This window comes from Lissotriton helveticus, chromosome 9, assembly GCF_964261635.1.
Source record: "Lissotriton helveticus chromosome 9, aLisHel1.1, whole genome shotgun sequence".
In the NCBI taxonomy this organism is placed as follows: Eukaryota; Metazoa; Chordata; class Amphibia; order Caudata; family Salamandridae; genus Lissotriton; species Lissotriton helveticus.
Window position 1 is genome coordinate 612605032 of NC_136070.1, and position 144179 is coordinate 612749210.

At 45.2% G+C, this 144179-nt stretch overlaps 1 protein-coding gene, 1 long non-coding RNA gene and 1 other non-coding gene across 3 annotated transcripts; 2 read left to right on the forward strand and 1 right to left on the reverse strand.

Annotated features, from left to right (window-relative positions):
• Positions 1 to 11636: 11636 nt before the first annotated feature.
• On the reverse strand, positions 11637 to 96090 carry LOC144782874 (uncharacterized). Its single transcript, XR_013601295.1, has 5 exons — positions 95918 to 96090; positions 68086 to 68161; positions 13734 to 13795; positions 13139 to 13222; positions 11637 to 12583 (listed from the first exon to the last, which is right to left on the reverse strand). It is a non-coding gene; the product is annotated as an uncharacterized LOC144782874 (long non-coding RNA).
• LOC144783556 (small nucleolar RNA SNORA54) lies at positions 41639 to 41758 on the forward strand. Its single transcript, XR_013601512.1, has one exon. It is a non-coding gene; the product is annotated as a small nucleolar RNA SNORA54 (small nucleolar RNA).
• Positions 96091 to 96197: 107 nt separating the features above from the next.
• Positions 96198 to 119899, forward strand: LOC144781679 (SERTA domain-containing protein 1-like). Its single transcript, XM_078660652.1, has 2 exons — positions 96198 to 96355; positions 114871 to 119899. The coding sequence occupies exon 2, from the start codon at positions 114875 to 114877 to the stop codon at positions 115685 to 115687; it is 813 nt and encodes a 270-aa protein (XP_078516778.1). The 5' UTR covers positions 96198 to 96355; positions 114871 to 114874; the 3' UTR covers positions 115688 to 119899.
• Positions 119900 to 144179: the final 24280 nt, after the last annotated feature.

The window sequence follows — 144179 nt, forward strand, 5'->3', positions numbered from 1 at the left end:
AAGATGGCACAGACGTGACTGCGTACAGACCGCTGTCCATGTTGACGGTGGATTATAAAATCTTGAGCCGCATCTTGGCTACCAGATTGCTTCCGTACATGACGACGCTGATTCACGTAGACCAGGCCGGTTTTATCCCCACCCGGAACACTTCGACCAATATCCGCCGTTTAATACGGGTCTTGAGGAGCGATTTGGAGCCGGATGAATGGCCAGCAGTATTATCTATTGATATAGAGAAGGCATTCGATAGCCTGGAATGGGCCTATCTGGATGTCGTGCTGGCGCGGTTCGGCATGGGCGACAAGTTTCGGCGCTGGACGAAGGTACTATACACCTCGGCCACTGCTAGGGTGCGGCTAGGGTCAGTGATCAGCCGCGGGCCGTGGAGGGAGTTACGGTGGGGCAGGGAGGCGGGGTGAGGGAGGGGCAGGGTGGAGAGGGCTAAAAACCGGCACATGGATAATTACAGGTAAGTAAACAATTTAATTAATAAAACGAATTTCGTAGCGCGCACTGCATCGCATACAGCGGGGAACACGTCAGGGATGCTCCCTGTCGCCTCTGTTGTTCGCGCTGGCGATCGAGCCTTTGGCGATTCGCGCTCGGACGGGAACGGAGTTTAGGGGGAGCATCATCATATCTCGCTGTATGCGGATGATCTTTTGATGTTCCTGGAGGATATGGCGGGGGCATTGACCAAAGCAGTGGGTTTGCTGGATGCATTTGGAGCTGTGTCGGGCCTCAGAGTGAACTGGCGCAAAACTTGTGTTTTCCCACTGAGGGCAGACACGCCCCAGCCGCCACTGCCTACGGATGTGGTTTGGGAGGGGTCCTGCTTTACCTACCTAGGAGTGAGGATCTACCATAGAGATGAAGACCTATTGGAGGGCAACATCGGACGCTGCGTTAGAGCCCTGAGGGGCTAGGTGGCTTTTTGGGCTACGCTCCCGTTGTCTGTGGTCGGCAGAGTAGCACTGCTCAAGATGGTAGCTTTACCGCGCCTTCTGTATTATTTCAGGACGTTACCAGTGTGGGTTCCGCCCCGGTTCTTTAAGGATCTGCGACCCCTTACTATCGGGTTCATCTGGGGGAGCGGTAGGAGAAGGGTGGCGTTGGACACCCTCCTTCGGCCAAAATCTGATGGGGGAATGGCAGTGCCGGATTTCGAATTATATTATTTGGCGGCGCAGCTGCAGATCCTTACGCAACACGTAGCTAGGGAGTTCAGGGGCCCTGACCTGCACCGGGGTACGGGGATACAGCGGCATGTATTGTCTTATATTATCCTGCAACAACGCCTTGATGTGAGAGGCCTGACTCTAGAGGAAAAAACGCTGAGGTTGTGCTGGAATAGGAGTCACAAACGAGCAGGAGTGGTGCATCCATATGCCCCGGAAATTCCTCTGGGCATGCTGATGGCATTACCGCATGGAGGGGACTGGTCACCCCTCATGGAATGGGAAGAGTTGGGGCTCCACATGGTAGGAGACCTGTACGCTGACGGCGAGATGCTTCCATTCCGAGCGATACAGGACCAGTTTGGAATCCCGGCTGGGAGCTTCCTGTTGCATATGGCAGTGACTACGGCTCTTAAAAAACATTGGAGGGTGGGGCTCCTAGAACCAACGACCACGATGGCGTGCCAATATGTGGCGATGTCGGCAGGGACGGTTAAAGCGGTGACATGCTTGCATTCCCGAATGCTTCATGAAGGCCTGACCCCCCTGACGGCGTTGAAAATGAAGTCGGAGGAGAGCGTGGGGAAACCCATACCGGATGCCACGTGGGGATATATCCTGAGGAGGGCGTGGAAGGGTTGTAGGAATGCCCGCTTCCAACAAGTACACTACTTCGTGCTACATAGGGCCTACTTAACACCTGGCAAGATACAAAGGCATTTCCATGTGCAGGGGGCGGTGTGCCCGAGGTGCTTCCTGGCTGGGGCGGAACTGGATCACATGCTGTGGGATTGCCCGAAGCTGGGCTTGTATTTGATAGAAGTAGGAGAACTACTGACAGAAGTGACGGATAGGCAGCTGACTTTTGACAAGGCGACCTGCCTGCTCCTGTGGTTCCCGCACACGAAGAAAACGAAGATCACCAGTAAATTCATTGATCTAGGCCTTATTTTAGCTCAGAGGGAGATCACCTGGCACTGGAAGTCATCGGGGGGCCCGTCCAGCAAGCGCTGGGCAGCGGAGTTGGAAAAATGGGCTAGAAGTGAGAGTATGGTCAGGCTTCGACAGGCGACCCGCACAGATGATGAAAAGGGTTTGGAAGCAGCGAGGATGTGGGAAGGCCTAGTGGTGACCCTGCAAGAGTACCGATCACGGGAGGTGGAAGGGGAGGGAGAAGGCTAACGGGGAATTCCGGGTGATGACGATTGTATGAATGTTATCCCTTGGGCTCCTGATTGGCATGATGAATCCTGGATTTGGCTCACACCAGCGACACACCAGGGGGGTGGGTGGGTGGGGGAGGGATGGAGAGCCATCACCCGAAAGTTGACATTCACAACCGAGTGAGTCTAGAGTTGGAGGTGGGAGGAAGGGCTCGCTGACGAGGTCCCGATAGATGGGGCGGGGGAGTTGGGACCTGTTCACTACTCCTTCTTGTTACCGGCGGTGGCGAGTTCTTTGTTGGGGTTAGGGGTTGGGTAGGCAGGGGAGAAAAGCGGATCTTTTAAACAAAGCCTGACTATATTGATGTCGAATGATTATTGTTGCTATGGTATTGCCACCTGGTCTTTCTGTGGATTTCTGGATGTTGCCGCCCTGCCTCCGGGATGTGGGCCACGAGGCTGTGTACAATGCTGTTTATGACTGGTAACCAACAATAAGTGGAGATGGGAGGGACGGTTTAAACGATTGTTCATTTCTGATTCTGCAATAAAAATTGTTTTCCCCAAAAAAAAAAAAAATGAAATTTAATCTGTGCCATTCTGTTCTCCAGGACTTTCAGGTGTGATCTTGGCTCGCAGACCCATCACCGGGGTTGGTATTGCTGGGGTATCTATTCTAAGGTAAAGAATCTATCAGTGCTTGTTTCTTTCAAATGCACAAGTTACTTACCTTCGGTAACGATATATCTGTAAGAAACATTAGTAGTGATAGATTCCTTACCGCCCCACCCATCCTACCCGTTCTGCAAACTGATTTCTAGTGTTAAGGTCATCCCTTTCAGGGCCCTAGTTTCATGCCACCAGTGGTCAGTATCTTGCATGGCTCTGCATTCCTGGCGTGGAAAGTTGTGTACAGAACTGACATCAGCGCGCGAAGGCTTCTAAGTAGCTGCCCCGATGTCATCTCTGCGACGCCAACGACGGACGCTGAGCCGCACAACGCCACCTTCCGACGAGCAGGGGTACTGCTGACGAAAACTTTCCGGATCCAGTCAGACGACTGGGGGTAATTCTAAGGTAAGGAATCTATCACTACTAATGTTTCTTACAGATATATCGTTACTGAAGGTAAGTAACTTGTGCTTCAGGGAACGTCAAAACCCATTGCCTGAGCCTAGTGAGGGGACCCTATCAGCTATGAGGCGGTTCCCTGGTGTAATGATCCACAAATACAAAAGCTTATTCTTTTTCACTACACTCTTCCAGTGACTCCTATCAGGGCACCACAGCAAGCTATCTCAGTAGGCTGAGCACCTGCTGCTAAGGTTGCATGAAGTAGTAAGTTACAGCTTCAAATCAGTCTGCATTTCACGCGTTTTGATTCAATAAAACTGGTAACGTTGGGCAGGTATATCGCCTACTAAGGATTAAAGGCAATGCTATTTTGTGGTGAGTTCTATGAAAATGATCAGTGTGAAGTATTGTAGTGAGCCTCTACCACTTGTATGGGGTTCCTATTCACTGGAGTGAAAGGGCCCTGTTATCATTGCATCCTAGTTGTATGTTGGGTTGTTTAAGGCGGTATTGTGTTGGACAGTGTCCAACAAGGTTAGAAAAGATGAATGCCTTGTTGAGCAATGGCTTAACTCAAAATTATGCCCCCTCCATAAAAGATGGTGAGGGGCCCCTTCCACTTTCATTTCTCACAGATATTAAAAGGCCTTGGGCTCAATGGGGGCCCGTTGAAGGATGGTGGTCCCTGCCTGCGTTATGCCCCCATTGAGTACTGGTTTACATTAGCTAGGTGTCAAATAGATCTTGTAATCCATTTGTGTTGAGCAGTATGTGCATGGTTGCATGCAACAGTCTTCATTTTAACAGGTTAGAAAAGTGCTAATTGTGTAGGGCATAAAGTGATAACCTCAACTAACTCCTCCCCCTCCCTAGACAAAATGGCGCATTGCTTCTCATCTCAGTTCTGTTAGCACTGGTCTTTATTTTCGCGGACAGCAGAAAATTGAAGAAGTCACGTGACGCCCCTGATTATTTTTCCCCCCTCCATATAATATATTTCCTGCGATCACAAAGGCTTGCAGATCCGCGCAGTAGCTCGAAAGGCCATTACGTTGCCGGCAGCCAGTGTCTCATTCCGAAGATATGTTTTTCAAAGGCGCAGAACGAGAGAAACCCCTCGGACCAGCCTGCAGCCCAATAAATTATTAATACGCGAAAAACGATCTCTGTTCCTGGGCTGCCGGAGGAGAGGGGGGGGGGGGGGTCAGCAGGCAGCACCCTGGAATATGCTGCAAGCAAACGGACGCGATGCAGAAATCCTCCTATTCCTTTTCACTGGTACATTTTCGACGAGGCTTGTCGAGAAAAATAACGGAGCCACGTTTCAGGGGGTTACCTCTTAATATCTGCGAAATCCACATAGGTTGGGCCTAACTTATTTCTATAGCTGTGCCTCATTCTAGTATATGTTTATGTACTGATCTGAAATTAAAGAAAAAACCATGCAAGCAAGTGTAACTAGTCTTTATTTATGTATGTGTGCTGATCATCCGGGTTCCGATGTATAAAAAATGTTGGCATATTGGCCAGGACCCACGTTGGTGCCTGAACACAGGAGTGGTGGTTGACCCCCCCCCCCCCCCCCCCCTTAGCAGAGCGCTGTGCTATTTTTAGTACAGCATTCACTGAGAACGTGTTGTTCCCAAAATAGCTCCACGGCTCTGTGGCCACTACTGTCTTTTGTAAAGAGTATAGATATATATAGTGTGCTGTGGATAATGTGACGTTACTGCTTGCGTCTTTCATGGCACAAAAAAAATGTAGTATCACACAATGAAGGGGTACGGCAAAGTAGATCCCACCCCGGTATTTCTTATGGACATTGATTGATTCGTCTACACCTAACATGGCCGTGGCCCAGACACAGCCAAACCCAACAATTTAGTCCAAATTTTAAAGTTCATCACAGCAATGCATATGCACGCCCATCGCACACGGCAAGTTGCGTAATTTTTAAGATAAGAATTAATCATATTCACAGAGGAAAACAAGAAACATCTTATCAGATGCAGGATTTAGAAAAATGCAAAGTGGGGCGCACCAGAGAGGATGTAACATTCACAAGATCACTAGTGCCCACTGCTGTCCACTGAGATTTGCTCATTAATCCACTGGACTCAAGCTAGCCTGGCTGATGAGGGGTGTTTGCCCAGAAACCGGTCCCAGGATGCTTGTTTCCGGTCCAGGGAAGACCTGGCTTGGCAGTTCCGGCTGGACTGTTCCCATGAGGAACAGGTTAGAGACTGATTTGCATATGGCTGGCTCTGAACTGGGGTGGCGAAGTGAGCTAAAGAATGATGATGGATTCAACCCAGATCTGTGACTGGGGGAAACATCCTTTACAACGCAACTTTTACCACGCAGTGCCTTTACGATGCAACTTTTACAACGCAAACCATTACAACGCATTGCGCTGGGGGGTGCTCTAGGATAGGGAATAGGTTTAATTTACTATCCAACACCTTCCCTACTATCCACGGGGACTGGAGTTGGAATAGTAAATTAAACAATTCACTATCCAGCGCCCAAAAGCACTATGCGTTGTAAAGGCATGCGTTGTAAAAACCGCGTTGTAAAGGCATGCGATGTAAAAGCATGCGTTGTAATGTCATACATCCGTGACTGGGGGTGTGTGTCTGAAAAGTTTCAGTGCTCCGTCCAACATCTCCTTGTGTTTGCTTTGTCCACTGACTTTTTGGCGTACTATGAGGGCTTCAGCATGAAAGACTTCCAGGAGTCACTAGCAACACTGCTTGAATTTCGAAAATTGAAAGTTTGACTTTGTTGTTTGACTGTAGGAGATCTGTGTATTGAATCCTATATTTTCCTGTGCCTCGGTTTTGGTTTCAGAGAGTAAGGCTCCGTACCTTTCTTGAATATAAAATCAAACAGCCGCACTATGCCAATAGGTACCTCAAAACAATAATCCTTATTTGGGGCTCAGTATTATTAAAAAGTATCAAAAAATGAATCTTCTGCTCTCTGACTATAAATATATGAGTTAAATAGTCGTGTTTATTTAGGAGAAAGAAATAGTAGCTTGCAGGAAGGGTAAAGTCAAAAGAAAACATATCAGTGCCTGGGACTTTGCCTTTTCAGGTCTCATCAAGCAACCTCTTTTGCACCGTGCAGAGTGAGTGTGCTCTGATTGAGTAGTCTTGCTACGGAAAGACCCCTATCACCATTGATTTAAGACATCGCCAATCACATCCTGGATCCGCCCACAGTAGTGTTTGTCTCACATTCATGCTGTTGGCTGTTTGGATATATCCTGCCTCCAAGGAAATGCTTCAACTGTAAAATATAAGGGGCCGGACTTGTTGTAGCGGTCACCGGGCGTTTTCCCAGTGGGCTGGAAGGGGGGAAGGCCGGTTTTGGACCAGTGGAGGCCGGTTTTGTTACTGGGTGGTTTACAGTAGTGCTGCAATATCAGGCCCCTTTAACAACAGCAGGGGCGGTGCTTCTCACTTGTACACCCCTCCCCCCGCACCGGTCCCAGTCAAACATATTGCCAGGGCTGGTTGCTGTCCTCAGTCCAGCCGTGAATACATAAGGGACTTTTTTACATCATCAGAGTTTTTTGTCACATTCAGTTCCTTATCTCAGACATGCATTGTATACAAAGATACGTTTTTTGGGTTTTTTTGCAATTACAATTTTACGGTGTGAGGATTGTGATGTATTATATGCTGTAGGACCTCACTGTGTGATATGCTCACCAAACTGTTTTGGGTCCAGTCTTGTTCGTTTGTAAAAATCTCTAGCTCAACCCTGGGAAGCCTTGGCTTCAAACAGCAAGGTTTAAAACAAGCATTGAAAATGCAATAGGTCTCGCCTTTAATTAAGTTAAAGCCATTTGCTTTGCTATACAATACCATTAGCAAAGCAAATCGCTTTAACTTAATCAAAAGCGAGACCTATTGCATTTTCAATGCATTTTCAACTTTGGACCATAGGGACAAAAAAACTTGTGAAATTATGGTGTGCAAAAATGAAACGTATGCTTGTGTGTCCCTAGATGTCCATTCATGACTTGTAGATAGCAAGCAGTTTACACTTTTGAATCCTGGTAAGGCCAATTTAGCCTTTCATCCTTCTGAGGTCAGTGAGTTTAGTACCATTAAACTGGTTTTGGTAGTAACTTTCTTACAAGGCATAGAAACAGCAGAAGTGTGTTGAAAAAGCTACCTAAAATCTAATTAGTATTGTCCATAATTTATCATTTTTATACAGACATTTGTTTCAGGCATATTCTGTGCATATGAGCGATACGGAAGGCCAAGTTCCTTTATAAGAGCATGAAACTCAGAGGTGACTTTTAATACCCTTTTAATGTATGGCAGAAGGTATTTTATAGCTTATCATACAAAGTCATACCATCACACTTCCCATAAACCGTATACATCCTTGTTGTCTTGTGTTGTCAGATGAAATGATAGTATGGATGCATGCATGAAGATTACAATTTTGATCTGTAGTACACAATTAAATACACCAAAAAGCAGTTAGTAATCTGCTCCAAATATATCACAATCATCCTAATGAAAATCGGAAACCAAAAGAAAAAAATAAGTTGTGAACGGGTAGAAAAATGCAAAAAGATTCTATACTTCCTGTAATCCCCCATAGAATGCAACAAAAAATAAATTGCTATGATAGTTCCCTTCACGCTGATCAATGTTTACTTTACAAAAATGAAAAGGCATTGTTATTTACAATACCAAAAGCCCCACCAGCCTACTGACGGTTCGCAGCAGTCAGTCTGGACATCTGATGAGGACTGGCTCTGTAGCACCTTGCAGAATTACACACTGGAACCCCTATCTGCCTGTCACGTGACCCACCCCTCCCGCAGTCTGCTACATGCATTAGGCTCATCACTGAGCCGCAGACCCCCCGCACTTCACCCTTCTACAATGTGTGTAGGTGTGGAGAGCCACTAATATAGCTCAAGCTATCTAGGCGCTATACAGCCAGGCATTACAGATCCTGCGAGGAGTGGATGGACAGAGAGCGACACGACAGACAGCTCGTGAACATGAGGGACGAGAGACAGAGGGCGCTATGGACAGAGGAAGAGTATGAGAAGATAGAGCATGTGATGAAAGGAGGAGACAGGGAGAGAGGAGACAGATCCCATGACGGAGAGAGGAAGAGTACGAGGAGACAGAGCATGTGATGAAAGGAGGGATTGGAAGCTGAGAGACAGAGTGCGCTTTGGAGAGAGGAAGAGTACGAGAAGATAGCGCATGTGATGAAGGGAGGAAACAGGGAGAGGAGAGATCGAGCCCGCCACGGACAGAGGAAGACTATGAGGGGACAGAGTATAGGATGAAAGGAGAGACAGGGAGACGAGAGACTAAGCCCATGTCGGAGAGAGAAGAGTATAAAAAGACGGAGTCTCCCGTTGATGGTTGAGCATGTGATGAAAGGAAGGATAGGAAGCTGAGAGACAGAGGGCGCTATGGAGAGAGGAAGAGTATGAGAAGATAACGGATGTGATGAAGGGAGGAAACAGGGAGAGGAGAGATCGAGCCCGCCACGGACAGAGGAAGACTATGAGGGGACAGAGCATAGGATGAAAGGAGGGACAGAGAGACGAGAGACCAAGCCCACGGCGGAGAGAGAAGAGTATAAAAAGACGGAGTCTCCCGTTGATGGTTGTTAGGGAACCAGGATGCATGCTTGATAAGGCAGAAAGGAAGAAAGACTGTGAGACGAACAGAGAAGAAGGGATAAACTGGAATGGACAGTGGGAATCGCAAAAAAGATGAGTACAAACGGGGGAAAATGGGGAGAAAATAAATAAAGTTGAACCAGTAACTGGCACCATGTTGAATTCCAGCATGTCATGGGGACGGGGGTAAAGCCTGGGCCCGGAAGTTGCTTAAAGAAGAGACACGTGGCTACACTACTATAACAAGGGAGGATACCCGGAGAAAAAAAACGGCAAGCTCGAGGGACAGACAACACGGCATTTTAGGACAAGTAAAGCACTCCAATTACGTTGGTCGAGTTTGCGCTTAATAGGAAAGGACGAGCCCTAAAAATATAATTTGTGGCATCACTCCCAAATAAATAAGGAGAGGAGGCAGTGGTGAAAGGTTTTGGTGGTCTGGTCAACATGGCATGTTGAGGGGAAGAAGCGCTGCATAGAGGAAACCAGGATTGACGCTTGTGCTGTTTAATGGGGGGCTGACGAGACGCATGGGGAGCAGCAGCCTTTGATGTGCCGGCCGGCCGGCCATGCAGTGAATAATTAGGGGAGGAGAAATGCCGGCCTGAGGCCGAGCGCAAAGCAACAGATGGCTTTGATGTGGAGGCAGGCAGCTCGGGCGAATTGAAGCGCGTTCACGAGACCTCATGCACTCGTTGAAAAAGGAGTGCATGAAGGAGGGAGGGAAGGAGAGACCAGATGGCTGGAGTGCAGACGGCCCATTCACGAAATGCAGTTTGCTAAACAAATTGTGCAAATGACTTCAGAGATGATGCGCCCATCTTTAATCAAATTAGACATGCGAAGAGTATTAAAATAACAACATGAGTGAAAACAGTACAGTAGCATCTTAATGACATAGTGAAAATGATGGGAGCGTTGGACAGAGATAATGGCCAATATTGTTCGTTGTATATAGTGCTGTTGTGGTGCCTGATGGCCACTTCAAAGCACTCTGAGACAGTGTAGGTTTTATTGCTAAGGGTTGCTTGGGTGGCTTTGCGCACTTTTGCATCATGCCCACGGGAGTTTGAAAAGGAAGTAACTTGAAGCAATGCTGTGCGTTACTTCGCTCCAGTCCGGTGCAGCTGAGTTGTGTGTGCCGAGCTTGCTTACGAACAGGTGAAGCTGGTGGGGGAAGCAGAGAAGGGGATAAAGAGAGAAGAAAACTGAGCAGGGAGGGTTTAGGAAAAAAGAGTGGAGGAGTGGGGCTGAAAAGGACGAGAGGTTGCGGTACGGAAGGAGAGGAGGGAGGTATGGTCCGACAGGAGAGGAGGAGAGCGAAAAAAAAAAAGTGAAAGCAGGGGGAGAAATGTGAGACACGGCCTGGCTGCCAACATGCCCACGGGAGTTTGAGAAGGAAGTAACTTGAAGCAATGCTGTGCGTTACTTCGCGCCAGTCCGGGGCAGCTGAGTTGTGTGTGCCGAGCTTGTTTACAAACAGGAGAAGCTGGTGGGGGAAGCGGAGACGGGGAGAAAGAGAGAAGAAAGCTGAGCAGGGAGGGTTTAGGAAAACAGAGTCGAGGAGTGGGGCTGAAAAGGATGAGAGGTTGCGGTACGGAAGGAGAGGAGGGAGGCATGGTCCGACAAGAGAGGAGGAGAGCGAAAAGAAAAAGTGAAAGCAGGGGGATAAATGCGAGACACGGCCTGGCAGCCGCATCATGCCCATGGGAGTTTGAGAATGAAGTAACTTGAAGCAATGCTGTGCGTTACTTCGCGCCAGTCCGGGGCAGTTGAGTTGTGTGTGCCGAGCTTGTTTACGAACAGGAGAAGCTGGTGGGGGAAGCGGAGACAGGAAGAAAGAGAGAAGAAAGCTGAGCAGGGAAGGTTTAGGAAAACAGAGTGGAGGAGTGGGGCTGAAAAGGACGAGAGGTTGCGGTACGGAAGGAGAGGAGGGAGGCATGGTCCGACAGGAGAGGAGGAGAGCGTAAAAAACAAGGCAAGAAGGCAAGAAGAGGGAGAGGGGACATACAGCGAGAGAGAGGAGACAAAAAAGACTGCGGGAGCCCTGGCAATGGGATAGGGTGGAAGAGGGAGGGAAGCAAGAGAGAAGACGCTGAAGACGACTGAGAGGCGTTATTTGGAGGTAGAGCAGGAGGGGTGATTTTGCGAGGCTTCTGGCGGGGGGAGAAAGGAGGGGCAGCGGAATGCGTGCGAGGGGAGGAGAAGTGTGGCAGGCAGATGTGCGGCCTGGTGAGGGGGCGGGAATGCGAGCCTGGTGGGGGCAGGCGGATTAGGGAGATGCTCGTGCTTGTGTGGTCACGTGACCCGCTTTGTGGCCACGTGACCTCACATGCACTGTGAAGAAACGCCAGTGGTTTCACTAGCCGATCAAGCACTATAATTCTCCCCCATTTCCCATTGCTTCGCAATGGTAAAGGACGAGACCTAAAAAGACACACCAAACAACAGAACAAGAAAGTCACACAAAATGAAAGAAACCAGACATCAATTTATAAAAAGAAATTATATTTTTATAAATTTTTAGACATCATGAGGAAATGCCCCTAAGGGTTTCCTGAGATAGTGATTTTTAAGTAAAACATACATCTCAGCTTTTTAGTCAAACAAGCATTGGTAACCGTAAAGTTTGAAAACTTTTGAAAAGTTTGAAAGAGTTGTGTTTGACTACTCCGGCCCAGACTGGGTGACCAGTTCTGAGAGGGAAAAGGTCAGGGGGCCCAATAAGGAGTATCTGGACAGTTACTTGGTCGCCATAGCAGTATCAAGTCCAGTTGTACACATTATGCAAGAACTGCTATAGATTTCAATGCAGTGGTCCTGATGCTGATGCTGAGGATACAAGTCGCTGAAAGATGCTCTATGTGCTGTGTGATTAATAGGGGTCTTCCAGGGATTATTCATCGATCCAGGGTTGAGTTAGGGCAACTTTGGTCACAGAGGTTGATGCCCCTCAAAGTCCTCTTTGAGCCAGCAGAATTCCAGTTACGGTTGGGTTACAACGCTCTGGCCACATCAGGTCCAACAGTTTCCTTTGGTGAGGGCTAGTGTTTGTCTTTGGTGACCAATCCACACTCTGATGACTCTCCCGGGTCCCTCAGATATGGGTGCAACTTTTGAGCACCAAGTGGTCTTCTTGGCTGCACGTCTGCGGTCAGCAGCGATTCGATGGAAGGGGCTACTGACTGCCAGAACGGGCTACTTCCGTTTTTATGGCCCTGGTACTGGAACAAGGAGTCAGCCAACTAACTCTTCAAGTTCATTTTTTCAGTCTGGGGCTCTGGAACAACGTTTCCATGAGCCAGGCACCACAGGCACAGTCCTCTCTTCGCTAGCCCAAGGAGCAGCAGGTGCAGTCCAGCGGTTGGTGCAGCCTCTCTTGCTATGCTCAGGTGTCAGCAAGGCAGTCCTTCTTCGGTCTTCCCTCCAGTCCAGATCTGATCTGAGGCTCTGGTTGCAGGGGTGCATATGTAAACCCAGAAAGTGACCTGGGGGAATGAAGCAGTCACAGCTATGCTTTTGCCATCTGAATAACAGTTAAAGAGCATCAGATATGTGTGGAACCCTACTTCTGCTCACTCCAGAATAACACTGAAATAGCATTACATGCATGTTCAACCCACTTCAGTACAACACAGAATAAATGTTAAACTGTTAAATAGCATCACGTGTAGAACCTTGCTTCTGTACACTCCTGAGCGACACTTACATTGGATGAAATGCAGGTAGTAGCCAACTTCTGTACACTAGAGAGGAACAGCTAAATAGTATCATTTGCATGTAGAACCCCGCTGCTGTACATCAGTCAAGTAATATCACTAGTGTGTAGAACTCAGCTTCTGAACACTTCCAAATAACCGTAAAGCAACATGACTTGTGCGTAGAGCAGTGCTTCTGTACACTCCCGAATAACAGTTAAATAGCATTACATGCATGTGGAATTCAGCTTCTATGGTAAGCCCTATAGTAGTAAATCATTGTGATATGCGTGTAGAACCCCGCTTCTGTACAATGCAGAACAACAGTTACATACCATTACATACCTGTAGTACACTCCTCTTGTACGCTCCTGGGCAACAGCTAAATAGCATCTATAGATGTAGAACCCCCTGCTTCTGTGCTATCCCCTACAACAGTAAAATAACATGACTTATGTGTAGAACATCGCTTCGGTACAACCGTGAGTAATATTTGTATACTACTATATGCAGGGCAAACTCTGGTGTTATATACTTATAAATTGTAGTTGTATAGCACTGCATACAGTCCACTCCAACATTAGTTGTATGACACCCCATGCAAGATAACAGTCAATCCTCATTACGCTTCCAAATTAGTTCATGCATGGATATCGTGCTTATACACTCTTCTAAATTATTGATATCATTCCACATGCACGGAGAACATGGCTTCTACACATTTGTAAATTAGTCAGCTAGCAACACATGCAAGTAGAAGTCTCCTTCGATATCAATCAATCAATTAGGGTTTGTTAAAGGCACCACTCACCCGTAAGGGTCTCAAGGCGCTGAAGGGGGACGGGGAGTATGCAGCTCCGTTGGGGGTCATTCAAAGAGCTAGGTCATACACTTCCTACTTAATCATATAGTGTCACATGCATGGAGAATTTGGAATTACCCGAGACTTTACTGCATATAGTTCCAGAATTCTGGGGCCTTTACCACTCACATTTTCGGCAGCTAGAAAATATGAGCAGAAAAGAAGGTAAAATATATCGGATTCAATTCTGCACTCTGTAAAACTTGCATTTGTGTGGACTGTTAATCTCACCAAAACATGTGGAATTACTACTCCGCATTATATGAAATGGAGGCCATATGGTTGCTTTTTGCTTCCACAGTGCTTGAGCCACTCTGTGTGAGCAAGACTTTTGGTACTATAGGCAAAGACCACCCTATTTTGAACATGGTTGCCTATCCATATGCTAGATTCTTATCTAATTCTGTTCTAATGCAGGGCCTGTGCAGGTGTCCTGTGATGCACTTGAAGCAACCATTGGCAAACATTGCTTTTAACCAATCCAAAGCTTCCCAAGCTCTCCAACAGATGGCATTCTGCTTAAGGGTCTAGCTTGGGCACTGACATTCAGGGGATGTGAGTCTGAGAATACCCAACAATCCTTTGCTGTATTCAACTAAAAAAGATAGTCCAGCAGTGAAGCACTGTAGGGAGTTTGGGGTGGGTGTTTTGTAGCAGTATATCAAATAGAGACAGAGACTGTCATCATAGGGGCTCTTGAGGACAGCGGGCGGCATTAACAAGTAAACATTCTTGAAGCCCTTCCATTTTACCCAATCATTGATCTCTGTGTGTTGACCAAAGGGAGTTTGGGAAGAGCTGGCAATACATAGATTGACGAGTTGAGACTATGCAACAGAGACCGTGTCATCTGCAGGCTACAGGCTGCGATCGAATGATAAGCTCAGGAGATTGATGGTCTACTGCAATGATGTTTGTGCATCCTCCAGGTCACAAGTTCCAATGCCAGCAAGCTTCCAGCTGAAAAGAGAGGAGAGGGAGGCTGGTGCTGCATCCTTTGTGCGGTTGGAGGCACTGAAAGATGGAGGAGGCAGATGGCTTTCAGAGCCATTTATGAGTACAGAGAAAGTTAGAAGAAAAGGGTTGAGGATGATAGAGGCTAACCCTGTCATGAGTGATCCAAAAGAAGAAAGAAGGAAGGGGAAATGCAAGGGCTGTTTACGGACCCAAATCGACCATCTACAAAGAAGACAATATGGGTTGTGTTGCCTCAACTAATGTCCACGGTGCATCAATGGAAATTACGTAGGTGCGGTCCCACTGCTTTGATAAAGTTTTGCAATACCCCCAACCCCCAGTGCCCCAGCCTTTCCAGCACTGTCTGCCAACTGAATGTATTAGCAGCACAACAGGTCTTCTATCTTGCTATTAAGATAAACTTTACAGGAACACCAAAAGGAGAGCAGGTATTGCCAATACTGCATCCTCTGGCTTCCCATGAATGCTGTTCTCCTCCTGCAGGTATTATAAGGGGGTTTTGGAGCCTGTTCATTCCACTGGAACCCAGTGCTTGCCCTGCCTGTCCAGCTCCTAATGAACCTGTTCTGACCCTCAACCTGGAAAGATCAGATTGAGGCTTGTAAGTCTGTGACAAGATGGGTAAGGAGAGTTTTTGCACAATGGTTCACAGACGGTCAAGGTCTCTCCAGCAAATTTCCTGGTTTTATAGTTTAGAAAAAAATCTAACAAAGACGTTTTTTCATAGGGGTGGGCGAGGGTCCCTGGTTTACAGCAAGCCAGAGCTTATTGTTAAGATTCACTTAACTCCTCAAGTCTAATGCCGGTTATAGCTGAGCAGCTGGGAGGTATATCTTGATGTTTTGGAATGCCAGGCCTAAATGGACAAAAAGCAACATTTTCAATCAACACCTGGAGTCTTTTTAGGACCAAGGGAAATCCAAGACCTCGCTTGGAATAGCTGTAAAGGTACTGATGGGATCCTCATCGATAACATTTGAACAACATGCAGGACCTTGGGTAAGAAAATCTGTTTTACGTAATTCATACTGCCAAACTTAGACACCTCGAGGCTTCCTCATGTAAACTGATCATCTAGGAGGTTACTTGTATAGATCTTTTTAAGTTTAAGTATTTCCATAGATAACTTTTTTTACCAGACCACCCAATTCTAAGGGGCATCAATAGCCACTGGATATTTTTTGCCTCATTGAGATGCTCATGCAGTCTGATTTTCGGTTGTTGATGTTGAAGTCTGAAACATAGCAGTTATTTAACTGAAGCCGCAAGATTGAGTTTGCTCTGTTTTAATAATGTCGTCGGCAGCAGAGTACATTTTTGTATTGACTACTTGATGCATACTGATACCTACTGATGATGTGGGTTCTTTCTTAATGTCCTCCTGGCCAGCAGTCACCTGCAAGACCGAGATAGCGGCTGAAATGTGACGTGAGACATGCCTCTCTACTCCGGGCACGCCCAGGGTGCAGAACCCACTAAGCTTCTTCCACTCTTTGCTTGCAGCTACAGCAATCTCCCATGGCCATCTACCACATACCATGCGAGGCATTAAGGTAGTTTCTGAACATATGAATCTCCTTCTTAAGTTCCTCTGGTTGCTCGAACTGTTTCAAATGTCTGGAATTTTTGTTTTCCGACCCAGGTGGACTTTAGTGTTTTTTTAGGTCACAACCTACCCAGCTGTAACAGCCACAAGCAGAATTACATAAATGAGATAAAAAGCCAGCCTTTTGTTTTTTTGGTAGTTTTTATTTTTTACTGCGCTGCGAGGCCTCAGGGTAGTCTATGCGCTATACAAATTTAATTTTCATTTCATTTCATTACTGCATGACATCAATAGCTATTTACAAATAAGGATTTCCAATCACTTGCCAGCTTTATCAACAGAAAAAACAAATATTATACAGAAATGTAAAAACAAATATTATACAGAAATGTAAACAAGCATTTACAATGCAACGGTTTCGCCTTTGCCAAAGTTAGAGCTATTGGCATTGTAAATGACAATATTTTTATTTATGTGTTGGTTTTGAAAACAGATAAATAAATGGCATTGTCATTTACATTGCCAACAGCTTAATCTCTTGCAAATGTAAGACCTATTGTACCCTACTGGATTTCACTGAAGAAATTCAGAGTCTGGTCTGCAGGTGTCACGTGACAGATGCCCAATTGACAGCTGAGGGGGTTAAATCGTGCTGGGGTGGCACATTAAGGCAACGCTTGCTGAAAGCACTACACTACCCTACTGGAGTGTCAGTCTTTTTGGACATGGTCCACTCACTCATCTTGAAACAGGAAGCTCGCCACCAGTTCCACAAAAAATACCGTCATTAAATCTTTCCTTTTTAAGGGTTGGACATTTCAGTTGGCGTCTGCTCTCAGTCACGCTCGTCTTGTCGCCCATTGTCAATCAAGCGCCTCTCTGTGCCTGGCTGTCAAGTGCCGGCGCCATCCTAGTGCGCATCTTCAGTCAGCCACGGTGTGCTAGCCAACCGAACTGCATTATGGGATGGCATGGTGGGTTAAAGAACCTGTTTTACAAACATGTGTCCGTGCTTGTGAGGAGGTAGTGCACCTGTTGAGGGAGAGAGAGTGTGTTTGCATATGTGCGTGCATGCATGTGTGTGTGTGTGAATAAGCACTTCCAAGATTTAGTGGGACGAGTTTTTATCTACAAATCATTGTTTTCAGCTGTGTTCTAATGGAATCAAAGCAACACTACACCCCCCATAATGCATAGTGTGATCACATAAAAGTACAGAACTGGAAAGAGTGTCCATAATGACCAGCAAGACGGTTTTCACCCTAAGAAGGATGTGCTTCAGTCTCCAGTGCCACGGGCGAGTGGAAACACACACTGTGCTGGTGGAGAAGTAGAAGTACAAGTGTCCATAGAAGAGAAGTAGAGGGGATGCACTCTCCATTCCCTATGCACTCTCCACTCCCTTTGCACTCTCCACTCCCTATGCACTCTCCACTCTCCACTCCCTATGCACTCTCCACTCTCCACTCCCTATGCACTATCCACTCCCTATGCACTCTCCACTCCCTGTGCACTCTCCACTCTCCACTCCCTATCCACTCTGCACTCCCTATGCACTCTCCACTCTGCACTCCCTATGCACTCTCCACTCCCTATGCACTCTCCACTCCCTATGCACTCTCCACTCCCTATGCACTCTCCACTCCCTATCCACTCTCCACTCCCTATCCACTCTCCACTCTGCACTCCCTATGCACTCTCCACTCTGCACTCCCTATGCACTCTCCACTCCCTATGCACTCCCACTCTGCACTCCCTATGCACTCTCCACTCTGCACTCCCTATGCACTCTGCACTCCCTATGCACTCTCCACTCTCCACTCCCTATGCACTCTCCACTCCCTATGTACTCTCCACTCCCTATGCGCTCTCCACTCCCTATGCACTCTCCACTCCCTATGCACTCTCCACTCCCTATGCACTCTCCACTCCCTATGCACTATGCACTCTCCACTCCCTATGCACTCTCCACTCCCTATGCACTCTCCACTCCCTATGCACTCTCCACTCCCTATGCACTCTCCACCCCCTATGCACTCTCCACCCCCTATGCACTCTCCACTCCCTATGCACTCTCCACTCCCTATGCACTCTCCACTCTCCACTCCCTATCCACTCTGCACTCCCTATGCACTCTCTACTCTGCACTCCCTATGCACTCTCCACTCCCTATGCACTCTCCACTCTGCACTCCCTATGCACTCTCCACTCCCTATGCACTCTCCACTCCCTATGCACTCTCCACTCCCTATGCACTCTCCACTCCCTATGCACTCCCCATGCACTCTGCACTCTCCACTCCCTATGCACTCTCCACTCCCTATGCACTCTCCACTCTGCACTCCCTATGCACTCTGCACTCCCTATGCACTCTCCACTCCCCACTCTGCACTCCCTATGCACTCTGCAGTCCCTATGCACTCTCCACTCCCTATGCACTCTCCACTCCCTATGCACTCTCCACTCACTATGCACTCTCCACTCCCTATGCACTCTCCACTCCCTATGCACTCTGCACTCCCTATGCACTCTGCACTCTCCACTCTCCACTCCCTATGCACTCTCCACTCTCCACTCCCTATGCACTCTCCACTCTGCACTCTCCATGCACTCTGCACTCCCTATGCACTCTCCACTCTGCACTCTCTATGCACTCTGCACTCCCTATGCACTCTCCACTCTGCACTCTCTATGCACTCTGCACTCCCTATGCACTCTCCACTCTCCACTCCCTATGCACTCTCCACTCTCCACTCCCTATGCACTCTCCACTCTATGCACTCTGCACTCCCTATGCGCTCTGCACTCCCTATGCACTCTCCACTCCCTATGCACTCTGCACTCTCCACTCCCTATGCACTCTCCATGCACTCTGCACTCCCTATGCACTCTCCACTCTGCACTCTCTATGCACTCTGCACTCCCTATGCACTCTCCACTCTGCACTCTCTATGCACTCTGCACTCCCTATGCACTCTCCACTCACTATGCACTCTCCACTCTCTAAGCACTCTGCACTCCCTATGCACTCTCCACTCCCTATGCACTCTCCACTCCCTATGCACTCTCCACTCCCTATGCACTCTCCACTCCCCACTCTGCACTCCCTATGCACTCTGCAGTCCCTATGCACTCTCCACTCTCCACTCCCTATGCACTCTCCACTCCCTATGCTCTCTCCACTCTCCACTCCCTATGCACTCTCCACTCCCTATGCACTCTGCACTCTCCACTCCCTATGCACTCTGCACTCCCTATGCACTCTGCACTCGCTATGCACTCTCCACTCCCTATGCACTCTCCACTCCCTATGCACTCTCCACTCTGCACTCTCTATGCACTCTGCACTCCCTATGCACTCTCCACTCTGCACTCTCTATGCACTCTGCACTCCCTTTGCACTCTCCACTCTCCACTCCCTATGCACTCTCCACTCCCTATGCACTCTCCACTCTCTACACTCCCTATGCACTCTCCACTCTGCACTCTCCATGCACTCTGCACTCCCTATGCACTCCACTCTGCACTCTCCATGCACTCTGCACTTCCTATGCACTCTCCACTCTGCACTCCCTATGCACTCTCCACTCTGCACTCTCTATGCACTCTGCACTCCCTATGCACTCTCCACTCCCTATGCACTCTCCACTCCCTATGCACTCTCCACTCCCTATGCACTCTCCATTCTGCACTCTCTATGCACTCTGCACTCCCTATGCACTCTCCACTCCCTATGCACTCTCCACTCCCTATGCACTCTCCACTCCCTATGCACTCTCCACTCCCTATGCACTCTCCACTCCCTATGCACTCTCCACTCCCTATGCACTCTCCACTCCCTATGCACTCTCCATTCTGCACTCTCTATGCACTCTGCACTCCCTATGCACTCTCCACTCTCCACTCCCTATGCACTCTCCACTCCCTATGCACTCTCCACTCCCTATGCACTCTCCACTCCCTATGCACTCTGCACTCCCTATGCACTCTGCACTCTCCACTCCACTCCCAATGCACTCTTCACTCTCCACTCCCTATGCACTCTTCACTCCCTGTGCACTCTTCACTCACTCTGCACTCTCCATGCACTCTGCACTCCCTATGCACTCCACTCTGCACTCTCCATGCACTCTGCACTCCCTATGCACTCTCCACTCTGCACTCCCTATGCACTCTCCACTCCCTATGCACTCTCCACTCTGCACTCTCTATGCACTCTGCACTCCCTATGCACTCTCCACTCTCCACTCCCTATGCACTCTCCACTCCCTATGCACTCTCCACTCCCTATGCACTCTCCACTCCCTATGCACTCTCAACTCTCCACTCCCTATGCACTCACTCCCTATGCACTCTCCACTCCCTATGCACTCTCCACTCCCTATGCACTCTCCACTCCCTATGCACTCTCCACTCCCTATGCACTCTACACTCCCTATGCACTCTCCACTCTCCACTCCCTATGCACTCTCCACTCCCTATGCACTCTCCACTCCCTATGCACTCTCCACTCCCTATGCACTCTCTATGCACTCTGCACTCCCTATGCACTCTCCACTCTATGCACTCTCCACTCCCTATGCACTCTCCTATCCCTATGCACTCTCCACTCCCTATGCACTTTCCACTCCCTATGCACTCTGCACTCCCTTTGCACTCTCCACTCCCTATGCACTCTCCACTCCCTATGCACTCTCCACTCCCTATGCACTCTCCACTCCACTCCCTATGCACTCTGCACTCCCTATGCACTCTTCACTCTCCACTCCCTATGCACTCTTCACTCTCTATGCACTCTTCACTCCCTATGCACTCTTCACTCCCTATGCACTCTTCACTCCCTATGCACTCCCTATGCACTCTGCACTCTCCACTCCCTATGCACTCTGCACTCTCCATGCACTCTGCACTCCCTATGCACTCTCCACTCTGCACTCCCTATGCACTCTCCACTCTGCACTCTCTATGCACTCTGCACTCCCTATGCACTCTCCACTCCCTATGCACTCTCCCCTATGCACTCTCTATGCACTCTGCACTCCCTATGCACTCTCCACTCTCCACTCCCTATGCACTCTCCACTCCCTATGCACTCTCCACTCCCTATGCACTCTGCACTCCCTATGCACTCTGCACTCTCCACTCCACTCCCAATGCACTCTTCACTCTCCACTCCCTATGCACTCTTCACTCCCTGTGCACTCTTCACTCACTCTGCACTCTCCATGCACTCTGCACTCCCTATGCACTCTCCATGCACTCTGCACTCCCTATGCACTCTCCACTCTGCACTCCCTATGCACTCTCCACTCCCTATGCACTCTCCACTCTGCACTCTCTATGCACTCTGCACTCCCTATGCACTCTCCACTCTCCACTCCCTATGCACTCTCCACTCCCTATGCACTCTCCACTCCCTATGCACTCTCCACTCCCTATGCACTCTCAACTCTCCACTCCCTATGCACTCACTCCCTATGCACTCTCCACTCCCTATGCACTCTCCACTCCCTATGCACTCTCCACTCCCTATGCACTCTCCACTCCCTATGCACTCTACACTCCCTATGCACTCTCCACTCTCCACTCCCTATGCACTCTCCACTCCCTATGCACTCTCCACTCCCTATGCACTCTCCACTCCCTATGCACTCTCTATGCACTCTGCACTCCCTATGCACTCTCCACTCTATGCACTCTCCACTCCCTATGCACTCTCCTATCCCTATGCACTCTCCACTCCCTATGCACTTTCCACTCCCTATGCACTCTGCACTCCCTTTGCACTCTCCACTCCCTATGCACTCTCCACTCCCTATGCACTCTCCACTCCCTATGCACTCTCCACTCTCCACTCCACTCCCTATGCACTCTGCACTCCCTATGCACTCTTCACTCTCCACTCCCTATGCACTCTTCACTCTCTATGCACTCTTCACTCCCTATGCACTCTTCACTCCCTATGCACTCCCTATGCACTCTGCACTCTCCACTCCCTATGCACTCTGCACTCTCCATGCACTCTGCACTCCCTATGCACTCTCCACTCTGCACTCCCTATGCACTCTCCACTCTGCACTCTCTATGCACTCTGCACTCCCTATGCACTCTCCACTCCCTATGCACTCTCCCCTATGCACTCTCTATGCACTCTGCACTCCCTATGCACTCTCCACTCTCCACTCCCTATGCACTCTCCACTCCCTATGCACTCTCCACTCCCTATGCACTCTCCACTCCCTATGCACTCTCCACTCCCTATGCACTCTCAACTCTCCACTCCCTATGCACTCACTCCCTATGCACTCTCCACTCCCTATGCACTCTCCACTCCCTATGCACTCTCCACTCCCTATGCACTCTGCACTCCCTATGCACTCTCCACTCTCCACTCCCTATGCACTCTCCACTCCCTATGCACTCTCCACTCCCTATGCACTCTGCACTCTAATTAGAAGTTGCTGCAGGCAATATTTGTTTTAATATCAGGGACACCAGCAGTCAAACCCTACACACGATGAATGCACTGTCCAGCCAGACAACCGGGCACTGCCCGATTTGCTCTATAAGCCAGTCCGACCCTGCTTAAAGTTGATGGTTTTTTCTATTCAGTTGTTTAAACAATACGATAAACCATCACAGTACTTTACTGCCCGTTTGCTTAGGGCTCTGTGTGCGTCAACGGTTGCTATGTACTCTTCCTCGGTTTGGACTGCAGGGTACCTCTAGCTTTTGTTTCCTGAATTTGCAATCAAGCACACGAAGGCACATGAAAGCAAAAATCCGCCAGGTTGCATCATGTTAAACATTTTTATCCGTTCAAGATCTTATTTTGTTTTTTTAAATTTAATTGTTTTGCCAAATCTTGGACTGCATTGGACGTTTTACCCATTTGCTGTTAATCACCTTTGCAGCACGTACTTTATGGCCTCTGATGCTCTTCAGCGCTTTGCAGTGCGGTTAGGATATGAAGCGCTATATAAATTCAACTGTAATGCATTACGAAAAATGCCAAACCATGAAAAAACTCCCTGTTGCAAATCTTATGAGCAGTTTTACAAGTGTCTCACGAGGGGCACGAGATGCTTAGCCCATACGAGTCTATTTAGGCAGTTTGGGTACTGAACACCCGCAGTTTTAAGGACATTATTAAAACGGACTGTAAAGTCGAACTGAAAGAATGAAAAGTTATGCATGCTGCAACAAAGGGGATCAGCCGAGCAATTTCACATCAGACAAACCACTGCGGAGTCCTCACTACAAATAAAGGGGCAAAAACTACTTTTAGCGCCCTTGCACTTGATGAACAGCCAGATCGTGGCCTGTGTCTTCATCATGTATTTTTAACCAACGTACACTGAATTCACGTGCTCCACCACTAAAAAACAAGCACTCACCTGGGCTTCCTCGCATGGAATGACCAAAACAAACACAGAAGGAAAAAAAACGAAACTCCGCCCACCGCCGCGATGACGACATCGCAGAGGCGGAGAGGGAAAAAATCGCGGAACGCCCCCGAATCTGGTCCGGCCTTGACGGACAGATCCGGCTCCCAATGGCTAGCCTCCATTTATGGAGCTAGCTAATGGGAGGTGGGGGACGTTCCGATAGCCAATATGGTAAACAAAAGATTTCACCTGCGCGAACTGCTTGCGCAGATCGCCAGGTCAAAACCTAAAAAGGAGGTAAATCAAGAAAATTCAATTCAGCAAAAAGTGTCAGAATTATTTTCTAAATAGTTGAAACATAATCCTCCTTTTTGTTAATGCGATGCGTTTCGTTGGATCACATGATTAGACCACCTTCATCAGGGTTAAATGAAATGTCTTCCCAAAAATTCTGAAATTAAAAAAATCACCTTTAAAAACAAGCAATCATGTACTTCGAGCCTTTCAAAATAACAATACTGATTATCAATAAAAATATATTAAAAATACAGTACAAACCATCTCATAATGACCCTGTTACAATGCCTCAATTCGTATTTAACAGTATTACAAAGAAATAATTAGAAAACAATACACATCAAAGGACACAGCATAAACAATAGTTACATTCAACATATAATCAATGAACAATGACACATTTTGATACAGTTTCTACTCAACCTATCTAACTACAGTTTTCAATAAGAAGCATAGGGAACGTTATTCTAAACCCCTAATAGTACTTACATAATAATAAGAATTGCTAAGCAGGAAAAGAGGGAAAAATCACCTATACAGATAATATCCTTGCTTATATGTTGGAAAGGTATAAGTGCTCACCCGCCGCCCCAGAGAGCATATCAGTTGATCATGTACATCCTGGTGCGGGAGAAAATAATGGGAGCAGCAAGAACCACCATGAGATAACCTCTATGTTGTGGAAGGATACATATTTACATACCTCAGACGTTTCTAGTGAAGCGTAAACACATGGGGTAGATACCCCCTATGCTAAAAAACACTCTCTCGTCCAGCAAGTTAGGAAACTTCTCAGGAACTGCAATCTATATAAAAACATTAAAATCAGAGTGTACATCTGCCAGATTCAAAAAGACAGCACCACTGCACAAAGCTACACTTATGCACACGGAAACACAAGTAGCAAACCCACCTTGCTATATGCTAAGTGACACCGAATGCTGAGGTGAACCAGAGCAGTCTCAACGATACAGTTGCTGAGCATCAAGATAGATATCCGATTGAGCTAAAATCGAAAATAATAAGCCATATAATGAGTAATAAATTTTGGGAACACCTCATTACGAATAAGCCGATGGAATCGAAGTAATAAAGCCATCCACTTACATACGTGTGCTTTTGAAGAATCTTCAGGACGGCACAGGGTAGACGTGAAACAATATGTGTAAGTGCAGGAAACTGCTACTAAATCACGGTGGTTCCGTAAATAATGTACTTCGGATACCATCTAAAAATGAACAAAGAGAGGCAGGGTCTCATATGAAAACTGTGCTTCTCAAACCAAGCATCGAAAAGTTCCCCGACCCTCTATTGTACCTGTAGGAAACCTCAACACTCACCAAATTAATGGCATAGTCGGCGTCCCGTGTGTAGACATCCAGCCCACTGGCTTGAAAACGCAAAGAATGCCACATCGGTCATTTAAATATTAGTAAAACGCGGGCGCCAGCTAATGAGAACCTGCTTTGTATGAGCTGGTTTCCTGTCACCGATCTGAGTGTAATGGAAATTAGGGACGGACTAACTACGTCCCGGAGACGTCTTTTCTTACTAAACCATCCCAAAATGGCCGACATTTATTCTTAATAAATTGTATTATCGAACGGCCAAGAAATGATAGACACAGTCTATAATTATAATAAATATTATTAAAAACAAAAACTGTCAATATCGATGCGACAAATATTGATTTTGGTAAAAGAAATCTTTACCAATTATAATCGGAAAAATATTAAGAATTTAAAGAATTGAAATGGGTCCACTTGAGTAGGCCAAACGCGGAGTACTCTACATTATAGATGTCAAAGTACTCACTAAGATATCTGTTTGCCGGTAACATTCAACAAGTCAGGTCCCGGCCGCGCTGTGATTGGCTGACGTCACGGGGGTGTCCCGGGCCGGCAGCCAATCACAGCGCGGCCCGGGAATGACGTCACGGGGGTGTCCCGGGCCGGCAGCCAATCGCAGCGCGGCCCGGGACAAAGGGGCGGGGCTTAAAAAAAGCACCAGAAACGCCCCCGAATCGCGTTTTCGAGAGAAAGCGCGATTGACAGCCTCTGTCTCCCAATGGCTAGTCTCCATTTATGGAGCTAGCCAATTGGAAACAGAGGCGGTCCAAACATCACTACTGAAAACAAAAGATTTCGATCTGGGAGGGGCTTTGCCCCTCGCCAGGTCGAAACCTAAAAAGGGCTCAAAGCCAAGCAATGGTGATGGGGGCAATGCCAAAGAGAACCATAAGAAAATGGCAGGTTGCGCCACATCAGTAGCGAATACCTCCTCGAGTCTTTAACTTATTGATTTCACTCTGTTACTCCTAGGGTTGCACATGCAATTCAAAATACAGAAGTATAAGTTTCAATATGCAAAAGAAAGTGTGGCTGAATGGCTAACCACGGCAGTGAGGCAGCTTGAGATGATGAGTGGGCAAAACTGGGTACATTTTTCTTGCGTAATACGCCTAACACCCTTCAGAATTTCCTGGGTTTATGCACTTATTGTGGGAAATACGCCTAATACCCTTCAGAATTTCCTGGGTTTATGCACTTCTTGTGGGAGGGCTTCTGCATGGAAATGTGAACTTTCTCTATGCTACTTTATCATGCGATACCCATTTACATCATCTGCTTGCGAATAAAAATGACTTCAAATAGCTTTCTCTTATGACTGCCCATTGCCCAGACTATTGTGGGGCAACTGTGTGTGAGTCATTATTTATGTGCAAAGGGCTTGTGGGATACCTACATCCATGTAGTTTCTTTAAGTCACAGGGGATGTCTCCAGCACAGCCTGTCGGCAGACAGTTTCTGCTATATGTTTTCTGCTCGAAATAGAGTTGCACAAGACAAGATTACGAAGTAAAAAAATTGTGCACAGTATGGGTAAACAAAAAATTGTGTTTAAACGAGTATAACTGTCTAAAAAAAATAACGCACAGCCCTGCTTGAGATGTACACTGTTGCATCGTTTGGTCAAGCAAATTTGATGGTACTGTATTTTGAGCCACATCAACTCTGGTGTGCTATAAAGTCACAGAGTACCAATGATATGTGTAAAAATTCCTACCAGGCACATTATTTTAAACTCCTATGATTTCTCCGGGTTATGTTAAATAATTGCTTACCAATTTTGCCTCGTGAAAGGTATGGAGCTATTAGCCATCTGGTACAAATATTTGTCTCCTGAGCATGCATCTCCAATTAGTGTTTGTATCAGATTCCTAACCTTCTGATCGCTGCCACATACATGATTTGTGGCTGTAGTTGTGTTTTGTGCTCAGTAAATTTTCAACATTTTATTCAGATACAAATTAAGTAGGTCTGAAAACAATGCAGTCTTTCAAACGCTGTGCTTAGACTACTTGGGCGATAAGGCAATGAGCTACTTTAAGGCTGGTGGTCGACCCTGTGAGGTTCTTTCTGTGCAACCCTGGTTCGCATGCCCGCATTTGTCTGGTATGGGAAGAGGGGCATGCATCACCCAGTGGTGTGCTGCAGTTTAGGGGTTTCTATGGCAGGGAAATGAGGGGATTACATGGCACGGCCTTCCAATTCTTTGATCAAAATACACTGTGACGTGAGGAAGGCATTGCTACCTGTAGTATTTTTGCCATTGCCTAGTGGGAAGGGAGTACCTAGACCAGTCTGTAGATCCCTTTCCTCTTGCATTTTATCATAATAATGTTTATATTCTGTTTTCCAAACCCGCTGGAAAGCCCAAAATGTTTTCTGACTTCTCAGTAAGTAGCTACTCCATGTGTAACATTTATGTAGCGCTTTGTCACCAGCCGCGGCCCATGCAGGTAAGAGCGGTGGGGCCGGGTTGGGGGGGTGATTTTGATGGACGATGATAAGGGGAAATTAAATAAATAATTCATTTTCCCTCGTCATCGTTCGTCGAAATCACCCCCAACTGGCCCCACCGCTCTTACCTGCACGTGCTGAAGCTGTTTGTAACCCAAACAACGTAAATTCAGATTTTAATAAGGTTATTGGATGTGTCTTGAGAGTATCGTTGAAAGGGTGCTGGTAGAATTGGTGTAGATGGTAAGCATGGATGTTGCAGAGTGCAAGGATAAAAGAAGCTGCGCTTGTGGATACTTACCATTTTTGTGTACTTCTCCATTTCACCTTCTACCTGCCTAGGTTGGGAAATGGGAATTTACAGAGCCTGTAACTATTTTATTATTTGTTATTGGCAAGCGCATAAGGGCTCACTAGTTCAAAAACTACAAGCATTTGCAATGCAATAGGTCTCGCATTAGGAAGGTGTGAGCTAATGGTTTTGTAAATGACCATTTTTTGTAATATGTGTTGGCTTTGAAAATATAAAAATGAATAGCATTGTTATTCACAAAGCCAATAGCTTACACTTTCCTAATGCGAGTCCTATTGGCTATGGCAGTGCTTGTTGGTAGCAAGCAAGGACAGTGCTGTTGTGGTGCTGAGTGATGATGTGGTTGGGCTGAGTGATGTGGTGGTGTATTAGAGTGATGTGGTGGTGTATTAGAGTGATGTGGTGGTGTCCCAGAGTGATGTGGTGGTGTCCCAGAGTGATGTGGTGGTGTCCTTGAGGGATGTGGTGGTGTCTCAGAGTGATGTGGTGGTGTCCCCGAGTGATGTGGTGGTGTCCCCGAGTGATGTGGTGGTGTCCCCGAGTGATGTGGTGGTGTCCCTGAGTGATGTGGTTGTGTCCCAGAGTGATGTGGTGGTGTCCCTGAGTGATGTGGTGGTGTCCCTGAGTGATGTGGTGGTGTATTAGAGTGATGTGGTGGTGTCCCAGAGTGATGTGGTGGTGTCCCAGAGTGATGCGGTGGTGTCCTTGAGGGATGTGGTGGTGTTCCAGAGTGATGTGGTGGTGTCCCAGAGTGATGTGGTGGTGTCCCTGAGTGATGTGGTTGTGTCCCGAGTGATGTGGTGGTGTCCCTGAGTTATGTGGTGGTGTTCCTGAGTGATGTGGTGGTGTTCCTGAGTGATGTGGTGGTGTCCCCGAGTGATGTGGTGGTGTCCCTGAGTGATGTGGTGGTGTCCCCGAGTGATGTGGTGGTGTCCCTGAGTGATGTGGTTGTGTCCCGAGTGATGTGGTGGTGTCCCTGAGTTATGTGGTGGTGTTCCTGAGTGATGTGGTGGTGTTCCTGAGTGATGTGGTGGTGTCCCTGAGTGAAGTGGTGGTGTCCCTAAGTGATGTGGTGGTGCCCCCGAGTGATGTGGTGGGGTTCCTGAGTCATGTGGTGGTGTCCCAGAGTGATATGGTGGTGTCCCCGGGTAATGTGGTGGTGTCCCTGAGTGATGTGGTGGTGTCCCCGAGTGATGTGGTGGTGTCCCCGAGTGATGTGGTGGTGTCCCTGAGTGATGTGGTGGTGTCCCAGAGTGATGTGGTGGTGTCCCTGAGTGATGTGGTGGTGTCCCTGAGTGATGTGGTGGTGCCCCTGAGTGATCTGGTGGTGCTCCTGAGTGATGTGGTGGTGTTTCTGAGTGATGTGGTGGTGTCCCCGAGTGATGTGGTGGTGACCCGAGTGATGTGGTGGTGTCCCCGAGTCATGTGGTGGTGTTCCTGATTGATGTGGGGGTGTCCCAGAATGATGTGGTGGTGTCCCCGAGTGATGTGGTAGTGTCCCCGAGTGATGTGGTGGTGTCCCCGAGTGATGTGGTGGTGTCCCTGAGTCATGTGGTGGTGTCCCTGAGTGATGTGGTGGTGTCCCCGAGTGATGCGGTGGTGTCCCTGAGTCATGTGGTGGTGTTCTTGAGTGATGTGGTTGTGTCCCTGAGTGATGTGGTGGTGCCCCTGAGTGATGTGGTGGTGCCCCTGAGTGATGTGGTGATGTTCCTGAGTGATGTGGTGGTGTCCAAGAGTGATGTGGTGGTGTCCCCGAGTGATGTGGTGGTGTCCCTGAGTGATGTGGTGGTGTCCCCGAGTGATGTGGTGGTGTCCCCGAGTGATGTGGTGGTGTTCCTGAGTGATGTGGTGGTGTCCCTGAGTGATGTGGTGGTGTCCCTGAGTGATGTGGTGGTGCCCCTGAGTGGTACCCCTGAGTGATGTGGTGGTGTTCCAGAGTGATGTGGTGGTGTCCCTGAGTGATGTGGTGGTGCCCCTGAGTGACGTGGTGGTGTTCCTGAGTGATGTGGTGGTGTTCCTGAGTGATGTGGTGTGTGAGGGTGTGTGGGGGTGTGAGGGTGAGTAAGGGTGGGAGGGTTGTGAGGGTGAGGGGTGTGAGGTTGTGAGGGTGAGCGAGAGTGTGTGAGGGTGGGTGAGGGTGTGAGGGTGAGTGAGGGTGTGTGAGGGTGAGGGGGGTGTGAGGGTGAGGGTGACGGGGGTGAGGGTGTTGGGGGTGAGGGTGTGTGAGGGTGAGAGGGTGTGAGGGTGTGTGAGGGTGAGGAGGTGTGAGGGTGAGGGTGAGGGTCCGAAATAAATGGTGGCAGGGCAGACATCATAAGACAGAGAGAAGAGACTGCGTGGTGACTGCGTTGGTCAGTTTCAGAATCAGGAGGGGCAGAGTCAGCACAGTCTGCGAGGGATCAACGTGTCTAGAGGCAAAGCATAGCGGATGTAGCATTGCAGCTAGCAAGTCGAGTGTTTTCAAGCTAAGTGTCCCTAGAGAGATGGCAACACAGCAACAGCATTTGAGGAGCAAGGCTACTGTAAACAAGCACGGTAGGCTTTCACTTTCGTCCAGAAACAAGCTCTCGTCATTGCTGTGGCGGGGATGGGCGGGGGAGCGGCAGCCTTTGAAGTCTGATGCCGAGGTACAGACAAATGGTGGTGCGCGATGTGCACGCAGGGGGGGGGGGGGGCGGGGGAGCGGCAGCCTTTGAAGTCTAATGCCGAGCCACAGACAAATGGTGGTGTGTTATGTGGCTGGCATTATGTGTGCACGCGCATAGATCACATCCGTTTTGGTAGACTGTTCTTCGCCGCTTACTATAATCTCGCCGTAGCAATGCGGAAGCGCATTGGCTCAGGCGAGACCTAAAAATGGGCTGGCCATTATGCCATGGTTAAAGTGACGACTCTGTAATAACAAAAAGATAGACAATCTGCTTTAAACTTTTTTATTTTTGCTTTTCTTGCTAAACACGGGGATTAGCACCCAAGCCAAGGGGAGGCGTGAGGGTCAGAAAGGGTCAAAGGCTTGGAGGCGTCATGCTTCAATCTGACCCTGAGGACAAAATACTTGTATCAGATTGTTAACGTTCAGACTGAGAAAGTCTCAAAGCTTCTGTAAAACTGTGAAGAGGCTATTGTCTGCTGCGCACTTCATATCAACCATGTAGAGTGTATATAAAGTATGCATCTATGGATGTAATTTTTGCATCCATTCTGCCCCGAAAAATGCAAAAGGTACATTAATAAATTAATCATGCTATAAGACAGGAAGAAGCCAAAAAGACGGAGAAATGCTCAAGCAAGGTAGAAGGAAATGCCAGAATAAACAAGTCTTTTACTCAGATTTCAAACAATTTTAGTGATGAATTAACTCGTATCAAAACCGGGAAAAGGCACCATGGGTTCCCATCAAAATGATAAAATAGTGAACCTGGAGTGGGCAGATGAATATGGTGGCACTGGACATATACGGTGGCAAAGAATTTCCAAGCAACAGCCTATATTGTAACCAGCACCTGCTTAAAAACATATGATTTAGTAGTCGAGAGGCGGCAGCAGCAAAATTCGCTGACGGCTCTAAAAATACCCCATGAATGGAACGGCAGGAAGAAAGGAATGAAAGGAGCGTGTGAACGGAGGTAGAGGGATAACAGAGCAGACAGTTAGAACGTGAAACGGAAGTAAAAAGATACAACAAATCAGAAAGCGAAACTGAAAGCAACAAGCGACTTTCAACAGAAGACGTCCGAGTTTAAAGGGAGAGATACCATTGCCCAAGCACAGTGTGCAGCCGGATGTGTAGAGCTGACTGAAAGGGGGACAGGCGAGTAAGTTGGAGGCTGGCGGGGTATGGGAGGGGTCTGGGGGGGGGGGGGGGGGGGTTTAGCAGTAGTTGAGAATCTTTATTTATTTATTTATTTATGCATTTTTATATAGCGCGGACTTTACCCGAAGGTGTCAGAGCGCTTCACAAAAGGAACAGAAATGAAACATAATGAGAAACATTACAAAAGAGCAGATTACAAAAGCATACATTCCGTTACATAAGGTAAAAGTGACATTTGTGAGCAAACAAAATACATGAGGTAGTAAAAATTGTGAGCAACCAAAAATACATGAGGTAGTAAAGGTAATAGTGACAATTGTGAGCAAACAAAATACATGAGGTAGTAAAAATTGTGAGCAGCCAAAAATACATGAGGTAGTAAAAAGTGCACAGGAGGAAAAAGTGACAAGTGTGCAGTTATAAGAGAAAACAAAGTATCATTTGAGGTATAATACTGCAAAAGGTGCTAGACACTTAGGCACAAGAACAAGCGTTATGTAGGCAAAGGAGGCACTTGTGCCAGTATCAAAGGTAAAAACATGTGAGAGGTAGCAAACCGTGTGTTACAAGGGCAAAGTGGTGTGTGCATGTTACACAAGGGCACCAAACACAAGTACATGAAAAATACTCCAAAGAGGCAGACACTCCAACCCCAGGAATACCCTGGGAAGGCACTTCCATGGTCGTGGAAATGATCAGTAGTGGGAAGTCTTCCTCCAAATAACAAGAGGACGTGAATTACTTTTGGAGGTGTCTCTGGAGGAGGAGAACTTTGAGGTCCCTTTTGAAGGCCTGGGAGGAGGCGGTGGTCCGGAGCAGAGGCGGAAGGGAGTTCCAGATTCTCACTGCGTTGCCTGAAAAGGATTGGGCCATTGTTCTCTCCTTCTTGAAAGTGGGAGGTTCAAGTAGAAGATTCTCCGCATTGCGTGAGGGCCTAGAGCCTCCAGAGAGTTTCAGTTTGTTCGCCAGGTAGCGAGGAGAGGAGGAGTGCAAGGCTTTGTGGGTGATACAAGCGGTCTTGTAGATAGCTCTAGCCTCGAAGGGAAGCCAGCGGAGGGTGGATAACATTGGTGTGATGTGATCGCTTCTTTTGGCCCCATAAATGAAGCGAGCTGCTGAATGGAAAACAGACTTAAGTGGGGACAGGTGAGATTTGGGGAGGCCAGTAAGAAGTGAATTGCAGTAGTCTAGTCTGGAGAGGACCAGCGATTGCACCAGGGTTATAAGGTCCTGCTCCGGGAAGAAGCGTCGGATTCCCCAAAGAAGGCGCAGTTGGTAACCAGCAGATTTTGTAATAGCATTGATGTGGGGAGTTAGATTGAGTTTTTTGTCTAGAATGACTCCTAGGGATTTTGCGCTGTCGACAATGATGGGTTTATTGTTTAGTAGATTCATCTGATCCATCCATGATTGAACCGGGGGGGGGAGAGAGTGAGGAGGAGAAGAGGAGGAATTCAGTTTTGGAGGGATTCAGAATCAGTTGATGAGTTGACATCCAGTTTTGGATGGAGTCCAGAGTAGAGCTTAGGAAGGAGAGATCATGAGTGGAGGCAACCTTGAGGTAGAGTTGAGTGTCGTCTGCATAGAGATGATAGTGAATCCCGGATTTGCTTAGGAGGTTTCCCACTGGTTCTAAGTAGAGATTAAACAATGTGGGTGCAAGTATAGAGCCTTGAGGAACACCCTGACCTACCGCCACAGGAGAAGAAAGACTGTTCGCTATTTTGATCATTTGGGATCTGTCAGAGAGGAAGGATGCAAACCATTTAAGCACAGTGCCCTCCATGCCCATTCTCTGTTGAAGGATATTTAGGAGAGTGTTGTGATTGACAGTGTCAAAGGCTGCAGAAAGATCAAGGAGAATTAGAAGACAGGACCCCCCCGAATCGAGTATCCTCAGCGCGTCATCAACCACTTGCAGTAATCTTAACATTAGGCAAAGCTGCAGTCCTAACGTCGAAAATTAGAACGGAGGGCATATAGTTTCGTATTATAAATAACAGCGGTTAAGAACGGGTAAGGGTACAGATTTCTTTGTGGTCGTGTGAGCGATTGGTTGAAACGGGAGCTGAGTTTTGGAAGCCAGCCGCCTGGGCTGCGCGCTGGCCCTCCAGACTGCATACCCCAAACTTTTATTTTACCTGACAGGGAACTAACTGGTCCACAATTTGCGATGGGGGCATTAACATCCAGCCGCTGGTAGGGATCTCAAAACTATGATTTCCTATTCGAAAAGGAAGAAATCTCCAATTCAGCCCGCAAACTCAAGTACCAATATATACCTTATTTTACATTGGTTTTCTTCAAAGCACATCACCTTTATATACTCTTATCTTGATACACAGATTCGTGTCTATCGGTCCAGCAGCTTTTGTGGTGTTGCTGAGCAAATCTTCCCAAATAGGATTTTGTATGAGAAAATATGCTTTTTGGACCCACTTTCCATTCAGCAAAGAAAGTTTAAAAATCAAACTTTAGGTGAGAGAATTTTGGGGGAACGTTTTATGTGACTGTGTCCATCGGGACAAAAATTATGAAGCACTTCTAAAGAAAATATTTTCCTGTTGACTAGTAGATTGAACTATATCTACAGAGACACTGTATTCAGAGGCACTGGAATTGTGCGATTGTGCGGCCGCAGTGGTTTTCACACAATTGTAGATTTGCTGCATTTGCCCCCTATTCCATCATATTCTGCAGATCTTAACCAAAAAACTGTTGTTTGTAGCTCAACTAGTTCAAGAGTTACTAAAAATACAAAAAATGCAGAAACATTTCTTGCCGTCCAGGGGCCTGCCCTTTGTAACGGTTGACTGGTCACCTTTCTGTTACTTATTGCTAAATTTGGATGTTAAACTGGTACTAATGAGGTGCAACCAATACCCAGAGATCGTTAACAAGTGACAACATTTCAAAATAATGAAGTAATACTATCACACAATGTGCTGTATTACGCTGCAAAATGTGCCATTTGTTGCTGCATACTTTTCTTAACCCATCCACATAATTTGACCCTCCCCGCTGCATAATTCCAGTGGCCCTGAATGTATAGTATGCATATACAAGTGTGGAGTGAGAATAAATATATTATGGTTACACACATTTTTTATATTACCGTAAAGGGATTAGTGAACTACAAAGGAGAAAAAGTTACCCACAATACTCGCGCCCATTTGGCCCCCACATAACTCCATTACGTGAGGCTTTACTGGAGGTGCCAAGCTGCTGCAGCAGCTCCATTGCACCAGCTAAGTACAGTCAGTCAGTGACCAGAACCTATAAAGACACAAAGGGCCTGTTTCCAATCTCGTTCGGAAAGCATACCGACCGAATCGGTTCCGGAATGCTTTCTGTACGACTCGTATCGGGGGAGTCTGACCGAATGAGTACAATGCATCCATAGACGTCTGGATACGATTCCGTTAGACTCCCATTGACTCCAATGGGAGCCTGTGTTCCGAACGTGAACACTGGCTCCCATTGAAGAAAGGGGAGGTTGGGGAAAACCTTGCACCCTGTGGCGGACACCCCATGGTGCCTGCCACACGGTGCATGGTTGGAAAGGGGGGACCCATGGGTACTCCCACGGGCTGATTAGGAGGGCCACGGGTGAAAGGGGCCATGCTACGGGTCCCCCAAGGCCGAGTCCGGCAGCTGTTTCATTCCGGAGAAACCAAATCGGAAATGCTGTGGTCATCGTACTCGCTTGCTCAGAAAACGAGCTCATAGAGCTGTACGAATCGGCTCCGAAAAGCCTCGTCCTGTGGGAATGAATGCCTTTCGGAACCGATTCGGTCAGCCCTAACGGTTTCCAGGCATCATACTTGATCGTTTGGACTTGGGAACGAATCAGTCAGAAACAAAGGCTCCGGATCGAATTCGGCAATCCTGAATCTGATTCTGAGCCCTTCCGACCGACTTTGGAATCAACCCCAAAGTCATCATTGCCTTCTGTCGAAATAAAATCAAATTTCTCACAACTGAGAAATTGTATTATTGGCCTCACCTTCTGTGGTTTCATCTATACATTTTCTATATTTTGCAGGGATATTGCCAGGGTTGAAAGCAGGATTCAATACCCGGCAAACTTTTTAAACCTCTTTAAGCGGGTCCATGTTGCGTTTTGAGGGGAAAAAATTAATCTTCAGATACAGCTGATGAATTCAAAGAAGGGTCAGTTACATTTTGAGCATCCACAAAACTGGACATCTTTAAGAATGACTTAGGGCACCAACAATTCCCGGTATTTTCCCACAAAAGGTGTGTGATTGTAGCGGAAGAGTAGCAAAAGCCAAATAATTGAATTTACAGCAAGCTTTTCATAGGCAATGCCGAAAGCACATCAAATTGATCCCAACAACTTGATTATTTAAAAAGATAAATTTTCTGTTTTCAAGCAATGTTCAAATCCTAAATAGTGTTGGTGCCCTGGTTGATAGTGCTCAAAAGTCGCACCTGTGAAGATGACAGATTGTTCACATGTTGCGTATGTACTTAAGTTACGTTAATCATCATGTTCAATTACAGGAATATCACACGAAACAAGAAAAAACTCAGCAGCACCACAGAAGCTCCAGATCACCTCAGCTAAACCAGTCGCGGCTGGTGGTGGGGTGGGGGAGGGGGAACAAAACAAAAAAACTAAATAAAACAAAAAACGTACCTGAATCCCGAAGCATCGCCGCTCTTCTGGCTGTACTGTAGGCACTGACTATGAGACTGTCCTGCGGCCAATCATTATGCTGCTCTCACAGCATGAGAATTTCAAAAAGGGGGTGGTGATGGACAGAGTATCTGAGTTAATCAGAACACTCCTACCCAGTCAACAGATCAGGGCTTGATCCAGCACCGTTTTTTAGCTCACTGCACCATCCCAGTTCAGAACCTGGCTACATGCAAATTAGTCTGTCCCTGGCCCAGTGCATCATGGGAACAGGGCAGACCAAACTACCAAGCCAATTCTTTACTGGAAAGGAAACAAGCTTCCGGGGACCGGTTTCTGGCATTACAGCCGTCTTCGGCCCGGCTTGCTTGAATCCTGATGGTGCAGTGAGCAAGGGACTCATGTCTTAGCATACCCTTCCACACTTGTAGTGGCCAAAATAATTTCAAAAAGGGGGTGGTGATGGACAGAGTATCTGAGTTGTTCCCATGATGCACTGGGCCAGGGACAGACTAATTTGCATATAGCCGGGTTCTGAGCTGGGATGGTGCAGTGAGCTAAAAAACGGTGATGGATCAAGCCCTGATCTTTTGACTGGGTACGAGTGTTCTGTTTAATTCAGATACTCTGTCCATCACCACCCCCACTTTTTGAATCGTTTTAGCCACCACAAGTGTGGCAGGGAATACTCAGATGTGAGTCCCTTGCTCACTGCACCATCAGGATTCAAGCAAGCCGGGCCTAAGACGGCTGTAATGCCAGAAACCGGTCCCCGGAAGCTTGTTTCCTTTCCAGTAGAGAATTGGCTTGGTAGTTTGGTCTGCCCTGTTCCCATGATGCACTGGGCCTGGGACAGACTAATTTGCATATAGCCGGGTTCTGAGCTGGGATGGTGCAGTGAGCTAAAAAACGGTGATGGATCAAGCCCTGATCTTTTGACTGGGTACGAGTGTTCTGTTTAATTCAGATACTCTGTCCATCACCACCCCCACTTTTTGAATCGTTTTAGCCACCACAAGTGTGGCAGGGAATACTCAGATGTGAGTCCCTTGCTCACTGCACCATCAGTATTCAAGCAAGCCGAGCCGAAGACGGCTGTAATGCCAGAAACCGGTCCCCGGAAGCTTGTTTCCTTTCCAGTAGAGAATTGGCTTGGTAGTTTGGTCTGCCCTGTTCCCATGATGCACTGGGCCAGGGACAGACTAATTTGCATATAGCCGGGGACTGAGCTGGGATGGTGCAGTGAGCTAAAAAACGGTGATGGATCAAGCCCTGATCTTTTGACTGGGTACGAGTGTTCTGTTTAATTCAGATACTCTGTCCATCACCACCCCCACTTTTTGAATCTCACAGCATGAGAGCAGCATCAGGATTGCCTGGGCGCTCCAGATTTGCTCTCCTGGGGAGACTGGGAGCCTGTGCCTGCTCTCTCCAACTCACCAATGCTGCTGTGTTGGAGAGAGCTTCAGTGCGCATAATGTTTTGGCTGGCCTGAGACAGCAGGCCAAACCGTCATGCGCACTGAGAACAGTGAACTACCACTCCCCCTGTGCCTGTCATTCCCCTGACCTTGGCCCCAAGACTTCATGGCATTGAGAACAATAAAACGATATTAAACACAGTTTATTATTGTTTTATTTTTCACGTTTTGCAGCTACCGCTGCTGTTGGGGGGGGGGGGCGATGCTCCTCCGACATAGCGAGCTTACCTGTTACACTGAGCAATGCCAACGGTCTCTTCTATAACACTGACAAACATGGAACACAAAGAAGCTCAACATGACATGATGACTGAAACATAGTAGAAGCCACCTCAACCCCGTAGTGCAACCACACCCAGTAGTCTCCAATCATCCCTTCTTCAACGCAGACAACACTGTAATGCCATTTTATAGAGGAAAAAACATATTCTTATCAATTACTTACACATCCAAGACACAAACTTTTGAAACATGCACACTCACCTAGACTGGAACCACTATGGCAAACCTAAAGGAAAAGCAGGAAATCCTCACCTGATAATATATGAACCCCATAGGGCAGGACAAAGGTCTTAAAAGGCAGAATTATTTCAGAGAGGTTAGCATTTTCTCTGACTTCTATGCTACCTCTATCTTTTTACCGAACAACTGCCTTTGGCCATACCATCTTGTTGCACCCAATCTTGCCCGATATACACTGAGCAATACATCTATCTTTATACAACAACAAATCATTTTGCGAGGCACCTGTTTCGGAGAAAGAGAAGATCGGAGATGTGTGCCAACAACATCGTGCCCTGGCATCACTCATCTCCCTTCATAACCACTGAAAAGGGTGCAATATCCATCTTTCTTCATACCGTTGATAAAGCGCGTTGGCCCAGTGCTCCACCATCCTTTATCTCCCTCACAGATCACTGGTATGGATACCATTACCCCAGTGCTATGGCGTCACACCCTCTTCCTCACTCACACACTTCAGGTGTGTCCAGTGGCTGCGAGGACCTCCCAAGCATCACATGCAAACATGGAGCAGCCTGCACCTCCATGCCAACTGTGTACACATGCCTTAAATCCCGCCCGCTGAGTGTGAAACACAAGCAACACGCATTGGAACTGTAGCTCAAGCCATGCTACCAAAATTCAACCAAACGACGACAGTGTGAAATAGGGTTCTTGCCACCTGAACGAACATGCAGTTCCTATCAGTATTGGTGTTGGCCAGGACCAACTAGTCACACACTAAAATTAGGTCAAGTAAAAAGAAACACTGCACATTGTAACTATCTATAACTGACTGCCTGTGGTAGACACTTAAACTCTTTTCAAGTGAGTTCAAAACACTGGACTCCTAGACTTATGATCCTCCTTCAAGATGCGTGAGGTGGCACCACACTCCACCCCAGCTGCTAACATGTAACCACACTTGGACAAACAGCAGCTTCTACACTGCAGTCAGTTGATTGTGTGTAACTTCAGGATATGTTATTGTTTCTTTTCTGCAGCATATAGTTGTGTCCCCTTTTGGACGCCTGGACATAAATATTCAAGTCACTGGCTTCTTGCTAGGCACAGTGCCTTGCAGCAAATTGGATTGTGTCACATTCTGAACCCAGCAACTCGTGTCCTCTCCCGGACAAACAGACGAACAGCACACTCATCTGTATCCTCTTCTGGAGATGCTGACCTGTCTCTCACCTAGAAAGCCCAAAGTGAGCACACTTGCCCCTCACTAAAATCCCCAATGCAGGATACAATATTACACAATTCCAGGGCACGTTGACAACTGTCCACTTGAACCCGAACAACTGATTTTCCTCTTCAGACTTTTTAGGTTTCGTAACCTGGCGAGGGGCGAAGCCCCTCCCAGATCGAAATCTGTTGTTTTTAATAGTGAGGTTAGGACAGCCTCTGTTTCCAATTGGCTAGCTCCATAAATGGAGGCTAGCCATTGGGATGCAGAGGCTGTCAATCGCGTTTTCTCTCGAAAACGCGATTCGGGGGCGTTTCTGGTGCTTTTTTTAAGCCCCGCCCCTTTGTCCCGGGCCGCGCTGCCATTGGCTGCCGGCCCGGGACACCCCCGTGACGTCATTCCAGGGCCGCGCTGTGATTGGCTGCCGGCCGGGACACCCCCGTGACGTCAGCCAATCACAGCGCGGCCCGGGACCTGACTTGTTTTCCAGTGTCTTGGTTTTAACTAAGCTGTTGGGTTCAGCACGAGCGCTTTTTGAGCCGTTAAACCGTCGGAGGCTATGTTGTTGCTGTTGTGCCCGGGTTGTTTTTTCTTCAGCTGAGGGGGGTGTATTTAGAAGCACAGGAGAGGAAGACTTGAGATGGCGGATTCTTTGTCAGATGGAAAACGCCCGCCCTGCGAGGTGTCTCGGGCGGCATGGGAAGACTCTCCCGTCGCACTCAACTCCCCTGCCTTTGGATTTCGAGCGCTCAAAAGATTAGGGCAAATTTACCCTCCTTCGTCCGATAAACAAATGCTGAGTCGACGAATAAAGCGACGCAAAAACGTTTTTTATTTTATTTGTTTTACTAATCTTCATGTTTTTATTTAGTTAGTGTAGAACACTTGTTTGCTTCTCGGACTTTAATTGGCTGCAACGCAGAACATTCAGAGACGCGCACAAGAGGCTATATAAAGCCCCCTCTGACGCATGATAGTCTTTTTCCTCGCTGTGGCTCGCGAGGTAAGATGGGTTTGGAAGGCTGAGCGTAGTCGGTGCCGTCCAGGTTTATTTGGTCATAGTTTCAGATGTATTCTTGGTTCCCTCTGTGAAGTGAATTTTCAGCAGTTACATTCTCTCGCACCTTAATGTCTGTAAGCACGCGTGTTTGCCTGCACCACAGCTCTTAAGCCGCCTCGTTATCTGGCCCGTTAGCTGGTACGTGCAGTAAATCCGGTTACTGCATGTGTCGCAGTTTTAGGTGTTCATGAATATCGGCATAGAAAGAAACCTTACCTATAAAGGCATTTTGGAATTAGAGTACCTTATTTTTACTTGCGTATACGATTTTGGTATTACAAACACCCTCACGTGCGTCCTAAAAGTCGTCCTTGAGTGGTATATATCGCACCCAATAAATTCCGGTTTGGCGAAGTCTGATTTTTCAGATGCGATGGATAGCTCCCCGTTTACGGAGCTCCTAACTGCGTTTAGCAGCCCGTAAGTCTTTAATCGGTGTTTTTTTATGTGGGTTCCTAGTGGCAGAAAGACGCCCTGCAATTGAGCGACTGGCCCAGCAAGGCTGAGGATAGTCCGTTCTTATATATTTTTTAATCCAAATTCGCGCTTTTTAAAGTGTATTATGTGGTATTTAAAATTGTAAAACTTTTTTAATTGTAATGTTCGCGGAAACGTGGGTGCGTACGTATCCTTATATATGTGCGATGATTATTTAACTGTTACACGTGGCATGCCCATTAGTGTTGCCACACCGGATGAGAATACGTAATTGTTAATTTTGCAGTACCTGAACATGAAGTCGATTATCGCCACCCGAAAGGCGGTATCTGTTAAACTGTTACTATATTTTCAATGTAAATTCTGTCGGTTGTATGTCAATACCCATATTATAAAAAGTGAACGTAGGAAAAAAAGTTTATATTTCGGGTGCGGCATTTATTCTTTCTAGTCTTGCTGTGTTGATGCTGTTATACGTTGTCATTCTGCGGTTGTCAAATACATACATTTCTGCACTGTTCGTAACCTGCTATCATTTTACTGGGCAGTTGGGTTCCATTCCAGTGCTAGATTAAACCCAAATATAACGTGACATGCAGTACTTGTTTGTCCATTTAATTTGGAACATTAATATTTTTGCAAGTGTTTCTAGGATTTGTAGATTTCTATAAGAACAATTGTTTCGATCTTTATTACGTTGCTATGGAAAGAGTAGTGTTTAGTAAATACTACCTAGGTTTTTATCAATGTAAATGTGGTAACTGTGCAAATTGCATTTTGAGTAAATACTTTAAATTCAACATGTTTTAAGCTTTGTGTTAATGCATTTTTCGTGCATGTTAGGATTCTAGTTACAGGTTTACAAAACTTTGGCCAAGCGGTCGCAGCTCTAAACGGCCGAGCTATTGTATTCTCCAGTACTTAAGATCCATGTACTGCAGACCCCGCGTTGCTACTGCTGCGAGCAGTGTATAAGGAGCGTTATAATGAGTACATATAGTGTGGTGAACATAGTCTCATCACGTCAGGTGTGGACAGATTCCACTAATCTAATGCAAAATAATCCTTACAAATACACTCAAGATTAGGCCAAAAATTCGTATTAAGGAAAGACTATTAACAAGATAGCCAATGATAAAGCCTTAAGTGAATAAAAAGGTGTAGGTCTGATACAATGCTTCCTGCAGGTAACAGTCGCAGCTATCCGTAGCGAAGCTGTAAAAAGCTGATTTTTTTTATGGCTCCCTCAGCCATTTGTTTCATTTGCCCTAAGTCAGTGCAGTAATTGCAATATGCTTACTATGCTCCTATCACACACTGGTTTTCTAATGTTCACAGATTAAAAATATTAAAGGTAGTAGTGTCATTTGTTGGTTTGGACCCCATTGTATATCTGAAGTTATATGGTGAAGTGAACAATTAACATTGGGCACTGTGCCCAGTATCTTCTCCCCTCCTTCGATCTCTGATGAAACGTAGATGCTGCTTCCCAAATGCTGAATTAATAATTTCCAGGCGTATTAGCTAGCTTTTGCAGAGGGTTGTAACAATGAGATGTGCACGTTTAAGCTTGTTAAGCTAAATGCAGTAAATATGTGGTGGTTCAACCTAATAAAGGCAAAGTGACTGCTAATGAGCAGTCCTTAACGAAGAGATCCTAATCTAGACAAGTATTGTGTGGTGAATAGGTGGCTCATATTTTTATTCTGTTGCTAAATTAACTGCCTTTTTCAAAATAGGCGTTTAAGCCAAGATGCCCGTTGCCAGAAGCTGGGTGTGTCGGAAGACCTATGTGACTCCCCGCCGTCCATTCGAGAAATCTCGCTTGGACCAGGAGTTGAAACTTATTGGTGAGTTGATAGATATTTCATGGGAGGCTTTAATGATGGGCTTCTTTGCCTTTTATGAATCCCAGCGAAACAGCAATTGCCAGATGAGCTGTTGTGCTATACATGCACTGCATTGTGTTACCTGGCAGTTTATTTTGCTTTCATAGGTAGCATTTTAATGTCTTTTTTTTTTAATTATAGGTGAATATGGTCTTCGTAATAAGCGTGAAGTGTGGAGGGTGAAATTCACACTTGCCAAAATCCGCAAAGCAGCCAGAGAGTTGCTGACACTGGACGAAAAGGATGCCAAGCGTCTTTTTGAAGGTATAGTGCTTGGAAAATGCTCATGTTTCATATTTTCTTGTCTCGCTACAATTGTACAAGCCTGTTTGATTATCTTTGCATGCGCCTATCTGTGTAAAATCTGCCTGACAAATATGTATTTCCACGTTGTGAGTGGGTGTGGGGTAGAGCAAGAGTAACTGTACAGATTTGTTGGTCTATACCACATATGCACTTGACTTGACTGTATACGTTCCCTCTCTGCATATCTTATTTTATATTATTGACGTGCCTATCTGACTCTGCACCCTTTACCTACACCACCTCAAATATTACCTACTGTTATACTACTGATTCTCCTGTGTGACTATGCACCCTGTACTCTCCTACCTCAACTATGCCTACCTCTATGCTATTTACAAAAGTAGTTTAAGCACGCTTAAACAAGTATATGCTCCCTCTTTATGTACTTTCATATTATTGGCGTACCTGTTTGACTATGCACCGTGTACCTACACTACCTCAACTATGACCTACCTCTTATTTTGACCTACCTATGTAACTATGCATATCGTACCTAACTACCTCAACTATTACCTACTATTATGCTATCACCCCATGTCCTTGTAAAGCGCTCTGATATCTGCAAAGATCTTGTTCGCGCTATATAAAACTTTGAAATAAATAAATAAAATGCAGTACACAAAGGGGTTCACTTTCCCAAGCGGTGGGGGAGTTAATGGAAAGCATATTAATTTGGAAATATAGAGCTACACTGGATATCTGCTACATCCATGAGGTCCGATAATGAAGCAGTCAATCGGACAAGGAAGCTTGTTTTCCTGTGCCAAGTCTGCATATTGACGCACTCAAAGGCTAAATTGAGTTTTTTTACGTCTGGCTTGAAGACACTGGCCATGCCTAGAATATACACCCATAACTGTTTTTTATCCCCATTCCAGGAATTGCTTGCACTTGTATGCAAGGGACCGTGATAGTTGGAGTATGGCCAGTCGTCATGCAGTTTGATGTTCAATTAGACTTCCTCAATCCATTTTATTCAGAAAGCAGTCCTGTTCCCTGCTTTTTACTAACCTTTGGCCATGCCCATACAGCAGGCTTTGGGTCTGAGAAGATTGCAGTATTAACCATATTGGATTTTCTCTGCACCAGTTTGCCCGTTACTCCTGGGGTAATGGCCAATCCTAGAAGGATAAGGGCTTATGGGTAAAGTGGAAAGCAATTGATATCCCCACACTGTCTCATTTGTTAATTGTAAACAATTGGCCTCTTAAATTTTAGAGGCTTTCATAAGTATCTGCTATGACCATCTTTGTAAACTTTCAGGCTCCAGAGGGTCATGGAAACGTTGGTTCAATGAAGTTAGTCACTAACCGTAGTTTTTGAGAACTTCTGAATGATAGGCCGAGAGATCAGAGGATCATGGTAGCAAGACTAATTATTAAAGGGCCATTAATAAAAGGAAGCTAGAGGAAAGCTAGGAACACCTTTTTTCTGCACGCAGACTAATACAGGAGGGTGTTGGTACAGGGGTTCTGGGAGACCGTTAATGGTAAGCAGGCTTTCCTACATTTATTCAAGGACCTACTGTCTAATATCAATACAGAACAAGCATTTACAATGCAACGGTTTCGCCTTTGGAAAAGTTTGAGCTATTGGCATTGTAAATGACAACATTTGTATTTATGTGTTGGTTTTGAAAACAGATAAATAAATGGCATTGTCCTTTACATTGCCAATAGCTCTAACTTTTCCAAAGGCGAAACCGTTGCATTGTAAATGCTTGTTGTTCTTTGCTATCAACAAAAATAGCTTTTTTTCAACTTTATTTTTCCATTTTATTATAACAGATAAAACCAACATTACAGCATACAGCCGTGTATAATAAACGCCTTGGGCACGATTCTCCAAAGCTGAGCTTGGCATGTGTTATTTTAGAATCCACAGTAAGGTTAGCCAACATGGTCTCTTCATACAGCACAACCTTAATGACATTTGGCCAGGGGCCAGCTTTCTTTGCATCTCTCCACCCTTGCCCTCCCTCCATCACTTAACGCTCCTCTCATGTTGTGTCACTCCTGCTGCTCTGTTTGTTTCCCCCCCGGATGCCAACTCTGAGCTGCACAGTTCTCTTCATTCCCTAAGGTCCGCCTGAAGCCTTTTTTCCTTGCGTGTTCGTTTCATGTGTGTTTCCTCGGCTAATGCCCACTCCCTGATATCTCTGAGCCATGTAGCTATGTTTGGGCTCCTCTGTCCCATCCACGTTACGGTGTCCTGCATCTGGCCAAGACAAGCTTCAGCTGAAGTAATTCATAAGGCAGCTATCAACAACGATAGCTTTACATCATCATACTCACTTTTGTCCTTCCTCTAGGGTGGGGTGTCATTGACCTTAACCACGCCAATTGATGGAAAACAATCAAGTCACTTGTCTTCCTTCTTTGGGGCGTGCTATCATATCAGTATATGCCATTTAGGACCCTCTATATAGCAGTAGTTGCTTTGAGGTGTGCCCACATAAATGTAATTGCCTCTCGACTATGGGTATATCTCAAAGAAACCTCATTTTATTTAGAGGGTACCCACCATGGTATGGTTTAAAATAGAAATGTAGGATGTGTTATGATACTCAATGGTTCAACTTGATAATCAATTCAATTTCAAAGCTTTATTCGACAGCAAGTCATAAAAGCAATTTTACATCCTACACTACACAATAAATACTACAATATTAGAATCATTATTGTTTAAAAAACTCATTAAACCATGCGCTGTCATGTTACAATTATAGTGAACCATTGTACATAATCATTAAAAATATTTCAATAAAACATGAGCATTTCTAAAGCAAGCCTAAAATAAACGGTGTCAGTTGATTCATCGAGCAGTGGCTAGCTGTTGTAAAGTGCGGGTGCGTATAATCCATGACTAACCTAAAAATTTTGCAACGGCAATCGCCAAGCAGGGTGTACAATCCGATTCCAGCATTCTTAGTGCCTCTATGCACCTGCGTGTGCCTAGGTTTAAACACACAGGTTTTATCCACTTCCGTCGTGGGTTCACATAAAGGGGACAAACAAACAAAATATGAGCGATATTCTCAATTGAGTCTTTACAATGGGGACATTTATCGTCCTGGATAGCTGACCATTTGCGGGTAAACGCCTTAGTAGAAAGGGTCCCGATTCTGAATTGAAAATACAATTTTCTATCAAACGGCCTTTCAATAATGTCCCAGTATGACTCACAAGATGGTAGGGGTTTGATGTCCAAAAAACGTCCTGTTAAATTTGTATTGGATCTAATACTATAAGCGGACGACCATACCATTTCCCAATACATTTGTTTCAATGATACCTTTGATGGGAAGCTTTCAGCGATGGGAGAGTTCCATAGGTGGTCTAATTCCAACTTACTAAGCAACCCCCTTAGTTCCTTTAGCCATGGGATCGAATGGAAGCGATCTGCCCTAATGACATCCTTTAGGGCAGTGGCATAATGCACAAGTTCAGGGGTGGTCATGATGCGTCTCCAGTATAGCAAGGGTCGCAGCCGTGCCAAGTCCTCAATGTTTTTCCTGCCAAGGTTATATGCCAGTGCTACTGTTGGAGTACTTTGGGGAACCCCAACCAGACAGCGCAAAAACCTGTTTTCCGCTAGTTTTAGTTGTTTCAAATTGGAGAATCCCCAAAGTTCCGCGCCGTATAAAGAGGCACTGATCACCTTCATATTATAGATTTCTAAAGCAGGGGTGATTGGCTTAGTCAACGAGGCTTTATATTTATGGGCCACTACGCCCGCCAGCTGGTGGAATTTTAAGACAGCCATATCAATGTGATTTTTCCAGCTCATATTACACTGAAGGGATATTCCTAAATATGTGAAAGCCTCAACCTGTTCTAGGGGAATGCCGTTAAAATTAATTGAACCCTTGAAAGTGTTCCGCTGGTTCAAGCACATAAACTTGGTTTTGGAGGTGTTTATCTCAAGTCCACATGCTTGACAGAACTCACCGAAAGCATTAATTGCCTTCTGGAGCCCACTCGGCGTTCGAGAAACTATGAGCGTGTCGTCCGCAAACATGAGGACAGGCACGCGTGCCCCTGCTAAAACAGGAGCATCGGTGGGAGAACGGCTTAGGTGGTCTACAATGCCGTTGATGTAAATAGAGAACAGTGTGGGTGCCAAGACACACCCCTGCCGGACCCCACGTTCGACAGGAAATGTGTCTCTCACCTCACCCTGAGCTCCCCACCTAATTCTAGCATAATTATCCTCATGTAAGCGGACGAGTAGCGTCAACAGTTCCGGGGCCAACCCAACTTCGGCAAGAACCCTCCAAAGTTTAGAACGAGGAATTAAATCAAAAGCTGATTTTAAATCAACGAACACAGCGTAGAGAGTCCCTTTAGTTAGCATCACGTTCCTCCAGTATAGAGCTATGAAAAAGAAAACCTGATCAACTGAACTTGTACAAGGACGGAACCCAGCTTGATAAGGGGATAAAATATCTTTATCTTCTATCCAAGATTGCAGTTTGCTTTGCACTAATCGACCTATTAACTTTTGGGCAGAGTCTATAAGACTGATAGGTCTGTAATTACTAGGTATTGATTTATTTCCCTTTTTAAAAACTGGAATGATTTCTGCACCCTTCCATGAGGTCGGTATTGGTGCACCCCTAGCCACAGAATTAGCTAGCCACTCAAGGTACTGGCACCAAGATGAACGATCACTTAAAAACACGTCAGCGGGTATGGCATCCATTCCCGGGGCTCGGCCCCCTGTCACACAATCTAGCGCAATACTGACATCTTGTTTAGTAAATAGCTGACATTGATAAAAAACTGTAGGTGGTAGTGTACTCTCTCCTTCCGCTAAATCACGAGCGTATTGTGGTTTGAAGAAGTCTACCCATTGTTTTTTGGCTACATTATTTTGTGGGGGTTGAGCCACCCCCCCTCTATCCCACTTGACCAAGGCCCAGAATTGGCTTTGATTCTTTGCATCACAGGCGGATTTAAGATCACGCCAGTGAGCCTCATCCCACTGTTTCCTGGCCTCTTTTTGTACCTTCCTATATATATCCCTCGCTTTTCTTACACCTAAGGTGTTCTTATTTCTAAGTTCGGTGCTGAGGTTCTGGCGGGCTGCTCTACAGGACTTATCGTACCATCCCATTTTGGGTAAATTTTTATGAGCCTTATCGGATTTTATCGGCTTCTTAAAAAACTCCTGGAGCTTGATAAAAAGGTTCATGTGAGCCTCAAGCATGATTTCAGGGAAATTTTGATTTGTAGCATGTGAGTTTATCTTACCCACTTCTTCAACCACCACTTTTTTAAGCTCCTCCAACCTCTCTGTGTTCTCGATTAATCTACCCCATTTTATGTGGCGCAGATTGTTTGAGGCTACGATATCTAAGGTGACTTTACCACCCCCATGATTTGATTCTCTTAACCCCATATTTGCTTTAAAAACCATACAGAGAGGATTGTGGTCACTCTCCATTCTGTTTTTTACAGCTATATCAATCAGCCAGTGCCATTCTCTAATATCCACTAAAAATAGTCTATTCGGCTAGAGGACCTACCATTGTCAAATGTTTGGCTCCCCTGGCGATCTGAGGGAGTGCGTCCATTAGCTGCTCTGAGTCCTCTTGCTAGACATAAGGCCTTCAATTGGATTGCCATTGCTGTCCACCTTCTGATTACGGGAAGTTCTAGTTGGGGGACACCCCACTTGCTATCCTCCTCTTCTGCTAGGATTTGATCTTCTTGACCAAGCGGTTCGAATGTGGTGTTGACATCACCCCCCACGATAAAAGACAGCTGTGTTGGGAGTGCCTCGAGCTCAAGGTCAAGAGCCGCGATTACTTCTGATGTTTGGCCTCCCACTACTCCCCTGGCATAGATGTTAAATATAACCACCCCCTGTCCGTTGGCCCATGTAATATCAACTGACAAAATGTCATCTAGTGGGGAGCTCCTTTGCTGAATTCTACAGCATAATGTTTGGCGGACCCAAATGATCAGGCCCCCTGAAGGGCGACCCTTAGGATTTTTTGTAGCTGGGGTTTGGAAATTAAGATACCCTAGATGATGTACTGGGGTCACTGACCATGTTTCCTGGAACAGTAGAATGTCAAATTGATCTATAAAGTTACACCATTCTGGTGATGACAACTTACTAGTAATTCCAGCAATGTTCCAGGAAAGAAAAGACAACCCTGCCTCATCTACTTCATCTGCTACTGAACCTAGGGTGGCATGGAATGACGGTATGTCTTGGGTTTCATCCTCCAACCCTGGTTCTGGTTCTGAATTAGTACAATGATAACTTGGTAATTCGGGTGAGGATGCTACTAAACCAGGAGCATAACATGGTACTGTCAAGGTGAAGATCGACTGTGGCTCAGAGTATTTATTCTCATTACTATTTGTTAGAATAATTGTATCATCTATCCATTTCCCTAGGGCAGAGGAGTTGGCATTTATAAGACCAATCCCCTCGTCTATAGGAATATCTGTTCTTTTTTGCTCAACTGATGCATTTGTCATTACACTGTTTACCCTCTCGAGTCAATCGCATTCGTTCAAATCTGACAGTGCCGCAAATCTATTTTCATGACTAATACCCCATTCTCTGGATTGGGGGCCCCTACCCCACTTATTTGACACCAGGTTCCACTTTGTCTTTAATATACTTGGATTCCCTGTGCTAACTCTACGATAGAAAAAATCTAGGGTTAGCGGGTTAATGTCAGTGCTCCTGCGTTGTGGGGGAAATACATTTCTCAAGACCTCAGGGAGTACTTCTGGACTTAAGAAATGAAGAACGACGCAATCTCCTTTAAATTTTTTCACACTATTCCCTATCCAGTCCACCCTTCTTGCCATAGTAATTTCCCCGGCTAGCTGCTGTTTACCCCATGGGGATATCATCATGTTATTAGATAACCAATGAAATGCTTTGCTAATCAGGGAGGATGTAGATTCCACTTGGCCCGGCTTTAGGGGAGGCACATTGACCAAGACCAGGACAAGGGGGGAGGCCTCTACAATGAGTTGAACCGGGCCTTTCTCTATACCCGTCCCAGCAGATTTTAGTGGGGGCTCTTCATTAGCTGTTACCTGCACATCGTTAGGTACTGGATACTGGGTGGGGGAAGATTTAATACCATGTTATCCCTACCCACTGGCCCAACCCCTGGGACATTCACTGTTTGTTCAACTCTGTTTGAGGCTAAAATTGATGTATTACCCACCTCCTCCACAGACTTGTTTATAAGTCCCCCTAACCTGTTTACCTCTGCTGTTAGCTGATCGATTTTGGCTACCAACGGTTTAATAATGCATTTGATCTTGGAATCAATCATGCTCACTAATTTTTTTATTTGGTCATCCTCCAATATCTCCTTCCCACCATGCTCTCCAATTGCCTCTTTTGTAGCCATATTTTTGGGTGGGGTGGCAGTTCTTTTCCTGCTAGAGCGTAACCCACCACGTTTACTCTGACCCTTTCTACATGCTCTAACTGCTCTAGTTACAGGCTTGGACACGGGGGAGGGGGAATTATCTATTATCATGTTTGACTGGTCTAAGGAATCATTGTCTAGATTAACGGCAATAGGTAGGTTTTGGTCGGAATTATAATCAGAGGGAAAAACAATATCCGAGGTGTCGCTGCTATGCACCTGAATTGGAACTTCTACCAGGTTTGGTTCTGGCAATGAACTCTGTGTGAGGGTAATAGGTGGAGAACTCAGGCCCAGTGATATCCTTCTCGTGCTGTTGATTTTGCTCACTACCTGCACTAGGTAGTTGTCCATAGTATTAGAAACAGAAGAAGGTTTTTGTTTGGACATATTGCTCACAGTGAGATGGTAGCAAGCTTCACTAGTAACCCTAGGTTATTCAAGGAATAACAATTACCGAAGAAACGAAAGCACAAAAAGGGCCTCAAGAATAATTGGCAACAATAAGTCTTACTGTATAATGTCACAGATGGACCACAAAAATGGCAGATAAGGATCCTGGCCCAGTCCAGTCACGGACTGTCTCAGACTGTCCGCCCTTTGTCCGGGCTTCGTCCGGCGTCCCGCTCGCGTCCCGCGCAGCGGCCGCCTGGGACTAATATGTACATGCTGGGGGCGGGGCAAGCAGGGAGAGCGGTCCAGGTGGTGCCGGTCAGCTGAGCAGGGACTCCTGGGAATTGGAGTCCCTGTAGCGCCACTCGCAGCCCTGCCTTTAGCCCACACACACCCCAGCAGACCTCGATGACAGGAGCAAGTTCGTAGGTTCAAAGGTCCTCCCCGGCGAAGCGGGACCCGCGCAGCGGGTCCGGCAAGCAGTGGCGCTGATCCTGGAAAAGGGATTCTCAAGCGTCCTCGCAGGCAAGATCAGTGATTAGAAGGTTGATAATCTTACTTGCCTACTCCCAGCAGTCCAGCTCGCTCTCTCACTCCTCACTATCTGAGGGGAGCTAATAGACCCTAAGTTCTTTAGCACTTCCAGGAAGCTACTGGATGCATCTCTCAGTTGTAATCCCATGTTGGCCAAGTTACTGCATTGTGTCAGACACAATGCTTTAATCGGAGGAGTTGGAAGCCTCAGAGTGTTTCAATATAAAAAAACTCTGTTAGTGTGGAGATTGGATAACTAACAAAGTTGTTCTGCAAAAAAGGTTTACTCCCTAGCTGCTGTTAACAACAAGCAGTGCAGAAGTGGAAGAGTTCCCCTCAAGGCGAATAGTGTGGAGGCGACAGCATGTCACATTATGTGCAAACAAAAGACAAGACTTTTTTCCCCCTGAAGCCTCTAGGCAGGCGAGGAGGGGTTGTGATTAAAGTGCGCAGGGGAAGGTTTCCTCACAGCCTTTTGCTACCCACCCAAGAAGGCAGCAGATGTTTTGTTTGATTAAGGAGGCAGTGGGTATCTCACGTTTGGGGTTAAGAATATTTGACTTGGCAAGTAAAGAGTAATTAGTGAAGTGTGTTAGGGTGAACTCATTAGGTCTCGCCTGTCGATGCGCATGCGCATCGAGCTTGCGAGCCTATTGCGGCTTAAACAACCTTTAACTAAGAAGCAAGGAATCGTGGCGATTCCTTGCAGTGCCCGTGACTTTTAAGCTCAATGCGCATGTGCATTGAGCTTAAAAGCGCGTGCACATCAGTTCCCTCAGCCGCAATCGCAGTCTGTTCCCTCAGCCGCATTCCTCCGACACCTTTTGAAGTGAAGCTTAGCTTCACTTCAAAGGCCCCGGCTTCTTCACACCCACATGCCGCTCTCCCCGCTCCGCCCCCTCCCCTGCCCGCCGTGTGCATTTCTCCTACACCCCCTGCCCACAGCAATGCCCTCCGTCTGTTTTACAATTTGAAGAGGTAATCGGAGTGCCTCCTCACATTTCACTTCACTGCCTTCCAACCTCATGGTTGAAACTTTAGTCACCATCTCCTGTTTGTCGTACCCCAAGCAGCGGTGCCCGCACTACCAATCCTTCTGTTATGCCACATCTCTCAGCTTACAGATTCCTTCGCTCTTTCTTTTACTCTCCACGTTTCTGCCTCTTTCACTCTCTCTTCCAACTCTCTCCCCCCTCTCCATTTACTTACACAAATCTCGCAGATACCCCAAGCAGCAGTGCCCGCACTACCAATCCTTCTGTTATGCCACATCTCTCAGCTTACATATTCCTTCGCTCTTTCTTTTACTCTCCACGTTTCTGCCTCTTTCACTCTCTCTTCCAACTCTCTCCCCCTCTCCATTTACTTACACAAATCTCGCAGATACCCCAAGCAGCAGTGCCCGCACTACCAATCCTTCTGTTATGCCACATCTCTCAGCTTACATATTCCTTCGCTCTTTCTTTTACTCTCCAAGTTTCTGCCTCTTTCACTCTCTCTTCCAACTCTCTCCCCCCTCTCCATTTACTTACACAAATCTCGCAGATACCCCAAGCAGCAGTGCCCGCACTACCAATCCTTCTGTTATGCCACATCTCTCAGCTTACAGATTCCTTCGCTCTTTCTTTTACTCTCCACGTTTCTGCCTCTTTCACTCTCACTTCCAACTCTCTCCCCCCTCTCCATTTACTTACACAAATCTCGCAGATACCCCAAGCAGCAGTGCCCGCACTACCAATCCTTCTGTTATGCCACATCTCTCAGCTTACAGATTCCTTCGCTCTTTCTTTTACTCTCCACGTTTCTGCCTCTTTCACTCTCTCTTCCAACTCTCTCCCCCCTCTCCATTTACTTACACAAATCTCGCAGATACCCCAAGCAGCAGTGCCCGCACTACCAATCCTTCTGTTATGCCACATCTCTCAGCTTACATATTCCTTCGCTCTTTCTTTTACTCTCCACGTTTCTGCCTCTTTCACTCTCTCTTCCAACTCTCCCCCCCCTCTCCATTTACTTACACAAATCTCGCAGAAACCCTAAGCAGCAGTGCCCGCACTACCAATCCTTCTGTTATGCCACATCTCTCAGCTTACATATTCCTTCGCTCTTTCTTTTACTCTCCACGTTTCTGCCTCGTTCACTCTCTCTTCCAACTCTCACCCCCCTCTCCATTTACTTACACAAATCTCGCAGATACCCCAAGCAGCAGTGCCCGCACTACCAATCCTTCTGTTATGCCACATCTCTCAGCTTACAGATTCCTTCGCTCTTTCTTTTACTCTCCACGTTTCTGCCTCTTTCACTCTCTCTTACAACTCTCTCCCCCCTCTCCATTTACTTACACAAATCTCGCAGATACCCCAAGCAGCAGTGCCCGCAATACCGCACTACCAAGCCTTCTGTTATGCCACATCTCTCAGCTTACAGATTCCTTCGCTCTTTCTTTTACTCTCCACGTTTCTGCCTCTTTCACTCTCTCTTCCAACTCTCTCCCCCCTCTCCATTTACTTACACAAATCTCGCAGAAACCCTAAGCAGCAGTGCCCGCACTACCAATCCTTCTGTTATGCCACATCTCTCAGCTTACATATTCCTTCGCTCTTTCTTTTATTCTCCACGTTTCTGCCTCTTTCACTCTCTCTTCCAACTCTCTCCCCCCTCTCCATTTACTTACACAAATCTCGCAGATACCCCAAGCAGCAGTGCCCGCACTACCAATCCTTCTGTTATGCCACATCTCTCAGCTTACAGATTCCTTCGCTCTTTCTTTTACTCTCCACGTTTCTGCCTCTTTCACTCTCTCTTCCAACTCTCTCCCCCCTCTCCATTTACTTACACAAATCTCGCAGAAACCCTAAGCAGCAGTGCCCGCACTACCAATCCTTCTGTTATGCCACATCTCTCAGCTTACATATTCCTTCGCTCTTTCTTTTACTCTCCACGTTTCTGCCTCTTTCACTCTCTCTTCCAACTCTCTCCCCCCTCTCCATTTACTTACACAAATCTCGCAGATACCCCAAGCAGCAGTGCCCGCACTACCAATCCTTCTGTTATGCCACATCTCTCAGCTTACAGATTCGCACTTTCTTTTCCTCTCAACGTTTCTGCCTCTTTCACTCTCTCTTACAACTCTCTCCCCCCTCTCCATTTACTTACACAAATCTCGCAGATACCCCAAGCAGCAGTGCCCGCAATACCGCACTACCAAGCCTTCTGTTATGCCACATCTCTCAGCTTACATATTCCTTCGCTCTTTCTTTTACTCTCCACGTTTCTGCCTCTTTCACTCTCTCTTCCAACTCTCTCCCCCCTCTCCATTTACTTACACAAATCTCGCAGATACCCCAAGCAGCAGTGCCCGCACTACCAATCCTTCTGTTATGCCACATCTCTCAGCTTACATATTCCTTCGCTCTTTCTTTTACTCTCCAAGTTTCTGCCTCTTTCACTCTCTCTTCCAACTCTCTCCCCCTCTCCATTTACTTACACAAATCTCGCAGATACCCCAAGCAGCAGTGCCCGCACTACCAATCCTTCTGTTATGCCACATCTCTCAGCTTACAGATTCCTTCGCTCTTTCTTTTACTCTCCACGTTTCTGCCTCTTTCACTCTCTCTTCCAACTCTCTCCCCCCTCTCCATTTACTTACACAAATCTCGCAGATACCCCAAGCAGCAGTGCCCGCACTACCAATCCTTCTGTTATGCCACATCTCTCAGCTTACAGATTCCTTCGCTCTTTCTTTTACTCTCCACGTTTCTGCCTCTTTCACTCTCTCTTCCAACTCTCTCCCCCTCTCCATTTACTTACACAAATCTCGCAGATACCCCAAGCAGCAGTGCCCGCACTACCAATCCTTCTGTTATGCCACATCTCTCAGCTTACATATTCCTTCGCTCTTTCTTTTACTCTCCATGTTTCTGCCTCTTTCACTCTCTCTTCCAACTCTCTCCCCCCTCTCCATTTACTTACACAAATCTCGCAGAAACCCTAAGCAGCAGTGCCCGCACTACCAATCCTTCTGTTATGCCACATCTCTCAGCTTACATATTCCTTCGCTCTTTCTTTTACTCTCCACGTTTCTGCCTCTTTCACTCTCTCTTCCAACTCTCTCCCCCCTCTCCATTTACTTACACAAATCTCGCAGATACCCCAAGCAGCAGTGCCCGCACTACCAATCCTTCTGTTATGCCACATCTCTCAGCTTACATATTCCTTCGCTCTTTCTTTTACTCTCCACGTTTCTGCCTCTTTCACTCTCTCTTCCAACTCTCTCCCCCCTCTCCATTTACTTACACAAATCTCGCAGATACCCTAAGCAGCAGTGCCCGCACTACCAATCCTTCTGTTATGCCACATCTCTCAGCTTACATATTCCTTCGCTCTTTCTTTTACTCTCCACGTTTCTGCCTCTTTCACTCTCTCTTCCAACTCTCTCCCCCCTCTCCATTTACTTACACAAATCTCGCAGATACCCCAAGCAGCAGTGCCCGCACTACCAATCCTTCTGTTATGCCACATCTCTCAGCTTACAGATTCGCACTTTCTTTTCCTCTCAACGATTCTGCCTCTTTCACTCTCTCTTACAACTCTCTCCCCCTCTCCATTTACTTACACAAATCTCGCAGATACCCCAAGCAGCAGTGCCCGCACTACCAATCCTTCTGTTATGCCACATCTCTCAGTTTACAGATTCCTTCGCACTTTCATTTACTCTCCACGTTTCTGCCTCTTTCACTCTCTCTTCCAACTCTCTCCCCCCTCTCCATTTACTTACACAAATCTCGCAGATACCCCAAGCAGCAGTGCCCGCACTACCAATCCTTCTGTTATGCCACATCTCTCAGCTTACAGATTCCTTCGCTCTTTCTTTTACTCTCCACGTTTCTGCCTCTTTCACTCTCTCTTCCAACTCTCTCCCCCCTCTCCATTTACTTACACAAATCTCGCAGATACCCCAAGCAGCAGTGCCCGCACTACCAATCCTTCTGTTATGCCACATCTCTCAGCTTACATATTCCTTCGCTCTTTCTTTTACTCTCCACGTTTCTGCCTCTTTCACTCTCTCTTCCAACTCTCTCCCCCCTCTCCATTTACTTACACAAATCTCGCAGATACCCCAAGCAGCAGTGCCCGCACTACCAATCCTTCTGTTATGCCACATCTCTCAGCCTACAGATTCCTTCGCTCTTTCTTTTACTCTCCACGTTTCTGCCTCTTTCACTCTCTCTTCCAACTCTCTCCCCCCTCTCCATTTACTTACACAAATCTCGCAGATACCCCAAGCAGCAGTGCCCGCACTACCAATCCTTCTGTTATGCCACATCTCTCAGCTTACATATTCCTTCGCTCTTTCTTTTACTCTCCACATTTCTGCCTCTTTCACTCTCTCTTCCAACTCTCTCCCCCCTCTCCATTTACTTACACAAATCTCGCAGATACCCCAAGCAGCAGTGCCCGCACTACCGCACTACCAAGCCTTCTGTTATGCCACATCTCTCAGCTTACAGATTCCTTCGCTCTTTCTTTTCCTCTCAACGTTTCTGCCTCTTTCACTCTCTCTTCCAACTCTCTCCCCCCTCTCCATTTACTTACACAAATCTCGCAGATACCCCAAGCAGCAGTGCCCGCACTACCAATCCTCCTTCGCTCTTTCTTTTACTCTCCACGTTTCTGCCTCTCTCACTCTCTCTTCCAACTCTCTCCCCCCTCTCCATTTACTTACACAAATCTCGCAGATACCCCAAGCAGCAGTGCCCGCACTACCAATCCTTCTGTTATGCCACATCTCTCAGCTTACAGATTCGCACTTTCTTTTCCTCTCAACGATTCTGCCTCTTTCACTCTCTCTTACAACTCTCTCCCCCTCTCCATTTACTTACACAAATCTCGCAGATACCCCAAGCAGCAGTGCCCGCACTACCAATCCTTCTGTTATGCCACATCTCTCAGTTTACAGATTCCTTTGCACTTTCATTTACTCTCCACGTTTCTGCCTCTTTCACTCTCTTCCAACTCTCTCCCCCCTCTCCATTTACTTACACAAATCTCGCAGATACCCCAAGCAGCAGTGCCCGCACTACCAATCCTTCTGTTATGCCACATCTCTCAGCTTACATATTCCTTCGCTCTTTCTTTTACTCTCCACGTTTCTGCCTCTTTCACTCTCTCTTCCAACTCTCTCCCTCCTCTCCATTTACTTACACAAATCTCGCAGATACCCCAAGCAGCAGTGCCCGCACTACCAATCCTTCTGTTATGCCACATCTCCCAGCTTACAGATTCGCACTTTCTTTTCCTCTCAACGTTTCTGCCTCTTTCACTCTCTCTTACAACTCTCTCCCCCCTCTCCATTTACTTACACAAATCTCGCAGATACCACAAGCAGCAGTGCCCGCACTACCAAGCCTTCTGTTATGCCACATCTCTCAGCTTACATATTCCTTTGCTCTTTCTTTTACTCTCCACGTTTCTGCCTCTTTCACTCTCTCTTCCAACTCTCTCCCCCCTCTCCATTTACTTACACAAATCTCGCAGATACCCCAAGCAGCAGTGCCCGCACTACCAATCCTTCTGTTATGCCACATCTCTCAGCTTACAGATTCCTTCGCTCTTTCTTTTACTCTCCACGTTTCTGCCTCTTTCACTCTCTCTTCCAACTCTCTCCCCCCTCTCCATTTACTTACACAAATCTCGCAGATACCCCAAGCAGCAGTGCCCGCACTACCAATCCTTCTGTTATGCCACATCTCTCAGCTTACAGATTCCTTCGCTCTTTCTTTTACTCTCCACGTTTCTGCCTCTTTCACTCTCTCTTCCAACTCTCTCCCCCCTCTCCATTTACTTACACAAATCTCGCAGATACCCCAAGCAGCAGTGCCCGCACTACCAATCCTTCTGTTATGCCACATCTCTCAGCTTACAGATTCCTTCGCTCTTTCTTTTACTCTCCACGTTTCTGCCTCTTTCACTCTCTCTTCCAACTCTCTCCCCCCTCTCCATTTACTTACACAAATCTCGCAGATACCCCAAGCAGCAGTGCCCGCACTACCAATCCTTCTGTTATGCCACATCTCCCAGCTTACAGATTCCTTCGCTCTTTCTTTTACTCTCCACGTTTCTGCCTCTTTCACTCTCTCTTCCAACTCTCTCCCCCCTCTCCATTTACTTACACAAATCTCGCAGATACCCCAAGCAGCAGTGCCCGCACTACCAATCCTTCTGTTATGCCACATCTCCCAGCTTACAGATTCGCACTTTCTTTTCCTCTCAACGTTTCTGCCTCTTTCACTCTCTCTTACAACTCTCTCCCCCCTCTCCATTTACTTACACAAATCTCGCAGATACCACAAGCAGCAGTGCCCGCACTACCAAGCCTTCTGTTATGCCACATCTCTCAGCTTACATATTCCTTCGCTCTTTCTTTTACTCTCCACGTTTCTGCCTCTTTCACTCTCTCTTCCAACTCTCTCCCCCCTCTCCATTTACTTACACAAATCTCGCAGATACCCCAAGCAGCAGTGCCCGCACTACCAATCCTTCTGTTATGCCACATCTCTCAGCTTACATATTCCTTCGCTCTTTCTTTTACTCTCCACGTTTCTGCCTCTTTCACTCTCTCTTCCAACTCTCTCCCCCCTCTCCATTTACTTACACAAATCTCGCAGATACCCCAAGCAGCAGTGCCCGCACTACCAATCCTTCTGTTATGCCACATCTCTCAGCTTACATATTCCTTCGCTCTTTCTTTTACTCTCCACATTTCTGCCTCTTTCACTCTCTCTTCCAACTCTCTCCCCCCTCTCCATTTACTTACACAAATCTCGCAGATACCCCAAGCAGCAGTGCCCGCACTACCGCACTACCAAGCCTTCTGTTATGCCACATCTCTCAGCTTACAGATTCCTTCGCTCTTTCTTTTCCTCTCAACGTTTCTGCCTCTTTCACTCTCTCTTCCAACTCTCTCCCCCCTCTCCATTTACTTACACAAATCTCGCAGATACCCCAAGCAGCAGTGCCCGCACTACCAATCCTCCTTCGCTCTTTCTTTTACTCTCCACGTTTCTGCCTCTCTCACTCTCTCTTCCAACTCTCTCCCCCCTCTCCATTTACTTACACAAATCTCGCAGATACCCCAAGCAGCAGTGCCCGCACTACCAATCCTTCTGTTATGCCACATCTCTCAGCTTACAGATTCGCACTTTCTTTTCCTCTCAACGATTCTGCCTCTTTCACTCTCTCTTACAACTCTCTCCCCCTCTCCATTTACTTACACAAATCTCGCAGATACCCCAAGCAGCAGTGCCCGCACTACCAATCCTTCTGTTATGCCACATCTCTCAGTTTACAGATTCCTTTGCACTTTCATTTACTCTCCACGTTTCTGCCTCTTTCACTCTCTTCCAACTCTCTCCCCCCTCTCCATTTACTTACACAAATCTCGCAGATACCCCAAGCAGCAGTGCCCGCACTACCAATCCTTCTGTTATGCCACATCTCTCAGCTTACATATTCCTTCGCTCTTTCTTTTACTCTCCACGTTTCTGCCTCTTTCACTCTCTCTTCCAACTCTCTCCCTCCTCTCCATTTACTTACACAAATCTCGCAGATACCCCAAGCAGCAGTGCCCGCACTACCAATCCTTCTGTTATGCCACATCTCCCAGCTTACAGATTCGCACTTTCTTTTCCTCTCAACGTTTCTGCCTCTTTCACTCTCTCTTACAACTCTCTCCCCCCTCTCCATTTACTTACACAAATCTCGCAGATACCACAAGCAGCAGTGCCCGCACTACCAAGCCTTCTGTTATGCCACATCTCTCAGCTTACATATTCCTTCGCTCTTTCTTTTACTCTCCACGTTTCTGCCTCTTTCACTCTCTCTTCCAACTCTCTCCCCCCTCTCCATTTACTTACACAAATCTCGCAGATACCCCAAGCAGCAGTGCCCGCACTACCAATCCTTCTGTTATGCCACATCTCTCAGCTTACAGATTCCTTCGCTCTTTCTTTTACTCTCCACGTTTCTGCCTCTTTCACTCTCTCTTCCAACTCTCTCCCCCCTCTCCATTTACTTACACAAATCTCGCAGATACCCCAAGCAGCAGTGCCCGCACTACCAATCCTTCTGTTATGCCACATCTCTCAGCTTACAGATTCCTTCGCTCTTTCTTTTACTCTCCACGTTTCTGCCTCTTTCACTCTCTCTTCCAACTCTCTCCCCCCTCTCCATTTACTTACACAAATCTCGCAGATACCCCAAGCAGCAGTGCCCGCACTACCAATCCTTCTGTTATGCCACATCTCTCAGCTTACAGATTCCTTCGCTCTTTCTTTTACTCTCCACGTTTCTGCCTCTTTCACTCTCTCTTCCAACTCTCTCCCCCCTCTCCATTTACTTACACAAATCTCGCAGATACCCCAAGCAGCAGTGCCCGCACTACCAATCCTTCTGTTATGCCACATCTCCCAGCTTACAGATTCCTTCGCTCTTTCTTTTACTCTCCACGTTTCTGCCTCTTTCACTCTCTCTTCCAACTCTCTCCCCCCTCTCCATTTACTTACACAAATCTCGCAGATACCCCAAGCAGCAGTGCCCGCACTACCAATCCTTCTGTTATGCCACATCTCCCAGCTTACAGATTCGCACTTTCTTTTCCTCTCAACGTTTCTGCCTCTTTCACTCTCTCTTACAACTCTCTCCCCCCTCTCCATTTACTTACACAAATCTCGCAGATACCACAAGCAGCAGTGCCCGCACTACCAAGCCTTCTGTTATGCCACATCTCTCAGCTTACATATTCCTTCGCTCTTTCTTTTACTCTCCACGTTTCTGCCTCTTTCACTCTCTCTTCCAACTCTCTCCCCCCTCTCCATTTACTTACACAAATCTCGCAGATACCCCAAGCAGCAGTGCCCGCACTACCAATCCTTCTGTTATGCCACATCTCTCAGCTTACATATTCCTTCGCTCTTTCTTTTACTCTCCACGTTTCTGCCTCTTTCACTCTCTCTTCCAACTCTCTCCCCCCTCTCCATTTACTTACACAAATCTCGCAGATACCCCAAGCAGCAGTGCCCGCACTACCAATCCTTCTGTTATGCCACATCTCTCAGCTTACAGATTCGCACTTTCTTTTCCTCTCAACGATTCTGCCTCTTTCACTCTCTCTTACAACTCTCTCCCCCCTCTCCATTTACTTACACAAATCTCGCAGATACCCCAAGCAGCAGTGCCCGCACTACCAATCCTTCACACACGCAACGCCACTCACACACGCAACGCCACTCACACACGCTACGCCACTCACATACGCAACGCCACTCACACACGCAATGCCACTCACACACGCAACGCCACTCACACACGCCACTCATCCACGCAACGCCACTCATCCACGCAACGCCACTCATCCACGCAACGCCACTCTTCCATTTGCAAAAAGAAAAATGTCTAACTATTCTATTGCGAGACCTATTGCATTTCCAATGCTTGTTTTTAAACTGCATGCAGTGGATCTTACCAGTGTCCTTAGCATAGGCCTTGATGACGGTTGATGTGCTGATCCCTGGAGGGAGGTGCAGCAGCTGATGGCGGAAGCCAACACTGAGATCTGAGGTGGGGTGGTGGCAGTAGTGTTTGCCTCCTTGTTCGTGAAATGACTTTTCAAGCAAGTGCCTAAATAGGATGTTTGTTGGTAAGAGAGTTAGGGGCTCAAGGACACTGGTGGAAGAATCCTTGGTGCACAGTGGCAGCCGCGGGCAGGCGCATGCTCACAGTATAAGATGAGCAGAGGGAGTTGGGCATAGAGCCAGGGAAAGAGAATATTTTGGAATCTTCCACACAGTAGCCAAAGGTATTTCAAGGGGTTTTATGAGACAAGCAGTGAGGAAGAGCTGAGCAGGTTGGCTGCACTTGACACTGCACAAAAGAGTGGGCCGCTTGGGCACTGTGACCCTAGTGGGTTACAGCTGTGGGGGGTGGGAGAGCAAGAGATGACAGTGCTTCAGAAGACATGGTTGGCAGCAAGGTGGTGAAGTCCACTAAGACTTGGGTGGGGGGGGGGAGCAACCATGGCTGTGGGGAGTTGGATGGTTACAACATAATCAGGGCGAGGAATAGGTGAGTAGTTTGAGCAGAGGTCAAGGGAGGTCCAGGAGAAAGATAACAGCAATTGCCTGAATCAGTCTGTGGGCTTCCAAGGGTGCTCGCTTGCCTGGTTTGCATGGCCAGGCAAGCAGGGAGAAAAAATACTGGCAGAGTAGGCCACTGGAGTGGTACTGACACCTGTAGCACCTGGAACAACTCTAGGGGAACGGTGAGTTGTGACCCAGAGGCGTAATGAAACTTGAAGGGTGCCTGCACAGTTCACAGAGGGGGTACCCCATGCTCCAGACTTAGGAGCTTTAAGGCCAGGGGCCCCACCGCCTGTGCACAGTGCCGGAGAGTGCTCCCTAGAGCTAGGGCACGCACCGCAGGGGCTACTGTTACACCATTGGTATGACCCATGTGATGGTGCCCACAAGAAGAGAATACTCTCATTATACTTACAGGGGTGTAAAGGTGGCTGAAAAGTTCTGGGATGAGAGGAATGAGAATGACTCTTGGGGGCCAGGAAGAGCCAGTGGAAAATGGAGTGGGGACTAAGGTAAAATATGGTAACAAAGTGGGCGTATAAGAAATAGAATGCACGCAGAGGAGTTAAAAGGAGATGTACTAGTGACTGCAGAAGTTAAATTTGCTGGGGGAGTAAGGTGAGGGAAAAGTAAATTACCATCTGGAGTAACTGGGTGAGTTGGTGAAGTTTAGGAAATTGGTCAAATCGGGTCAGTGGCTCTCAATATACAGAGCGGAACTACACTGCAATGTTACCAACTTTTAATTTGAGATAAAACGATATTTGTGACTCGTATTATTTCCAAAACCCTAACTATCTACAGTGGTTTGGGATACTGAATACAAAGAAAACTAAGGAAATGTCATGATAACATTAATTAATTAAGGATTTTAAAGAAACAATGCTATTCAAGGTCTAATTTGGTTTACGTCAAGTTAAAAGGTACTAAAACTGGGGAGTGTAGTTCCTTGCTGTGCATTGGTGTAGGAAACTGGGTTTTTTGTTGCAGTAGTCCCCCACTTTTTGCCTGGTATTTGATGCAACTTTGACTCAAGTGCACTTGATTCCTGCTTACCAGGTCCACAGTGTCAATATGCTTTCCCTAAAACAAGACAACTAGTCAATTGATCCCCAAATTGACCAGGCTTTTAGCACCTCTGCAAGTCCCTACTAAGTGGTAACTCTGGTACCTAGGGCATAGGTACTAAAGAGGGTCCCTAAAATCTGTAGCACTTCTTATGCCACTCTAAGGGACACATCACCAAACTGCAGGTTGCTTGACAAGGTGCTCTAAAAAGTGAAAACACATTATGACACACTCTTGTGTGCCACATCCCTAACACTGCATGTAATATTTGTACGTCCCCCTACAGCAGGCCTTACAGCCTAAGGCAGGGTGCATTATATTACATGTAAGGACATATCTGCATGGGCAGATATGCCCCTGTGCTGCCCAGTTCAATTACTGACAGTACTAGTGAACAGGGAAGCCCTCAAGGTATGTACTGGGCACTGGTCAAAATGAGTTTCCCAGCTACATAATGGCTTCACTGAAAATTACAGTGTTTGGTATCAAACACCTCGTATTAATAAATCCACACTAATGGATGTATTAATACATACCCTTGAGTGTGCCTCAGAGATACGCCCTGAACCCTATTAGCCTTCTAGTGTGCTGGCTGACTGGCCCAGTCCAGCCTACCACCACAGACAAGTTTCTGACCCCCTTGGAGGTGAAAGCCCTCCTCTCAGAGGACAGAAACAATGTCTGCTTTGGAGAGAGGGGCGTTATTACCTCCTTCTCCAGGAAGGCTCGCAAATCAGCATATTGAGGCAGGAGGCTTCAAAGACCTCTGCTGCCTTTGATATGTGACCCAAGACTTCCCCAGACAGGGGAGATGCCACCTACTGCACTGGGCTCATTTGGCTCCAGGACAGGTAGGAAAAGTAGCTATGCAGGATGTGTCTTGCATTGCCAGGCTGCACACACCTCTAGGGTGAACAGCCTGAAGTGAACACAAATTTAGGATTTCCACCGTCTTGTGTGTGGCGGAATTAGGAACAATGGGACAGGGTGATGCCCTCTCCCCGAAGTAAGTGGTCATCTTTGGGGTTTAGTGACCCTAGGGGGAAGTGGCCCATTGGCTACTACCATCACTCCCCTTAACACCCCTAAATTGAGTTTTTAGGTGACCACCTGATACCAGGACTTCAGATTTCAAAGGGCACAAAAAAAGGACTGGACAAAGAAGACTGCAGACCCGAGAACCGAGGAACACAACTGACTTCGCGCCAATACTGCCAGCCTGCCTGCTGCACCTGACCCTCGTGAAGCAACTAACTCGTCCTGCCACTGTGCAGACTCCAAGAAACCCGGAGGGCTGCCAGTGCTTTGCCAATCCTCTGAGAAACTCCCTTGGAGTAGAGGAGCTATTCCCCGGTAGCCACAGTCACCAAAGAGGCAACGCCCAATACTCCGACCTGCTGTCCACGGGGACTATCGACACAGCAGCAGTCTAGGAAGAGGTAGCCATGCTGCTACAGGTCAGATCCATCCTCCCTCCAAGTGTGTGGACACCAGGACTGACAGGAGCCGCACAACACCTATACCTGGGTTACTAGACCCCTTGCAGTAACCAAGGCTTGCTGTGTCCAGACCGGACACCAATGCCGAGAAAAACCGACCTGCATGTCAAGGGATTTCATGGACAGTGAGACCCACAACAAGAGTGGACTAGCTGTCACGTTTGCCCCCTTTTGCAGAAACCAAAGAATTTAATTGGACTAGTGTGTCTTGATTGTTATCAAGAGGCTGAAGGACTCTGAACCAAAAGCATGTTGTACTAGCATAAATTTACACAGACATATTTTTAAATAAATTGAAAGTGAAGTCTAAATGTTCTTATCATTACTTAATCTTCTTAACAATTATAAGAAGTTACCAGACATGGGAAAATGAAGGCATTGGGTTGTCATTTGATGAAAGCCATGAAGGAATAGTTATGTAACATGGAGTTCATGGAGATGCGGGCTAAGGAATGTAACAAATCAGAGGAGCAAGAATTGGATAAAAAGCTACTGTTTTCAGTCACAATAGAGAATTTGATTTCAGCGTTCCTGGTACACGGTAGTGTATATTGCTAAAACTAATTGAGACAGTGGCTTACAAGTTTTAATACATGAATATCATTAGGAAAATGCAAGTGAATTCTGAGGCTTTGCTTGGGTTCAGAATGATGAGATGTTCCACGTTTGGAAGGGAGATTAAGTTGAGGAAACTAGACATATATATATATATATATATATATATATATATATATATATATATATATATATATATATATATATATATATATATATATATATATATATATATATATATATATATATATATATATATATATATTTTAATTACATTTTTATTGCAAAAAAAAGGGACAAACAAAAGATGTACACAATACTTTCCCAATGAGTCTGCATGGCATATATGACAAAGTATCAATCATAGTCCAATAAGTCCCAAAACACATTTCTCCATATGCCTGGAATAGAATAACCCCCACCTAACCAAAGCAACAAACGAAAACGATAAAAGAAATTAAAATAAAATCTGAAGAATCACAACTTTGACACGATACAATCCTGGGTTATACAGTTGTGACTGAGCGGTACATCAATTATCGCTCACCATGCGGTTCGCCCCCCTGATCTCTCTCCTAGACGTAACATCAATCATTTTTACTGAGCCAACTAGACATAAATATGTGTTGCACTGGATCGTGCGAGCAGAGTTGGCATAGGTTTCCAGTGCTATATCAACCCTTTCTGAACCACCATATTCAATTTGAGATGGAAGAACTGTAAGAGGGCAATGGCAGGTAAGAGGAACATGCTGGTCATACATTAGAGGTTTCTGCAGGACAGAGTTCTTCAAATTAAGGGAAGAATGTCCAAGGTTTTCGATTAGACAAACAATCATAAAGCCTTTCAGCCAGTTGTGGGATGAGTTAGAATGATAAGAAGGCAGTGGCAACCAACTGGCCTTAGGAAAGGGCATGTACACCAGTTATGGTGCAGTGTCTTAGACCATTGGCTAAGGTTTTATCCAAACAGATGAAGTTATGCTTTTGCAGAGGTTTCAGATAGGGTTTAGGTTGGGGTATCAGTGCCAAAGTGAGAAGCATTGGGCAGCAATTGAAGATCTGCACTGGCCATGCCGGAGGTAGTGAGGAAAAGGTTACAGAAGATCAAGGAAGAGGGAGTGGTAGAGCCATTAAAAAACACAGGGCCTTATTTAGACCCCGACAGGCTACTCTGTTCCTCCAGGGCAGTGGAGGGATGGACTTGACTGCCCGGTGGACTACAGCCTGGCATATTTGGAGAACTCCATCTACCTGGTGGAGATCTCTGTGCCTCTAGAGGAGCCATTGTTGAAGGCGATGTAGCTTTGCTGTGTAGATGTCATGTTCAGTGCACTCACACAGAAAAGTTACTTGGCTTTTTCTGATGGTTCCGAACAGGAAAAGAGCACACCAGAAAAAAGGCAGACAGCCTGAGGTACTTAGACTGACAACCAAATTTATGTAGGGCCTGTCGGTTTACGGTTACAACTGGCAGATCCAGCGGAGGCTCCAACAGTGGAACACATGAAGGTTCCCCCATCTCTAAATAAAGTAGGCACACTGAGTTTGGTGAACAAGCTACTCCACCATGTGGCAGAGTACCCAGTCCACCAAGCTCTAAATAGGACGCTTAAGTGTGTCACCTCTGAGAGCACTTCCCATGAACGTAGAACAAGAATTTAGAATTATACATCACTTATCATGGTGGGAAGTGTAGTCAGTAAATGATTTTATTGTGGAAGAGGAAAACACTGTTTATTACTCAAGTGTGACAGATGCAATGATGGTAGTTGGGAAGCGTGGGGTAGGTGTGGAGAAGACAAATTGTGATTTAGAAAACAAAATCCTAATTTCATCTGCTCCTGTTCATCCACAAGATTTGACAACAATTTGCATGCAGTTTGCATACAATTTGATGTGGATGAGGCTTTAATGACAGGGTTTTCAATGTCTTGCTTTTTGGACATTTTAGTTAATTTTTGCAGTGTATTTTTCAGTGGCCACTGGATCTGTGAAAGTGACCTACTATTTGGAGGATTTCTTTGCTGTGGGAGCAAGAGGGCGAATGGTGTGTAGGGAAGTGCTGGTGAAGTTTCAGAGGTTGGTTGATGAGCTACAACACTGCAGACATCTTCTCCCCTGCAAATCCAGTGATGCAGTGAACTCCATCCCGCACGACTCACCTGTGAATCTCTGACATGAACATCTTCTCCCTTGCAAATACAGCGACGCAGCGAACACCATCCCTACAAGCCGCACCTAAAGGGGAAAAACATTAAGTACCATCCTTAAGTTTAGTGTACTAATGGAAAGCATATAAACCAAATACTTGTTTTTATGATGCTGAAAATCAGAAAACAGGACAACTCTTAGACATTGAGACATTATGGGTATTATTTAATGTGCATACCAAGGCCTTGGTATTAGCCCCCAGTGACATTCTTATGTGTCGTCCTTTATTGAGCTGAAATATGTGAATCCAACAGTACACTCTTACGCACCTTGTGCCAAATGTTGAACAAGTAAGGTGTACCTAGTGTGTAATGTGAAAACACGATATAGCTTCTGCTGGGAGTGCCACAACTCCAAGGGTTACAGTTGATTATTGGAAGTCTATGCAGCAATAGATTCATCATTGTGTAAGTGACTGTTAGTGCACGTGTCAAAGGTAGGAGGGAATATTTCACGAGTACTCATTTGTTGAATAACCTCTCTACTTGTATTTGCAGTAGAGCTCACTGCGTACTACATTACGCACATATCACAATGACGCACTCCAGGACTGAGAAGAGACGTATGTACTACTCGATGGTGGCTGAGGTGAAAGCCACCAAAAACTCTCTGTTAGTTATTTTGGCCCAACCTCCCTTCCCTTCTGGGGTGGCAATTGATTCACAGCTACAATTCTCTGATCAGACGCCACCCTAGGAGAGATAGGAGGTCCAGCATTGTCTCTCCAGACAAGAGCCAGGTGAGTGGCATGACAAAATACCACTGATGTTTTTGATCCTATTTTTAACCAGATTAAAAGCAGGCCCTCTGTAATATTAATAAATACAACAACTGTCTCTATTTCGACTATAAAGGGTAAGAAGAAAAACGTCAACACGAAACGTTGTAGTATTTGTGAAAAGCGATCAAGGAAAGTAAGATTGGATCTCGTGACACCCTTATAGGTTGACCACTTAGATGGTCCTGCAGATCCTACAATGCCTATTGACCACTCTCAGTCTCTTCCACCAAAGGCGACCACTCTTCATACCTTACCACCGGTCAGTGGTGTTTGAGTGCCTGAGCAAAAACAGGTTACTAAGGCCCTGGATCCATCTCAATCTCTTTTACTCTTGGTGACTGCTTTCTACACTTCACCATTGGAAAGTGGAGTTCATCCGCCTGTGCGAAAGCAGGTTACTAAGGCCTTGGATCTGATGGTCATGGCTTTTAGTCCGAACATGCCCTTTTGCCAATTTAGCGTTCAGATTTACACAAATCCACTTTATGCTTTTTTTTAGAAATAGATGATCCAACTATGACTTAGATTTATATATATATTTTTTGTAATATTCTTTTTATTGATGATAGGGCAAAGTTAAAAACCGTGGTTACAAATTGAATCTTAATATACATCTCACGTCTCACAGCACATTGACATAGTCATGACACCAGTACATTCAGTACATTAATTTTGTCAGAAAGTTACAATCAATTATCTCTCACTCATCTCCCTCAGTCAGAGTGCGTATCTGACGCACTCAGACGCGGAGTACAAAAGTTCCCTCTATACTTGTTCCAGGCTCCCCATACTCGCTCCCACTTTTTAGGACACCCTCGGTGCACGTACGTCGCCTTTTCTGCCACCATGGCACCAGCCATGACCCTGCGCCAGTCATGGTAAATCGGAGAGGATTGTGACCCCCAGTATTTAGCTATATTACGTTTGGCGAACATCATTCCTAGTGTTGCCAAGTCCTGTGTTGCGTGATTGAGATCAGTGGGCTCCCAAATATTTAGGAGACATCTGTTGGGTTCTGGCAGAACTGAAACTCCACCCACTTGAGTAATGGTTTGCATAACTGTTGCCCAGTCGGACCCTATCTGTGGGCACTCCCATAGTGTGTGATAAAAAGTGCCCTCTGCCCCACATTTCCTCAAAGCGCATTTTCACCCCCTCTATTCTGTGTAGGGTCACTCTGGTGTAATAAGTATGATGAAGTATTTTCAGTTGCACCAGTCTTAGTCATGGAGATATCGCTACTTTGCGCGGGAACGAGGGCGCTTTCTGCCAGTCTGTGTCGTCTAAATCCCCAAGTTCGTTGTACCATTTTTCGCGTGGAGGTTTCGTGGGATCTGGTATTGTTAATAAGTTTGCGGTAGGTGAGGGAAATGGCCTTCTTGTCCATGTATTCTGTCAATAGCCTATCCATAGTGGGGAGGCCTCCGGAAGTGTGGTACCAGCAGGTATGGCTGCCATGAGTGCATGCCTGATCTGTGTGTATCTGAATATTTCGGAGGGCGCAATTTTATACTGTTCCTGGAGATGAGAAAAGGTAGCCACCTCTTCCTTGATCCATAAATCACCCACCATTGATATTGCGATAGAGTCACATCGTTTGAAACCTTTACTATTACTAAGTCTTCCTAGTCGTTGTGTTTCCCAGAATAGGGTGAGTTGGGTTATGACACCATCCAAGCCTAGTTTTTTAAGTGCGATTTGCCAAATTTGGACTGTGTGTGCCGTGGGTCCAATCAGTGGTGTAGTCCGCTTTCTAGTGTATAATGCCCTCATTATTCCTCCGTCCCCCAACCCATGTCTGATTGATCTAAAGCGGGGTCTGTTAGTGGGGCGTGAATCCATTGATTAAGTACCATCAACTGGGATGCCCAATAATATAGTTGTATGTTTGGAAGTGCTATGCCACCATCGTACCAGCTCTTTACCAATTTATTCATCTGGGAGATGCCATATACAACAGTACATCATCAGCATATATTGATATGCGGTCCTCCCAGCCTTCACCCAATGGAGCCCTATTATAGTCGGGTCCTACCTAATCCATGGTGCCAGTGGCTCCAGAATGAGGGCAAACAGAAGTGGTGAGAGGGGGCACCCTTGACGGGTTCCCCGTCCCAGCACGAAGTCCTCTGATATATGACCGTTTGCTGTTACGTGGCCTAGGGGTTTTATGTATAGCACTTGTACCCAGGCACAGAATTTGGGGCCAAAGCCTAGATGCTTAAGGACTGCGAAGAGGAAGGGCCATTCAACCATATCAAAGGCCATACAAGCGTCTAATGAGAGGATGACAGCTGCCTCCTGAATTGTGAGTATACGTGCCATTACACCATGTAGAAGTCTCAGATTAAGGGCCGTATTTCTACCCGGCATGAAGCCGGATTGGTCCTGATGTATTAATGTGGTGAGATGGGGAGTTAATCTAGATGCCAGGAGTTTAGTGAGTATTTTGGCCTCTTCATTAATTAGCGATATGGGCCGGTAGGATGCACATTACCAGGCAGGCTTCCCGGGTTTATGAATCGTCACTATTGTGGCTATAAGCTGATCTCGTGGGAGTTCCACTGCCTCTAGGCTGGCCACATACATATTTAAAAGGTGCGGAGTGATAGTGGTTGCTGTTCTTTTGTAGAGTTCAATGTGTATGCCGTTTGGCCCCACCGCTTTCCCTGATTGCATGGCTCCTATAGCTAGTTGCAGTTCGTCTGTTGTGAGGTCAGCCTCAAGCGTCATGGCTGCCTCCGGCGTTAGTGTGGGCATTCTTATATTTATGAGGAAAGCTTGTGCTACCTCGACTGTCGTCGAGGATGTCGGTGTGTACACCTGTTGGTAGTGTTTTGTTAATTTGTTCATTATTTCCTGTGGGTCTGTTATGGTTTCATTATCTTCTGTTTGTAGTTGTATGATCCACCGACTGGCGCGCTCTCTCTTGTCGAGCCAGGTCAGAAGCTTCCCCGCCTTATCTCCAACCTCGTATATTTTATGCTGCGTAGCCTGAAGCTTGGTCCTTATATCTTCCCCTAAGTATCCCTTATACTCCTGTTGTTTTAAATTCTCGTCGGGTTTTGGGCATAGAGTCCTCTAGCATGGGCCAACTCTAGTTCTAAGGTCTCTATTTCTTTCTTTTTTGTGACCAGTGATAGATGAGATGGACTGCCCCCGGAGGACTGTCTTATAGGCCTCCCAGAGGGTTACTGGGGAAGTGACTGACTGTACATTTACGTGGAAATATTGTTGTGTTGTGGTAGTAATGCCTTTAAGGATTTTGGGGTTATGCAGATATCCTGGATACATGGGGAAGGTACGGCGTCGAGTCGCAGTCTGGTATGCATATTTTATCACCGCTGGGAAATGATTGAAGATGCCTCTAGGTAGGGTAGTGATTTCCAATATTTTCCCCAGTCTATCTGCAGATGTTAGAATGTAGGCTATCCGGGAGAGGCTATTGTGTACCCCAGAATGAAAGGTGAACTGTCGATTCAAATGATAGCGGAAACGCCAAGTATCTATGAGGCCGGGCGCCTCAATGAACTCCGCGAACTGGGAAGTTTTATTGCTATGGTCTCTGGGGGGTTGGCGATCGAGAGCACCATCGACGGTGGCATTGAAATCTCCACCAATCAGGAGTTCTCCCTCTGGAAGGGCGAGCAAAAATTCACTAAGTGCCGGGAAGGCCACCGAGTGAAGTGCTGGAGGGATATATACTGACACTATGTTGTAGGCTCGTCCTTCCCATTGGCATGTGATGGCTGCGAAGCCGCCCCGCTCATCTGTCCATGTCTGTTTAATTACAAGCGGAAATTGTTTTCCGAACTAAAATACCAACCCCTTGTGAACCTGAAGTAAACTCAGAGTGCACCACCATCTGAAAATCCCATCTGTCCATAGCTTTACAGGAGGAGCCCACTAGGTGTGTTTCCTGATTCAGGGCTATTGCAGGTGCATGATGTTTTAAATATTGTAGAACCAGCCCTCTCTTAATTTTATCGCCAAGCCTGTTAACATTCCATTTGAGCAGTGATAGGGGGTACTCGATGTGAGGGGAGTCAGTGGTGGGTCGGTCTCTTGTTCAATCTGCACTATCGTTTTTACCATGTCCTGTGCGCATGCAGGTAGAGATGTAATGGCAATGTGTCAGAGGCGCAATGCATAAGTGGTGGTGCGCAACCGTTGCCCGCTTTGAACATGTGAATAACAAAAAACATAAACCAATTAACTTTCCCCCCGCCCACCCTCCTCCCTGCATGACAGATTTAGAACTACTCGCTTCCCCAACTGCGCAGAGTGCTTAGTTCCCATCCCCGATACCTTGATGGTGGGGAGAGTTTTCCACAGCCCCTTCCAACCTCCCCCTTCTCCACTGTGTACCTTGTTGGCATATTCATGTTCACTGATTCATTACATTGAAGATGCAGCATTAGTAAATGCAACCGACTTAACATCGTCTTGTGTCTAATAGGTGTCTTGTCTTCTCACGAGCGTCTCCAAGAGAGGCGTCAGTCTCAGTGTTCCCCACTCGGTGATGTGAGTTCTGGTTCCAGCCTTGCGGAACTGTATGCTTTTTATCTCAGCCCTCCTACAAGTTTCAGAGTTCACTATCAGTTCAGGCGCTCTTACTCTCCTCCGCTCGCTTGCGATGATCTTCCCGGTACTCCTGTCTCTTCTAACCCCTCCGAGGATTCGTCCTGTACGCGTTGCCCGAATCTTCTACCAGTTCGTTCGGGTCTCGAGATCCGGCGTCATCCCTCCAGCCACTCTTGAGCCTCCTCAGGCATTATAAAAACCCATGCTTTGCCCTCGACCTCTACTTTCAGTTTTGCTGGAAACAGCATTGAGTATGAGTCCACGGTTCTGCAGCTCCTTTTTCACCTCAAGAAATCCGCGGTGCTGCTTTGTTACTGCTGTTATATAGTCTGGAAAGATTGTGAGAGTACTGTGTGCAAGACGTAGTGGAGGGGCGATACGTGCTGTCTGTAGTATCACGTCTCGATCCCGGAAATTGAAAATGCGAGCAAGAATGGGTCTTGGAGGTGCCCCCGGTCTGGGGTTCCCCTCTGGGACACGGTGCGCTCTTTCCACTGAAAAGTAGTTGGAGAGACCTCGCGGCTGAAGATGATTTTTGATAAGGTCTACGACAGATAGGTCAAGTGCTGAGCCTCCTGTTTGTTCTGGCACGCCTATGATTCTAATGTTGTTCCGCCTCAAGCGACCTTCTTGGTCTTCAAGTTTAGCAGCCATCAGTTTGTTGTCTGCCTCAAGTTGGCAAACTGGCTTCTTAAGAGTGGCTGTGTCGCTCGTGAGGGTTGTCGTAGTGGTTTCCATCTCCGATACTCTGGTGGACATTTTATGAAAATCGGCCCGGATCAATGAGAGTGCCATTGAAATGGATCCAATATGTGAATCTAGGGAGGTATGCACGTTATTTAAGGTGGTCATAATGTCCTGCAAAGTGACTTCTGGTGTCTCTGTTGTTGTAGGGCTCATCGCTGGGGTGGTGTCCTGATCTGTGAGCTCTGGCTGTGTCTTGGTGGAGGCATAATTATCAAGTTTTGTTTGGTGCGTGCTCCGCTGGCCTCTGCCCCCATCGCAGCAAGTCATGGTCAGGTTCCCTCACAACGTTCTGGGGCTGGGGTGGTACTCACTGCTGCCTGCCAGTGCGCAATCACGGCACATGCGGCCTTTCGGGTTTTCCACCTCAGACCTGTCTCGCTACTTGTTTGCCACAGTGGATCGAGCAATCAGTGGGGGTTCGGCATCTTGCCGCTTCCTGCAGTTTCTCTGTGGTGCTGTGTGGCCTATGGCGAGCCCACTGCATGCGTATCTCGTTGGATTTTGGAGTTTATGGATCCCTTTCCCGCTTGTCTTTATCAGTTCGTTGCTACTGCTGTGCACTGAGTGCAGCTGTGCCCGTGTGTTTTTAAACGCTCTCTCAAAGTCAGTTCATTAGCGCGTTTCTTCACCCTCTTGTGCGCCTTGGTGCCCCAAAATTTAGTATCCACCCGAGGGGGAGGGGAGGATTATTCACGGCACCCGCAGCACTACTTAAGTGGGGACAGGGCACTTCAGTGTTCGCTCTCCACGTTCTACCGGGACTTCACCCTTTTTTCCTTAGGCGGGTCGCGCCATGCCCGGCCGCTCCTGTTCTCTCTTTGCAGCATCTCACTGACCTTACCGCAATGTTATCTTGTGCTGCAGGATGTCCGCTGGTGCGGCTTTCCATCATATTTTCGAGCCGTGGGTCCGCTATTTGGCGGTTCCGGTCGTATTCAAACGCTGGTCATCTTTCGTGGCGTAATCTGCGCCTTCTCCTCTTCTATTCTTGTCCTCAACTCCTCGCCAGCCCCCGCCGTGCAAAACGTCTTCACCACCTCTCACTGCCTGTTCGTTGTCGCGGTGGAGTCTGGCCGGGTTCCCGTCGTCGTTCATGCTGCACGCTCCACCCGCTATGCCTGTTAGTCAGCTTTTCTTGTCGCAGTTGGTTCTGGACAAACCCCAGTCCCCGGCTTTAGCTTTGGTGTAGGCCACACTTCTTTCTCTCGGTGCCTTTTCACCGGTGATCGTCTGATCGATTCCGGACCAGGAGCATCGGAGTCCCGGGTCTTTCCGACACTTTGTGCGCTGCTTTGGGGTACTGAATGCCGACGGACTAATGCTCGGATCTTTGGGGAAGGTAGCCGGGCGACGGAGACTCTCTAGGCTGCGGCCGTTTTCTTCGGCTGCTAGCCATGCCTCTAGATATTTTTGTTTTGATGATGACATTTCTTACTTGAATCACTCTTTGGTATTAAAATGTCAGTCTGAAACGGGTTCTCTAAATATGATAAGAAATAATAATATTTTATTATTTCAATTAATTCGGTAAATGAGAAGAGATGTAGCTTTACTTTAATTCCAAGGCTATTTTAAATTTGATTCAATATAATTACAGATAATCTTCTGGAAAATGGTAAGGCCCAAAAAGAGGAATTTTTAAATAACACTAAATTAATGCATATCACAATTGGACCAAAAGGCAGAATTGCTACTTTCTAGGGATCTGGTAATGCGGCATCTGGCGACTGTGAGTTGTCTAAATAAAACTGGCTAGTTGGGGCTCTCCATTCCAATTACATAAATAACTGTAAACTGACTAAGTTGATTTAGCAAGGGTTTTAAGGTTCTATCCTGGAACTTATCTGGATGCTTCACCAGGTCTCAAAAGCTTAGCTCTTTGGCTTCACTGTGTGCATATTTTATTTGTCTACAAGAGATCTGGTGCAAGAATCCTTTTGACGTTAAAACATTATTTTGTTATTAGCTGTCTTGCTAAAAAAGTAAGGAATGGCCACACTATTGGAGGAATTGCTACTCTCCTCAGCACAGATTATATTTGGTCATATAAATCCTTTAGATGATTTCCTTCAAAACTTTTACAGTGTTCACTATTTAGTTGCAGGAGCATGAAGGGTTCGAAGTTTGATCAGTATTTACTTGTTAATCTTTATCTTCCTCCCGGCTCTCCTTTTGACTCCCTCATTAGCCCCTTCTTTCATTTTATTTCCAAATTGTAGAAAGAGAGAATATTGTTAATTCGATAATTTAGAGGATTTTAATACAAAAATCTCCAATTATGCTGTCAGTCTGTTTGCAATTATGGATAGCAAGGAATCTTTAAACATACTAAGTCCCCTTCTTCTTCCACCCTGTAGAGCAGATAAAAGAGGCAAGCTCCTCTTAGGTGCATGTATGGATAATAGTTATACCATAAATGGAAGACTGTCCAATGATATCCCTACCCACTTCACATATAGGAGTGGGAAGAAGAACTCATTAATCAACTACATTCTTACTTCTCTACCCATGTTCAGTGTGCTAACTAATTTTGAGTTATTGGACTCTTCGTGGAGCGATCATAAAATAATCTCTCTTAACAATAAGTTCCGAAAGAGTGCTTGCTTGGAACTTCAAGGATGAAACAACGCACCTTAATGTAGTAAATATTTCAAATAAAGGAAAGCTAAAAGACGTGCTAAAAACACTTTACAACTTAATTATTATTAGGAATTTTATATCTGTGGCTACTTTTGAGAAGGATGTTCAGGCGGTGAGAGAATGCTCTCCATCAAGGGGAGCTTCGGGTAAATAGCAAACCCTCAGAAATCGCTCATAAGGAATTTAGTGGTAATAAATACATAGAATTACAAAGGCAACAATTTTTATGTTTGTCACGGGGAAGAAGGAAAATTATATTACTTTGAAGAAAGGGAACGAGATGGATGGCGACTATAAAAAACAACAGTCTGAGAAGATCTGAATAGATGTACGAGAAGCCGCCGTCGTTAAAGATCCCAGAAATTTCTGGCACATAAATAATACATCAACTTGGAGTAGTATTAGGACCAAAATTTGCGCAATCTCAAGTAGTGAATGTTCTTCTTTTTTATTTAATCTTTACTCAGCTAACCACCCAGTCGATGTGGATCTACCTCCCCTGGCAGTTACCTCCTCCGAAGGGGGAGATTTAGTAGGCCACTCGAGAGCTCAGATTAACGAGATTATTCTTCATGCGAAAACCTCAGGAGCCAGAGTCCTGGACCAAATTCCGATTACTATCATGAAATTGGAAGCAGACCTCTACTCAGATTATTTGGCAGCTCTTTTTAATTACTGTCATCTGTTTAGAACAATTCCATCCTCATGAAGGGGAAGTATCATCTTACAGCTACATAAGAAAAGCTTAATTGCCCTCCCATATTACAATAGGAAGAAAACACTCCTTGATTCGATAGAGAACATTTTTTCAAAGACCTTTTTATAACATCTTCTATATTGGGTGGATGCTAATAATATCATACTGTTGGAGCAGGCTGGTTTCAAATGTAACAGTTCATCCTTGGATAATATCACAGCCTTCCAATTGATATTGGACGTGGCGTCATGTAATATGTCGGTTTATGCCACATTTTTGTTTTTTTCAAAGCCTTTGACTGTGTAGATCAACCTACTGTGTGGCAAAAGCTCAGACATTTACAAATTCCTGATCATTTACTTAATCTTATTATTGCACTTTATTCCTTTACCTGGTGCCATGTTGTGCTTGGGGGTGACTGTGGGTAATCACCTGAAATACTGATGAACAACGGTCTTAAATAACGTTGCCTGCTAGCCCATTTATTATTTTTTCTATATATCTAAGATATACCAATGGCATTGACTGAATTCGGTGGGGATGCCCCAAAGTTAGGTCACTGTAATATAGGTTCATTGTTTTATGTGGAATACATTGCGATTTTGGACCTAACTCCCAGGGTTTTCAGAGTCATTTGGATTGTCTGCAGAGGTTTGCAGACAGTCATTATTTAAAAATGAACACCAACAAGTGTAAAGTGATGATTTTTAATGTTGAGGTAGAAAACTGAGAAATTTTAAGTGGTGATTAGGAACCCAGGCGTAGCAAGGCATATTTGGACATAATATTCTCCACCAATCACTCTGTGAAAGAACATATTTTGCACTTATCTGGGAAAGTGAAGGTGCATACTAACGCACTCCTATCACTTTATAGGGCTGTAAGCCGCAGACTTTATCTACTTATTGTCCATGTTTAATGTAAAACCCCCCTCAACTTTACTTTATGCCATTGAAATTATAGGTTTGAAACACTGGAATTATTTGCATAAAATGGGGGAGAAAATACTTTGAAAAATTTATAATCTCAGTACCCTTGCTCCGATTGAAGCCTTATGCTTAGAAAAGGGGCTCTCAAGCATCTATGTTAAGTAGCTGGTCAGCGTCCTTGGATAGGGCTTAGCAAAAATAATTCCTTTAGAAGTCTACTCTCTTCTTCAATTTGAAAGAGGAGGTAACAGGGCATATATTGTCAACATTATGGAGGAGGTATGGATAAGGTTTATTACTATAGCCGGCGGGCTATACTGGCTATTAAAGGCCCGCTGCATCGTTATAGGCCCGAGCCGAAGGCGAGGGACTTTAACAAGGCAGCTGGACTTTAATAGCCAGTATAGCCCTGCTACGAAGGGCTATAAGGCTATTAGAACATTCTGCCTTTAGAGGGCAGAATGTTCTAACAAATAAAACAAAGCCTTCAGGGAGCGCGAGGGATTGAAATTCCCTCAGGCTTCCTGAAGCCTTTGTTCACAGCCAGAGCTGTAAACAAAGAAACATTGGAATGTTGGAGCTCCGGGCTTATACCAGCCATTATAAGCCAGGAGCACTTCATTGTTTTCAATGGAGCTACCAACATTCCAATGTTCTAATAACCTGTATGGTTCTAGTGTTGCTAACACAAGTTGCTCGGACCTGAGCCACTCTTATGTTAAATGTAGTAAGTCACCTGCTGAGAGAGATAGCATCCGAAATCTGGCCGCGATTTTGGAATTTGTAAGCAACAAAGAAATAGCTAATCCTTTGCGCTGGATGAAATCGAATGGGACTCCTGGTCCAAATGGACTCCCTAACACTATATTTCGTGCCAGCATTGATATGTGGGTTGAGGTTTTGACTTCTGTGTTTGATGAGCTATTAGCACTGAATATTGTTCCAGAGTCGTGGCAGGGAAGTATTGTACCGCAAATTTTTAAAACGGGTCCAGCAGATAATCCTTCACATTACCAGTTAATTGCTTTCACTGAAGTAGAAGCTAAGGTTTTTGCTTCCCGATTATTGATTGATTTGGAAGATGGGCAACATCTCAGGAAATAATCCCAATTAACCAGTCGGGATTTCGTAAGGACCAATCTACAATTACTAACTTACTGACCTTTAAATTACTTTATTGGCAGAGTGGGCTGTTATGAAAAAACTAAATATTTACATTTGTTTTATAGACGTAAAAGCTGCATTTGATTCAGTTCCACGATTATTATTATGGAAAAACCTTGTGGGTTGGGGTATCCCCCAAATGTTGCTCGATGTTATAATACTCCTGTATACAAATACTTGGGTTCAGGTTAAGTTAGGCGATGGTTTTAGTTTGTCCCGGAAAATATAAACATGTAATGGTCTTAAACAAGGCTGGGTACTTGCCCCCGGCCTTTTTAATCTTTTTATGTAGGATCTGCTGCAGCACTTTGAATCTGTCAATGCCCACCCTCCTAAACTTGCCAATGTCCATCTTCAATATGCTGACAACACTATTTTGTTGAGCCATACTCTGATAGATCTACAAAGATTAATTGCTGTATTTGATTATTACATTTTAGCTAATGGCTTGGAGCTGAATGTTAAGAAAACTAAAATTATGGAAATTGGCCCAGTGAAGTTTAAGACTAGATCTTGGATAGCAAGAGGTGGGCCAATTAAGGTTGTAAGACATATAAACATTTGGGCATTTTATTTGACAACAAAGTCTCGTTCAAAAGCCATTTTAATGTCTTAAGAGCAAAAACATCATCTTTAATTCATGCTTTTACATTTCTACGTATATCATTGAGATGTCAATTGTTCGAACACCACCATAAATTCTTGGGAGCCAAGCTACATCCAACTATTGCATACGGCTCGCCTATCGCTGGGGGGGAAAGATGCTAAATTATTGGATTTATTAGTAATTGAGACTTTTAAATCGGTCTTTGGAATTCCTAGGTCAATTGGCAAAGCTGAAATCTGTTTGCAGTTTGGTCTCTGAAGACAGTCCATGGTGGTGCAAGGGTCATGAAATGTATGCACTCCTTGCTTTTATAGAATCCTGACTCATGAGCAAATTACTGCTGGTATGAAAAAAAATCACTTTGCTTATACTAGTGCTTGGAGATCCAACATTTTAACATGTTTTCAGAGTTTTGACTTGCAGTCGGGGCTCTGAGGAATGGATACGTTTCGTTTTAAACAGTGCTTGAAATAAAGAGATTAAGACTAACTCATTTATTGCGAATAAAAAGGCCTTATCGGCAAAATAACATGCTTTGTCAGGGGTTAACTCTTATCAGACTTTGCAAATCCAGCCCATTTGACGACTTCTTTTCCGGCACATACGAGGGATACATTTTTTAAATTAAGACTTGGTAGGTACCCTGATAAGGTGGGCACTCTGAATTGAATTGAATACAACACTGGCCAACCAGTGAAAGTGGTACAAAAGGGGGTGGTGATGGACGGAGCATCTGAATCAATCAAACACTCACACCCAGTCAAAAGATCTGGGTTTAATCCATCACCGTTCTTTAGCCCACTCTGCCACCCCAGTTCAGACATGGCTATATGCAAATCAGTCTGACCCTGTGCCTCATGTGAACAGTCCAGCCCGAACTGCCAAGCCATGCCTTCCCTGGACCGGAAACAAGCTTCCGAGGACCGATTTCTGGCATTCCAGCCGTCTTCAGCCCGGCTTGCTTGAATCCAGTGGCAAAGTGAGCAAGGGACTCACGTCTGAGCATACCCTGCCACACTTATGGCGGCCAAAAGCGGTACAAAAGGGGGTGGTGATGGACGGAGCATCTGAATCAATCAAACACTCACACCCAGTCAAAAGATCTGGGTTTAATCCATCGCCGTTCTTTAGCCCACTCTGCCACCCCAGTTCAGACATGGCTATATGCAAATCAGTCTGACCCTGTGCCTCATGGGAACAGTCCAGCCCGAACTGCCAAGCCATGCCTTCCCTGGACCAGAAACAAGCTTCCGAGAACCGGTTTCTGGCATTCCAGCCGTCTTCAGCCCGGCTTGCTTGAATCCAGTGGCAAAGTGAGCAAGGGACTCATGTCTGAGCATACCCTGCCACACTTATGGCGGCCAAAAGCGGTACAAAAAGGGGTGGTGATGGACGGAGCATCTGAATCAATCAAACACTCACACCCAGTCAAAAGATCTGGGTTTAATCCATCACCGTTCTTTAGTCCACTCAGCCACCCCAGTTCAGACATGGCTATATGCAAATCAGTCTGACCCTGTGCCTCATGGGAACAGTCCAGCCCGAACTGCCAAGCCATGCCTTCCCTGGACCGGAAACAAGCTTCCGAGGACCGGTTTCTGGCATTCTAGCCGTATTCAGCCCGGCTTGCTTGAATCCAGTGGCAAAGTGAGCAAGGCACTCACGTCTGAGCATATCCTGCCACACTTTTGGCGGCCAAAAGCGGTACAAAAGGGGGTGGTGATGGACGGACCATCTGAATCAGCAAGGGACTCACGTTTGAGCATACCCTGCCACACTTATGGCGGCCAAAAGCGGTACAAAAGGGGGAAGGCATGGCTTGGCAGTTCGGGCTGGACTGTTCCCATGAGGCACAGGGTCAGACTGATTTGCATATAGCCATGTCTGAACTGGGGTGGCAGAGTGGGCTAAAGATTGGTGATGGATTAAACCCAGATCTTCTGACTGGGTGTGAGTGTTTGATTGATTCAGATGCTCCGTCCATCACCACCCCCTTTTGTACCGCAACCAGTGAAAGTGGACTGTGTGGGTGGTCACATGAAACTTTACTGCATATCGTGTGTGCCTGTCCAAAACTGCTTAAGTACACCTCTTATTATTGAAACCCTCATTTCTTAAAGCAGGAGAGAGATATGTTTGCCAGGCTCTCATTTTATGCGTATCTGGTGTTTCTATTCCATTGATTTGTCAGCTGATAAAGTTTCCAATAATTGCCGAAAAAATGCTTGTATTTGTAGCTTAGATTTGTTTGCTTATGTCCTTCTGAAGGGATTTTTATAGGACTGGACAATGAAGGTCACTTGCTTTTAAGCACTTGGCACTTAGAAGTTTTACACAGTTGTTTGTATGTTGTTTGAATATAATGTACTGAATGTTTTTCTTATTCAGAGATTTTAGCTCAATATTTAGGTGTTTTTGTCCCAAGTAATGTATTTTATTGAATTTTTATGATTATATGAATGTGTATGGGTATACTTTTGATGTACATGTGCCTTTAATATGTATTTGTATGGATTGTGAAGAGCTATTTTTCGATGATTTTTATTAACCAGACAATACATTTACTTCCTAATCTTTTAATAAATAAATAAGCACTTTGAGACTGTCAGCCCGTCGGTCCGACCGCCGCCTGCTTGTCGGGCGGTGTCCTAACTGCGGTGATAGTGGAAGCTGTCTGACCGCCCGCTATCATAATAAGGCCCTAAGTCATAAGTGACTGAACCCAAGCTCGCCGAGTAATGAATACTGCATCTGAGCTCTGATCATGCTAACCCTGAGGTAAAGGACCATCAAGATCAGAGCGGGGGGCAGGAGAAACAGCAGACAGAGGAGAGGCCCTGCCTGATGGCGGCCAGAGGCACTAAATTATTCATGGTTGTGTTGGTAAGCACTGGATTGAAAATGTGTTGTTGTACTGTTGTCTGAATGTTGAGCACTGAGCTCGCACACACTGCCAAACTACTTCATTGAAAAGCCTGTGACTGCTTGCCATTACTACCACTGAGAGTCAGGTGCTGAAGGGGTTGTACTTTTCTCAGTTTTGCAGACCTATAGTAAGAAGAAACCCAGGGCATCATAGGTAAATTACCTCAGGCCCCACGGATGTGGTCCCTTAGACCCTACATGCCTGAGGGTCCTCCGAACGTGGTCTTACACTTTCTATGAAAAGCCTCACCTCACAACCTTCAGCTGCCTTTTATGTAAGATTTTGACTCAAAGCGAACCACCATGAATCAACTAACATGACGCGCTTTCAACCAACCAGGCACTACCTACTGGTGATGGTGTAATTCAGCACTTTTTACTTTCAATCTTGGAAGAATAAAACTGGATGAGTATTTCCATCCTTTTCTCTACCTTGCTTCTAAGGCGAAATCTCTCAGTGGAAGGCTCGCTTGAGTACGTGGGGAGCAATATTAACTTTTTATAGCGATATTTGAAATAGTTGTATGTCTTATGCTCAATTCTAAAAACAACAACCACTCATATTTTATATTGTAAATACTTGTTAGCATAGTTCCAAAGTTCTGGCGCACAGTTCTGGAAAAAAAAACTGTTAGGCTTACACAGTTTCATTGAGAGAGCCAGCTAGCACTTACAGCTGCACTTTAAAGGCATGTAGGCCAGCCACCGTTGCTTGAAAGTAGAATGAGTCAGTAGTGCCTTCCACTATAATGCTGTGTGTGTGAGTCTCTACACCATGGTTACACTCAAACATTCCCCCAAGGGCCACAAAGTACTGTCTGTGGCTTCCAGAGGGCCGCGCCGATGCTAGCAGGGCGAGGGCCGGGGTATTGAAAGGTTGGCATAGGGGGAGTCGAAGCAGATGCATGCTGAAGATAAGTTGTCTATGAAGCATTCTTTGCTTCTTTACCTTTAGTTTAGTTAATGTGCAAATAAAGTATACCTGTTTCACAGCTTTCTGAATGTTCCTGCTCTGTCAAGTGAACATCAGTCCAGTGCTGCTGGTCACCAGGGGTCCGCAATTAAAGGTTAATTATGTTTTTGCTGCAAAGCCTTTCACCATCAACAGCCATTCATCATTTGTCCCTTGCTGCCATTCCTGGCAAAGGCCACTGTCACCCAGAATGGCCTGCTTCTCCTTAATCCCTGCAGCTCTCACCTCCACCGTGACTGATAACTGTGATCATCAGAGCGATTATCAGAACTCTGAGTGTTAGGCAAGAGAGGTAGTGAAAGCATAGCCAAAATAAATGTTTGAGGTGCATTTGAAAAGCTGACTACTTGTAAACCTCGTGACGGTCAACCAAAAATATTGCGTCAGGCCCCGCGCCCAAAAGGTGTTGTAAAAATCATTTTTAATGGTTAAATTTAAATACAATTTTACTTTTCATTTTCTGAATCTAGATTATGGGCCTCACTCAGATCAATAATGGCAGTGCATCAGTAAAGAAAATTAAGGTTAGCACATGAGCACAATCAAAAACCCGCGACAGGTAACATCTAAATTCTCAAACTAAAACGTATCCAATTTTAAAACATCATTCAAAAAAAATGTGAAATGTGTCTCATGTTGTGGTGTGCATTTTACAACACCAGTCTGGCTGGGCTGATACATGCATTATATAAAACGTATTTGTGAATTGGGATGTCAGTGAATCATGCGTCTGTGGGGGACCCCTATTTCGTTCTTCGGGTTTCCTATCTGCACCTGTCTTTAATATAGCACTGATAAATGTCCGTGCTGGTATCACAAATAGTGACCAGGAGACACCTAACCAATGATTAGAGCACAGCAGGTTGTCCCCGCTTATGGTAAATTACTGACTCATTCGTTCTCACCCTGAATAAAGCCAATCTAGCGCTTTGACTGCAGTCCCTGGGAGCTATCCCCATTGTTAAGAGGTGCTCCTTTTAGCTGCAGACCGCAGGCTGCAAGCTGTGTAGCATGGCTGCATGAGTGGGGCCGTATACGAGTTAAGCTCTCTATATGTACTTTGTTTGTACCTATATGAAAGGAAGGAAGATCCCTTCCCTCAATGCTGCTTTTAGGGAGTCATAGGATTGTCAGTCTCTGAAATCACTCAGCCTTCTTGAGAGGGGTGGGGGAGAAATACCCTGACAATTCTTGCCCTGGCCTTTGTATTCCCTTATTGTGAATGAGTAAGAAAGGCGATTTGGGATTAATTAATTATGCAGAAACTGTCCATGGGTTACATGGGTCAAGTTTTGAAAAAGTGGGTTTCCTAACAGTTTATTTATACACTGAGATTATAGAGCAATGGCCCTATAATCTCCAGATATCACACTTTATTAAATTAAATTGGAATTACATACACTGTTTCTAAGGGGCAGATTACATCTTCTGTCTACAGGCTTTGTTCATTTCTACTGAATGGACGTGTTGCCTACTCCATCCAAACACATATTGCTTTGCCAGGTACCACGTCATGGTGTCCTTGTGCTGTCCCACAGTCCAAACACACTCAAAGGAGTATTTGTGTGCATACCCGCATGTGGAGTGTTATTAGAGTGCACTACAAACTCAGTAGACTTTCATGGATTGAAAGCCAGTGGAGTTCTAAAGCTATGAAGGGGCCTCTACCAATACGACTGTCAAAGGGCTGCATCATGATCCCTTTTCGTAAGAACTCCACTGCTTCACTCGGCACCGATAGGGGACTAGCAGTGCAAGGGGAGTAAGTACAAGTGTGGGCTGCGCAGGCGCTTGAGTTGTACATTATACATAAGATTGCAGGGAAATAGAGTAATGTAGGATATCAACTGCCTGGAGTCCCCGACATGATATATGCAGAGGGCGCCTGAGCTATGCAGTGCACAATCTTTGCAATGACCTATGAAGGATATGACTAAACACCAGACATGAGCAGTGCTGGACATTATTCATGCCAGGGGAGGTATTGTGCATGAGGGAATTATTAGCTATGAGGTGCACAAATAATGAGCTGTGCTATAGAGGAGATTTGATGTTCCAGATGCGAGGTGTGCCATATCCCAGGTCGACCATGCCATTCTTCTCGACCGTGTCAGCGCAGCCGGCATTAGGGGAGTGGCACTTTCCTGGCTGACGTCCTTTCTCCAGGACAGGTCCCAGGCAGTCCAGCTCGCTGGATTCTCCGCTCCCCCTCGCCCTCTTGTGTGTGGGGTCCCCCAAGGTTCCTCTCTTTCCCCTCTTCTCTTTAATCTCTATATTTACCCTCTTATTTCTTTCTCTCCGTGAGCTGGGGGTCTCAGTGTACAATTACGCTGACGACCTCCAGCTCATCTTTGATCTTTCTACTCCTGATTCTTCTTCTTTTTTTAGTTCTACTTTAGTCTTTATTTCGGACTGGATGATCACGAACCACCTTAAGTTGAATCCTGACAAGACGGAGCTTGTCCTCACAGGTGGTCCCTCTAATCCCTGGTCCCCGTCTCACTGGCCCCTCTCTTTCGGAACCCCCCCTCTCCCAGTTCCTTCCATTCGCACTCTAGGCATTAAGGTCAGCAATGACCTCTCTATGCATACTCAAGTTAGCTCCGTAATCTCATCTTGTTTTCTATCCCTCCGTCTCATCCGTAAAATCTCCCGGTTCTTTTCCACCGACGCCCTCAAATCCATCATCATGGCCCTCATTACCTCCCGTCTTGATTACGGGAACGGCCTCTATGCTGGCATCCCTGCTTTCGAAATGCGCCGACTACAGGCCATTCAAAATCAGGCCGCCCGGCTCATCTTTCACCTCCCCAAATTCTCTCACATCACGCCTGTCCTTAAGTCCCTTCACTGGCTTCCTGTTCGCTTTCGTTCCTTTTTTAAATTAGCTTGTTTAGCCTTCCTAGCCTACACTCATTCCGCCCCTCTCTTTATTGTTTCCCTGATCACTCCTTACATCCCAGCTCGCACTCTTCGTTCGTCATCTCTACTCCTTCTTCAAGTCCCCCGCTACCGCAAAGCCCGAATTGGCGGCACCCGTTTTTCGGTTTTGGCCCCCCAGTTCTGGAACAGTCTTCCATTATCCATCCGTTCTATCCCCACTTACTCTTCCTTCCGTAAAGCTTTAAAAACTTTTCTTTTTCTCCAGGCCTTCCCCGGTTAGCTCCCCTGGTTGCTGTGTAGAATCCGATCTCCCCCCCCCCAGCGCCAGGAAGCCGCTTGGCCACAGTGCGCTTTAGCAAGTTTCTTTTTCATTTCATTCATTTCATAAGAGCTGTGCAGAACACAAGCTGTGTGTAGTTTGAGCTTCGCTGTGCCTGAAGTTTGCAGGGTATGAACTAGAAGAGGCAACTAAGCAAATTGCACGAGGTGAGAAAGGCATGACCTGTATACTTAACATCCTCACCGACAAGCCAGTGCCTGTTGTAACTATTTCAGGTTGATGTTTTTTCATGACCTATCTTAGGGATTTGCTAATGGATGCATTTACCTTGCTGGTATTCTAGCAATCCTCCACCACCTCTGAAACACAGGGGTCATTTCTCATGGAAATACTTTAGTGATAAGTTGACCTGTGTTTGCTAAAAGTATGGTCGCCCACAGTGTATTGGGCTTGTCGAGTGCTTGTGTTTAAAACAAAACTGTGTAAAAATGTCATGGGTCAAGCGCATTAAAGTTAGGTCGAGTAGAGATTTCAAGTCTGATGCAGTCAAAAACAGTGATCAGGAATCTCAGCTTGCATTACTGACAGTGGTTCTTGTATACACATGTGTACATTTTTCTGCAAAATGTAACGATTTGTGGCTGTGTCATGCTTCCAGACGTTTATGAAGAAGAATGGAAGGAAGATTGGGGATTTTATTTTGAAAACAAATAACGTACCACAAAAAAAGTTTGACTTAAAAAAATGGATGAAGGTGGCACACAATTTTGCTAAACTACTGTGCACTTTGTTTTCAAAATAAAATGTTTCCAAAAATATACACACTGGGCTGGGATCAAGGCACGTTAGGTGGATTGAGCAGGGATATAGGTAAAAGGAAGATCTCAAAATCACTGTGGTACAAACCGATATAGCTAGACAAAGGGGACGGCTGGTATTCGAAAAGACATATAAGGCCCTTTCATCACCAGGATACATGGAAGACAGGTGGTTAAGTGAAATTGATTAGGGTGTGGGGTCGTCGCACTGCCTTGAGGTACTAACATGGAACATTAAATTGTTGCAGGAGAATGTCAAAGTCAGAAAGTTTCAAGAGATAAATTGATCTTTGCAAGATTGTTTTGTTGCAAGAAATGTGGCTGTGTGATGAAACCCCAACGATTGATGGGTTTATCCAGATAAATAGATCTGTTAACAGGGACGCCAGTCTGGGGGATAAATAATACTGGTATCTACCAAAATAGCTAAAAAGAAGACGCCATTGAAAGTTAAATGTAACTGGTTGGTGGCCTGTAGAGTGTACCTTCTGGACACTGACCGAAAACATGATTGTATGACTATAGTGAATGTATATACGCAGGGGTGGGGAGTATAGGGCAGAACTGGGAAATTTCAAGGGAGACCTAGAGGGCATGAGTGAACTATACTCTAAAGATGTATTTATCTTGTTTGGGGATTTCAATCAGCCTGCCCTATAGATTATATCTTTATGCATGCCTGGAATTTTGACTGGAATTTTTAGGTGGAGCAAGGCGAGGAAAGCGATCAGTATCCCTTAAAACTTGGTTTAGCAGGAGGTGAAATGAGACCGAGAAATAGAGTGCTCCCTGTACAAATCGACTAGCCTAGGCGTCTAACCACAAGAATGACTGAAGAGTGTGTGGAAAAAGTAGCCGGATTCAAACAGAGCCAATGGTTAAGTAACGCCCCCAGAAAAAATTGGGTGGTATGAAAATACAATAAGACAGGTTGTTCAGTGTTTAAGGGTTGAAATACATGGAACAAAGTTGGTGACAATAGGAATCAGCGAATTTCAATGAAAGCAAATGATTGGTTTAATAAGTAATGAGGGAAATTAAAAGCTCAGATAAGTAAAGGGGAAAGAAGCCTTAACTAAGGTACGATTCTGCGAGTTATAGTTGCCTCCAGATGACAAATAAAAAATACAAAAGGTTAATTAGGGAACAAAAAAGAATTCACAAAGAGAAATGCTGGGGGAACCTTCTGGAAGCAATAGAAACAAAAAAATATTTTTAAAAATCTGGAAACTAGTTCAGGAAGACTCCGGTAAGATACAGAGGGTTATGACTTGTGTGGAGGTGGAAGAGGCCTGGGAGGAGTTTCAGGGAGAAATATATGAGAGAAGGGTGGATTCCACAGTGAAGAGATCTACCCATTGGACTGACATAAACAAAGACATTTGGTCCCACTTTATGGCAAGTATTGTCAGACCTATTACAGCAGATTTAACAATTTCAAGGGCAACTGAACAATATAATCTCCCAGATGTAATTATAAAGACCCGGCCAGACAGGTGGCCTTAATTCTTTTTTCACATGTTTGGGGTATATTCGATACATGACAGATACAAGAAAATTGGAGAGGGACTATTATGAGACCCATCCACAAGCAGTGAGATACAAAAGCCCCAAAGAATTATAGATTGATAAACCTGTTGGGTGAAGGAGAAAAAGGCCTTTGCAAAAATTGTACTTGGAAGATTAAAAGAATGGGTGGAAGTAAATCATATTGTGCCCCCAGAACAGGGAGGTTTTAAGGAAGGGCGATCTACTATCAATTATTGTTTTACTCTCTGGTGCATCGCGTGGGAGGCAGTGGAGATGAGGGGCAGTCTGTTTTGTTGACTTCCAGGCTGCTTTTGATTTGGTGGAGAGGAAACATTTATGGGAGGCACTTATTAGGTGGGACATCCCAAAGGGTCTCCTGGCTATAATTCAGGACATTTTGGGACACTGAAAGGACCTTGTTGCATAAAATACCAATTGAAAATGGACTAATACAAGGGTGCGTCTTGGCTCCGCTACTTTTTTCCTTATTTAGAACGGACTTTCCATCAGTTCTGGGGAGGGCTAAGGGCGTCAGCCCCAAAATAAATGGCAAACATATTGCATGTCTTTTGTATGCAGATGATCTCGTAATTTTAGATCAGACAGAGATAGGCCTGCAAAGAAAGCTGGACATGTTTAAGGAATACTGTCGTTTTAAATAACTAGTATTGAATATGGAAAAAAACAATGGTTTTTGTTTTGGCAATAAAACAACAAAGTTTAGCTGGTTTTTGGGCTTCACCAAGCTGGAGATAGTTAAGGAATAAAAATATTTAGAGGTTTGGTTTGATAAGTCCCGAAAATGTAGCGCCCATTTGGAATCATTGAAAGCAGGGGCTCTTTCCTCAGTTAATTGTCTTAAGAGATTCTATAAGGACTATGGTGAGATGTCAGATAGACCTGTTCTGGAAGCCTGTGTGGCAATGATTCCATCACAATTCCAATATGGAGCTGGACTGTTTTATCTAAGAGGAAAATGTGGATGGGGAGTTGAGGAGGGTATATAGCTAAAAATCGTACTGTCTCTTTCTACCTGGATCTTCAATGATCCAGGCTGTAAGAATGGCAGGGATGTGGTATTTCTTTAGCCTGATGCCCGGAACATATTGTTTGGGGTCAAGGGCAACAAGTTTTCATGAGTATTTTGTCCTTCGGACAAGTAGGCCCAACCCCCTAAAGCACAAACCCTTTGGCTGCAAGTTTACAGTACCACATTATAGATCAGGGAAAGGCATTGCCTGCAGTTAAGGTAATATTTGTGTCCATGTGTTAATGCTATTCAAACTTGTATTTATGGTTCATTGCTGCAAAGGCTGTATTATTAGAGTGAGTGCTCTAAGTACATGTTGTAAGCTCAGACTGCACTATTGATGGTGGTTAGAGTGTGAAATGGATGCACACGTTTTCAATGTTCATGAATATGAGGCTATGTATACTACTCCCAGAATGCTCTCTGATTAGATGCAAATATTTGCAGAAGCTTGAAAGCAAGCTTGATAAATCTTTGCTTTCAAAATAAAATGTTCACAAAAAAATGCAAAAACATTTAGCTAAACTACTGAAAACATTTAGGTAGCATTTCATTGCAGCATCATTTAGTAAAATGTGTTGTTGATGCACGCTAGTATTTCCCAAAAATATTCATAATAGAAAATCAGTGTAACAAGTTTTAATAAGATTATGGGAAACATAAAAATAAACAAGCATTGGTAAAGCCAGCTGGCCTGAAATTGTTGGTCAGCCTTTTGGTTTTGTCAATGCTTGGGGTTTGTAAAACATTATTGGTGTGGGAGCTGCTGGGCCCTCACCATTATAACAAACATTGGCAAAAGAAAAAGTTGTTTTGGTCTAACAAAAATACACATTGCACAGTATTCCTGACACTGAACAAAATGACTGTGTCAATATGCTCCTTGTGAAAGAACAGAATGCTGTTACTCACCGTGAAACTAGCTGACAGAGAGAGAGAGAGAGAGAAAATGTTAATGAACATAAAAAGTCATGGTTAACGCCAGACTTAATTAGGGGCCCAATTATTAAATAAAGTGCACACATGTCACTAGATTAAGTGCAGAGATATGACTTTCATGAATTCACAAGACTTCATAGAAGTAATGCCAAGAAATAGTACTCCTAGAAAATATTTTGGAACTGCATTTTAGCATGAGCAAATATGCAGGTGTAAATTTGCTCATGCGAAAATCTGAGTGTTTGCAAGTTTACTTTCCCTCCAACCACTTTTTTACCAATCCTGGAAGAAGTTTTATGTCTGCCATTGTCAGTAGTAAATATCTAACCTTTCTCAGGATGGGAAAAGATTAGAGAAGAGCTGGTGAAAACTCTTAAAACATGCAAGTTAGTAGGTTTGCACGACACTCAAAAGGGTATTCCAACCCTGGAACTGTTGCTTACCATTACCTTCAGCCCCAGTATGTAGATTTGCGGATACACTGCAACATAAGGGGCGTGCTAGTATTCAAACCCTACTATGGAAGGAGCCTTGGCATAATCAGAGAGGCTATTTCAGAGCTATTATATAATGAGATTGCTGCCATAATTTGTCGCTGCATTACATAGCACAAAAGGGACAAGAGTATTTTGTTACAGGACAAGTAAAATTATGAAGCAACCTGCCCCATGGACAAGTAGATATATTATTAAATTCCACACCCCTGGAATGGGGACTGATAATGGTATCATGGAATATAATGGCATGCACAGGGCTGATAAGATTCTGGAAGTGCATAAGCTCGGGGGAAGCGCAGACGGTTTCTTGGTGGTATAAAAATGAAATTCAGCAAAGGGAATTAAAGTGGGCAGATGGGGTTATGAAAATCTTGGTAAAAGTTTGTAGGGACCTGGGAACTAAATTGTGCCCACAAAATTTACAGATTGAGATTGTAAAGAGTGAGCTCAGGGCATTAGGCAAGGAATTATCCAGAGGTTATGCCAAACAGTAATTTGAGGGGAAAAATTTGTTAATTTCATCTCTAACTCGTGGCAAAAGGTTGTAGGGTACACTTATGTGGATGCATTACCCAGTTGCTGTTTAAGAAGAGAAGTGCTAAGGTTAAGGGTCAGAATCAACCCCTGCTTTATCAGTGAAAAGATAAAAGTGGCCATGATTGAATGCGAGGGAAACTGTATATGTAGCTTAAATACTATGCAATATATTGCACATTTTATTGGATTGTGTTAATGTTTTGACCGAACAGAAAATGTTTTTACGTCTAATTTTTTTTAAATATGGTATTAGAAACTGTGTACAAGCTATGGAAATTTTTTTTAAAACGGAGCTTCTTTCTTATAGCATGTGCAATAGGAAGTTTTATGATTGCTGTTAAAAAGGTTTTATGTGTATATAGTCAAAAATGTTAGGTAATAATGATGATTGTAGTAATAGTGTGTGATGTATGGTGAAGACATTTAGAGTGGGTATATTTTAAGGTATACTGATTTATAAAGTTTTTATATAATGAATTATTTACTTTTTATCTAATACAGTCTATTTAATTGATGTAATTACAAAAAATGGATATGGTTATATATGATAGGTGTTTAAGGACCTAAACTCTAAGTAAACATTTCTTTGACTGACTGGCTGATTCTGAGAGAAGTCTGTGCTGCCATTAAACATGCAAGTTCGTCAAACTATAAAGAGAGCAGTGGTGCAATTAGAGCAATGATCTATTCTGAATGGTGCTATAAAAACCCCAGCATTCTGAAAGTGCTGGCATATTCAGAGCCTTACAGGGATCCTGAACAAAGTTCACTCATAAACTGAGATATGTAGACTCTGGAAATATTCAAATATTTGACATAGAAACCTAGGGGCCGATTATGATGGCGGACGGACCTGAGTCCGTCCGCCACCATAGAGAAGGAGGGACCGTCCGCAGGGGCAGCGGCGGTCCCTCTGTGCAAATTAGGATGTGACCGCCACCCTGGCGGTCACATCCTGTATTTTTATCATTGCGGCTGGTGCTGCTTGAAGCAGCACCCGCCGCAATGATAAAAAAGTAAGTTGTGCATTTGCATGCACAAAGCGGCAGGCACCTCGCGGTGCCTGCCGCTTTGTGCAGGCAAATGCAGGGGGTACCATAGGTACCCCCCATGTGCACCCACCACCCCCCCTTCACCCCTGGGGGCCCGCAACGGGCTCCCAAACACAAATCCGTATGCCTTTACGCAGCGGAAATGCCGCCGTGTAAAGGCATCTTTCCGCAGACATCCTAATATGGCTGGCGGTGGCTGATAGACACCGCCAGCCATGTTAATGCTTTTCCGCCGCGGGCGGAATCCGCCCGCGGCGGAAAAGCGGCGGACGGATAGTATGACCCACCAGCCATCCTAATATGGCGGTGGGTCTTTCAAGGCTCCCCGGAGGATTTCCCGCATCCTCCGGGCCGGCGGTGGCTTCCGCCGGCCCGGTGGATGCGGGAAATCCGCAATCGTAATGGGCCCCTAAGTGTGTTGAGAGCCCTATAAAATCAGAACGGTGGCATGAACTGAACCATATAAAAATAAGAATAGAAATCCTGATCTAAAGTGAAGAGGCACTATCCAAGCTCTTATACCAGAATTCTGTTACAATGTGTCACCTCATTGTAGGGCACCTAATGGAACAAGTATATTTCAGAACCATTTGTCCTCTGGACAAGTAGATATTTTTTTATAAGTTTCACATACCTACAGCCCATTCTATCTTGAGAGAGGGGTCTATGGTAAAACATATTTTAGGTATTGTGTGATAGCGTAGCTGCTATTAAAAAAAAAAAAACAACAGAGGAGGACAATTGAGGTATTTTTCTGCCTCCTGTGGAGGGGTTGCATTAAAATAATGGAGGTACTATTTTTGTCTCGAACGTAGACTCAATTATCAGATACTTTTGTTTCATATGTGCATTATACAGAGAAACCAATAATTTTTGTCTCATAAATGCATTTTATACAGACACCAATCTTTTTAAATGCATTAGTATTTTAATGCTTTAGTGTGAAAATGTAAATCATGCACATGTAAAAATAAATATATGACCATATAAAAATGCAAAAGGCACACAATCCAAAAGCTGAAAATAAAGCAAGCATTAGCAAATGTATTTGGTTTGGATTAAAAGATGTTTAGCAGGGAAAAAACACAAATGTAGTTTGTGGGTGGAGCAGCGTGATTTTGAGCCCATCCTGAGATACTGTAGGAGTGCACCATAATCATGCTTAGTCAGCACCCTAATATATTCTGTGTGATTAATGTTAATAAGAGAAGATTTGTATTTAACCTTCAATTGATAATGTATTTGCTCATATTTTTGTTTCACTGCTGGTGTGGACAAAGCCTCATTAGTTAGTATAGAAGGGTTTTGTTTTCATTAGATAACAAGTTTTGAGAAGACGAAGTTTGGCAAGAAGATACGTGATAACAAGCAAGGAGGCGAGATCACGTAGAGGAGGAGAATGACCAAGGACAAACGACAAACGTAGTTGCTACTTATCGATGTCAGAAAGGCGGTGCAAGTATCCAATTTGCGCCGGATTCACGGAAAAGCACCAGAGAAAGTCGCATGGGATTGTCTATCTTGAATGCAAGTAATTTAGTGAGGGTCAGAGCATCTTAGGACGTCTCAGAGAGCAGACCTATGCTTCTACTTTGTGTGGCTTTCATGCTATGCATCCATGGTTTAAGTGCCTTCTATTGAAGACTGACACCTTCCTAATTTCACTGTTATTTCAATGTTTCTTAATTTAGGGATGTCCCTTAAAGGGAGTGCTATTGAACTAGTTGTCTGCTTTTTGTTCGATAGGCTGAATCTCTTCGGAAGATTTGTACTCTGTTCATCTCTTTAGAAGATTTGCACTCTGTTCTGTATTTTTATATGATAATGTTGAGGCTGATTTATATAAATTTGTTTCTAAATGCATAATTAAATCTCATTAATCTCTGATTTAGTTGTCAAGTGGATTATGGTGTGACCAAATTGGTTACACTGTATTGAGATTTAATTGTGATGGTTTTCTCTCTCTTACCCACAAGCTGATAGAAAGACCATCTGGTTGAGCATAAATGTAAATCGATACAAGCGCTGTCTCGGGCATTGTCGCATTGAGATAAACCTTTTGGCTTTACCAATGCTTGTTAACAATCCATATCCTCTCTCAGCCGCTCCCCCCCCCCCCCCGCTCCCCCCCCCCCCCCACACAACCACAATATAAAACAATTTTATTTACAGTAGTCGCTTTAGCCCGAGGAGTACAGGGTGTTACGGGGGAGCCAAAAATCTGCCTCTGCAGCCGAGAGGTTCAACACGTCACAGTCGTTGGTCTCCCAGCAGCGCGTGCACAAACAACACTATGGCACACGGTGGCTGCTGGAGTAGGTCACAACAAGAAGCAAGGGGGGCGCTCGTGACGCAGCATCAGCCCGGATGGTTCTCGTCGGCGGAAGTCTCTTCACTAGAGTCGCGGTGCGAGAGTGGGTGGTTCTACACACAGTGACGTACGTGTGACGCAGAAGTACAGCCCGGATGGTTTTCTTCGACGGAAGTGTAGTCTACATACGAGCGAAGCGGTGGTGGTGTTCGGATGGGTCGCAGGGATCGTCCAGGTGCCTCGAGTCCGGACGCCACCCATTGAGAGGAACGGAGGGGGAAGCGGCACGCGCAGCAGGTACATGTTCGTTCTGTGCCAGGGGGACCTCTTTCGGGAACCATAGAACCCAGCGGCGAACTTGGCGGGTCGTCCTCTCCCGCAGCAGGGGAAGCCGCGGTGTCACTCTGCCATCTACACTCCGGCAGGTCCTGGCACCCTGGCAGAGACGGCAGTGATAGACCCAAGTTGTGCCCTCCCCCGCGGGGTCGGGGCAAGCCAGTGTGAACCGGGTCCACCGAAGCCACATAGTGTAGGTGAACTAGCAAACATGGGTTTCCTTTTAGTCCGACTAAAGGAGTGTTTTCAGTGTGAAGCGTTCTGCGTGACAGCTGACTCTTAGGATTATTAGCCTCACTTTGCCTCAGATTGTGTGAGGCAGGGTCTCTGTCAAGCTCCACAAAGGTTACTTAAAATAGATCCCTAAGGCCTGCATTACACTCTTGAATATAATTAACTTCAGAATTGAAACAAAACTAGAGATGGTCTGTCACAATCGTTGTGCATGGCTTCAGGGAAATCGGTCCCGATGGAATGACTGACACTGTTGCCAGTGTTTGGTAAAACGAATGAGGAATTGTGGCTAGAAATGTTATAATATAGTTTGCCATGAAATATCGCGTTTGATGGGTACATTGACGAAAACATGTAGAAATCACCTGTTTGGCAACATGAGGAAGTGGTAAGTGCCCCACTGTTTCTTGTATTCTATTTAGAAGAACAAGAGCCCATCACATGAATAGTCTTTGGTACCTCTGTTGTGATGGGTCGTATTAACTGTTGTATTGCATTCTTAATTACATCTTGGTGCCTTTACGTGGAGTTAATCAAAGCCATGTGGATAAACAATAGGTACTACATGAATGGTTTGCTAAGCACTCGAACCTGCAAAGTGCCATTGTTTATGCCTGGCACCTTTTTATAGGTACTTTTATTACTGCCAGTAGCAATTTTCATGCTGGGACTTGTAGGCCCACATTTATGACCAGGGCCTCTGGAGTTATGTGATACTGCATCAGCAATATTTTCCACATAATCATATTTGCTGCTTGTCACATAATCCGCCATCTGTAGGGCAATCTACAGATTTTAACAAAAAAAATTGACTCTCGCTTAAGCGGGTATAAGTTATTAAAAATGCAGGGATCCTTATAATCACTACATTTAATGTGTTAGTAAGCGTTACAGGATCGACCTGTAAACAGTAAAATGAGCTGGATGGAAAATACGAAGTAAATGAGACTACAACCTGTCTTTAGCACTGAAATGCCGCTACAATATTTGATGGGGACCAACCATATGCAGATCAGTTTTAGCCCTGTCCCTACACAAGCACAGTCGAGGTTGAACTGCAATGCCAGTTGCGTGTGTACTCATTCAGATGGACGGCCTATCCGTTTTGGGGCTGGCTATGACTGGTTTCCATATAGGGGGGTCTCTGCTGCGATGGCATACGTGGTTGTCCATGGGTTTCAACTCATGGCCCCGGAGCCTCTACCCAATGCTGAACATTTCGTATGCCACATACAAGGAGTCAACAGCGCAATGACTAGTCAATGAGAATTCACAAACTGTTCAGTAAAAGACACCCAGATTTCCAAAAGCTAGCATGACTTGCAAATGTTAGAATGCACTGTACAAAAGCTGGTGGCATAGTATATGCCATTATCTACTTTAAGTGTTAACTTGGGTACATTGGTCTACATTTACACTGTTCTAGTTTTATAGACATTTGCACTGTTAAGCTCTGGCTGGTTTACTGTATATCATGAATATCTAGGGTAAGCTGAAACCTGCATTATATGTACTTGTATATTTGGACCTCCTCTGTACCTCTGGTTGGGCCTTGGACTAAGTGTTACAATAGCTGAGACAAAGAGACCGGGTGGCCAACTCAAGATTACACAGTGCGTCCAAATAGGTAAGTTGGGATTGTGCCCCTCTTTGGTTTTGGAGCATGTCTAGTTTTTTCTTGGACTACTCTCTCTCGTTTGTTCAAATTCAAAAGCAAAACTTAACCCTACAATCAGTCCATTATAGACGTACCTTACCACACATCTCTGACAGCCGATAATTGGGTTTTCATGAAGTACGCAACAGCAGTCTATTCTCAAGAATTATAGCTAGATCCTGTGCACACATACACAATTTCAACAAGAAATGCAAATATCATTTTCAGCAATTTGTACAGAGTTCTTGGGTGATGTCGTAATTTCTTTATTCCGATGGAAAACGCAACCAGCCGACACCTGTTTCGTCGGGGATAAGTGATCCCACGACTCTTCAGGGCTTAGGGAAGTTTGACTGAAAGCTGTAATGTCCCTATGTCTGTGATAATTCCAACCCGGTAGGGCACAAGTTAAGTTATTAAGTTGAATCCAAAGTGATAAGAATCAAGGCGTCTGAGAAGTTGGGCAGCAATGTTGCATGATCCGAATGCAGATGATAATTCCAACCTGGCAGAACTCGATGTGGGGAAAAGTGCGCAAAGCAAGTGTCCTGTGAAAATCTGTAATGAGCTAGTAAACAGCTTAATCCGCCAAAAGAATACACGTGAGTCAATCAAGTATCCCTATAGTCTAAATACCAACAGTATTCCCCTATTTGTCAAATAAGAGTGCATTCAAGGTGGAACACGAGTGAGTGTTCACTGTATCCGTTTGGATACAGAGCAATGCGAGTGTCCTGGAGAGGCTGGTTCTCTCGGTGGTGCCACTGAGGTGGAATTATCACCGGCATAGGGACATTACAGCTTTCTGTCAAACTTCCACAAGCTCTGAAGAGTCATGGGATCACTTATCCCCGATGAAACACGTGTCAGCTGGTTGTGTTTTCCATCGGAATAAAGAAATTACAACATCACCCAGAATTCTGTACAAATTGCTTCGAATGATATTTGCATTTCTTGTTGAAATTTTGTATGTGTGCACAGGATCTAGCTATACTTGTTTGCTGTAGGGTTTCCCTACAGTCATTAAGAGGTTACAAGGGTCTCCTCTTCCTAGGTAGCACCATACGCACTATTGCGACCCATATACACTTACATATATTTGCTGTGCGCCATTACTTCCTATATACCAAAGTCCTTATTCTCAAGAATTAGACCACCCTCTGTCGTTTTCATTGTCATACTGCAACAGGACCTGTTAATGGTCTTGCCAATCTCGCCCACACCAAAGTCAAATCGTTGGATAAGCACCGCTAAAACAATTGCACTTTGATGCATTACAACAACATGCACCATAGGGACACACAGATAAAACTAAAATTAACATACATCAGACGCACAACACTGCCATATAGATCAATGAAGTGGATTTTACATGTATATAAAATGCACAGTATCCCCTCCTGTCAAACTCAGTTAACTTTCACAATAAGTTGCACATACAATTTTAAAACTTGCGTCTGAACAAACCGCAGCCAACTAAATACCACATGACGAACCAGCAAATGCCTAGTTTTCCAGTTTGATAAATGGCCTTTGGAGAATTGTGCTCGAAAAGACAACTAGATAAGTAATGCGCTATGGTGCCATAAAAATGGTGGTTAGCGCTATACAAATGCACAAAACAAGAGTACTTAAACATTTGTGTAAGGGGTACGTGTCAGGAACCGAAGATTTTGACTGGATATTTATCAATGAAGCCAGTTTGTCACATGATTTGAATGACAACTCATGTGTGGGCCTGTTCTCCGTGGTGTATTTAATGCAGTTTACGTAGTGAGGCTCGAGTGGGTAATACCAAACAGTCATGTGGGTGGCCATTACAATGATGTGGCTGTACTCCTATAAAACGTGCATCAGAAAATTTAATGTTTCCTCGCCCATCTAAATATTGTTCCTTATCAATTGTGTTGTGGTCAAAATGTTGATATTGCGCAGTATGTACCTGTTACAATACAAGTCGCTTGGCACTTGAGTCATCACCTTATGTCCCAGGTATTGGGGGCGGTATCTGGTTGTGCCAACCTTTCACCAAACTGGTGTGAGCGCATACCTCGTACTTCTTGCGAGGAACACGCTCTACAGTTCTGTTTTGTGTTAAAATGTGATCACGTTCCCACACGTTTGGTGTACCGTTTCTGTCCCTGTGATTACCCTCTCATAGCACCTTTTCTATCAGTAAGTTGGTTTTCCCAGCAGAATCTTCTTCCACAGAAGCATTTGGTGTGTTTTTGGCCATGATTGACTGTCAGTGGGTATTGACATAGATAGATAGTGGAGTAGTGTGGCTCACTGGTTAGAGGCAGCAGGCCTGAGAGCAGAAGTCAGCCCGGGACCAGGGTTCAATTCCCGACGCGGCAGGGTTGTGGACCTTGGTCAGCGGACTCGATAATTCTCGCTTCGGTGCTTACTCTAATCAGGGGTTCCACTCGGCAACTCTGGGCATTAGCTTGCCTAATCTCCACAATGGCCCCACCAATTCCGGGGATGCCTGGCTCCACCTTGGGGACTCCCAGCAAGGGACCATCCCACAGGGAAAGCCAGGACGGGTTCCCCAGAGTTATACAGCGCCGGGACGCCCCGTTGCTGGGGCAGCTGTGCGCTTTACAAGTGTACTACATTTACATTTACATTACTTTGGGTCAGTGGGAAAGTGGTCATGTGGTCTTTTTTCAGAACACCACTAGACAGAAAGGCGCTAATATTTTGCCTTTTATTCTGTGTTTATCACTTGCACTTTATTCAGAAAATCCCGACACAGGTTTATCCAAGAAAATAAAATGTAAGTTAAAGCTTTGAATCCCATGTACAGGTTTTTTTTGTTGCACAATTATTATATTGGAACATTGAAATACCTCTTACTACCTCTGTTTAGGGCAGTGACGCGCTTGCATTCATGGGAACAATCAGTGCAGTTTATAGTGTGCATTTGGGGTACGTTGTCAGTTTTTTTTTTAATGTATTTTTTATATCCTATGTTGTAGGTGTTCCCGGGATGTGCGCGATGGCCACCAGGGTAGTGTAGCGTGTCATGGGATGCAGCACTCTGTGTGATGGCTAAAGAGGTGTGAGAAGGAGACTTCATTTTATGGTGGTCAGATAGAAAATAGCATGCTGTCTAATTGAAGGTGTACCTTATCTGCAGATGCTGACCATGAGTACTATCAACTTGAGTAGGTTTGTGCATTATTGGCTATCAAGGTCCCTGTGTAGCTGCATTCCCCGTAGAGCCGGGCACCCTTAAACATTCAGATCGATGTTCTTAGATGCTTGATAAAACTGCAGGTGGGTCTTATTGAAAATAGTGTCTTAAAAGTCCTTCATCCTTCTAATGAAGGCGTTAAAAAGCTTCCCCTAAATGTTTATATAGCTACTGTCTGGGTATAACCTACAGCAATATTTAATTTGCTTACTTCCAAACCACCCATGTCCACGCCCCATTTCTTGTTACTATTATATGAATCAGTCATGTCACTGTATAGTATTTCCTGTTTCCGACTACGACTCAAGATTGCCTGTTCAAAACTGGATCCTGAGACCTTGTCAGGACGGCATGCATAATCCAATTGTCCCGTTTGAAGATGTCACCTTTAAAGAGGGCGCAACTGCAAAATCTTATATTTTTTTTTGTCGTGAGAGATTCCGATTCCATCTAAAAAATATACCTCTGATAAGAGCCGCAAGTGAAAGCCGTAAGTGCGTTTTGCAAGGGAAGTTTGTGAGTTAGAAATAAAGTTTGTCCGTGGGTTCTTCAGTAAACGAGGACGTTGCTGAGTTGATCGGGTTTAGGGTTCCTTTTTTTTGCTGTAATTTTCTACATATGGATTTGTTTCTTTTTAGTTTTTCGAGTGATCTAATTCCCTGAGGGTGTCTGGTGAATAATGAGAAGTGTTTCCAAATCTTCTCCGAGTATTTCCGAAGTTCTTAGAACGTTGCATCATACTGATGCTTCTCGCATCTGATAACGTTTTCCAGCCTTAGTCCGTCTTCAAAGAGCATGACAACGGGGTTGCTGCTGTAGTGTCTTCAGGTGGACCGTTGCATTCAGTAGCCATTGGATTATTCTCCCCATTCGAGCATGCAGATGTGTGGTACGTCTCCTTTATTTGGATCCCGGAAAGACGACTACAGGTTGTCGCTCAACAAGCAGCTGCAACAGGAAGTTGAATCAATCTCTTGTAATGTTCTGTTTCACCTCCCATTTTTTCCGTCCTTATTTTTGTAAAAATATATATTCATTCAGTTTGTCAGCTCCCTAAACAGTAACATTTGCCAAACGAGCAACGTCAAAGCCATTAGGTTGGCTGTCTGTGCCAGACCTATTGGCTTTGCTAGTGTGTGTTTATTACTGTCTTACACACAGAGGTTAGTGACTTGGTCTGGCGCTCCCATTCTGTCCCTGACTGTCTGCCAGGCAAGCCTGCTGCCTTAAGAATGGCGTTTTTCCTAATTTTAGTGGATGATGGGGCCCTTTTCACGGAAGAGCCTATTGCATGGGGCTTTGGTTGTGTGGTTCGTAAAGGTATGCTTGGCTCACGTTTGCTGCTCAGGAAGTTGAATACGGTGCAACTATGTTTACGTTTAATAGTTTGAATGCTAAACGCTTTGCAGGGCTGTCAGCAACTGTTAGAGTCTTATTGTGCTTTTCCTCTTTGCTTTAAAAAGTTTTTTTTTGGGTAGGCTGTGTAGGTCTCCAGGCGCAATAACAACAATTCTAACCTTTTGCAGTGCTAGCTGGTACTTAAATACATGTCATCTCCTAATAACTGAAGGCTTATAACTTTATGCTTTTATTCTAGCACTGATGCTACAGAATGTTGTATTTGATGCAGATTACGGTAACACTTAAAAGGACAACTCCATTATTTGCCGTTACACTGTGCACGCAGTGGGTAGACGCTGCAGCAGCGAATTAATAATAAAAGAAATTGAGTCTGTTAATTTATTATACCAGTCGTGGAAACGAAGGAACAGTGCAGTGGGGTTGCCAGGAGACCGTTGCTCTGGTAGCTATTGGCATCTGATGCTTTCCTTGCTACCTACCTCCATGAAATGGCTATGGAAAATGCCGGAAACAGGTTGGCTGAAACTAGGTCAGTGATGGTATCTTGGAATATGTGCATAGGTGGCATGGTACATTGTAACTGGTGTGTTTTATTTATTTTTGTACTTGATCTTTTTTAGGTCTGGCTTGGGAGTGAAGACACTTGTTACCTACTGTTAACAGCTTTTTAAACTATACATAGTGGGCTTTGGCTCCATCCAGAGGAGTATTTCTTTCTGCTTCAGTCTGTTTGCTGAATCATTCCTCCCTCTAGGAATTGCTTCTGTTGAAATGCACAAACCATTGCCTCACACTTGAAAAGTACACTGGTCCATCGCACCTTTTGTCAAATTAGTGTAGCTCCTATTTGCATTTTATCCAGAACATTTCATGGTCCCCCCCCCCCCCCCCCCCCCGGCATTGGAAAAGCCACATGTCTGGCTTCAACATGTGAAAAAACTATCAGCACTTCTATGCTTCAACAACCTAAAAAGATTGTATGCTTAAGCATCTGTGTTTTGTGACTCTTAAATAGAAAAGACCTCGCTTTATTCTGGGTAAGCAGTTGGTTCACAGCTATTTTCCACAAATGGATCATTTGAGCCTATAAGTTCGTAGCCAGGATGTAAAAAACGTGCTCCATGGTTCATGGAGTATATTTAGAACTTTTTATGAACTAACCCATCCAGGTGTCGCCACCTCCCTTTGAAAAGTCTAACTAGTGCTTTTGAATCCCAGATAGCCATCTCCTGCACACTTTTTGTGTGTAGGTGATATGCCAAGGGATCATGACCAGCAGTTCTAATTTGTAAGCCTCTTACGTTTTTAGAGCCTGCTGGTGTGGGGTAGGTTTAGCTCCCCTTACCATCAACAGTCGCATAACTTGCAATCTACTTCTGAATGCTCTCTTATCAGGATGCTTCTTACAGACCACACACGCGTTTATGCGGAGTCAAATTCTTTTTTGAGAAAAGTGGATTCAAAGCCATAGTAATGACAGAATAGTGCTACTTACAAAAAGAAAGTATTCGAAGTCCCTAAGGTCAGGTCTGTGATTGTGAACTGAGGCTGGGCACTGGAACCACTCCGTATATCTGAGATTGGCATTTAGTTTATTATTGATACCTCTGGAGGCTGGTGCTGCTGCTACTGGGTTACTTTCCTTTCCATTGCCCATGAAGTTCAGTTAGACAAAGGGTTGGTCCTTGGAGCCTTGTAGCTTTATAACAAGATACTATTCCCCAGAAATACAATTCCAGTAAAGACGTCCAGCTAACTTTTATTGTTGACAAAAATACTACTACTTGATACTGTGTTTTAAGAAAAAATATATTTTTGTTCTAATTTATTTTGCATAGCGCAGCATTTGCCATTCCTTCGTTTCAACCGCGTGACGGATTTGTGCTTGTGAGTTTACCTAAAGGAGGGTCTTTGCATGGATCCAGAGTGTATTATTCAAAGTTCGCCTGGTTCAAGAAAGTGTGAATAAAGTGTTTTTTACGGTGTTTGCAAACTACCAGTCTCAACTGGCAGGACGTGCCGTTTCCTTTCCAACGTGGGAATTACACATCCTAGTTGGTCTCAGCAGGCTTAACAAAATGTATCTCATCCTTAGCATTTAACTGCTCACATACTCTATCAGAGGAGCCAATATCAAAATAGGTTTAAAAAAAAAAGCTATCACATTGGGGGGTAGCACTAAGTGGGTTTGGTCATGAATATTGTCCACCTTTGTCATCTGTGTTTATTAGAAACAAGCCCACACAGTACATGGGGAAGAGGGAGGACAAACGCAATCCTAACTACCCGGAGGTGTTGCTATCCTTGCCTTAAATCCCAGCTCCTATGTCTTTCCCATCCTTAAGTCCTGGGTGGTGCTGCGTTTTTATACTTGAATGCCCGAAGCTGCTATCCTCACTGTTGTGTGAGTGACCGACTAGGTCCTGGCATAAAGAGAAGAAATCCCTGCAGCGCTAGAAATTGTCTGTGATCGTGATGCTCTATTCAGCTTTATTAATGCGCACTTTTGTACTACACAATTTTTGGGGGAATTATATTTAAAGGTTACTTTCCAGATGTCTACATGTTTCTCTGCCATGGCGGATTCATCAGGACCATTGTCTGTTTCAAGACCGAATCAATTTTCATATACTCTTTTGGCTGTTATATAGAATAATACTATCAGTGCTCAGGCACAATAGAGTACAAGTAATAGTTTTAAATTATCTCAGAGATGCCTCCAGAAAATGCATACAGGTATACGTTGCATTAGTAGCAAAATGTCAGTGCATCGTATTTGATTTCCTTTGTAACAGTGATTCACACTGAGTTATCATTTACACCTTAGTAGCGAGGGCTACAGGTTTTCCATAGTTAGTCAGTATTTCACCGAACCTGGTTGGTGCTGCTTCTCTAAAGTGATCACTTTTTACATGCACTTTGTCATTTCATTTTGGCTCCAATAATAGAGTATTTGCACAGTCAAATGTTAGGGATAGAACACTTATTTTTAACACTTATAGGACCTACTTATAGGACCTACTTGGAGGTGTGATTCCAATGAGGTGTAATGTACTTAGAGAAGCAGCGCAAATATTTTTATACTGTTGAAAATTTAAGGGTGTATTTCTCCTTATCTTGTAACTCCTGTTATTGTGGTGTTCTTTCTAACTAGCTAAAACCTTTTAATACACGTGTACTTTATCACTAGCTTCTATACAGCCTGAGTCTGAAGTTGTATTTTTTTTAAAGAAATGTGACTGATAGACCACAAAGTCCACTACATGAGCAGTTTTCTTCTCAAGTGCTGTCCTGTGCAGCTGCAAATATGAATCCGGTCAAAGCTCTATATTGATTATTGGATTCTTTAAAATGGGCTCCTCTGACAAGTAATTTGTGAGCAACTTGTAGCTGTCCAGCTACCTGGAAGGAGCTCTTTTTGCAGCGCTGGCCACCAAATCAGAAGCTTCTGCTTGGGTTGAATTAATATATATTGCCCAAAATTGAAAAGTGTGTATGTGAGACGAAAATCTGTGCAAATTCTGAACCTATAAGCTGATGTTTGGAGGAAAATCGTTAAATGTCTAAAGTATATTTAAAGCTGGCATCTCGGTGATAAATCAGGAGACTTATTACGAATATCTTGGTGACTGGGGCATTGCACCTATGGCTGACATATTGCATACGCTCCTGCTTGCTATACTCTTGTGTTTAGTAATGGGCTTGGAACCTGCCCATTACTTACCATTTTTTTGTCATCTTTATTGCTATTAGTTGCTACCTTCCAATTGGTCAGCGCTTTCAATGAGTCACTTCCTTTTCCTTCTGTGGCGTAGGGACCAAGCACAGATTAATGATGCTTGATTAGTGTCCCTCAGCTGGCAATCAGCTGCTCACACTGACTCCAGTATTATTTCTTGTAGAAAAAAAGTGCTAGGACGCGGTCTACGCTGGCAGCGTCATAGTACATTTTTTTATATTTGTATTTTTTTACCTTCTTTCCTCCCGCCTCTCGTTCTTCTTACCTAGCACCTGCCCTCCTGTCCCAGTTTCTTCTCCCACCCGGCCTCTGCTAATTCTTCCGATTTGCAGGGAAAACAAATCGATCTGAAGCACTGGCTGCTTCACAGTGCTTTTATTTAAAAAATCATAGTTATCCACGCCCCTCCAACCACACCCACCCGGTTGCCCCCCATCGCCCAGAAGTATCAATGTCTACACTCGTCCAAAACCTTGTGTTTTTAGCCATTTTTCTTTTATGATTAGGTTTTCAACTCTTATGTTTTTTTTACGCTTTAACATCTGCTGCACATCAACATACCTTATTTTCCCTTTGTCCCCATTTCGTATGCATTTAATATTGCCGGCAGCAACTTGCTTTGTGCAATCCACTCTCTTCCCTTGACACCTCACTCGTACCACCATTGGCTGCATGCCTTATGCTGAGTGCCAAGCTGTCGCTGTTCCACAACTTGTAGACATTTTTGCTTGTCTCTGCACCGAGAAATCCTCTAATCTTACGTATTTACTTGGATAGGAAGCATCAGACTGCACCGAAAAGGGCACTGCGCTTCATTACTCATGGGGGACCAGAAATCACCCCAACCTGCCTCCTGCAACTCGTGGGAGCGCTTTGTAAAGGATACACAATTCAGCTTTGTTGTATCTGAAGTGCAGACTTTTGAACATGCTTTTAAGCTGAATACCTTGCTTGCCCGTGGCATACTTCCTCTTAGAGAAATATTTATTGAAATCTACGAGTTGTTAGAAAGAAATGTACTTTTTGTGACAGGGGTGTCTACTTCTACGGGGGAAACCTCATTTATCCCACAGGCAGAACCATGAAGAGCCTTTACTTTGCACTCACTACCCTGACTGCGACATTACCATGCGTTCCTCTACCACGTAAGTCGTTAACAAAGACTTGCTTTAGGGGGAGCGTTGTTGGACTGGTGATGGATTTTAAGTCCATCACTTTTCATACTGATACACGAATTGGAATAGTAATTTATAATATTCCAAAGTACAGTGCTCCCCCCCGGCAAGTCATTGTAACAACTTGTGTGGTAACGTCAGTCGGGGTAGTGACTGGGGAGTAAAGGCATGTGTGGGAAATGCATGCAGTGTTCCTTCATACATTCCTTTTATGTTGTACTGCTTCTTTAAAGGCTTTTCATATAAGTTGAAAATGGTGGTCTATTTTAATAAAACATTAATTTTCCATAAGGTGGCATCAAGTCTTTTTATGACCTGGGTCATCGGGGCAGGGGGGATATGTTAAGGAACACAATGTCACTTGCTGCTTGCAGTTCTTTGGGGGTGTACTTTATAAATGTGCATTAGTCTCCATCCATGTTTAAAATGTTTTTTCCAGATCATTGCTTAACGATGAGCCCAGAGGGTTGTTGGGTCTGCCCTCTGCAGACCGTGTTTACACGCAGCTTAACCACATCTATGTTTACTCCTTAAATGGTTTGCCGCCAAGAAAATGCCTTCCACTGCAATCAGCTGGCTTATGGACTGAGCTGAACTGTATTGCGATAGCCCCCAGAGTAAAATGCAAGTCTGCTTGCGCGATCAATATCTATGCCCTGTCCCAAGAGACACATACTCACTTGTGCAGCTCTGAGTAGGTGCGACTCCGTGTGCTACCAGTCAGCATGGTGAGCTTTGCTGGCCCATCACAAGGTGTTCTTTTTCAGTATAACTTACTAGTATTACATTGCCAAAGCCAATAAATAGCTCGCCCATAGGCGAGAGCTATTGGCTTTGCTAGTACTTGTTTTACATTAATGCTTTTCAACCATGCCTGATGCACAAAGGTGATCAATACTGGTAATCTTGCATAGAGTGACCACTAATATAATCTTGTCTGACACAGAAACTTCAGCAGACCCTCTCAAATCGCACACAACCTGTATCTTCCAAGCAATTAACAATGGAATATCCTTGACATGTGCACTCCATTTCAACACCTGCTACCAAAGTGTAGTCCAAAAAAGTACTAAACCAGGTCAAATATACATTAAAGGGTGCACAAAATGACAGTTTTAGGAAAGGAGGCCAACACAAAACAAAACTTCCAAGATGTGTGTAATTTATTCTTGTTTTGATGCAATATTTTTTATAAAAAAAGATTTATATAGCACATAACAGCCAATGCGTTTCGTCCAACACCCTGGGCAAAAAAAAGAAAATATCTTCTATTGTAATGTAGGTCCATGAGCCCGTCCTTTATTCAAAGATGTGTATAAATACAACTCCGCAGAACAACAGTACTCTGAATTGTTAAACAGACGATGTGGTGTAGTAACCACAGAAATGCGTAAAAATTCTGCACCAAGAATGAATTCAAAACGTCCGATTTTTCAGAGCAATGGGGTTGAATCCGCCCCATAAAGGCACTTGTACTGGTGCTGCAAATGTCAAAGTGAAGCCGACGTCTGGGACACTGAAGTTCTGTTTTGTGTTGGGCGCCTTCCCTAAAACTGTCAGTTGGTGCGCCTTTTTATGTCCATATAATCTTGTCTGACATGGTCACTATTGCAATGCTAATATTCGTAGCTCTGGATGATTTTCATTGAACTGAAGTAGCTCCTACTACAGAAAAGGTTGGAGACCCCTGCTTTATGATAATGCAGTAATACTTTGATATTATGACCCCCCCTCCTGCTATTTGTGTTTTGTTAACGACTCAGATTTGATCTGTTTTGTGTGTGTTAGTAGCAGTAACTAGTTTCACTCATTCGTTACCATAAAGCAATAGATTCTTATTAAACAATAACTGAATTCCCAATGCTGCCTTTATTGGCTTGTATGCTGTGCTGATTAAAGGGTGAGGAGGTGTTTATTTAAAATGTTTATCTACATGTGGTTCTGGAAGGGGCAGCAACTGGACTTAAGTTTCTGTAAAGTTTTGAAGAAATAGTACTAAAACTGTGAAGTTCAACTTGCCCAATGCACCGTAATGTGGCTTATGTGCATTTCATAGTTTTGAGATTTTCAGAGCACCAGTTGTCTATTTTGGGTGTCCAGAAAGCTCTTCTTGCATGATGACCTACTGTGACCTTGACTGCTAAAGCATGTACTTGCCTCTGTCAAGTAACAGTTGTGAAGACACTCATGGGTTCGTAGTATACAAAGTATGTTCACGGTCACTGTATTCCTGTTCTTTTTACTACATATTTAATTGGTTACTCCATGCATCATCTTTTGTACCTTGGATCATACTTTTTGTCTACAAGGACATTGCAGAACATGTGACCTTTACATGCCATACAGTTAATGGGGTGGTATGTTGAGCATTAAATCTCTCACAAACAGTAGGTAAGGCCTAAAACAGGAGCCCTACCCACATGGAGGGAGGGGGAGACCTTGGAATAGATAGGCAAAAAGGATACACATTCCATAGAATACAACACAAGAAACCACTTTAGATATTTTTGTAGCCAAGGTATCTAAAAAGTAAAAAATACTCAGACAGGCCTAGGCGTTCCTTTATTCGTAGTCTGGGTGGGTGTGAATAAAAACGTATTGCCGAGGATGTGTCCTATGACCCTAAAATCACTGTCTTCATGTTTCAGCCCCTATTCTACGGCTTCTCTGGTCCAGGGCTTTCATTGGGATGCATTTTACATTAAATGCCTCGGTATTGCCTACTATTCATGTTGACATGTGTACATTAAAGGCATGGAAGTCTACATTTTCTGAAAGGTGAGTAATCTTACTCACCACGTTGTAGGATCACTATTCCCTTCTTCCAGTCTTCGAGTACCAAGCCTCCCATTTGTCTGTTAGGTCCCGCTCTTGCCCAGTTTGTCGCAGAAGTGCTCCCGGGAATAGGGTTGAGCCCATCCTGGGGGTGAGGGTCAGATCAGATGATGAAGCACGTTACTAAAATGGGTGAGGGTCTTAATAAAAAATGAATTTAAAAAAGCTTTCTTTCTTTTTTGATGAGTGTACGGGCATCCACATTGGATACTTTTCCCAAACTCAGGTAAGGGATACCTCATGATTTGCTGAGCATTTAATCTCCGTTTACCTTTTAATTGATGCCTCACTGGAATTCAAAATCAATCCAGGCGAAAAAGTTTAAGCCAGACCCACGCTGCAAGAGAAAGTTACTGCAATTGGAAGCACGAGGCTGTGGATGAGTCCATGCAGTTCCTAGTGTGCAGCCCACCTCGAAAATGCCAGTCACAATGACCGGCTGCCGTCCGCCCTCGCCCCTACTGACCGCACCGAGCAAATGGCATACAGTCGAGTGCATGTAGGTACTGGGGTGGAGCTGCCGACTCTGGAACTGGGGAACCAGGCTCGGTATCGGCTCAACATCCTGTGAATCTGGGCAAGTTACTTAATTCTACCCGTTTTTGAAAAAAAAAACGAACGTGTCCTTGTGAAATTTTTCTGGTGCTCATGTAAAGCGCTCAAATACTTTCGGATCGAGTTCGCGCTATATTAAACTGCAAAAAATGGGGAGGGGGCAGAAACATTAGCAATTGATTGATTGTAATTGAATGGCTGGGATGGAGGCGTCCAGAGAACAGTAATACGCAGTAGTCCGGGATCCCTCTGGTAGCTGTGGGGGTTTATTGAGATACTGGTTAGTCAGACAACGGGGTTGTCATTCCTTGGCGTCAGAAAAAAGAGGAGCGAGTTTGGGTGGAGCAGTCTCAGTCTGAATCAGCAGCGAGCTTCGAAAAAGCTTACCCACCCCCGTCTTTCGCCCCCTCAGCCACTCCGGGGGGAGAGGGGAGGGGGCGCTTCTGAATTGGACGAGTTCATGAAACCCGCTTTTAGCTGTTGAATCATCATCCCCTGTGCCGCCTCTGCTGCTCACGACATCCCCGGAGTTTAGATTCTCCACAGTCGGATTCCTGCGAACCAGTCAAACAACAAAGCGGGGACAGTCCTGTGTGATCCTCTTCTTGTAGCTGAGTAACCGCCTTCGTTTATTCACACAACCGAATATGAATATTTATATATACACTGACATTAAAGTACAAAAAAAACCGGGACCATAAAATCGGTAGCCATAGTCCTAGCAGCAAGTTAACTACAATTCTGTCCAGCCCGTAGGTCCGAGTCCATGCGAGCTAGAATATTGGTGGCCACGGCAGGGTTTTGTACTCCTTCATTCTTGGTCATAACCCGCTCCTTGTTAAGAGGGATGTCTGCTTTTGTTAATTAAAGCATTGGCCCTGCTTCTGGGATCTTTGTTATGTCGGGGGGTGTGTGGGGGGGGGGGGGGGGGCGGGACGAAGTCACTGACAGGAAAACATGTACATTAAGCTCCTTCAGCGGCTACTCAGTTATTTTGTGCTCCGTGAAAAGGGCACTCTGGAGGAGCAGTGGTATACAATTCAGTGCTGCTTCAATGTAACGTTTTAAAATATATATATGCATCTGATTACCCCAGAAAGTGTATTTTTGGGGAAGGGGCAACCATATAAAATCATCCAGACCATGAGGTAAATGGAACATTACAAGGCAATACGTTATGTCAGCCTGGCACCTTCCACGAGTCCCAAACGTTCGCTTAGAACTCTCATTAACAGCCCAGAACACCATCCCAAACATCTGTTTTCCTCACAGAAGGTAACATTCATACCACACCTTAATGGTATGGTCATTGCAAAATAAAGTAAAATGAAGCAACCTGCCTTCCTCTTAAAACGACATTTCACCAGTGTAATAGTAGTGGTTTGAAAGGGAGCACGATTGGAAACGAATAGAACTTCACCTTAAAATCCACGGTTCTCACGTGTGTGTTCAAAACAGCTGCCAGGTTAGCACAAAGCAGTGCTGATGGGTACCGGGAGCCCATGAGCCGGCCGCCACTCTGATTCATGCTGTTCTGGTATGACATACTGGCGAGCAGGAGTGGTAGGCCCGCATTCCTGGCGCTGTGTTGCTATGGACTGCTGGGATAGGATTTATGTACCCACCATGCCCGCAGGCATCAGACGCGGCCTAGTGGATGGTGTCTCAGAACTGAGTGACTGACTTTGTACAACTACGTTTTCCTTTGGTAACTCAAGTTCGCCACTCTCGTGACTGACTTGTTCGACTTGCAACTTTTGTTTTGACATATTTATCAGGCCTAGCGACCGACTGAGCTTTGCACGGACTAAGGGCACCCTGTACTAGTTAACAGATTGTCAATTCTGTGGCTTGGAGATCGAGTTCTTATCCCAGCATTCCCACTTAATCAAACTCATTTGTGTGATCTTGGGGAAAACCACTAGTGATTTGATAGAGCTAATGGTAAATATATATCTTCGTTGCTTTTTTAGCTGAATCGCCTTATGAATGGCTAATACTTTGTTGTATGTTTGACTGCTTTTAATAAAACAGTGCATCTTCCTGAGCTCTTTAAGAGTACACCTCACGTGATGCCTACTTCCTCTCCACCTCGTTTCACCCTATGAAGCCGGGAAAAGAGTCCCATTTTGGAGCCATACCGCATTTGTGCTATGTGCTTTTTTACGCCCCTTGAGGAGCCTCTGTTGATTGTCTCGATTTATTTATTACACTGAGGTTTAGGGATATAAGACCCAGTGGCTGTGCAGAGGGAGGCATCGCGTTTCTGAAGACTTTCGTCTCCATAGGGGAAATAAATGCCTAACTCTGTGGAAGAGCACAGCAATCACACCGAGTGACTGGCCCACGAGCGCAAACTTCTGTCCGTCAGAACACTTGGCGCAGCAGGTTGAAAATGGGCTGGCCAAGGTCACATGCCACTTTCACTTAGCACGTGCCCCCCGAGAAGACTCATTGAATCAACAGTTTCCTTGTGATAAAATGTTCTACTCTTTGCTGTCCGTCTTTTAATGCCCATCGCAGGTGGGCAGAAATCTCAATTGGCCATTAGCCATGCATTGCGAGGCAGTTGCTTCATACTTCAGGTTTAGTCACAACCCTTTACACCCACCCCTAACACATCAGCTAAACCTAGCCATGTTCCTTCCACAAGAGCCCCCTAGGCATGACCTTTAGCAGCATAGATATTGCTCAGTGTTCTGTAACAACCCAAGACCTGGTTATTCTAACTGTCCCACTCGACATTGGCTATTGACTGTCTTTTCCGCCCACGCTGGGAAGCCCTACTTGGGCAATAGTGCCCTTTATAAATAGTTAACGTAGAAATAGAGGCTAGAGCTTGTCATTCAGAGAGACCCATGCCCACCTCGCTGGTCATGTCAATGCAGTTGCAAATGATGTGCTCTTGTTAGACACTAGAGGTCATTTGAAATAACATTTAGAGTAGGTGGGATGCTGCCACTCAATGGCTAATCTCATAGCCTTTAATTGCAGCTAAGAGACCCTAAGCCCACTTTCAACATACTGGTGTCTTCCCATTTGTAATGCAGCAACACAAAGTCTGTGCTTCCACTTTAATCTCTACAGATGCAGCAGTCAAACATTCGAATTTAGATAATGAAATCTGGTCACAAATCAAATTGGTAATTATTTTGGAAAAACACTTTTTCTACGGACTCATCTTGAACTGAAGCCATATGCACTAGTAGTATATTCTTATGTTCTGCAATTGCCTTCATGCCACCAACCCTTCTGCTAGGGGACCATCTGCTGTATTACAGTCCACATAAAACATTCATTGTCTCCATTCTGTTATAACTAATGAACCCTTTCTTCCCTCCCCTATTTCGTTGTATCTCTTCTCTTGGTTTTTGTGCCCTCATTTCACTTTTTGTCCAGGCTGTGATACATACATTTCTTAATAAGATAAATGTAAGATGTTTCTTTTGACCCAGTATAGCGTCAAACTAACATCACTTTTTGTAACCATGTCGTACTTTAGCCATTTTTTGATTGTTGTTCCCACTACCTCATAAGAGCCAGCAATTTTGAAACGCCTGAATTGATTTTAAAGAAACTTAAATCAGTAGTGGTGCATGCAAAGACCACCACCAAGTCCACGCACCTTAACAGGACAGATTTGTGTAAAATTTAGCCGGTCTGTAGCACATTTTTTTTGTCTTCAATTGTATATTAACATATTTGAATCTCTTGTTGCAGATTCATGTTGGCCAAAGGAGTGAAGCGCAAATTCTGTGAAGTAGATGGCAGAATGGATGGTGGGCCAGGGTCAGCAGGCGCCTGTACGACGAACTCCCTGGCTGCTGTCCAATCCAACTCCTTGCTAAACATATCTCTGGTGAAATTGCACCAAAGTTTACGGCACGTGGAGCCCAACTTAAGACACTTGGTGCTAGTTGCCAATACCTTGCGTCGTCTTCAGGGGGATATGCAAGGAGAGCAAGGCAGTCGAGGTGATCCGAAGAGTGATGTGACCACTTCCAGAATGGATGATTCATCAGTTCCTATGCAGGCTAGCTTACCAAGGGAGAAACCTGACCCCACAGACTTTGGCAGGAAGTTGGCTATGGAGGATCAAGAGGAGAGCATCCTTCTGTCAAACTTTGACACCTCTTTGTACTCCTCCATCTCCACTATCTTGGAAGACTTAAGCCACATAGAGGGACTTTGCAGTTCACCTCTCCAGGTTGACGAAGACCAGCTTGGATCTCTGAAAGCCAGTGCAATAAGTGTGAACGGACCTCGTGAGGACTTAAGTCGCTCCTCACATGCTTTAGTTGGGCCTCTGGAACTGCTGAGCTCCACTAGCTACCTGGACGATAACCTCGAAGACATATTTGCAGACATTGACACTTCCATGTATGACTGTGACCCCTGGCCTGCCACAGGCTTATTGAATTTCAGAGCCTTTTCAAACGCTGAAGACAGTTTTTCTACTGCTGGTCAGAATGGAAAACTGGAATTGTCCGAACTTGATTACCTGATGGATGTACTTGTTGGAACTCAAACCTGCTGACAGACTGACAACGACAGGTCAATTAGGGACAGCAGTATTAAACAATGTGGTACATCTCTGAAAGTGAAACTGTTCATACCACATGTGTGGTTTGATTTTTAATTTATATTTTGTAGCGCAAGTCCCAGGTGGCTAGCAGAAAATTGTCTTGGCCAATGTCAGTGTTGCTGGAGGCAGTCTAGCCCTGCACTAGAAACACAGCCGGTGAATATTTAAGTAAATCATGAAAGAATGTAACTTATGCTCTAAGTGTGAATGAGAATTACACAGTAGCTGTATTAAGCACGATTGCACATGCATAGCAATATGGAACTCTGCTGCCAGACTAGTGACATGGCACCTGACCAAGCACCAGTTTTTACCAAGTAACACAAGATCAGTACAGTGATTTTTCCATTGCTTTTGAAAACATGATGGAATTGTCATTACCCTGTGCTATGGTGAGTGCACTGACTGGTCTTTGGGAGTATGGAAAGAGTTCATTGAGTCCACTGAGAAGCGTCTCTCTTTTTATAGTGGGGTGAGGGGTATCTGAACATTCTGATTGGATTGTTTTCAAACCTGATGGCAGCTTCTGATTAAGCACGAATTTTCGTACCAGTTTTACATAAAGGAAAAGTCCCTTATTTGAAGATAGCACCCTTCCAAGTTGTTTTTCACAAATAATATAAAGGAGTAGAAGTCATTAACTGAATGTGAACGAGATCTGGCTATAAATTGGAACCTCCACGCTTACCTTTTTTTTCAACATGACCTCATAATGTATCGCTTGTCTGAGGCCACCCTAGCAAATGAGTCTATTTAGACCTTCATGCAAAGTCTGCAGGTAATACATTATAGTGGTTATTACACTACCACTCATTATTGCCCCTGCCCTCCAAGATATACCTGGAGAAAAATAAATGTGTGATTAACATGCAGTAATGGTTGCTAGCCATTTTGCCCCCCCCCCATATGCGTGGTGGTTGGTGGGGGATTTGTGTTATGAATGTGTTACTGCACATTTATCCCCTGTCCCTTTTAAAATCTGTTTAACTCAGCAGTCTAATAGAGGCTGAAGATTCTACATACTGTTTGTGCTAACAGACTTCCATCAATACACATGTGAAGAAAATTATATGAAGCAATGAGTTTTTCCATGCAGTCTCACCCATCAGGAATATGGATGGACGTCTGTTTCACTGGGCATGGAAGTAGGGCATAGGTAATATAGATCCTGAAATGCCCATTTTACAGACAGCGAGCATCATTAATTATTTCTTTTTAAATGCCTAACGCACACATCTTGCTTGCAGAGGCTCAGTAATCCACAGAATTACTGTAGGAAACCGGTAATTAATTGCTTTACATTTGTGCACTGGTCTTAGTGTTGCTCAAGAGCACGATAGTTTGAAACTAGTGGTCTGTACTGCAACTTTGAACAAAATGTACTAGTCTGAATGTATTTTTTCATTAAACCCTGTAGTGGAGGATACTATGCTGCCTGCACACCACAGGACTTTTTTTTTTTTTTTCTCTGCCTTTTTTCTGGGCGTTCATCTATTGCTGGATGATTATCCTTGCCAGTAAGCAAGTGCCGACAAAAACAAAACTACACCATGGAAATTACGGCGTTTAAATATCCAATTCAGACCAATTTTGAATGAGGAAGATGCATTGGCATAGCAAAAACTGTAATTAGCAGTTTTGACTCTTTCCTGTAAAACCCAGTTTATCTTCCTTTTACGGCTGATAACATGGTCATAATTGACTTGCGTAATTGCAACACCCGGTGCTTATGACGATTCCCCATGTAAAATTGTGCAATTCATGATCTATAACTATTTTTTTTTTTTATGCGATGTGGTGTTTCAGTTGCTGGTGATAAAAGCCAATTCTTAAGTTATAGCAAATCGTTGTTGTTGGTGTCCGACAATGACAATAAGCCATTGATACAGATCAAAAAAAGTGTAAATATATGTACATATATCTCAAATTCTTATATTTTTAATATAACTTATTGAAGCTTGGTGATTCAAGAATGCCTTCTCAACAATTCAGAGCTGCTATATTTTCAGGTTGCGGCATTGCTTCATTTTCTTCTAAGATTTCCTTTTTTGGTGTAAATTTTAGATTAGTTTTGCCTCCTGCAGTTCGGTTTGTAATTTTTTTGTCTAAGTGATGATAGTCACGTGTATAGATTTTTTTTTTTTTTCCCCTGTTCCGTTCTTGAATAATTTCAAAATTCTAATTATGTCAGTATTTTCTGAATGTTGGTGTTTTTACAGTGTAACAAGAAGGCCTACCGTTTTTTCCAATGTCTCATTTTCTGTGACAGAACCGGACTCCCTATACTTCTGTAATTCCGAAGTTGAAGTCTCAAAACAGTTAGGAAAGTCTTCATTGAACCACCAAATGTGTTAAAATGTCATGACACTGGCAGATTGTGTGCTATATAAATAACTGCATTACCAACAAACATCATAGCATATAAGCTGGAGAGGAGTGATCTCTGCTCCCTCCTCATTTCACCATGCCCGCTACTCCGGAGAGAGACAGATTTATTTGTTGTTCTTGCCAGCTACCAAAGTTCTCTTATAAGACTTGTAACCTTAGCCCAAGTTGTCAGACACTTGAAAATCAAAGTGGGCACAAGAAAAGTATAAAATTATGTTTTCGAATATATTTTCTCCTGGGCAGTTAATGAGACATGTCTCATGTTTGCTACTGAAAACACATGCAGTGGAGATTGTCTGCAGGTCATTTTGATTGCAGTTGCTAAGCGGGCTGTTGATTTAGTGTAAAAACTTATTGCTACGCCTTTTCCCGTGATTTTCTTGCAGCCAGATCAACTCGGTCTTCATACTGCAGCTAATTTCATGATGGAAGTTTTATTACACCACGCCCTGTACAAATAGTATCCTGTATCTTTTTTTGAAAAATATTTAATTAAAAAGTCAGCTCTGCCCTCTAATGCAGACTATTTCATTGTCCTACTGTCACTTGAATTGCAAACGTGGATGAAGTGCAAGAGGCGGGGAAAAAACAGTAAGGGGAGTCGAGTCTGCATAAAAAAAGCTCCTTCTCCATCAGCCCTCTGATATTTAGACATTTTCTACATTAACTTCGTAAAAGCAAATTTACACATAGTGTCCCTAATATTTGATTGTAATAATTTAAGCCCTTTACATAGTGATAACCTGAAAGCAATACAACATCTCAATATGTTGGCCATGGCTTAATCTAAAGACTGGACCTTTAAAACCCCCTTTGCAGGATTACATCACAGCATGTATGAGACCTGTAGCCTTCCCCTTCTCTTAATGGTTTGGTTATTCTATACCAAAAACATGTAGCACTACATTCGGAATGTGATACTGGACTCCCAACAGAATGGCAAGAATGTATTCTTCTGTTGCCTTTATAATTTTTAAGCTGTCTGTTCACCCTCACCATCTCTCCCATGTGTTATATCAGCAGGATGGTTACTGACCATTTAATGTGCATTTTTTTCTACCATAATGGACAGTGACCATAGCATCTGCAGTGACCATAACATCTGTGTACCGAACCACCCTTCCCAACTGGTTATTGGCTTACCGTGTACTTGCCAGGCAGATCTTGCTATTGATAAATCCTTATAAGGAAGGTTCAAGGAAATACGGCTGAAAATTTCAAGGTCAATACAGGTAGATAAAAAAAAAAAAGAGGCAACAGGCCATGGGTACAGAAATATAGTGACTGTATTCATAGGCTTTGTAGCAAATGTAGTGTATTTTCACTTTTGATTGAGTTTAGCAATGTTTCTATTTGGAATATAATCTGCAGTGTAACATTTTTTACCCTTCTGGTCCATTGTTTGCAATCATTTGATACTGGTGCAGTGCCCTTCAAAGTGTCTTTGGTGTGACAAGTAAAGCATGATCTTAAAACAAAATGTTCCCCTGTAGCTTTTCACTGCATACTTTTGGTGTGCTACCTGGGCGCTGCACACGTATCTCCCTTAAAACGTCCTCTGGAAATGCATGCATGCTCCTTTCTCTTAAAGCGTTTGTGGTTCGTTGACGGGAGCAGCTGTTTTAACATTGGAGTGAACCAAATGCTCTGCAGTAAAGGCCTTCAGCATCTGAATTTTATTGTTCTGAACTTTTACATTTCTGTTTGTTCGAATACCAGTTACATATTTATCTCTTCTAAATATTTATAATTTAATAAAAGTGATTTATTAGATCATGGACTGCCTGTTAGTTTTTCTTGTGGCTGTGCATTGAAGTCCTACAGAAAATACCAGTAAGCCTTCTGTCCCCACAAACTATGTATGCAATATAAACATAAGTATCCCTATTTAAAGTCTTGAAGGAGCGCTGGATGTAAAATGTAGGTTTCTTGAAGGGTGCTGACAAAGGGAAGAAGAGTTGACTGGGAAGGGTGGCCTTGGTGATGTTGGCATTTCTTAGGATTGTAATTATATGAATTCCTTCCCCTATGTCTTGTGGTGGTGATTGTCACTGGGTACCTGTTGAGTATATGGCAATATATCCCATCATCTGCCTTCTTACAGCGGTTTTTACTTGCAAACACTTTTTTTCCTGAGATGCATACACCCACATGTAATAAAGTCAAAAGGCGGTGGGTTATGTGGGCCCTCCAGAAGTATGATTGTGCCCTGTCTTTTGTGGAGCCTTGCTGCCAAACTCCTTTGACAGTCTCGACTTCAAGGATGCTTTCTGGACAAAGGAGTACATTGGAGCTGTAGTTGCTTTTAGCTTAATTGGGCTCATAAAGATCGGCAAGCTTTCTGCTCACTTCTTTCCAAGATGGATGTCAGTAAGTCAGAGTAGTGTGTTGATTGCGATACATGAATTGATCTGCACGAAACAGTCATCCAAGGTCCTACACTTTGCTGTATTTGCTCCTATCTGACAGGCCTCACCCAGTTGGTCAGCCTGGATCGATCCCCTTTACCTCTGATGTTTCAGCCCCACTCTGTTCAACGCTTACATCACTCCACTTGCCAGACTCGTCCACGCCCACGGAATCAACATCATATCCTGATGACACCAAGCTTATATTCTTCCTCTCTGACAAGAATCTAAACACATAGACCAATTTCCCCGTCTGCAAGACAGAAGTTGCCAGATGGGTTAAAACCAACTGCCCCAAGCTCACAGACAGACGAAAGTAGCAATCTTAACCCCTTCAGCGCGGCGCGAATTTTCACGCTGTGCTGAAGGTTCTATTGAGCGGGCGGGGCCATGCCTGAGCGGTTCCGTCATTAGCACAGCCCAACCGGCGCTCATGACGAAACCGCTCCGTCATGAGCACCGAAGGTATTAAGCAAAACACTGTGCAATGGTACTCCACTTCGTGGCCTACTGAAATCGGACCCACACGCCTCCTGGCAACCTACACAAAGAACCTCTGAACAGTATTCGACAAACTTAACATGACATAATAACTAAATGCAGTCTCTTTTTCCTCATGCTCAAGAAGGTCTTCAAATGGCTCCCCGCCAACACTCAGACTCGTCACCCCAGCTCTCATCACCAGCAAACTGGACTACAGAAAAGCACTCTGCCGGAATCAAAGTTCAACTGACCAGAAGACTCCGGACCATGCAAATCTTAGTGGCCAGGTTCACCCTCAATTCCCCACCCCGCAGAAGACTGGTCCCACATATCTCGACAACTGCATAAACTTCCACGAACCTACCATACACCTCTGCTTGGCCAGACTCCTTCTGACACACGCCTGCCCGCCCCATGCACCGAACCAGATCCGGTGGTTGTGCTTTCTCCTACCTATCGCCTAAAGCCTGAAATACGTCTTTTAAAGCATCTGTGTAACCCTGGGGGGCACCGCAAACTTCTGTTCTGAATGCGAGCACAATAGAATCCGGAGGTGCGAATCGGTCTCGTATTCGACTTTTGTGGGGCAAAGTGTGCAAGATTAGGTGATTTAATAGAATTTAATGCTGTGGGCCGTATTCCACAGGCACGTTGTGGGCGCGTGGCGACAATCACCATTGTGACATCTGGGTTCTCTCCCAGTCATCGCCGCAAGCTATTCGTCCTCGCCCCTCCCCCGATCCACCATTTCAGCGTCACCCCCACCCCCCAACCGAGGCCAGCGCAGGGTAGGAAAAGGATTGGCGGCGAACACGCCAGAAAATGTATGCGACTTCAAGCTTAATGAAGCAAGGTCGACAGATAGAAAATAACGACCTATGGATGATCTGCTCACTCGATATGCCCTCGGATCTGTTAACCGCTTTTGTCCTTTGGTGTACATAAACATTCGCATTCTCTTTGAGCTTTTACACTAAATAAAACGGCCCGTATTGTTAAAGAAGAGGCACGGGACTATTCCCACAGGAGCCATTTTACATCGCGTTAGCTACCCGAGAAGAATACAAATAGCCTCCCCCAGTACCTGCGTGACTTTGCAAGCCTGCGACAGAGTGCTGCTGTTGCTGCCGGCTTGCGTAACGCGATTGCGTAAGAGGCGGCACGCTAATGGCCAGGATGCAAGACCTTGAATGGTAAAGTACGTCCGGAGCAGGAAGCCTGTAGAAAGGGCGCGGTTGCTATAGGATCCCAGTCATGCTTCTGGCACGAGACTTTCTGGTGTGGTCGGAATTCCTGCAGGGTGGATGATCCAGTCATCCATACACGCCTTAAAGTTTTTATAGTGCTGGTGAAGGAGCTGAAGCTGGCAGATTTTTTATTTCGTACAGGTGGGTATTTTTTTATTTAATTACGCATATATTTACTTTGTTTTTTCGTTCCGTCAGTTAAAACAACACAACAATGTAAAGCCAGTACCATGCTTGCGTGCTCCTAAGTAGCTGGCCCTTCTCCCACCTGAAAATTGCCATGTCCAGTGCCTTAATTTCTAACCACTGGTATATAACCGAGCCTCACCGTGTACCACGTTTTTCAAGGACTGTAGTGCAGGATCACCTTTATCCAGACAGACATGCCTTCAAATTGGCCTTAAGCTATGAAAAATATTGCAGGCAATTATTTCCCCACATATACATTCTAACATTTCTGAAGACTTTTGGTGGTGTTTAGAGGGAAACAGTTGGAAGGTTAATTGCCTCATTCACTTACATTTAAGTGGAGAAAGTAAAAATACCCATATGTTTTGATAGATTTTTCCAACCACAGCGCCCTTACCGAATAACCTCTCTGAGGCTATCTAGTCTAAATGCAGAGATTATTCGTAGCCGTGCTCCTGCACACAGCTTTTTGGCCGTTTCTTGCTCTGCTTTGGCTTCATACTGACTAGAAGTGATGGAAGAGTTGTATATAAATGCCACCACATGCACTGACATCTGTTCCTTTTTTTCCTGCACCTTCTGATGTGAATCTGGGGCACCACTCTTTACTTTATTGCATTTCTGAAGCCTCCCAACTATTCACATAGTGTGCTAGGGAATGCATTCCCCACTGAAAATGACGTAATAAAAGCTTTGCAGCAACTGCAGGATGCAGATGTTGGTCATGGATCTGCATAAGGTGTACGTGTGGTGCCTAGGCTCAAGACAAAACTCATAAGTCTTATGAACAGTGTGCCGTATGCTTTCAAAGGTAGTTCAAGACCCGGGAGGCAAAGTATGTTCTGGAACACCAAAAGCAATTATGGCCCTCATGCAGATTGCGCTCCTGCTCCTAGTAGCATGTCTGGTTGTATTCCCGCAACTGTTGCAGTTCCTGTTTAAAGTCTTCAAGTAAGTCCAAGTAAACTGGATTTGACCCATTCCATCACTAACCAGTAAGAGAAGGCGCAATGAGGTTGAAATTTCAGTCAAACTCCATGGAGGTCACTGGCCACAGAGGGAATCCTATCATGCCCAGTTTCCGGGGCTCTCGTCAAACCCATAGCAGATACAGGTTTTCAAAGAGGGAATGCTGTAATGCGAAAAAGTACAGAAAGGGTAGAGACGATGTAATGTATAACTGCTATGTGCTAACTGTCCAGGTCTGACATTCGTGTGAGTTGTAAAGTAATGTCCTGTTATGCACATGATTTACTATAACTAATAAAAAGGCCATGCTGTAAATTTTCTGTGCACGTCTGATATGCCTTTGGGCCCCATGGCACTGCAAGGGCCTCCAACCAGGTTACAGCTGGCAGGTCCCTCCTGCCCCCAATGGTGTCTGCCCTCTTGGGACCCATTACCGGTCCTGTGCCAACTCCTCTACAGACATTTAGTCCAGTCATGCGACCCCAACAGCACCAGTGGATGATCCAATGCTGATGCCCATGTATGATCTGACATTGGCTCAAGCTTGACCGTTGTTGCCCTGTGAAATTGCAAAGCAACAACCTGTGGCCCTGCATCATGCCACTAATCCTATATTTCTGAACCATGCCCTTTATATACAGGTTTCATAATTTTTTGGGCAGTGACTCTGGTCCTGTTCTAGAGCGGGGTTGCACTCCAGTATACGGATGATGATGGTGGGTAACAGGCTCCTGCTAGGTTACAGACCGGGCTTGCCAATGGGCTGGTCTTCTAGGTAGATCTATAGGCCCATTTTATGGTCTGCTAGGCTGGTTTTTACTATTCATTTCCCTGGTATTAAAACAATCATTTCCTCCAGCAAGCTCAAATCGGTAGTCTTCCATCCCTTGCAAAAAACGTAGTGTCTTCAAGTTCAAATCTGTCCCAGTTTGCAAACATGGGCGACTTTTTAAATCAATCTAATTCGCCAATGGGAACCACTTTTTATGTTTAAATCGGGCCTGTTTTCTGTGCCAGTCAGACCCTGATTGGGAAGAGTAGTGTCCTTCACCCCCTCATTAAACTGATGATGCCTTAGATCTTGACTTAGAAAATGCCAGTGGAGCTCACATGAGCCACCAATGAAAGAAAGAGCATCATCGCTACTGCCATCCCAGCTGGCTACAAGATCACCAGGCAAGCCCATCAACACAAGCCCGAAGATGGAGTTGCCATCATATTCAAAGATACCACAGCTGCATTACCTACACAGACACCCCCACCAGCTACATAAAACGCCTCCTGTTGAAGGTGTGCATCACAGCCAACTTCTCACTGTGTGAACCCTTGTATACATACCACCAAGATCCTGCACCAATTTTGCCAGTGGCATCGTGGTCTTTGCACCCCTCGTCCATGCCAGCACCTTTATTCTCCTTGGAGCACTTAACGTTCACCTAGAAGACCGCACCCACCCAAACTCTAGAGCCTTTCTAGAAACCCTCGGAAACATTGACCAAACCCACCCACCCACACAGCCGGACACTTGTTGGACCCGATTTTCTCCTTAGTCTGTAACATGCCTGCTACTATGATTGGACAGACTACCTCCTCGTCAGTTTCACAATACCCATCCTGCGCCAACACAAACCTACCAACACAGGATCACCAGGCGCAGCCAGAAAAGCATCTCTGAAGAGAAGTGGGTTTTTGCCCACTCCGAGCACTGGCCCAAGCAGTCAAGCAACATGCTGAACGCCAACAAGAACCTCAGCTTGATCATTGTGAGCGCCTACATCCGGCTCCAGTCAAGCGCAACCTAACGGCAAGAGCCAGTCAACAGTCTGACTAGAACATTGAGGTTTGTTGGCTGGTGAAACACCAATGCAAGCAACTGGAGCGCAAATGGATACCAAGGCAAGACATCGGACATAAAGATCTCTTCAAACCAGCCCAAGTCACTACCACCAGCAGATACGGAACATCAAGGTCACAACTCTTGCAGATCGCATGTTGATGTCAGCAGTAAGGAAATCTTAGCCATTTTACAACATTCTCTCGAATTGGTCTATAACAACACCTCCACACACAGCAACTTCAACTCTCAACCAGGCCCCATCGCAGTTCAACTTCCATCATGGTGGATGAACAAACCCTGACCTCATGTCCTGTTATCACCCACTGTGAAAATTGCTGCTACCATGAAGACCATTGCTCAAGGGCTCCATCTCCTCTACCAACTGCCTTTCACAAAGGACTCCTTTTGATAAGTGAAACACTAACACCCATTCTCAATAGCTCCATCGACTCTGCTGCATTCCTGGACACCTGGAAACATGCCATCATCATGCTTCTGCTGAAGAAACGATCCGCTGACCCATCCATGCTTTATAATTATAGACCCATCTCCCTCCTACCATACCTGGCAGTTGTCTTAGAAAAACTAACAACCAACACCTCATTGACCACTTCAGCAATCACCAGCTTCTTGATGACATGCAGTCCTGATTCAGGCCCAACCATAGGACAAAAACCACACTCTTCGCTGCCACAGACAACATCTGCATGATTCTTGATTGAGAAGACACAGCTGCCCTAGTTTTCCTGGACCTCTGCAGCATTTGACAGTCTCATACCCCATTCTCAACAGGTACCAGCACAAGATTGGCATCCAAGGACCCAATCTCTGCTTGATCTGCTCCTTCTTATTGGCTAGAACACAAGCTCTTAGCATGGCACCTTACTCCTCGGAAGCTTGCAAACTCCCCTGCGAAGTGTCTCAAGGTTCATCACTCAGCCCCACCCTCTTCAATGCATACATGATCCCCCTGGCCAACAGCATCATCCATGCATACATCAACATCTTCTCCTATAATCCGCCACTCATACTCTCACTGTCGCAGAAGTCCCCAACACAAGAAACCAGTTCACCCCCTACAAAACCAAAGTTGCTAACTGGATGAAAGCAAACTGTCTCAAGCCCAACACTGACACCAGGAATCTTGGAATAATGATCAACTTTAAACTGGGTACGACCATACAAGTCAACTTTGTTACTGCATCCTGCTTCTACATCCTGAAGATGGCTGAGAAAGCTCTTCAAATAGCTCTCAAGCAGCAGTATAAAAATTGTCACTCGTGCCCTGGCCACCAGCAAGTTGGACTCTGGGAACACCCTCTACACTGGGATCACCAAGCACTTAATTAGAAGACTACAAACAATGCTGTACTTGGCAGCCACACTTACTCCCACACAGAACTTTCATCACACCATGCCTCTGGGAACTCCACTGGCCTCCTCTTAAACAAGCTCAATTCAATGCTGTCTCACACACATTCAAGGCACTACAAGACTAAGGCCCACCTACCTGAACAGGTGCATCCTCTTCCACCAGACACCTCCGCTCCACAGTATTCTACTCGCACACATGTCATGCAAGCAGATCAGGACAGCCATTCATTTACATAACCCCAATAGTTGAAAAGGCTTCCAAGTTCACATCAGAGCCTTTTCCTCTCTTGAATTTCACAAGAAGCTGAAGACCTGGCCTTTCAATTAATCAACCTACCATAGGCAGGGCTAGGTTCACACACCTGCTCGGCACTAGGATATCCTCAAAGGTGATAGGCTTTACAAATACACTTAACCTAATATTTGTAATTGTATTTCGGAGGGCAGTCAAAATAGTAGAAATACAGATGCCCTGCATTGAGACTAAGACACATGTTTTGACTGAAATTCTACAACCTAGGCCAGCAACATCTGAGCCTTTCTATTTAATGATGCCCTCACAGATAGCTTAATGGTTACTTGGTCTAAATCATGTTCTTGCCCACCTGTTAGCTGACAAATAGCCTGGCATGATAGACTGGCTCTCACCAAGCACCCTGCTCCAGAGAATCTTATTGAAGAGGCCTCAATCACTAAGGTGAACCTTAACTCTTTTCCTATCAGTCTTCCGGATCCAGAGTTCAAAAGGATTGTTGCCTTTGGCATACTTTTGTTTCCCTCTTCACACTTCGATCTGTAAATATGATCTGCATGTTGGGCTGTACACGCATGCTCTTTGGGACCTGTCTAGCGAGATCTCGTCAGTCCCGGAGGATCTTCTGACCTCTTCGACTCATACGAGACATGATGGACAGGACGCGGCCAAGTATGATATTAGAGCAGGTCTGGATGCCACAGATTAAATTTTTCAGAGCAGTCGGTACCAGCGTGGTCCTCCACAGACCTGTCTGGATAAGAACCCCTGGTTTCTCTGGAAACATACAGGCTTCTCTAATGGATAAGTCCTATTGTGGGTGTTGCATCCCATTCCGAGGGCTTTTTCTGCAAGCAGGAATTACTGAGCTCAATTGTAGTCTCTGGGACATTTCACTCCTGGGGGCCTGGACTACTATGGGCGATGAACAGCTGGGCCAAGTATCCCCTTCAGCACTTGCATATCAGTGGTAGCGCATGTTAAGCAGTCCAAGCCTTCTCTGGGTGAGGCAGGAATAAGGCAAGCATAGATTCACAACTCAAAATACATTCCGCATCACCCAATAAATGTTTGTCCATTTAAATACTTTTATGTAAAAGAAGAGTATTTACCTACTAACACTAAGCACCATACAACATACTGCAAACTGTATACACAGCCTTCTTGAGAGTCCAATTCCGCTACCAGGGTCTGCTTTCCAGTCTCATTTCTCCATTTATGATTGAATGTTATTCCCCATTCTCATGTGGCGACGTCCAAGCATGCTCCTTCTAAGGAGTTTAAGTCTTAGATGTTCTCTGTTGTTTTTTCCAGCAAGATCCTGGAGTCCCCAAGCTGGAGAGTGTCAATTCAAAGCAAGTTTCCCACAGCCCGGTGGACCATTTGTCACTTAATTACTCTCACGGAGAGGCAGTTCAGAGCCCCCCCAGGTGCCCCTCAGCAGCCCAGTCATATCGTAATCGCGGGAAGCTGCAATTCTGGTGTTTCCCATCCTCGGTGCTCCTCTGATGTGGTAAGGGCAGGCCTACAATGCTCCTGGACAGTGGAGTTGAAGTTGTTCCACTCATTCTTCACGGATCATGGCCTGCGATGTGTTCCCAGCTGCACATGGTTTGAGGTTGACCGCCCTCTTCTTCCCTTACTCCACCTTTCTCCTGGCATGTAAGTAGGGTCGCAGCAGCATGTACAGGAATCAGTGTTCTACCTTCACTGTGGCCCCCACCTGGCATATGGTGGTCACGGATGGCAGAAACCAAGGGATGGCGCTTTACCGGGCACGGTCCTGCACCTCACAGTGCAGCACAAAGGACGGTAACCCTTATTCTTCACGAATGCCCCACCTGGCAAGGGGGTTGTACACTTTGGTACACAGGCCAGAAGACCAATCAGTACTGCAGTCCCAATGGACCTGAAGCTGAAACTGCTCCCACGATCCACTCAACGGGATCCCCAATAGACTTCGCTCCCTCCAAGCGATTTCCTTAATCATTCAGGGCCCACTGGTATAGCCTTTACCCTGACTTCCTTGTCTTCTCACTTCTCCTGTACATTGTTTGTGAGGGTGTGGAAAAGTAAATTTTGCCATGTTCTGTGTCCCTACGTGTCATCCATCATATGTTATGTGTGCATGATTAAATATGCATATGCATTCCCTATGTTCGATTAATGACGCAATTACAGTTGTGTCCACCTCTAGTATGCCAGTTTCCAGTTCTCGTGAATACTACGAATATCAGGCCTATGTAAAGCTACGTTGCCACGTTTCTCAGTGTGCACGTTATTCTATTGAAAAGTCCCCGTTTCTAGGCCTCAAAAGGGCCTGGACACCAGATTCAGCTCCTGTCTCCTGAAGCCTCGCTGAGGAGCGATACAGCCCCCACCTGTATCCTCGACCCTTCACTTACTTCCTGCCTCGCAGTGCCCGGCTCACCCTGGCTCTGCCTCTGAGTCTGCCAAGAATATGTTATGATTCCAGTTATCAGTTCAGTCCTCCTTCTCTGCATTCCTAAAGCTACTGAATCGCATCGATAGTTTCCGTCATTGTCTAGCCTTCACGTCTCCACGTTAGAGAAATACTGCATTTAATGGTCATTTAATATTCTTCATCACGCACTACATGTAGAATAATGCATGGTCCAGTCTTAGAATCAAGTTAGCCTTTCCCCTCCTGACTTCTAGTTTATATCAACATGTTCTCTAAACATCAAATACTAGATACTGTTTAGGTACATGTCGCCCTGACTCTCCAGACTTCAGTCTCTGCTCCTAGCACAGAGTTCATAGCCCCCAGCTTCTCTTAGTAACACGTCATTGCTAGTTTGCGCGCACCATCAGGTTAGAGGTCCCGGCTCCTCAGGTAGCCCCCTCCATGGTTGCCGCCCCATTCATGACATATTCTGTTACGTTTGCATCACATGTCTATGTATACGCCCTGTTACACCTCTTTTCACCCTTATCTTTCGCGACTGCTACGCGTCACGCCTTTTGCTCCACCCACTGCTACGCCTATTGCAATGTAATGCTATGTGTTTGCGTTATGTATATATGCTCATGCACTGTTATTAAAAAGTTGTTCCCCTTGTCCCGATCCTGACCCCGGCAGCGCTGCTGGGCCTTGCCATCCTATTCCTGTGCAGGTGGTCCTGTTCCTGTCCTTTATGCTGTAATAAACCTGCAAACTCCTACTACCTCGAATCTTGACTCTTATTTATTGAGCTATCTGTTATTCATTTATTCATTCAAAAATAGGGTATTATTTATTTATTTACCACATAATGGCGCCCGAACAGGGACTTGCCCTTTCCCCACGCGTCGGTGAAGCCACGCCGACCCCCTGACCCTCTGCAGTCGTGACGGAACTCTTCTGCGCACCGGCAGATATTTCTGCTTCAAGTATCCCTCAGGCCCACGGAGGAGGCGGTCCAGCATCCAGACGAGACGGTGGAGGAACGCGGCGAGTCCCGACCAGAGCCCAAGCCGAGAGTCCAAGGTCCGAGGTATCCGGAGGCCCACCCGTAACAGAAGTCCGAAGTTCGTCCGTCCGACGTCGAGGCAATCCAGTCCAGTCTGAGGCCTTCCGTTCTTGCTGCCCGGTGAGTACCGTTACTGGGGTAGTATCTAGACAGGGTCAATTTAATTGACTCTGGTCCGTGGGTTGGTGGTACACAGACCCACAAACGAAGTGTCCACTTCGGTGGATGCGGGTCCTGACGTGTCTCTGTATGAGACCGGTAAGTTTCGTACTGTTTCAGCAGTGCATCTAGTTCCTGTTCTAGTCAGTTCTGTTCTCGAGAAAATTCATGTATTCTGTGTTCCGTATTCCAGGTAGTATTCTGTTCGAACTGTTATTTTTAAATGTTCTTCATGTATTTTAATGTCGTGGTATGAATGGGGAATAAGTATCGTGTTTATTGTGTATTGTATTGTGTCTAGATTACAGTCCAGTCATGCCCTTGTTTTCTAAGTTACGCCAGTTAAAAACTAGAAAGGGTCTGCTGGAAGCAGCAGTTCCTGTCCCGCCTAGGGACAGTCCAGGTCATTTTATTTATCAGAAGCATGGCATAAGCGCCATACTGTATCTAGATTTATGGGTAGAGTATACCAAACAGTTAGAAGAAAAGTATAGATGGCCCGTATCGGGTACATGGGATGCCGAGTGCATCATGCGAGTAGAAGAAGCATTATGGAAAAAGAAAGCCAGACAGTCACAGAAAGATGCCATCGAGTTATGGTGCAAAGAAGCTCATAAAAGAACAGAAAAAGAAATCAGAAAGTCAGAATTAAGTAGAGAATCCTTAGAACGAGCACAAGAAAAAGAACTAATCGAGATAGGTGAACAAGTCAAAGCCGAACAGTCAGACAGACAGAGGCATGCCCTTATTAGGGGTATGTATCCTCTCCTTGGCGAGGGCTTGCCAAAAGCGACCCCAGAGGCATCCAGTAATTTCCCGCCACCATTAGTTCCGACTAAGCTACGTCACAAACAGACCGCAGCTGATATTTTTATTTCGTCCTATTTGGACGACACAGTCCCAGAATATGCAAATCCTGTTCGCGCTCCGCCAGTCCCTGTAAATCAGGCACTTCCCGCTCCTCCAGACACCGGAGTACCTGTTACGGTACCCCCGGTCCAGCCCGCCATACAAGTCCAGCCTACATTTCCATTTCCCACTCTGCCAGGACGAAGAGCCTCAGTAGACGACTCTAGTTTAGGGGCCGCAGGGGGAGGTACTCCTCAAACACCGCCGCCACACAAGCATTTAACGACAGCCGAATTACATATACAAGCATCACAGCGTACGCCCAGACATCAGACTGTAGCAGAAATAAGAAAATCCCTTGCCGAATGCGGCTATGATCCAGTCCCAGGCGAGGATAATATGGTTTTATATTCATTCCGCGTAAGAAAGGTGGCCGAGTATCTAGTCACCTTACCGAATATGAAAGAAGATCTAGACAGAATATATCGTTTCATCCGTACAGGGGATGATCCAGAAAGCATTGGCGAGGCCATGTCTCAAAGGAAAGCTGAGACCCAGCTCATGATATTAAAGTTTCTGATCAATTGTCTAATAAGAGAACAAGATTACCCGTCTAAAGATCCGGCTGAAATGAAAACCCTGACAAGGTGGAGTGATAATATAGCCGAGGGTAAGCACAAGACCGTCGGTGCTATGGAGAGTATGTACAAGAAAATCCGTAAAGAAATAATAAAGTTACACGAACAGCGTAAAGCAGCACAAGTAAGCGAGAAAGAAAGTAACTCTGATCCTGAAGAGTTAGACGACGAGAATCCTGACAGAATAGCGTATGTAGGAAAATCTAGATTTCCAGATCGCCATTTACGCCTAGAACACAAGTCTATTTTCCATCATCCAGCACCAGAACAAGGTTCTCTAGAACAAGTGTTTCAAGCTACCGATCACATTCTGAAATCACGAATCGGTTACAGTGAGTTAAGTACCATGCATGAACAAGAACTAGCCCGATCAGCAGTCCGATGGATTACTGATTCTATCACTTTTCCAGACGAAATAGTGGCACAAATGTTTCTGAAAATGCCCCCAGCCGAGCAACGACTGGCGGGTATGTATATGATTCAGCACCTCATTACATTGTATGAGGGTCAGCACTCTGATCCAGGTCCGTTACACGATATCCTGAACGAGTTACTCCAGTATAGATGGAAAGGTTTAGGTACCGACTTAATTAGTGTCATTCTAGAACAGCGTCACAAATATAGAACGTTTCTGAACCCGCATTTTGTTCATGTCTCACCCCCAGAAAGTAAACCATTTTACATAGAGCGACAGAATCCGTTACGAGAAGTCCACCCAGTTAGAGGAACGGGTGGCGAACTAGAACGAGTGTTTGTTTACACTCCGATTACAAAGATGGAACTCCTAGAGATGAAGAAATTAATTCCCTGTCATGACAAAGATCCAGCAGGGTTCCATAGAGAATTAAAAGACATGCTCCGTATGGGAGAATACACGTATCCAGATATAATTAAAATGTTAAAGGTTCTGCTGTCCGCAGGGGTGTATGAAAAGCTCAAGGAAAAAGAATGGGAGGTGGGAGAGAAAAAGATCGATTGGGCAGTTCTAGAAGCTGAAGACAAGGCACGAGTACCAGGTACCGGTCTTGGAGCGAAATGTAAAGAATTACCAGAATTATTAATACAAGTTTTACCTAGATTATTGACAACTAGAAAAGAAGACTGGGATGCAATCTCAGCCTGTAAACAGAAACAAGACGAAGATATTAGTGATTTTTATTCCAGATTTGAGAAATGTTTTAGCATCAACAGTGGCCTCAAGACAAGTAGTGAGTCATACCCTCACCTTTTTGTTACTAAATTAGTCGAGAATTCGAGTCCACAAATTAAAAATCGAGTTTTGAAAGTCGAAAGTACCTGGCAAGCTAATACCCCGTCCCAGATGTTGCAGATGCTCCAATACCACCAGAATAGGATCAGGGAAGAACAAGAACACGAGAGAAAACGTATGAAAGACACGAAAATGAAAGTACTAGTTGCACAATCTGTTCCTCAAGACAGTCAGAAGAGGGGTCCGAATCAAGCCAGTCATCCTGCAGCTCCCGTTAAAGGGAACTGCAATTATTGTAAACAGCCAGGTCATTTTATAAACGAGTGTGCAGTTCTGAAACACAACATAGCTACTGGTAAGACTAAAGAAAGACCACGTCCGCCTAGACAAGAACAAGTTTTACAGACTCCTCAGCCACAGAATGCACCACAGACAGTTACCGCACCGCAGCCCATCGCTGCAACACAGCATGTTACACAGCAGATGTACCAGTATGCACAGTCTGAGTATCCAGAGTACCAGCAGTATTCATGAAACAGCCTAGAGAGGGAGGTAGGCTTGCCTCTCATCGAGATACCTGTAGATCAAGAAGGTCCCTATGTTCACAGTCAAGTATTAGGGAAAGACAGAAAGTTTTTGATTGATACAGGGGCAAGTAGGACCACAATTAGTCACGCCGAAGTTCCAGGGGCTCCGCTCTCAGGCTCAAGAAATGTTTCCCTTGGATTTTCAGGAAAACCCATTGTAAATGAAATATCAAAGCCAGTTACTCTAGAAGTAGGTCCATTGTCCCGCACTACTGATCTGTTACTTACTAAGTCATGTCCAGAAAACCTATTGGGTATTAAAACACTGAAAGAGTTAGGTGCAGTTATATGCTGTTCCCCAGAGGGAATACGATTGTTCCTACGTGACTTTAAGGGTCACTATGTATTACGAGATTTTGATCCCAGATTGTCTAATGTTCCGCAGCATCTATGGGCGCAAGGTCCAACTGATGTTGGTTACATGCAAATCACACCCTATCGTGTGACTCTCAAGCCAGGTGTAGTGTTACCACGAATCAGACAGTACAGATTGCCACCTGAGGCTGTAGCAGCCTTATCCAAAATTATTGACGAGCTCATGGCTCAAGGAGTGGTTGTAGAAACTGACTCCAACGTATGCAATTCTCCGATCATTCCAGTCATGAAACGTACTGATCCAAACGCACCCCCAGTATATCGATTAGTGATTGACCTACGAGAACTTAATAAGTGTATTATTCCTCAGTACCCAGTCGTTCCAGATATCTCTTCCCTATTGACAGCCATTGATTCCGAAGCCACGTTCTTTACTGTAATCGACCTCAAGAACGCGTTTTTCAGTGTCCCTATTCATCCAGACAGCCAGTTCCTTTTCGGATTTTGTTTAAATGGAAGGAGCTATATGTTCACACGCGCTCCTCAAGGTTTCACAGAAAGCCCTAGCATTTACAGTCAAGCACTTAAGAGACAACTAGACAACATTCACATGCCAACTGACACTGCCCTGCTCCAGTATGTCGATGATCTCCTGATCACAGCCCGTTCTGAACGTGCTTGCGAGCGAGCATCCCTTACAGTCTTGTATTTCCTAGCCGAGATGGGGCACAAGGTGTCCCCTTCGAAGCTTCAATTCTGTGTCCAGCAAGTGGTCTACTTAGGACACTTACTGTCCAAGAGGGGTAGGCAGTTGACACCAGACCGTATCCAGTTAATAGCGAGTCTTCCTCAGCCCAAGACCCAGAAGGAGGTACGTGCTTTTATCGGCCTTACTTCTTACTGCAGACAATGGATTCCTCAGTATGCATTTCTAGCCAAGCCACTGATACAGTTAACGACACAGGAGGCAGCCGTATCGACTGTCCTCCCTTGGACATCTGAACATACACTTAGTTTCAATGAGTTAAAGAAAGCCCTATGCCAAGCTCCAGTTCTAGCGACACCGAACTACAGTAAGCCTTTTACACTTTTCGTCACTGAACGCGAAGGTACAGCATTATCTGTTCTTACACAAGATCAAGCAGGACAATACAAGCCCTGTGCTTATTTTTCGAGCACATTAGATCCTGTAGCCCAGGCTCTGCCTGCGTGCCTCAAGTCAGTTGCAGCCACAGCCCTAGCTATCAGACAAAGTGATTCCATAGTCTTAGGACATACCTTGACAGTACAAGTTCCACATTCCGTGGAAGTTCTTTTAAACCGAACACAAACTCAGCACTTGACAATTGCACGTTTAACAGGTTATGAATTGACACTGTTCCAGCCACACATAGAAATCAGACGCTGCAACATCCTGAACCCTGCTACACTGTTACCATCAGTTACTTCGAATTCTGCCACACATGACTGTGTGGAAGTAGTTAACATTATGACCAAGCCAAGACAAGATCTGACAGATGTTCCGTTACCAGACCCCGACCTGACACTTTATGTGGATGGTTCATGTATGAGAACAAGTACAGGAGAACTAGTCGCCGCGTATGCAGTGACTACTGACACTGAAGTTATTGAAACACACCGTATTGACACCCTGTCCGCTCAAGCAGCAGAGCTAGTTGCTCTGACACAAGCCTGCATACACGCCAAGAACTTGAAAGTTAATGTTTACACAGATTCACGTTACGCATTTGGAGTTGTACACGACTTCGGAGTGCTCTGGCAGGAGAGAGGTTTCATGACTTCTCATGGAACCAAGATTCAGCATGGTCTCCTTATTCAAGCTCTGTTAGATGCCATACATTTACCGACATCTATTGCTATCATGAAGTGCAAAGCACATACGAAAGTTACTGACATTATTTCTCAAGGTAACGATCTAGCAGATCGCACAGCCAAGCTTACAGCACAGACTCTAGACATTCCAGTTAACATGACACACACTCCAGATCCGATTACATGTATGACAGTTAAAGACCCTACACAAGATGTCATAGACATACAGTTACATGCTACTCCCGAAGAAATCAAGAAATGGTCCGAACAAGGAGGGGTCCAGACAGATCAAGGATGGTTAACGAAGGGTAGAGCCACATGGTTTCTCCCCGACTCTATGGTTCAAGTCATTATTAATACCGCACATAGTCCAGCACATTTAGGAGAAAAAGCTATGTTAGACAGTATCCAGAACATCTGGTTCAACAAGCATTTACGAGCTGCAGCCAAGCAGAAAGTCCGTACCTGTATGATATGTTGTCAGTTTAATCCAGGTAAAAGTGTCCCGGTGGAACAAGGTGGATTCCAGCCCCCTGACCACCCTTTCGAAGTCCTCCAGATGGATTATATTCAGATGGAGCGATGTCGAGGTTTCAAGTATGTCCTTGTAGTTGTATGCGCTTTGTCCAGGTGGACAGAAGCATATCCAGTTCCAGATTACACCGCTGCGACCACTGCCAAGCAGTTGGTTCGTGAGTTCTTCCCCCGTTATGGACTCCCTAGAGTCGTATATTCTGACAACGGCCAGCCATTCTCATCTGAGTTGATGAAGCATGTTTCCCTTTTGTTGGGGTACCAGTGGAAGTTTCATTGTGTACGCCATCCTGAAGCAGCCGGTCTCGTAGAGAGACATAACCAGACTCTGAAAATCCGCATCGCCAAAGTGTGTAAAGAGAAAGGTGTGGACTGGCTAGTAGCTCTGCCAGTCGCTTTATTTTATATGCGCATGGTCGCACATTCCAGATCAGGTCTGTCCCCGTATGAGGTCGTTTTCGGCCGCCCCCCTAACATGTGGGGTACTCCTAGACCCCGAAGTATTACCGATGTTTCAAGTAATATGCTGACAGATTACCTAGCTTCCTTGATGTCTGCCCTCAACTCTTGTCGTTCACAGGTTGCCGCCGCATTTCCAGACAATACCGAGGTGGCACCGCATGAAATCGTTCCAGGATCCATGGTCTTGGTCCGCAATTTTGACCGCTCAAGTCCGCTGGAGCCACGCTGGAAGGAGCCCCGACAGGTCCTCCTCGCCACCCGTACAGCCGTGAAGTTGGAGGGTCGCAAAGGCTGGGTGCACCTTTCGCATGTAAAGAAGTTTTATGGACTGAAACCCGTCTCAAAGAACATTTCCCAGGATTTGAAGGATTGCCAAAATATTGTTCTCAAGGACTGTCCCGCAAAAGACATTGCTACAAATCCTCCCCTGTTAGAGAAAACTCCGCAACAGGAGTATAAGTTGAAACTCCGGTCTAGTAAAATAAGTCAGCCAGTTTGATTGTCTAAGTCCTCCCCTAGGTGAAACGGTTAGACTGTTTCTGACATGTATAAAATAGACCCCCATAGTGAGAGAGTTAGTCAAAACTCAATTCGATGTATCGTTTTCCTATGTTTCATATTGTTTCTCAGCATTATGATTTCCTGCACCAGTTATGCATTTTTCTTGTATTTCCCAGTTCTTCATGTAAATAAGTCTGCTAATGCTACAGTAGAGCACACGTTTAGTGATCTGCCTCCTCATGAACTCTCTTACCGCCTCGCTATGAAAAATAATTCTTTCATCCGCATGTTACATTACTCACATCAGACCAGCAATGCCACTAATTGCTGGGTGTGTGGTCGACTCCCCCCTTTCCAGATACCGAAGGGAGTTCTGCCACTTTTTCCTTATCCATTTTCACATAATGGTTCGTGTGGAGCATGGTCCACGTTAACGTCATCCTCAACAGATATGTCTTTTCTTAACAGTACATGTTTTCCAGACAAGCAAGGTCTTCCCCACAGAACTGGGTTAGATCTAGAAAATGAAGTGTATAATTTAGGTAACTATTCTTCGAATTTCATGGTCCTGAATGTTCAGTCTGATACTACTCCAGACTTACCTGCTATTTCAGTACTACCAGTTAAAGGCGAATTATGTGTCCGAAATAATGGTTCCGTACATGTAGGACATAGTGATTGTACTACTATTGTCAAGTATAGTGACAGTGGGAAATCCATTTTCAAAGCTTCACGTCATTCTTATTTTATTTGTGGTCAAACTGCATATGTTCGTCTGCCCCTCGATTGGGAGGGAACCTGTTACATTGCCTTCCTACTGCCACCAGTTTTCCTAGCCCCACCTGATTATCATAGAAACACACATCTAGTACACATTAGACATAGAAGGGAGTCCCCAATTGTCGATTATACTGAAACTGCTCTAGAACAGTATACAGATTTCAACAGAGGTTTCTTTTTCTTTATAGGACCTATCCAGAATAGTAAGCTAATCCGTAGGTTAACCAGAACCCTCGAAGCTGTAGTAAATGAGACTGCCTCTGCTCTAGGTAACTTAACCGAAGAGCAATCTGCTATGAGATTTGTCGTTTTACAGAATCGTCTCGTCCTTGACGTCATACTGGCCGATAGGGGCGGGGCCTGTAGAGTCATCGGATCTAGTTGCTGCATTTTCATTCCAAATAACGCGCCGTCTGTTTATTCAGCTATAACCAGACTCCATAAAATTGCCCATCTGTTACACCAAGATCCAGGCACCTGGACATGGTCCGGTTGGTTCTGGAATATAATTTCCGCCTGGGGATGGAAAGTCTTGTCCTTTCTAGGTATTGCAGTAGCGATCATATTCAGCTGCTGCCTCTGTATACAATGTGGCCCTGCGATTTGCGGCATTTGTGCTACCTCTTGTATTCCTAGTCCCAAGCCCCGTTCTAAATCCCGTTCCAGGATAATTCGAGACGAGCAAATGATACTGTATGAAATGATAGATGGTATCATGAATATTGATGTTTCCTGATGGAATCGTAGTGACAAGGAGGGAATGTGGAAAAGTAAATTTTGCCATGTTCTGTGTCCCTACGTGTCATCCATCATATGTTATGTGTGCATGATTAAATATGCATATGCATTCCCTATGTTCGATTAATGACGCAATTACAGTTGTGTCCACCTCTAGTATGCCAGTTTCCAGTTCTCGTGAATACTACGAATATCAGGCCTATGTAAAGCTACGTTGCCACGTTTCTCAGTGTGCACGTTATTCTATTGAAAAGTCCCCGTTTCTAGGCCTCAAAAGGCCCTGGACACCAGATTCAGCTCCTGTCTCCTGAAGCCTCGCTGAGGAGCGATACAGCCCCCACCTGTATCCTCGACCCTTCACTTACTTCCTGCCTCGCAGTGCCCGGCTCACCCTGGCTCTGCCTCTGAGTCTGCCAAGAATATGTTATGATTCCAGTTATCAGTTCAGTCCTCCTTCTCTGCATTCCTAAAGCTACTGAATCGCATCGATAGTTTCCGTCATTGTCTAGCCTTCACGTCTCCACGTTAGAGAAATACTGCATTTAATGGTCATTTAATATTCTTCATCACGCACTACATGTAGAATAATGCATGGTCCAGTCTTAGAATCAAGTTAGCCTTTCCCCTCCTGACTTCTAGTTTATATCAACATGTTCTCTAAACATCAAATACTAGATACTGTTTAGGTACATGTCGCCCTGACTCTCCAGACTTCAGTCTCTGCTCCTAGCACAGAGTTCATAGCCCCCAGCTTCTCTTAGTAACACGTCATTGCTAGTTTGCGCGCACCATCAGGTTAGAGGTCCCGGCTCCTCAGGTAGCCCCCTCCATGGTTGCCGCCCCATTCATGACATATTCTGTTACGTTTGCATCACATGTCTATGTATACGCCCTGTTACACCTCTTTTCACCCTTATCTTTCGCGACTGCTACGCGTCACGCCTTTTGCTCCACCCACTGCTACGCCTATTGCAATGTAATGCTATGTGTTTGCGTTATGTATATATGCTCATGCACTGTTATTAAAAAGTTGTTCCCCTTGTCCCGATCCTGACCCCGGCAGCGCTGCTGGGCCTTGCCATCCTATTCCTGTGCAGGTGGTCCTGTTCCTGTCCTTTATGCTGTAATAAACCTGCAAACTCCTACTACCTCGAATCTTGACTCTTATTTATTGAGCTATCTGTTATTCATTTATTCATTCAAAAATAGGGTATTATTTATTTATTTACCACAAGGGGGGGGCGGGGATTGCAGGATCGAGCACATGCCTCAATGCCTCCATGGCTGTTCATGGGACTCATTGCCCCATAGGCTTGACAATGTTCTTGGCACAGTAATTATCCCCCAGGACCCTAGGCCACTGAATCATGAAATGTCAACGTACAAACAGTAACATCCTCCAGGGCCTTCTGCCTGACTCATCATGACTATGGTGCTATTTGGGCTGACTCAGGCACGTGACTATGAGGATTTTTGGGCTGACTCATAGGGACATGACTATGGGGATATTTGGGCTGACTCATGGGCACATGACTTTTGGGATGGCTTCTTCAGCACATGACTAGGGATATTTTGGCTAACTCATCAGGTTTTGGGAATGGAATGTTCGAGGCATGTGAGCTGTAGATCACATGCTTTGCATACTCCTGCCGTCTAGTGTTGGGTCCAGATGTTATCACGTGGTTTTTCTTCGAAGAAGACTTTACAGTCACGTGGTAGGTGACTCCTCCTTTCGGTGATAGTGCGTATGGGCATCGACTCAATTGTTAGATTGTTTTTTTCCGCCATTGGTTTCGGAAGTGAATTGCTGCGCTCTGGTTCGAAACTTCCTCGGGTTCCCCTTGGTGCACAATCCACTTACCCTCGACAATATTGTTTTCAATCGCGTGTTCACCTTTCTCTGCGTATCGTATCAAATACAAATCTTTTTTCGATCAGGAAACTCGTGGAAGGCCAGTGGGCCTTCCCGTGTCAATCCACCTCGCAGTCGACGGAACTGACCATCTAAATTCTGCCCTCTGTGCCACGTGAAGTTCCCACGCACCAACTCAAACGAAGAGTGCAACTTGTGCTTATTTCTGAAGCACAACGAACAGGACTGCGACGTGTGTTAATCTTTGCGTTAGAAGAAAACACTCCGCGACAGTCTGGCTCGACGTCGCGACATGCATAGCCAAAACACCGGGTCCATTCCGGACAATTTCGGATATGATTCCGAACAAGAGACCTGCAGTGCACTAGGGGCCAAGGAACAACAGGAGGATCCTATATCCGTCTTCGAATCTGGCTCCGATATGGATGAAGACCGAACCTCCCTTGCTCCAAAGTCATACTCAGCCCAAGAAAAAGGCACCGGTCCCACCTTTGCCTTTGAGCCATGGTCGGCACAGAGAAAATGTTTCCAAAACCCCGCCTTCCGACTCTGCACCGAAACACACATTAAAGCCTTCCGGCTCGGGATCGTGTCGTCCACACTCTGGCACCAAACCGAAACCATCGGGGTTGAAACCAAAGCCAGTTTTTGGTCCAATTTCTTCGTCACTGAAACAGTCTTCGGAACCGAAATCCTCCTCACCCAAGACAACAGCACTGAAAAATAAAGATGCTTCAATACCACCAAAGGATCCCCGTTTCGAAGTCCCGCCTGCAAAACCGGACCTGAAACATAAGGAACTCTACATTCATCCAAAAACTGGACATATTTCAATCAAATTGCCACATAAACGCAGATCTGAGTCGGAGAGCACTTATCACATTCCTTTAAAAAGGAAACATGTTGGTACTAACCCTTCTCCTCCTCATCCCTCACCACCTCCTTTCATAGAAACACAGAATTTACTAATTACTCCTACTAATTTGTCACAAACACCTGATGATCAGGATGATGGGGATAATGATCCTTCACCTGCAGAACCCTGGAAGGATTATAATACAGACTCTCCCACAGATAATTATCCTGACCTTTACTCTACTAAACCTTCTCCACCAGATGATCATGTAGGATATATATAGAGCTTCTACGTAGAGCTGCTGAATGCCATGGGGTGCAATCACATAAGAAATCCCTAGAAGAGGATTTCCTCTTTGAAACCTTTAATATTTCCCAAAGATCCACCCACATACTCCCTATGCTCAAGGGAATGTTTTTTTACGTGTTTTTATTGCATTTTTCAACCAATTGTACAGAAAGAGAAAAATAAAAGAACTACTTTGTGTTCCTAATATGGACTACATGAAGCACAGGTTGACAGTTATCGATAATGAGCTGCCCAGACACAGCGTTAATAAGTTCAGCAGCATTAAATATAAAAAAAAACAATACAGCTTCATGTAATAGAGATTTCTTTTTTACAATTCCGATGCATAGGACCGATTGGCTGATACAATAGCCTTTGCATTCTGTGTAATACTTCAACCAGTAAGTTCTGGATGTGCCAACAGTTAGGAGCGGAGTGGCTGCCAGACGGTTTTGGGGCGCGGAGCAGGTGGAAGTAGGGCCGAATATACATTACTAGTCGTATCAGAATAAATCTTATCCCTGAGCCAAGCCCCCACCAAAGGCGATGCAGTTCCTCCCCAATACAGAGAGACCAGTCTCTTAGCCAGCACTAACACAATGGCACCAACGCGCCTAATTACTCGACTCAACAGGAGCACATATCCCAGTAGGGCAAGCAAGGGTGTGTGTGAGAGCTCTGTCATTACCATCTGTTAAAGATGGCCAAATACTGCCTCCCAGTAAGCCTGCACAGTAGGGCAACTCCATGCCAGAGGAAGAAAATCAGCCCGCGCCATTGCGCATATCTGACATTGGTCTGATTTCAAACTGTCCATCTTTCCAAGCAATACTGGGGTAACATAAATTCTGTGTAAGTACTTAAATTGTAGAAGTTTGTGTTTATAGTTATTGGACATTAGGTGTGTCTGCTCATAGCAAAATGCCCACATCTTGTCAGTCACGGGGTATGCAAGATCTCTCTCCTAAGCTGCGTGGGCCCCACCCCCCATCATCGGTCGCAGTGCTTGTGCCTGTCTGTCTAGTCTGGAGACTAAGTATGTGCCCTCTGCCGCTACAATTATTGTAGTTAATATGGGGAGGTCTGCATGTTCCCTGCTCTCGGAGCGAAGCGCAGCAGCCAGCACGGTCAGTGTTCTATGCACTAAAAAGCGGTCAAGCATGTTTACATCTTGATCTGTCGTTATATCTGCCACTGTAAAAAGTTGACTGTTCTTGAACATTCTGCCCATGTTGTACACTTGGCAGCAGCTCGACATCCGCTGCGTCAATGCTTCAGTCGTGAGTGCTATCCAGGTATTTTTCTAAATTGGCAGATGTGGAGAATACTGGTGTTTATCCCCTAGGTATCTACGTAGGCACTCCAAGGCCCAGCTCGTGGTTTGTAGGGTGTGTATTTCGTCCGGAACTCTCCTAAGCCCACTTGGGAGGATAGTGGATAGTGTGTTGGGATGGGCTTGCGTGTGCTTGGGTTTCAGAAACTGAAGGCGTGCATCTGGGTGATACTAAAAATAAGCGTAGTGCGCCTGTGCCACAAAATAGTACAGGAAAAAATCAGGTACCGCAACATCCGCCCCCCTCCCCCTCTCGAAGGGTTGAATGAGTTTCCTCCAGCCCAGTTTCCCCACCCAGATCAACCGGGTAAGCATCCCTCTAAGGGTGTTAAAAAAGGTTACCATGAGTGGGATAGGATTATTAAAAAAAAATACTGACATTTGGGCAGCACAGCCATCTTCATTATTGCTATACACCCGCAATCGATAAAGGCAATGTAATTCAGCGATCTATCTGTCCAGAAAGTCTATCAATAGCCAGACCATAATTTAGCCGCACTACCCCCAAGGCCACGTGGTGTATAGTTACCCTGAGGTATTTGGGAGGTTTATCACACCATTGCAACGGGACATCAAGCGTGAAAGGTGTGGTGGCGTCCGTTACAGGAAATATTTTGTATTTCTTCCAATTGATAACCAATCCAGAGAAGACTTCAAACCGCACCACCTCGCTCATGATAGGAGGGAGATTGATAGCCCTCTCGTGGACAAGCAGAAGGATGTCATCCACATATAATGACGCTAGCAAGGGACCCTGATGAAACCCTATTCCCCGCTGCAAGTGACGTTCCGGCAAATGCCGCACCAGCAGGTCCATAGAGATAATTAAAAGTAAGGGTGATAGCGAACATCACTGCCAGGTGCCTC

Bases quoted from the DNA above. Each gene is read 5' to 3' on its own strand.
- LOC144781679 (XM_078660652.1), top strand. From the start codon at position 114,875: ATGTTGGCCAAAGGAGTGAAGCGCAAATTCTGTGAAGTAGATGGCAGA.